The sequence below is a fragment of the Stegodyphus dumicola genome, chromosome 6, assembly GCF_044657685.1.
Source record: "Stegodyphus dumicola isolate Sdum_Otavi_A_Nest chromosome 6, ASM4465768v1".
Taxonomy (NCBI): domain Eukaryota; kingdom Metazoa; phylum Arthropoda; class Arachnida; order Araneae; family Eresidae; genus Stegodyphus; species Stegodyphus dumicola.
The window spans coordinates 112,918,221-113,062,399 of record NC_140773.1 but is presented as its reverse complement, the minus strand read 5'-3'; the positions used below and the strand labels follow the sequence as shown (position 1 = coordinate 113,062,399).

General features: G+C 32.4%; 1 protein-coding gene across 2 annotated transcripts; it reads right to left on the bottom strand.

The window, feature by feature from the left end:
• Positions 1-41,750: 41,750 nt before the first annotated feature.
• Positions 41,751-127,113, bottom strand: LOC118202257 (serine/threonine-protein kinase NIM1-like). Of its 2 annotated transcripts, none has more exons than XM_035374406.2 (5): positions 126,955-127,113; positions 65,422-65,581; positions 59,227-59,422; positions 54,838-55,106; positions 41,751-42,568 (listed from the first exon to the last, which is right to left on the bottom strand). In XM_035374406.2, exons 2-5 carry the CDS (start codon positions 65,557-65,559, stop codon positions 41,801-41,803), a joined length of 1,371 nt encoding a protein of 456 aa, XP_035230297.1. In that variant the 5' UTR covers positions 65,560-65,581; positions 126,955-127,113; the 3' UTR covers positions 41,751-41,800. The 2 variants fall into 2 exon arrangements, with proteins under 2 accessions (XP_035230297.1, XP_035230298.1); XM_035374407.2 differs by lacking the exon at positions 126,955-127,113 and adding an exon at positions 85,492-85,614.
• Between the last annotated feature and the right edge of the window lie 17,066 nt (positions 127,114-144,179).

Sequence of the window (144,179 nt, the reverse complement as noted above, 5' to 3'; positions counted from 1 at the left end):
CCAAAATTCAGGGCTTTCTCTTAGCCATAGAGGTCCATTAAACCACTCCGAGTTAATCATTTGTTTAGCAGAGCAACCTCGAGATAACACATCTGCTGGGTTCATATCACTAGGCACATGCCTCCATGATTCACGTTTTGTCAACTTAGTAATTTCTTTAACACGATTGCTTACAAAGTTTGACCAAATACCAGGATTTCTCATCCACCATAATGCGACTGTGGAATCACACCACAAAGTTACATTTATATCAAAATCATTAAGAGCTTTACAAACAATATAATAATCGGGATCCAATGCAACAGGACATTAATTCCAATCTAGGAATCGTTAAATTCTTAATAGGAGCTACTCTAGATTTTGCTCTTAAGAGAGTAATTTTTACACTGCATGAATCAACACTTCTCGCGAAAATACATCCTGCATAAGCATATTTGCAGGCATCGACAAATACATGCAATTCAACTGTTGCAAAGGTTCCAATGAATCGGGGTATTGCCACATTTTTCAACAAAAGTATATCAGATAACCACACAAAAAATTTACTTACAAAATCATGAGGCAATACCTCGTCCCAAGAAAATTTCAACTTCCATGTTTCTTGTAACAAAAGTTTTGGAAGCAAAGTTATTGGTGCAAGTATTCCAATTGGATCAAAAATTGATTGTACAATAGACAGAATCAGTCTCTTAGTTACCTTAGTATCACAAGTTATCATATTTACATTTATATTACACCTTAAAGTATCATTGTCTAAATTCCACAATATTTCTAAAAGAGGTGTGTCCCCAGAATGTTTTGTAGTATATTTGGAAGCAACATTGCTCTCCCATTCCCTTAAATTAAATCTGCCTCTCGACATAAGACTTTTGGCCTTTTGAATTAAATCCTCTTGTTCCTCAATATTGTAAACACCCGTAATACAATTATCTACATAGAACGAATTTTTTAATTTGTCAGCCACATCTAAAAAGTCAGATGGACAATTATTCAAGAGATATTTAATAGGCGCACCTAGTAGATAAGGGCTGCAGGAAACCCCAAAAACTTCTCTGCAGTGCCTATGCACTATTTCTCCCTCATCACTTGGATAGAAAAATCGCAAGTAATCTCTATCCTTCGGAGAAATTCCTAACTGCAAGAATGCTTTCTCTATGTCTGCACTCAGACCAATAGGAAAAAATCTCATTCTGTCTAAAATATCAGGGACTAATTCTATTAAATTAGGTCCTTTCAATAAACACTGATTCAAAGATAGTTTTCCCTTTTCACAAGATGAAGCATCAAAAACGGGTCTTAACTTAGTGGTTTCACTATTCATCTTAATAACCGGTCTGTGTGGTAAAAAGTGGCATTTATTGTTTAATTCCTTTTCCGGAACCTTTTCTATAATATTTAAATTTTCCCACTCTCTAAACACTTCTTGATATTCCTTCAAAGAATTATTTTCTTTTGCCCTCTTTATCATTTTTTGATGACGTGTCAAAGCAATGCTTTTATTATCTGATAAATTGGTAGATTCGCATTTCCAGGGTAATTCTAATTCATATCTACCATCGGGCCGAGTAGATAATTTATTCTGAAAATCAACCTCGTAGTCGCAATGAAGATTTTTCGTTTTACTATTTTCCGACGGGTCGGAAATACCCAAAACTTCAAGCTCCCATAAAGATTTCAAAGAAGCATTATTTACATGTAAGGAAAGACTTATTAGGGCATTATCCCTGACAGTATCATTTTCTTTACCCATAACCGTCCAACCCAGTTTTGTTTTGACTGCAGTTAAACCAGAGGGTAATTCTAGGTATTCGTCAGTTAACAGTTTACCAATGACATCTGCACCTATCAATAAATCAATTTCACTTTCCTCGCAAAATGTGTCACTGACCTCAATTTTCCTGCTTTTCAATTCCTCTATAATCTGAGCATTCTTGATTGTTGGAACAAATCCACATATCTTTTTTTCAGAAAAAGCTTCAAAACAACACCTAAAAGTGTTATCTAAACTGCTTATGTCAATAGCAAAAACAGAATGGGTTACAGGCGCAGTTTCCCTCCCCCCAAACAAACCATGAATTACTTTCTCCTGTCGAATAGGATCAGCCTTCATTCGCTTCATAATTTTCTCCCCAACGTATGATCGTTGGGATACCGAATCCAAGAGAATCCTAATTTTTCTCTCTCGATCTTTAATTAGAACACATAAAGTTTGCAAATAAACTTTCTCGCTCTTACAATTATTGGAAAGGTACACATCCAACTTAGAGTCATTTTGTTTTACAGAACTAACATTCTGAGGACACATAAATTTTATATGATCACAACTGTAAATGGGGCATTTAATATTGGCTTTACATTGGTTTTTTAAATGGCCAATTTTTAAACATGAAAAACAAACACCTTTCTTTTGTACAAGTTGCCTATTTTCTTTTAAGCTCATATTTTCAGCTTTAAAACACTTAGCACTCATATGAGGCTTACCACAAAATATACAAACATTTTGCTTACCTTTACTGGTTTCATTTGTACTTACCAGCGCGGCAGCTGTTGCTAAATCTGAATTACCTGAAATAACATTTTTATTAAGAGGCTTAACAGAATGAGTAAATCCTGATTGTGCTAAACTAATCATTTTTTCCGATTCTACTTCATGCCTTAAAAACACATTAGTTTTTCAAGCGTTCTTTCAGAACTCTTTTCCTGTCCCTGTTCAGAAGTTCGACTCCGCTCCCAGGCACGTAGAATATTCTCAGGTAGGCACGACTCCACTAAAGGTCCCAAGAAATCAGCAAACGTTTCCTTGGTGCGTCCTAAGCTTTCCAGCGCTCGTAATTTACTTTCTATACTATCATAAAGTACTCCTAAGTCCGACGCCGTTCTGCCTGTTGTAGCATTCTTTGTAACAAGCCCAAGCAAATCTCTTACATAGATCTGCACCAGAAGGTCTTCTCTACCAAATCTTTCTTTCAGCTGCTCGATAGCTTTAGGATAATTCGCGGCGGTAACAGGAAAACTGTTCAAAAGTTGAGCTGCCTTTGAGCCAGGTACTGCACTTTGCACTAAGTACAAAAATTTATCTTCCGGCACAATATCCGCATCTTCATGAATTTTGGAGAATTGGCTCCAAAAGCCTAAAAATTCTCTTGCATTTCCAGAAAATTTTTTCAGTTCAAGTTTAGGAAGTTTGAACTTCCTGTTTTTATTTTCTTTAGGATCCGAAATCGAAACTGAAGCCATATCTGTAGTAACATTCATCGAATTCAATTGTCCAATTTTATTCTGAAGTTTCACCTTTAAAGCTATAAAGGAATCTCTGTATCCTTCAGCCGTATTAAATTCATTCTCGAAATCAGCTTCCTTGGTTTGTTCTAAAACACTGCTTTGAGTACTGTCCAGGCGTTCAAATTTGTCAATTAGTTGCCCCAACAACATTTGCAATCACTCAGGATCCGTACAAGTAGGCAATTCGTCTTCCACAATCTTCGTAGTTAACGTAAACGAAGTACGTTCACTTTTACGTTTTGCTTTTAACAACTCCATTTTAACAAAACGCCTAAATCAAAACTACTCGAAATCCCACAAACGTCCTGTCGCGGACGCCAAACTTTCATGTTGAAACTAAATAACGTTTGCATAATCCGAGTTCAGAAAACAAAACATTTATTTTACATATTTTAAAGAAATAACGTTCTGAAACAACATGTTTCATCTACACAATCATTCGACGTTCTCCCCAGAGCATTACGCCATCAAACTTGGCACACATCCAAAAGTTCAAATTGAAGAATTACAGAAGCGTTGTTGCCACACAAGAAAAGACATATAGTTACAACTTCACACAATAATAAAACAAAAACACACTTTTGAAAAATAGACAATAATAATAAAATATTAATAATAAAATTCTTAACAATATTTTCTCGATTATGCAACAACCATCATTAAATCCCTATTTTATCTAATCATTTCCTGAAAATTATCACGTATATAGATTGACCTCGTCTTTGTATCTGACAATTATTACGTGCAAATTATTCTCTTGCTGGTGAACTATTAACAACTCTTTCTATTGCCGAGTTAGTGTTAGCAACCTTCGCTCTCGCTACCACCTGTCTTACGGAAATCGGCGTAAAATGCTGGTACCTGAGCTGATTGGGCGCATGCGCGAACGTAGGTGGTGTGAATAGCTTCTTAGCTATTTGCACCGTCGGTGAGATTAGCCACTGCGAAATAATACAGTTAAACGGAGAATTGATGATTGCGCGAAACATTTAGAAGAAGAACTAGTTTCTCAAGTAAAAAGAGCAATTTTTTCCCCTTGTAAATAGATGAAAGCACAGATATCGAGGATAATGCAAATCTAATGTGTTTTATCAGATATATTGACAAAGACACCATAGAAGAAAGTTTTTTGTTTTGTAAAAGGCTATCGAAAAGAACGACCTCAGATGAAATTTTTAAGGCTACCAATGATTTTGTCACTAGTCACGATATTGATTGGATGAAGTTTGTTGGGCTAAATAGCGAAGGAGCACGTGCAATGGTAGGCTGTCATAAAGGTTTGTTGAAACAAATTCAAGAATTAGCAATTCATTGTGTATGGGTGAACTGTAGCACCCATAAACAAGCGTTGGCTGTAAAACAAATGCCTTTAAATTTAAACATGACTTTGGAAGAATGTGTCAAGTTTGTAAACTACATAAAGTCTCGTCCATTAAATTGCAGACTTTTTATCGAGTTATGCAAGGAAATGGGGAGTGATCATAAACATCTCCTTTTGTATTGTAATTCAGGATGGCTGTCAAAAGCAAACATTTTAAAACGTCTGTTTTAGTTAAAATACGAAGACTTGGTATTTCTGAATGAACACCAAGCATCTAAAAAAGATGGTATTTTTCCATTTAACGATAGATTCCACGATTTCAAGTGGTCAATAAAAGTAGCTTATTTGTGCGACATATATGCTACATTCAATGAATTGAATTTAAATTTGCAAGGCTTTGGTTTAAATATTTTCAAAGTATCGGAAAAAGTCGCTGCAATAATTAAAAAAATGACTTTGTGGAAACAACGACTTTCAAAAGGAAATTTTAAATCCTTTGAAACATTACATAAATTTATTGAAACCCATTCGAACTACGATGAAGAAGATTTACATCTTGAAACACTATCAGTTTCAATTCAAGAACATCTTTCGGAGCTAATAGATAATTTTAAAGACTACTTTCCGGATATTCCCTCAAATAATATGTGGATTAAAGATCCTTTCTCTGTCGATATTGAAAAGGAAGAAATGCTTAATCTTAGTAAACAAGAAGTTGATAATTTAATTGAAATTTCATGCGACACTGATCTTAAAAAAGTGCTTGAAACTGTACCACTAATTAATTTTTGGTTGCGTTGTCAAAAGGAATATCCCAGCGTAAGCGAAAATGCGATACAATTTTTAATGTCTTTTGTCACCACTTATACGTGTGAAACTTCGTTCTCAGCCTTGGTGTACTTAAAAAATAAGTATCGAAACAGACTGGATGTCGAACCTAATTTAAGAATAAAATTAACGTCATGAAGTCCTAATTTTGAAATTACTATGTGATGAAAAACAACATCATCCATCGCACTAAGATAAAAATATGTAAAACAAAATTTACTTTATTTACTTGAAGTTTTAAAGGAAGATAATGGATTGTCTTTAATTACTTATGTTTTTGTTATATAGTTATTTTGAAATTTTTGTGTATAAAATAAGAAAACAAATAACATGAATTTTGATTTTTATTAAAAAATAAAATTTGTTTTGTAAATAAATGTTTTTTTTATAAGGTGGGTCGCGAAAAAATTTAAAATATTTTGGGAAAAAGTTTGGGAAACGCTGCTATATGGCATTAGAATTATAAGAATAATAAACGTACAGAAAGACGTTTTGGGTGGAAACTATTTAAAAAAATGTTTCCCAGTTTTCGATAAAATGTTACAATTGGGAGATATCGTGTATGGCTCGATATTGTGTATGGCTAACATGGAACACTTCTTGGAATCCCAACATAGCTATAATAATCCTAAGGTACAGAGTATGTCTAACTTGTCAAGATCATATTTTTGATGCTTCAAAAAAATAATAATGGGTCAATGACTTTGCCAGTGATGGAATAGCAACGAAGTATCTGCAGTTTCTTATATTTTATGCATATGCATATGTTTTTATATTAAATTATTCCTCTCAAAATAGAGCAGTTTCATTTTCATTATAATTTTAATAGATTTTTTTTAATATTGAATTAGGAACATTCATAAAAGTTTTGTTATGCCAGTTCCGGTAATGGTAATTTTTGATGAATTAAATACATTTATGTAATAAATCGCAGTTTATATGTGTGAGTGTGTTCAGCAAAAACGCATATTTCGTAGAACCTTCAAGACAACTATTCTCGATACGTGCAGGCGGTGATACATCGCTTCTTCCGTGCATTGGATTGGTATGTCATTGAATTACCTTATAAGTACACCTGTTATGAATCCTCAATTGATACAACGTAATAAGATGCAGACAAAATCTTACTATTCTACACACACACAGATAGTATTTTATTCTCGAGTGTCAAGATGTAGGAACGTCTTTTTACTCGACTTCTGATAAGAATCTGGAAGGAGAAGGAAGAGGAGTAGTATGAGAGGGGAGAAAAGAGAGTCAGGTTCGCGCTAGCGGCGGCAAAAGGGGGGTGAGGTCAATGTCGTTACAAGATGTAGCAGCGGGTGACAAACCGCAGAGTCAGTTAAGCGTGAATGAGTCAATTGTGGTTGTAATTCTAATGTGGCTATGATGTCACATGGGTGAGTGAGTGAGCGCCACCAAGAAAGACCACTGACCTGGCCTTAGCCTCACAGTGTGATATCTTCCTGGCAGAAACCATCTACTCTCTGCGCCACACTGCTCCGGGAACGCAGCCGAATAGGCGGCTAAGAGCCTCATAAAGTCTACATGTAAGCTTGAATATTGTTGTACGGGGAAAGAGTATCCTGTTATGGACTACTTAAAATTAAGCAGAGAAGCAATCAGACTGTTAAGAATCCCTGTTAGAATAGACAGAAACTTGTGTTAGATAAAGTAAAGATAGGAGGACTCTGCCTGAAAAATTAACTGCCGTGGATTTTCTGGACTTGCTAAATGTCTACATGCGGGTGCTAATCCTGACACAACCTGTCATATATTTATGGGGCTTTTGTAAAATCGTTGGTCCTGCATGGAGAAAAAATGTAACCTATTAAATTATTGCACATAGTAAACTTTTTTTTAAAAAAACGAGAGAGAGATTAAAAAAAATGATTTAAAAAAAATCCTAGCGCCCAAACATGATTTAACGCAGATTACTTTCCATGTGCCCGACTCTTACGTAAGAACATTTAAAAGATTGTGTGCCTGTTATCACTAAGATAACAAATTCCTGCATAATTAAAAATGCATACGTAATACATGAAAACTAAAACTAAAACTGATAAGCATAATACATAAAACCTGATCATTAAGTAATGCTAGGTAGTCTTAATCCTAGCCAAGTACGAACTGACCTTCATAGTACATGCAGAGAAATAATAAATACAGACTTGAGTACAGAAATGTACAGCACCATACTCAGTAAAACTGATATCTGATTCCAAACACTTGAATACATAATGCTGATACATAATTACAAAGAGAACCTTACCTACATTAATTCCATAGTTACTTTTATCACCTTAAAACATGCACATAATTTATAAAAAAACATAATTAAGCACGTAATGCTGATCACTAGGGAAGAGATTCAAACATGCAATTGACCACATAAATACAGATATCTCTTCACTAAAATTTACATAAAAAGTTGAATATTTATTAAAATTAAGAAGGCAAAAATGCCATACCAATAATAATATCATTCACAAACTTAAGTTGAGGTGATAACATAAGTTGACCTTGCCCTTCTTGAACCTATTTATCACAAACTTGTAATTTAAATACACGATTAGTAAGTGTAGGAAAAACTCATTGCTGTTGAAGATTTTACTGGCTCAATCTGGTCTTGCGAGTCCTAGACCTGTACATTAGTTGCACAAGTAAACATTTTAAAGAATATAGGCAGGTTGTTGCCATAGTCCTAATTATCTAAGTTAGTCTTGGGTTGAGAGGTCCGAGGTGTGTGCCCCGCATACTTATCAGATTGATTTAGTGTGATTTATACATTTTATGATTCAGAGCGCTAAGCACTTGATTATTTCTAGTTGGGGACACTTATCGTCGTATTAGAGAATACTTTCTCTGACAATGGCTGATTACCGCTTGTAGCTTTTTATTTGCTGTTTTGTTTGTTCTCATATTTGCCGCCCATTGTGGCCAATAAGCTTGACTCGGCTTTCTTATATGGTACTGTGCCGTGTTTGTACAGTGGAAGACGTAGTGGTCTGGATCTCCCACCTCTCCACATTGACATCTTTCTATGTCACTCAGGCTGAATCTATGCAGATAGGTCAGGAATGGGCCATGACCTGTATAAAACTGTGTCTGACTACCACCATTGCAATTTAACTCTAGCATTGTTTTTGGGAAGAACACATACACTGACTACCAATAAGTATTTGGACACCTATGCAAATGACGATATCTGCGGTCCTAAGGTACGTCACGGACTCCGCCGGTATATATCGTGTAAGAAACAGCATCGGCTTTAGTCGCATGCAAGATGCCTCGCAGTTCGGAGCTCTCTGATTTCGAGAAAGGTATAATTATCGGGTATCACAAATGTGGCCGATCTTTAAGGGACATATCTAGCGATCTGAAGTACCCAAAATCGACAGTGGCCTATGTGATTAAGAAGTGGAAGGTGAGCGGTGATTGTCGGAATGTGCCCCGAGTCAGCAGACCAACGAAACTGGGAGATAGAGACCGACGAGTGCTGTCCAGAGAAATTCGGAAGAACCGCCCTCATCCGCGAGGAGTTTCAACAGGCATCCGGGAGTATTGTTTCAATGAATACCATCCGTACGGAAGCACATCTGCTTGGTTTTCATAGTCGTGCTGCTGCCCATAAGCCTTTGATCACAAAATCCAACCGCGCTGCTCTGTTAATGTGGTGCAAAGCACATCGAAATTGGACAGTAAATCAGTGGAAACGGGTTCTTTGGAGTGACGAATCAAGGTTCACCCTTTACCGTTCGGATGGCAGGGTCTGGGTCTGGCGTCTACCTGGAGAACGTCTCCTGCGAGAATGCATTGTGCCAACAGTCAAGTTCGGCGGAGGTGGAATTATGGTCTGGGGGTGTTTCTCCTGGTATGGGCTGGGACCCTTAATCCCCATTCATGGTAAGCTCAACTCCGATGCCTACTGCACTATTTTGGAGGACAATGGGCTTCCTACGTTGTGGCAGTTTTACGGGTTGGACCCCTGTTACTTTCAGGACGGCAATTTCAGCTGTCATGTTTCGACGTTAACCAAGGCTTGGTATTGTGCCAATGAAGTTCATCGAATGGACTGGCCTGCCCAGAGTCCGGACCTGAACCCTATCGAGAACCTCTGGGACGAGTTGCATCGCCGAATTCAGGGGTGCACTACCCGTGCAAAATCGGTGAAGGAACTTATGTCTTCTCCAAGCCGAGTGGAAGAAAATACCACTAGCTGTCTTACAAAGACTTGTGGAAAGTATGGCCCGGAGGGTCCACGCTGTAATTACCTCTCGTGGAGGCTCTACCAACTATTGATTTTGAATAAAGTTAGTTTTTCTTTTCTATCACAGGTGTCCAAATACTTATTGGTAGTCAGTGTATGTTCTCCTTCCTGTATCTGCTGTGTCCCATCTGGCTTGCCATCTGTCTATCAGTTGTTTTAGAGTGATCTTTTTAAGATGAGACCTAGGTAATGTATCTGGCAGTTCTGTTCTTGAGACCTCCTTTGCCGCTTCTTTTACCAGGGTGTCTGCTTCCTCATTGCCTTTAATGCCCACGTGACGCATGGCCTTTCTGATGGCAGAAGACTGAGGAGGATTTTTCTAAGTTCTTGGACATACTGGCTTCTGCTTAAGTAACCTTTGATTTCATCAAGGCTAGAGGCGGAATCACTGTAAATAGTAATTTGGGTAAGCCTGTTCCTCTTCACATAGTTAATCGCTGCTTTAAGTGCTGCCAGCTCAGCTTGGAATACTGAGTTCCTATTGCCAAGTCTATTCTATTTATACACAACTGTATCACCTTTTAATACGCAGAATGCACTGCCAGTACCCGTCTCGGTTTTTGAGCCATCTGTAAATATAGCTGTGTGATTATCTTTTGGTGTCACATAGTGGCCTACAATACACTTTTTTAGATGTGTTTCAGCCGGATGTCCTTGCGTCACTGGCTTGTGTTTTTCAAAGTCTTCAGCAAAGTGGTGTTGTTCCCATAGAACTCCTTCATCACCTAGCCTTAACATGGGTACCGATGTTTTTCACCGGGATGCGGGGAGTGTCTGGGCGTGCTAATAAGGCTATTACTGTGGGTTTGTACTAAATAAAAGAAGTTGACCGCTAATCGTTTAATATACTCTTTAATAAGTTCAATTTGAAGGTCTCTGTAAATGTAGATATTTGGAATATACCAAGGAGCATTGATAATTTCTCGTAAAATTTTATTTTGCAGAATTTTTAATTGTATAATATTGCTTTAGGTGCATGTCCTCAGATCGGAGCTGCATAAAGGAGGGCTGTACGAAGAATGGAGCGATATAAAATTAATTTGTTTGTAGTAGATAAGTTGCTTCTTCTAGCAAGAAGAGGTCGCATAGTAGCTGTGGTGATTTTAAATTTTTGTACTGCGGAGCGGAAGTGGGTTCTGAAGTTTTTGATCAAGGGTGACTCCAAGGTATTTGATTTCATTAATCCAGTCTATTTCTTCGTCAAATATTTCAGGGGATGGAGGATAGTACTTTATGTTTCCCTTACGGGAAATTATTGCCTTGGTTTTATCAGTGCTAACTTTAATCCTCCAAAGGGTGTGCCATTTTTCCAGTTTTATGAGATAGTTTTAGAGTTGGTTTCTTACGGCGATTGTTGCGCAGCCTTTAGTAAGTATGGCGGTGTCATCGGCAAAAAGTGCAAGATGAAAAGAAGGGTCTTTAGGGATGTCTTGTGTATAAATATTAAAAAGGTACTGCGAAAGTGCCGACCCCTGTGGGACACCTTACTCTGGTGGTTGAATAAGCAGTACCGATTTTGATTCTGAATGTTCTGTTGCTGAGAAAAAGAGGCTATTAAGCGAATAAAATGATCTGGAAAATTGAGAGTGATTAATTTGTAAATAAGGCCGCGATGCCATACCCTGTCAAAAGCTTTCGCGATATCGAGGAATATGGCACCGGTCGGAAGCTTGCAGTTGTAGCCTTCAGTGATAATGTTGATAACTCTGAGAAGTTAGTGGCAATGGCTATGATGATTGCGAAAACCGAATTGTTCTTCTGGGAGAAAATTCATGGAAAGGATTCTTTGGATGTGGAAAAGTAGAATTTTCTCAGTAACTTTAGAAAGATGGCTTAGTAAACTGATAGGCCTATAGTTCTGTGGGAAGGTGGGATTTTGTTGCGGTTTAGCAAAAACAATTATTATAGCTTGCTTCCATGAGCGAATTTGATAATGTTGTTGATTATCTTAGTTAGGTAGGTAAGAGCGTTGATCGGAAGATGTTTCAGTGCTTTCGTCGAGATGCCATCCGGCCCTTGGGCTTTCTTCGTCTGTAAGGAGCTGAAAGTGTTGGCTACGATTGTTGGGGTAGTCAGAAAAGTGATGTTGTACGGAGCAGGGGTATTAAGGAAGTTATTTATCACCAGGCTCAACCGTTGAATATGGTTACTGTCGTACGGAGTGAGATTAAGAATGAATGTATCTTCCATATAGTCCGAAAAAGATTTAGCTTTATCTTCTTCTGTATATGAAATTCCACTAGGTCCATAGATAGGTGAGGTTTATAAGGTTTCTTGAATTTGCGGGAAATGTCAAATAGGGAAGTGTCCTCTATAGCTAGGTTATTTAGGAAATTGGTACATTTATGGTTTTCGAAGTTCTTGATTCTTCTGTTGATTTCTTTTTGCATAGAGTTTAGTTCGCATTTGTGTTGTGGATCCCTGGTGGTTTGCCATATTTTACGGATCCGGTTTTTCTCTTTAATACTATTTCTTACATCGGCAGGTAGGGGGAGGAAAGGATTGTTCACATGAAAAGTATTGGTAGCTTCCTTTAAAGCAGAATGATGCAGTTGATAAATGAAACTTCTTGGTCTAATTCTTTGTTGTTGATGCGTGGGTTTCCTTATATGGAGTTATTCAGAATTTCGAAATATTTTATAAAATTTGTAACTCCTATACTTCTGTTCAAGTGAGGGGAGGTATTTATTAATGGTGATTTCAAATACAATGGGGTTGTGGTCGGGTCGGAAGAGAGGGCTCGAATAACAAAGATATTGCATCTGTTAGTAATGTTATTTGAGATGAAGAAGTCAATTGTGGTGGCGCTATTGTACCCGTAATGGGTGGGCTCGTCTGCGGCATAAATGTTATAATTATTTGATTGAATGAGTTTAAATATTTCTTGTTTGCAGGTCCTCGGTTCCAGCAGGGGTGTTTGGCGTTAAAGTCTCCTCCGACAATGGTAGAAGTATTAGAATTAAGGAGGTGAATCAATTTTGTGCGCTGGGATTATTATTTGGTGGGATGTATATATATTAGAACTTTTGAATTTTTTGTGTTCTATTGCAATTTCTATTGTGTTACTTTCGAAAGTGGTGCTGGGATTTAGAATTTGAGAGTGTTTTATGCTCCTTTTACAAATGGGATAATGCCGCCACCTCTTCCTGTCTCCCGATCCGTACGGTAAGTGTTATAATTAGCACATAGTACTTTGAGTGCTGGTCTAAGGTGAGTCTCTTGTATGAGTATTACGTCAGGTTCAGTTTCAATAATGAGGTTCGATAATTCATCTTTTTTTTATGGTAAAGACCGTTAACGTTCCAAGAGAGGAGTTTTATGTGGCACCTGTTCTTGAATTTATTGGAATTAAAGATGATTTCCTATTTTTTCAATGATTTTGACTACTGCTATTATTTTGTCAAGAGGTGATTTCTTGGTTTTAATGTTTTTGAGTCCTTGTATCGCTATTGCCCAGATTGTCTTTAGTGAAGAGAAGTCGAAGAGGTCTGACAGGGAGGATTCTGCGGGGCTTTCTGAATACCTAAGGGCATTTTTTTCCCACTTTCCTTGATGCTTCAAGCACGTGCTTAGAGCTTATATTGTTTAATAGTTAATCCAGGCTTATTTGCGAATTTTAAAGAACACCCGCTATCAGAGGGTGTCCCACCCCTCTTTCCCTAACACCAGTCTCTTGAGAGGACTCTAGGCTCGTTGCACCTTTTAAGAGCTCATTTTTCACACGGACACTATGAGCTTACACACATACACGTCTTCTCCAGAATTCGAACCCCGACCCATCGCTATGGCAGTCATGTTACTAACTATTATATAGGATCGACAGCTTATGTATCAATATTATGTCAGCTTAGCTGATAGTTACAATCTTTAGCCATTTTTATCTCAACTTACAGCTTCCTGAAGGCGAAGAAACGATTGTTTTTCACAGTTCAGTCTTTTGAAATTTCATATTCACGTTGCCTCATATTTTATAATCATGGTCTACTTACGACCGTGTTGCTCTTCATTCGGAATTTACTTTGCAGGTGTAAAATATGTATCTGTGAAAAGTTAGGTCCATTAAAAATACTTTTCGTAAGTTTTTTTGAAGAACCGTTTTATATGTTTTTATACTACTGGCTATCAGAATAAGAATTCTGGATTCAAATGATATTGAAGACGAAATTATTCCTCTTTTTCAGTTTTTTAGCATCAGAAAAATCCCCATTCTCAAAAAGTTAGTAGTAATGCTAATTTTCACTTTTCAGATTAAAATGGTCTTAAATTAGATCAGATTACTGTGTGTTTTAAATCGAGTTTCTAATGCTACTTTTTTTGTAAAAAACATACAAAGCAAAAAAAAAAAAAAAAAAGAAACTTATATCACCACAGGCTTTTATGATGATGCATTAATGCGAAGGCGTCTGACATAGCTGGTAGATCTTTCTCCATCTGTTTTAATGTCATAACTTCAGTCTAAGTGTTTTTCAAAATTCCAAAATTCAAATATCTTGCTTTCGATTTTTACTTTTGACTTTCTTACTGCTATACATGTAATAACGTTTTTGATTAATTTTCGATTAATTTACATTTTACACTGGTGCATCTCTCTTTTACATGCATTGCTTTTCTTACAGCTCAGAAATAAAATAAATATGCATATTCTCTTAAAAAAACTTATGAATTATTTAAAATACCGATGAATGCAGGTCGTTATTAGATCTCTAACCATACCTTTAACTTCCATTCTATGAAAATTATGAAGAAACTCCTTAAATTGGTGAATGCGTTTTTTTTCAAGTCGGTAATCTTTTAGCTTTAGTTAATAACTTTAGCTTTCAGTCTTATCATTGTGAAAGGAATTAAACTCATACTTTCCTTTCTGCTTTGCTAAATACGAGTACATGGTACCACAACTATTAATTTTCATTTATCATTTATTTATTTTTATTTCATCTGTTTAAGCGATGACATTTTGGCAAAGTAGCAGACTATTAAGGAAAGAGACCTGTAATGGATTTTGTGAAACTACCTAGAACTCCGCTTTAAAAGTGATGTAAATTTTTTAAGTTTACCTTTAAAGGTCTGTAAATTTTAAAAAAAGTTTGTAAAGGATAAAGCATTATTTATTTATTTAAATTTAACAAATATTCTCTATTCGTATAAAGCTAATATCAAATAAGAAAGCTAATATTCAAATTTCATTTCTCGCAGCAATGGCGCAAAAGAATTATTTAAACTTTATTTAACTTTATTATATTCTTGTGAAACAATTTTATTTATTTACTTATATATTTTGAAATAGAAGACGATCTGCACATGAAATAAAACTTTAAAAATCCCGTTATTTTGGAAAATCCGCTTTGTATCACAGTTTTATAGAACATAAAATAGGCTGAAATCAACTTAATTCTAACTCTTTCGATCTACCTACTTAACTATTAGAATAAATCCGGAAATACGGAAGTAATGCGTTCCGTAAACTTTAAACCTGAATTTTACGTGAAGTTGAGTTTTTTAAATTGCTTAAGCGCAACTTAAGAAACTGATATATTTATTACTATAATTTATATGTGTGTGCATACACAGGATGTTCCATTAAAAACACCCAAATTTGCACACCCAGAGTCTCGCTTTAAAAACATAAAATAGGCTCTTAGACATGTACCTGTATGAGAATAGATTCAGAGATAAATGTTAAAGAAAAGTATGACGTCATATCCAGCGCAAGGTTAAAAGCAGTATTGGAAACATGACATTCGGTATCTACATACGTTTACATAGGAAGATGTTCAAAATGGCCACCGTGTATATCGAGATGTATGCGCGCGCCTTGGAATGGCTGACTGTATACGTTTCAGAGCTTGGTATCCATTAAAGTATACGCAGCATGAAAGACGATCAACTAAAGTTACTTTCTGTAGTGACTAGGTCTCGATAGACTAATTCCTTCAGATGGTTCCATAATTGAAAATCCAAAAGTGCCAGATCTAGCGATCGTCGGGGCTAGAAATCGGACTCTACGTCCAATCCAGCGGCCTGGGTATTCCATACCTAGCCAGTCACGCACAGGAGTGCTGAAATTCACCAGATCTCCATTGGGCTGGAACCATAGAATATTGCCCCTAAGGGTCTGTTAGCTAGGAAAATTATCAAACATGAATGTCTTGTTAACCATAAGGCAGCAGATGTGGTTTAATCATTCGTTGCCAAATATGGCGGCCCACACATTTGTAGGCTATGGGACCCGATGTTTTTGAGGGCGGATTGGATGAGGATTGGAATCTGACCACATATGGCTGTTGTGACTATTGAAGACGTGTCAAGCATGCTTCATCCGTCCACAAAATAACGAAAAAATTATCGGCTTCATGTTGTTTCTATAGCTATTCACAAAAGGCAATGCGATACTGAAAGTCATCTGAATGTTACTATGCATGTTTTTTTTAGCGAAATAAATATACCCCTTTGACCATAATAGTCTGTGCACAGTATTGCTACTTGCATTCAGCTTCTTGGCTAGTGCGCTTGTGCTCATTTGAAAGTATTTTACACTCGTCGAAGTATTGCATCTTCCTGTTCTGGCGTAAGCCCACCTTATGTTCTTCCAACAAATACCGGGCAGACTGTTTGTCAAACGGACACTTTCAGACTGTGTCTCAAAAGGACTATTTTTGGTTGTGAAATCCTTTTATAGAATGTTTTAAGTGACATTTTCTTAAATTGTAGATGTTCCGATGCATGTTTATCTATTTTCTGTGTTCTTATATGCATTATTTTGGATTTTATAAACAATCTTACTTTTAAGTGTAGCTGACCTTGACTTGGCGGCTACTGAGTGCTTTCGACGTTCTTTTGAATTTTGGGTACTATGAAAATAACTTTCGAAGTACTTTTATGATTCTACATGGTTTTATTTACCTACAAATTGATTTGCATGGATTTTCACACCGTTTTCAAGTTTTTATGAATATCTGAAACATCGAACTGAGATAAGTTTTGCAAGGAGACGGTTTGTTTACATTTGAAAGTTGTCTTGCAGCTATATGAAAATTTTTGCCTTTCGAATTTTATTGTGCTTTTATGTAAGTGCATACTTCTACGTATTTTCAAATTTAAATTGCTCTGTAACTATATTAGTGCATATATGCGTTTAGTTTAAGGGTTTTATTTGATTTTTACTGAATTTATAAAATTTTAAGTACTAAATTTTGGGTTGAAATTTTATCTTTATGTATTGAATTTTTGTTTCTGTTCTATTGCCGACCTGATAATATGTCTGAATCTAAGAAAACTACTACTGAATGTGAGAGAGAATTAGCACATGACTGTACCAAAGATAATATCTTTAATACGATATGCGATATTAACAAAGTAGTGGAAACTTTGAAAGAAAAACGTGTTTATAAAGGTTTAGTTAAAACTTTGAGTTCTGGTATTAGCAAGATCACAGAATGGATTACGCTAAAGAATTTAGAACATGTTGAAATGCAAAGGGATCTACGTAAGGAAGGCATACTGGATTTTATTGCCAAACAAGTTTGTGAGATTCGTGATTTATTAGACCACGAGAAACTGACAGTGTATAGAGGAAGAGGTGGAGAAAAATCAAGTGAAACATACAATTATAAGAAAAATGAAGTTACCGATTCCTGGAGAAATAAAGAAATCATAGGAAGATATCGATGTATATTATGAAATAAAAAATAATATTTATCCCAAAAAAATTGGAATCGGTGTTGTAAGTTCTTTTTGCAGGAAAAATGGGGATATGGTAGTCAGCATACCATATGATAGTATAAAAAAAATTGGAATCGGTGTAAGTTCTTTTTGCAGGAAAAATGGGGATATGGTAGTCAGCATGTAATGGAGAAAGAGCAGAGAAGAATGTAGAAAATTGGAAAAAGCGGTAATTGATAACGAAAAACTTAATCAACTTGTAACGCCAAAACGTAGAAAATTTATACGACCTAAGTTTATTATTTAACAATGTTTCTAATTTTCTTTCAGACGAAGTGCTTATAGAGGCATTAAAAATAGAATGTTCATGTGGTGCTAACTGCGTTCGCCCATTGTTTAAAATGAAAGCCTCAGAACAGGAAATATCGCCTAGTTTTTCATGTTTCCCGACAGTGTCAAAATTTCATTTTTGAGGATCAGAGAATAACAATCGGTTGGAAATCTTATTCTGTAAAATTATATATTCGTTTTAAACGATGCACGAACTGCTTGGCCTTCAGGCATACTAGAAGATTTTGTAAAAACACAACCGTTTATGGAGTGTGTGCGGAGAATCACCTGCGTTCTAAGTGGTCTGATTTCGTTCGCTGTACTAATTGCAAAGAATACAATCGATGTTTCAGTACTAAATATAATGAGGAACATGATGCTCTTTCTAAGGAATGTCTTGTATTTCGAAGAAATTAGATTTGTTAAGGATCATCTTGATATATAAAGTTTATTTTGGTCGGCTGGGACATTTTAAATCATTGTCCTTATTTGTGATTTACATTTCTGCACTGTAGTGAATTTTTGTAATGAAAAGAATTTTCCCTTGCCTTTCATTTTGATCTTTTACGCACAGCGGCTATTCTAGATTTTGTTTATAATTGATGGTGATTTTATGATTTTAATTATAAAAATTTTTTAGCTAATTATACCAATTTTAGCATAAAATATTTGCAACAAAGTAGTAAACTTATATTTTATTTTATTATACATTTATATTCTTTTTACTTCTGAAACCTTTTTATCTATGAAAATTTTAAACTATAATTTAAATCACTGTGCCGCCGCTGCTTGTAGGCTCTCTGCAATTGATACCATCATCAAAGAAACACTAGACGTTATTACTTTACAAGAGCTCTTTTATGTTCAAAATAAAATTGCGCATGCTTTGGGGACTTGGAGAGTTGTGCATGCAGAAATGGGTAGAACAGCTATCATTATTACTAAGAAGCAACTTGAACTTGTAGTGGACGTAGTACAATATTGTATTGTGGCTGTCTCTACGTCTGATGGTCAAAATAACGTTTGATGGTAAAATAACCACGTCTGATGGTATTATTTCGGTTTATTTCTCACCGGCGGAGGATTTGAATGCACATTTATATGCTTTAGAAAACGTTTTAAAATTGTACAATTTGAACTTTATAATATTAGGCGATTTTAATTCTAAAAATTTTAATTGGGGTGCTACGACACTGGACCAAAGAGGTATTTTAGTTTAAGATTTTATTATGGTTCATGATTTGAAACTTTTCAAAAAAGATGACTCACCTCCAACTTTCTCCTCCCCGCTGGGAATTGGTTGGACCGATTTGGTATTAGGGTCATCAAGTATAGATTTTAGCTCTGCGGAAATGAACATTTTAAATGTACCTACCCTGAGTGACCATAGATATATTTATGTTGATTTAAATGCTATAAAAATTAATAATTTATACAAATTCTCTTATTCTTACAATTCGTTTAGAACGAAAAAAAATTTGTCAACAAACTGAAATAAACATTATGAAACTTGAAAATGAACTCGTGACCGTTAGGGATGGAGACAGTTTGAATAATGTGGTCCTCAGGCTAGAAAAAAAAATTAAAATAAATATGGATAAATTTTTAAGACGTGAAATAAAGAATGGGTGTCAGAGGACAACCTGGTGGACCCCTGAATTAGATATTTTAAGACGTAAGACAAAAGCTGCAAGAAAAAGTTCTCAGATAAAGTGTCTGGACGTGGAGACAAGATTACAAAGGACAATTAATTACAAAAGAGTTTTAGCGGTATTTAAAAAAGCAATTAAAACGACTAAAAGAGACTTTCGAAATTATTTGTTCAATAAAAACAAGATTTATTATGACAAGTTTTATAAATATGCCACAAATAAAGGAAAGGAAAAAGTTATTTTATATAGAGATAATTGTAGTGTATCCACGTCTGCCATGGAATGTTATGATGAGTTGATTAAAGACACCCTGAGGCTGGATTATTGTTCTAATTATCCTGATTATCGAAATATTTTTATGGAAGACAACAAGGAGGTAGAGCGGGCGTTTACTTATGAAGAGATATTTGATGTTATTTCTAGCCTCAGAGATGGCACTGCCTCTGGACTCGATGGAATCGGGACTACTTTAATTAGAATTCTTTTTGGGGAATTCACCTCTTTTTATATATTACTTTACAACAAATGTATGGTTTTAACGACTTTTCCTGATATTTGGAAAATTGGAAAATTGATTCTTGTTCCTAAATCTACAGGTGGACATAGACCCATCTGCTTATTAAAGACCCATGCGAAAATCCTAGATAAACTCATCACAAAAAGATTTGAGCATTTTTTAACGAAAAAAAATATTATCAGTTCAAATCAATATGTCTTTCGAAAGAACATGTCTAATGATTTAGCATTATACAATGTGATCCAACAAGTCAGAGAAAAGCGACAAAGGAATCATGCAGTCCTGGTTTCCTTCGATGTTCGAGGGGCATTTGACTCTATTAGCTGGTTATCCCTACTGTCTGTATTAAAAGAAATTGGCATCTCAAGAGATCTATTTGATATAATTAAAAGTTATCTGGAGAATAGAGAATTAATTTTTCTGGGAAACTCTAATGCAATTAGTCTTCATTATAAAATTGAAAAAGGCTGTCCCCAGCGGTACAGGTCAGTTCGACGCCAATGTTTCGACGCCAACGGTTCGACGCGTGGTCAATTCGACACAAGGTCGTTTCGACGCGGGGTCAGTTCGACGCCATACATTTTTTCTGCTTTTGTTTGACGCCATACTTTTCGTAGATTTATTTATTTTTAGAATAAGTTTGCATCATGATTCAAATAAATGCGATATGCCTGATATAATATATATTACAATAGATTCTTTTGAGAAAGACACAGAATTCATTTTCCCTGCTAAAACATACTCCAGAATTGGAAATGTGCTTGACGATATTGCTTACCTAACTTGTAAGTAAACATTTGTCATCTTAAGTATATAATCCCTCACTCTGAGTATGAAGCTATTGTTAACTGACCCTCCTCATGGATCTACTCGTATGTGTTAGAGTACTGATACCTGTATGTGTCAGATTAGGGGGTGTGTAACGTCAGAACACCCGCGTTGTGTGCAGGAAAAGACAGGTTGTCTTTTAAAATATTTATTTTGAAAACTTAATAAGAAATTAACGACACTAAAATGCGTCGACTATCACTCGTTTACAGCATCAAAAGCTTTTTACACAAAGCTTTATCCTCCTTTTCTTAAAAACCTGGAAAGAGAATAACTAATCTTTTATGACCGGAAACCACACTAGGGGGGTTTCCGCTGCACCTTTCTTCCAAAGGTCTGCTGTCCATTCTGTCGCTGAGAAAAAAATAGTTCTCATTAAGCACCTGGAAATCCGAGGGGTGCATACGTCTGAACGTCCAGGGGCTATGAAATCGCTTCAGATTTGTTGTTATCTATTGCCGATTATCAACGCATGCACAGTTTTTATCTTCTCTAAAGAGCCCCGTCATCTATTTGGAAACTAGTCGACATTTTTTAATTCTATGTTAGCACTTGCAGCCGTAGAAATGTCTGGAAGCGGAAAATATATGACTAAGAGAAAAGTATGAGCACGATGGATATTTATACTGTTTCGATAAATGTATAGAAAATGGAGCAAAATTATAGTGGCGTTGTGAAGTTGAATTTTCCAAAAACAATAAATGTAAAGGAAGAATTTACACTGATGCAGTTACGGGTGGATTTTTAAAACTTGTTCTCAATCATGCTCATGAAGGAAATGCAGCACGCGTGGAAGTTGTCAGCACTTTAACATCAATAAAGCGAAGGGCTGTTGAAACACAAGAAACTCCCGCAGTAATTCGCATTGAAGAAACGCAAGAACTGTCTGTTGGAGCATTAGGACAGTTTCCAAGTACAGAAGCTGTCAGATTAGTTATTAAACGACGTAGAAAAGACATAAATGCAGCCCCGTCGCAACCAATTGACAGGGCTTCCATTGAACTGCCAGAAAATTATAAATATTATGGAAAAAATAACGAAAATTTTGTTATCGGCGATTCGGGATCGCGTGATCAAGACCGAATTTTAATTTTCGGAAAAGACAGTGTCAGCGATTGGATTCACCGCGTAACAAAAATTTACGTTGATGGAACTTTTAGTCTAGAACCGCATCTTTTTTCCCAAGTTTTTGTTATTATGGCCGAACGTGGAGGTTTTGTATTGCCAATCATTTATGCCTTCTTACCCGACAAGGTGGAAAAAACATATACACGCATGATTGAAATGATTCAAGACAATTGGTCACTTTTTAATCCGAAAAAAATTTCTCTAGACTTTGAAATTGCCTTAATTAACACCTTTTCAAGCAAATTTCCAAACGCAGAAATTCAAGGGTGCTTGTTCCACCTTGTGAAAAATATGAAGCGCAAATTAGCAGAATTCCATTTAATGCAACGGTATAATACCAATGCTGATTTTGCTCTCTATGCACGTATAATTCCTGCGTTAAGTTTTGTGCCTATCGAAGAACTTGAAAATGCCTTAGAGGTTTTGAGTGAGAATTTAATTAATGAGTTAACCCCAATTTTAGATTACTTTGAAGATTATTACGTTGGAAGGATTCAAAGAAATAATCGTCGCCTTCGTTCTTCTATTAAACCAGAAATGTGGTCATGTTATGCTAGAACTTTAAATAACGAAGGACGCACCAATAATTTCGCGGGAGCAGGGCACAGGCGTCTACGGTCCGAATTTGGTGTTTCACACCCCACGTTATGGAAGTTCATAGATGGTCTCAGACGTGTTCAAAAATCAATTGATCAATGTTATGAACAATTTGTACGTGGAGATGAACCGTCGCACAAGCGGAATAGGTATCTGCGAGCTGATATGAGAATTAAAGTAATAGTTGAAGGTTTTGAAAATCGAGAAATATGGAATACCTGAAAGGTGTGGCGCATAATTTTGCAATGGATTAGTATAATAACAGTTCTGTGATGTAATCTTATTTATCTCTAATCTTATTTATGTGTAATCTTAATTATCTGTAATCTTATTTATCTGTAACTATATTTGTCTGCAATATAACTTCTTTGCAACCATATGTTTATTTACCATGTCTGTATTTTGCCTTTTTGATGCTGTTTTGTGAAATAAATAAATAAATAAATAAGTAATTAAACCTCCATCATGTCCCGGGGCCTTGACGTTGGCGAGGGGGCTTCTCACTAATCTGGGACACACACACACAAAAAAAAAATCCAGAACACTTTCACATATATACACACATATAATTTATTTCAAATATGCATGCAAACAATCGCTAATTCAATAAATAAAAATCAGTCATATTACTTATTTATATTACTTCATATTTATTCTAAAAATAAATAAAAAGACGAAAAAAAATATGGGGTCGAACTGCCCCCGCGTCGAAACGTACGGCGTCGAACTGCCCCGGCGTCGAAACGTTGGCGTTGAACCGTCTGTGTCGAAACGACCTGCTTCGGTCCCCAGGGCTCATGTAGTGCTCCCCTGTTCTGGAGCCTCATAGCAAATAAATTACTGCAAGAAAATGTACCTGATACGAATATTACCTGTTATGCCGATGATATTATAATAACTATTACAGGAGACTCCCTTGTAAAATTAGAGGCTACTTTTAAACTGCTTGAAAATGTTTTTAAGAAATGGAGTACTGAGCAAAATATAGAATTTAATATTGAAAAAACAAATGGTATGTTTCTTCCCTCGGGGAGGGAGAAATGTTAGAACCCCCAGATTGAAATATGATCATAAAAGAATACATTTGTGAATACCTTTAAATACCTGGATATAGTGATCGATGATAAGTTGAATTTTATAGAGCATTTTAAGTCAATACAACGAAAGATAGAAAAAATTTTAAATTATTATAAAAATACTTTTACTCCGATCACTCTTTCTGACAGCTCTACCCAAAGGGATATTTACAAAAATGTTATTATACCGAAACTTCTTTGGTATTAGCGCATGGGGTGATCGAGAAGGGGAGCCGGTCAAGACAAGGCAGAAATTAGACTCATTGCAGAGGTCCTGGACACTTGTACTTACAAGATCGTTTAGAACTGTCCCGACAGAAGTTGCGTACTTACTGGCTGGTGTACCGCCTCTCTCACTACAATTTAAAATTACTTATGACAAATTTTGTCTGAATATAATATACAACAGAAAATAATGTATGAAGATAAAGCAATTATCAGCGAGGCTTTTTTAGAACATGATCTGAGTTCAAGCCATCCTAGCGAATATTACGGTATATCCTACGATAAAGACTGTATTTCAGCTGGAGAAATTGAAATTTATACAGGTGGATCAGGGTTTGCGGAGAGCATCGGCTGTGCCTTTGTTCTATTTTTCCACGGTATTGAAATTGACTACAAACGTTTATTTTAAAACCAAGAAATTCAGTTTATCAAGCAGAATTGTTGGCAATTATAATGGCTTTATCCTGGATCAAGAAATTATCCGTGGGTTATTACTGTTGCGTGCGTACGGGTTCGTTATGAAATAAATGCACAAGTCTGATGAAAAATGAACAAAAATTTATTATTATCACAACAAAAATGCTTAAATTTTCTCAAATTATCATGCAGTATTACAATATCTCACAGTAGTTATCTTTTAACTACTCAAATATCCAATAGAACGTAATTCAAAACAGCTAAAGAACGCTAATCCGCGAATTCGCTACAATCAAAAACAGTAGTTTTCTAAACAACAACAAACTAAGCAACTACTACAAACTGAGATGTTTTCCTCCTTTTATAAGATTTTAAAATCACGCGCTAGAATTTTCCAGTACTTTCTCGAAATCAAAAAGAGATATTTATTTATTTAACGTACGCGCTCTTGTATTTTTAATTTTTCCGGCTTAGCTTTCTTTTAATATTCGTCACGCGCTGCACTGCGCGAGAAATAAAACCATTTAATTTATAATTGAACTAACATTAGCTTTTTAAATACCAAATTCGTAACACTGCCCCCTTCCCAAGGACTGCACGTCCCGGGCAGTACAATCCCTGGACAGGAAGCTAAACTTACAACTGTGGCATAAACATTACATTACAATATGAAACAACATGAACAATAAATGCAATAACTAACTTAAACAAATCAAATGCTATCAAATACTAAATGCAAATCAAATACTAAATACAAATCAAATCAAATACACATTTAAAAACAAAAAGGACCATGGTCTGATATTATTTACAATTATTTACATTACGTACTATGGCCATAGTAGTGAGCTAACATGTCGTAATGAACGACTTTAGGTTTAGAGTTCGAACACTTACGGATCATGACGTCATTCAGTCTCATCAGGACTGTATATGGACCATCCGAAGGTGACTGTAATTTAGAACTGAGTTCTCTTCGTTGAATCGTGTTCCTCAACCACACCTTGTCTCCTTGTTTGAATTTATGTCCAGTAGCTCTCGTGTCGTATGTGGTCTTCACCTTCTCCGTCGCAAAGTTCACTCGCTTTCGTGCGGAACGGTGCATACTTCAGAACGGGCCTGGACATCTTGGATATGTTCCTCAGGCGATGAAGGAGCATCCGTGCGGCGATCAAACAGGCGGTCACAAGGCAGACGAAGATCTCGACCGAAGAGCATCTGGGATGGAGAATAGCTGGTAGTCTTGCGTTTCTTTTTGGCCCTAGCACGATTTCGGCAGCTTCCTGAGCTGGGTCTTTCGGACAAGGCGTCGGCATTTCCAGATGAGGATCCCTTTTGAGGATGGATAGTCATGCAATCAGATGCTGAAAGCAGTTTGTTGTTTTTCAAGTCTAAGGAAAAATTGTATTTCCTTAAAAAGTCCAATCCGAGTATGCATGGATCTGTGATATCCGCCACATAAGCCGTGTGATGGTAGGCGGCATTTCCAAACGTGATGCTTACGTTTAACTTCCCAATTATGTCGATCTTATTACCAGACGCAGTCTGAAGGGTAACACAGGATGGCGTCCAAATAAGTTTATCTTTAAACTGTTCAGCTAAATTATTCCTAATGATGGTAACATTAGCTCCTGTGTCAATGATCATATTGCAAGGAACTCCATCGATATTCCCATTAATGGACATTCCGTTACTGTTGCCACTCACTGTATAAATTTTAAGCGCTTTAAAACAAGGTTTTTCACTATCTGGCAACCTCCGTTCCACGATATGGTCACTAATTTGTTTACTGCGTTGTTGCTGATAAATGATCTTATTTTCCGTACCTCGGGGTGTTCTGCAGTTTCTTCGTATGTGGCCTTCAACTCCGCAGTTCCAGCACTTTAGAATTAGTTTCTTTTCACTTCTGTTCCGTCTCAAGCCACTGACTTGTCTGGTAAAATCATCTGCTTTATATTCCGTACCCTGGGGTGTTCTGCAATTCCGTCTTAAGTGACCTTCACTACCACATCTCCAACACCTTAGAGCCACTTTCTTCTCGCTCCTACTCCGTATCAAAGAGTCGACTTGTCTGGTTAAATCATCTAAACGAGCCATCAGTTGATCCACTGGCTCATGGACTCGTACAGATCTAACTGGGTAGCGATCTCTACTAGTTGCTTGCTGGGCTGCCTCGAACTTCATGGGGTACAACAGAGCGCTTTTCAGATCTTTCACATCCGCCATTCGCAGTGCTTTCTGTATTTCAGGGTTCCGGATGCCATCGATAAAATATTGCAGGGACAGTATTTCCCTTGTTTCTGTCGAGCACTCCGAAAAGGCGTGATGTGACAGCCTTTCAACATCCGTGGCGAGCTCCTGAAGCGTTTCGGTGAGCTTCTGTTGACGAGATTTTAATTGGAGCCTGCTGTAGTCTTTTAAACATTTCTCGCCGAAGCGCAGCTCCAAAGCGCCGGATAGAGCTTCGAAATCTAGCCTTTGATTTTCGGGAAGCGTCTGCAGGATATCCGCTGCGTCTGCTCTCAGAGAAGCGGCGAGATGACAGTCCTTAGCTTGGGAATCCCATCCATTCGCATCCGCAACGATAGAAAATTGTGTCCTATACACCTGCCAGCAGGTCTTCCCATCATATGTAGATAGTTTCAGAACGGAACGAGCAGGCATCGATAAAAATTTGAAACCTTCAGAATTGTTTCCTACCGTCGCTATGCACTTCTTTAGGCTGTCAACTTCTTTGGCGACGGCAGCAGAAACCCTATCATCAATTTGTTGTTCGACGGCAGAAACTCTTTCTTCAATTTGTTGTTGAAAGGCCGAAACTCTTCCTTCGACTCGTTGCTCCACAGCCGACACTCTATCTTCTATTTCATCTTTGACAGAAGAAACCTTTTCTTCAATTTGCCCGACTTTATTTTCGACAGCTCCTATTCTGTCTTCCATAGCCTCAAATTTACTTTCTATTACGCAGGTTATTTCTCTTTTCATTTCGTCTTGACCTGCTTCAATCTTTTCTTGTACAGCTTTTATGTCTTCTTTAAAAGTTACTTGACCAGCTTCCAACTTTTCGTGAACGGCTTCCATTTCCTTTTTAACGGATCTCATCTCTCCTTTAACGGAATCTTGGCCCAATTTCATTTCTTCCTTAACGGAGTTGACGGCCCCTTCCATCTTTTCTTGGAAAGCAGCAAATGCAGTCATCATTTGCCTGAATTGTTCTTCCATCGCTCTTGTTATTGACATTCAAATCCCACTTCTGACACCAAAAATTGTTGCGTGCGTACGGGTTCGTTATGAAATAAATGCACAAGTCCGATGAAAAATGAACAAAAATTTATTATTATTACAACAAAAATGCTTAAATTTTCTCAAATTATCATGCAGTATTACAATATCTCACAGTAGTTATCTTTTAACTACTCAAATGTCCAATAGAACGTAATTCAAAACAGCTAAAGAACGCTAATCCGCGAATTCGCTACAATCAACAACAGTAGTTTTCTAAACAACAACAAACTAAGCAACTACTACAAACTGAGATGTTTTCTTCCTTTGTTCTATTTTTTCACGGTATTGAAATTGACTACAAACGTTTATTTTAAAACCAAGAAATTCAGTTTATTAAGCAGAATTGTTGGCAATTATAATGGCTTTATCCTGGATCAAGAAATTATCCGTGGGTTATTACATTAATTTACACTCAGATGCTTTATCTGCTCTTATGGCGCTCTCTCGCCCCTTTCAAAACAATAATATTGTTAATGAAATTAAGCATATATATTTAGAAATACGAAAGAATCATATTTTGAATTTACATTGGATCATTGGAATCATTGGAATCATTGGAATTACATTGGATTACAGCTCACGCTGGTCATTATGGGAATGAGAGAGCGGATGCTCTAGCGAAAGAAGCCGTTCTGGGGGGTTGGGACCGAAAAGGTTTTTATTCAAGATTCGAAAAAGAAGACATGTACTATAATATATAACAAGCTTATTAGGGACTGGAAAAATTTATAGGATCTCTCTGAAAGAAACAAAAACTATCTAAAAATGTTTAAAAATTAGCAAAATGGGAATTTTAGGAGATGCAGATGTCAATCAAACTCTCACTGCACTTGGAAGGTTCCCTGCTTATTTAAAATAGTTTCACCTCCAGGAAAATGATATATGTAAAGTATGTAATATATTCGGGGATTCAAAGCATTTCGTCGACGACTGTTGCCTGACTGGAAATGTGAGAGAAAAATATAAATTTGCGAAGTTGAAGATTTATTTAGTAACTATAAATTGTTTAAAAAATTTGCAAGATATATTATGCAAACTGTGAATGAGAATAAGAAGAATATTGGTATCGAGATATAACAAAGCAGAAAATCATACTGAAAACAGAAATAATTGAGGTAACTTCTAAATTTAAAATGAATTTTGATAATATAAAGAAGATTTGAATAATAATAACTAATTGAAAGTAAAACTAATAAAGATTTTAAACTTAGGAAAAAACACAAAAATGGAAACGACACATTTATATACTATTTAAAAAAAACCGAGAGTGTTTGGAATGTATGCTTTGTGGCTTGGCCTGTCCCCTCATAGCCATATGGCAGGTTTCGCCTGCTAGGTGGGCTGGGGGCCAGTGCTTAGAACTAACTAACAGTATTTCTCAATCTGTTGTCCAAACTGCAGATGATTTGGCATCCTTGGAACGGCATGATGGATATCGACGAACATATAATGAGATAATAATAGTACTGGCAACACAATGCTATAGTGAATTGTAATAATAATTTTAAAGAGGTGGGTGTACATGGGTTATTTCAGATATAAAGGTTTATTGCAGTTTATAAAGTTCACGAGTGGAGTCCTTTTGCCCATAATCAGAGCATGTAAAATTTCACTAAATTTATGCAGTATGTGAACTTACACTTAACAGAGATCTGGGCCGTAAGAAAAGAGTCGTTGTATAATTTTTTGAAACTTTGGATACTGATGTTTATCTTTAATTAGAAACCTTTGGAATGCCAGGAGATCAGTTCATGGGGATTTTATGTGAATATCCTCAGTTAAGGAACATGAGAAAGCGTAATGATCATTAGTTCCCTCTTCCCCATATATGCAGATATCAAAGTTCGCCATATTTCTTGCGCAGAAATATGTAAGGAAGAATCCGTGTCCTGTTATAAAGTAATTTAATGAAGGATTCGAATACAAAGATGCGAACCTTGCATTGAGAATGAAGTTATATGCGCGTCTTCCCTGTGGAGCATTTTTCCACAAATCTTTTGAAGCAAGTCGTTTTAGTTGGTCTTTGAAATTTGAGCGAAGCCATGGAATCAGAGTTCGCCATAGAATTTCAGTACCATCTTGATTAATACCTGCTTCTTTGGCTAATTCATCTGCCTGATCGTTACAAAAATGGCCACTATGTCCTCTGATCCGTGAAATTTTAATTTTGTAGTTTGGAATTTTGCCAAGAAGAGAATTTATGTCGGATATTAATGCAGAGGAAGGTAAGGGATTCTTAATCGCTAGAATAGCTGCTTGAGAATCAGATTTTATGCTAAATTCGTTGGGACTTTTAAGAATGGCTATTTCAATCGCTGCTTTTATAGCTGACAATTCCGCTTGGAAAACACTATTATGGAGATGTCCTTTCCATTTGATGATATTTGAAGGGTTAATTTGAAAATAGACTGCGGAACTAACTTTTCCTTCAGTTTTTGATCCATCAGTATAAGCAATTGGAGATGAACTACTTGAACTTTCTTCGGAGATGGGGAATTTTATTTTGCTGAAGCAAAGCGCTGGATGAATAAGTTTGGGGTTAATTTTCTTTTCATAGCTGGATGGCCGAAAGGTTTGGTTGTTAAATTCTGCGGCTTGATTAAGTTGAAAGACTTTCATATAGGCGCTTTCTATTTCTGCACTGATTGATAGTGGAAGAGTACCAGCTAAAGTATCAAGTGCTATATTTAAGTTGTGAGATACGCCTGAGTAATGCAAAGAGTAAAAGGCTTTTGAACTGAATTTAAACATTTAATCTTTCTCACTGGCATTGGTTGTGCCCAAATTCTGTATCCGTAATTTACCATTTTTGATATGACTATTTTTAGAAGAATCCGTATTATATGAGGATTTAAGCCCCAGTTATATCCATGCATACGTCGTAGGCAGCTAGCTATTGATGTTATACGAAGTTTAATATTTTGTAGATATCCAGGAGAATTTCTTGTCGATTGTTAAACCAAGGTACTTGATTGTATTCACAGGTTTGATCTTTGGATTATCAATTTTCAGAGCTAAAGCTTTAGTTATATTTTGCCCTGGTTTATGAATCACTAAGACTTACTATGTGAAATTTGCAGTTTTTGAATTTTGAAAAGTTGGTTAAATATCTGAAGAGGATCGTTGCAATTATCCTGTAAAATGTCTCTGGTACGGCCACTTATAATAAAAGTTATATTGTCTGCAAAAAGCTACAATTGTTGAGTGATCTGGCTATGGATAGGCAATGATGTTGTTAAAACTGATATTCCAGAGATTTGCACTTATGCAAGACCCCTGGAGAAATCCTCTGACTTGATTACGCTCAGTTTCAGTGTTGTTGTAAAGAATCATATTTTTCCGGTTTTTGAAATAATCTTGAATAATTAGAAATAAATTTTGAGGGCACTTAAAGGAACGCAGCAATTGTAAAATTGCTGGACACCATTAAGAATCAAAAGCTAATTTTAAGTCGAGACACATTATTGCAGAATGAAGTTGGTTAATTTTATTGTTTCTGACTTGTTCAAGACCTAAATTAATTGCATGACTTGTTGAAAGTAGGCTTTGAGATCCAAACTGGTTATTGCTTATTAAGTTTTTGCTGTAAACATGAAATTTTAGGCGACCAATAAGACATCTTTCTTTTCCCAATTTAGTAAATCAAGTAAAATTTAATACTTTTTTTTTTCTGTTCATCTGGTCATATATATATATATATATATATATAAGATGAAAATACACAAATCAAAGTTATAGCTTAAATTAGCAATAGCTCCTTAATTCGTCATTTTGATTTGGGTATTTTCCCTCTCTATTCTAAAAATAGTAATAACTTTTTCTACTTTGAGTCATTTCTAGAATAATCCATATCATATGACTTTTAGCTAACGAAGATGACATAGCTAATTCGAAACTGAAATGGGAACCTTATAAAGTTCTAGTTAATTTATGTTATTTATGTACCCTATGTATATAGGTTCGGGACAAAAAAAAAATAATAAAAGTTCACATTACCTGTCGCTTCACGAGTTAATATCCGAGTTACCTGGTTCCTCTTCATCCATATCATCTAGGTTTTCAGCATGCCAAGACTTCAGCTGACTTACTGTCAGCTGTGTCAGAGTGGACTGTTGTTGTATACAGTCTACCACGATCTTTTTCCTCCAGTTGGGTCACTCTGTAAGTATCGTTGGGGTGGACTTCTGTCACAATCAAGAGTCCTCTCTATTTTGTAGGTTTCAAAATAGGCTGCTTCCTTTCGATGACACGGCGCGTTTCTTCTTGAACTTCTTTTGGATCAGTCCATATATCTGCAATATCTGCACTTTCATCAGCAACATTTTGTAGGATTCCATCGTTAAATCTTGGAGAATATCCATGCAGGGTTTCAATAAGTGTTTTATCCTTAGTTTTGTTGAGAGTATTATTTAAATTTATTTCAACTTCTTTTATTCGTGAATTCCAATATTTATGGCGGGAACCACTCATGGATGTGGGTATTTTGCATAAGATTGTTCTACTAGCCCTTTCTACCATCCCCTTAGCCATTGGATGTTGGGCAGAGTTTAAAGTGGGATTTATTCCGTTTTCATGGCAGTACTGCTCGAATTGATATGATATATAACAGCTTCCTCTATAACTGATGATTCTGTCAGGGAGTCCAAATTCATCAAAAAAATCTTTGAAAGCTTTTAAAACATGTTGGTAGGATGCATTTTTTACAGGACACAGCCTGGTAAATCTTGTGAAATTATCGATTATTATCAGTAAGTCTTGATTTTCTCTTGAACTTTTCACAAATGGGCCTAGCTGTTCCATGTGTATAGTCGAGAAAGGTCCTCTTCCTGGTCTAATTGGGTGTAGATACCCCTGCTCTTTATCTCCTGGAATTTTATTCACCAAACACTCAAAGCACATAGAGATATGCTTCCGCAAGTAATGTTTCATGTACAGAAACCAGTATAGATTTTTGATTTTATTGACTGAAAAATGTCCCATTAAATCGTCAAATTTTACTGCCATGCTCTTTCTCATACTTTTGGGAATTACGTAGAGTAATTTTTCTTTCCCTTTACTGCAGACTCTCAGGTATACTCTATTTCTTTTAAAGACATAATTTGTGATTTTCTGTTTTTCTTCTCTCGTTCTGTCGTGTTGCTTTTTCTTAAAAATATCTATCAGTTTTCTTAAATCTTTATCAGCGTGCTGGATAATCAAAGTTTGCTCTTCTTCGCTTAGAGTGAGGTATACTTTAAACTTCCACTCTATGAGACTTGTCATGGTATCTTCGGGTTCTGGAGCAGGAGCTCTACTCATTACATCGATATGCATCATTTTTATTCCCGGTCTATGGCTAACTTCAAAATTGTACTCCTGTATGAGCATGTTCCATCTAGCGATTAGGGGGTTATTAGATTTTTTTTGCATTCATATAAATGAGGGCTTGACAGTCCGTGACAATCATGAAACTTATGCCTAATAAAAACTGTCTTAGTCTCTCCAGTGACCATACGATGGCCATCAACTCCAACTTACTTGAGTGATAGTTTCTTTCGGCTTCAGTAGTTTTCTTGCACACACAATAAACGAGATGCCACTTATGATCATTCCCAGTTTGTAACAGCATTCCTGTGATACCATCAGCAATTGCATCAGTATGAATTTCAGTTGTAGCGTTTGGATTATAAAGTGTCAAAGTAGGTTCTTGTACTAATTATTTTTTCAAAATTTCGAAAGTTTTTTTGTTTTGCTTCCCTTAAGATTTTTATTCTTCTTAGTTAGCTCAGTTAACGGTTTCGCTTTTACAGAATAATTTTGAATAAAATTAGTACAACAACCTACTTTGGCACTTTATAATCCAAATGCTTGAAAAGTGTTGGCCTTAGAAATTTTCTCTTGCAAATTATTCAGATTTCCTTTCTGGTAATTTTCTTTCATTCATATAGTATAAACGTGCTTTATCAGAAGACCTTTTTTCGTATTCTCCTTTCATATCTGAATCGTTTTTGCGCATTCCCATAGAAACGGTAGCCTCTTCTTGTTATAAAATTTCCTTCAGGCACGTATGGCACATCACCTTCAACTTGATCTTATTCAACACCATAACAAGGTTCCGAACCAGACATGACTGCTAGGACATTTCGGTTTGGAAATCGCTTTCGCTTTATATTAGATATTTTTCTATGCAAAGGTTTTGGACAATCCACTTTGCTTCTAACATAAAAGAGATTATCATATTGCACATTCCAACGGTTCGTCTTACCAACATTGCAGCGGTGTAAACCTTTGTTTTTCTTACATTTGCTTCGAATATAATTTTGATTAATATAATCAGCTTCATACTTTGTCGCAGGATAAATTACTTGTTTTTCAGTTTTTACCTTTACGAAATTTGCACTGTTATTTATTATTTTCTTTGTTTCATCCGCTTGTAATTTAATACACGAATTTTCTAGTGCAATCCAACCCAGTAAATGGATTATCTTTTTCATAGCCGATATGCAAGGCATCATCGATTCTGGCATATGCAATATGTGGCAAATCTAAGAACGTTCGTCCAACCAGTAATCAACTGGCTGAGCCAAATCTGAGACAATTAATACTGGAATATCTTTTGCCACCACATCATCAGTTTTTAAAACCACAAATGCCGCACCAAGACTTTTTATCGGACAGTTTGATTTCCGAAACCAAATAGTTCCTTTCTGCAAGATGAAATATTTATTCCCAGGCCTTTCGCAGCCGATTTTTAAGCAGACATTACGAAGCTCCCGTGTCAATTATTGCAGGCGCAATACAAGATTTGTTAATTAAAGAATTCCTCAAGTACATATCAGCTGCTGCGAAAGAACTATCAAGACCGTGCACGTTTAATGTAGCTCCTTTTTACTTCCTTGTACGAAGTAAAAAGAAAGTATTGTAATCGCGAAAAGTTTCAGGCAGCATATTTCAACGAAAATATCAATTTTGACCGCTATCGAATGCAATTTAACGATGTTTTTGCGTGATATCTGTACGTAAGGACAGAATAAAAAACTCGTTTCCTCCAAAAAATTATAAAACTGCTTTAAAATTAATTCTGAAGAGATTTTTTCGTGGCGTCTGTACGAACGTATGTACGTACGTACGTATCTCGCATAACTCAAAAACGAGTAGCCTCAGAACGTTGAAATTTTGTATATAGCACTGCTATAACATGTAGATGTGCACCTCGTATTTTGGTTGCAATCGCCCGCACCAAACGTATATAAATATTATATCCCCTCTGTTACCCGGCTCAGTGATCTCAGTTTCTTTACTCTTATATGTTTGTAAATTGTACATTTTTTGCTTTAAAAATGATTGAATTATGTTGTTTTTATCTTCCGGTTAAGGTTTCTATGCCTTTAGTAAATCTGTATTCAATATTTTTAGAATTATCAACAATTTTAAAGTTGTTTAAGTGCCGCTAAGTTTTTTTTTTTTTTTTTTTTTTTTTTTTTAATGGCGGCCATTGATTGTTTACATTTGAAACAGCAGACTAGTGGATTTGTTGCCAATCTAGAGAAACTTAGCTTCGCAATAACAAAGATAACGCCTTCATTTATTATTGCCAATTAAATCATGCTTAATCATTTCTGGAATTTTTTCGATGAAATAAGTGTTTAAGATTTACTTCGTAATTTTTAATATAGATATTTTGAGTTTTATGTATTTTTGCCTTTTCGCGAATTGAGAACTGAATTAAGTGATTAAGTGAATGAGAAATACTCACTCGTCTGTGAAAAGCTGTTTCTTTTTTGTTTTATTTGCTTAATTACTTTTATACATCATTCTAGCTTTATTATTTATTATAGTATTTGAATAGAACATGTGGCAACGATTAGATAATTCTATTCTTTAAATGATATAAATTTTGTGCATTATGAGTTATAATATGAACGAAATATAATACTGTTAAGTGAATCTAGCGCCAGAGTGTCGCTATGGTAAACAAATACTAGTGTGAATTTTAAAGAATGCATTTATTCTATTGTGGTTTATGCGCTGTCGGCGAAGTAGATTTAATTCAATCCAATAAGTTTAAATGAAATGCAAGAAAAAAATGCGTATAATTTAATATTCCGTACAAGGAAGTCATGTGGTGTACACATCAGATTTTTGTATTCTTAGGGCAATACTTTTTTGAATGGCTTTTCAATCCACAAATTTTGCAGGGATAGGTACAATCTTTTGAAATATGACCAAGGAGATTACATGAGAAACATTTGGGATCACCCTGATCATTACGAGTAGAAGATTTAAATTGCCTTTGATTTTCGTTATATTTATGCTTAGATGAACTGTCTTTTTCGCAATATTTATAGCTTCTTGTCGTATCTTTGTTTTGGAATCTATCAGGGTTACTAATATTCACTACTCTCGGAGTGTTTTTAGAATCATCCTTTTATTTAAGATTTAACGAAAACTCAAAAAGCCTGTAAGCGAAAAGATGACAAACTGCAATTGAAAAAAAGGAAACATTTTATTGAAGAGGACTTCATTGAATTCATATAACGCAGCCAAAATGAAATTTGGAGTTCATTATAAACACTCACGAAGAAAAATTCTAATACAAAATTACTAAATTTAAATTGGTATTATGGTTTTCCTCTTTAAGGATTTTAAGAATTTCTAATGTTTAGCCTTGTATTTGAAATATGTCTTATGCAGATTATTACAGCATTTTTTTAAATTTCGAATTTGAAAGCAATACCAAATTTTTGTTGCCATAGACAGATTTTTGTTTCCATGAGTGATTTTAAAAACAATTGAAATTAGTATAAGATATTGATGCTGACATTTTATATCAATGAATGGAATCCAGGTTCCAAATGAGACCATGACGTAGGCTGAATCGAATTGCATGTAATAGTTTTGGTGTTAAATCGAATGTTAGAACAATTATTTATAAACAAGCCATTGTACTCTTTATTTCATATGAATGTAGAGCTTGGGGATTGTCTCTAAAAAAGAAAATTAACTCTAAACGGCTGCTTCGAGTTCAAAGATGAATTTTACTACGAGTAACTATAAGAGGTATACGAGTAACTATAAGTACTATAAGGGGTTACCAAACTATTAGTTTTACAATACTGTTCTCTCTCTTGCCGGATTTCCACCGCTGGATTTGTTTATTCTGACCTTTATAGATTACAAGCATAGTCTTGCAAACTGCTTCAGTTCTCATTTTGATCGTTTATTGCCCTTGTCTGTTCTTCCACATCCTTCTGTAAGATAACCAGTGCAGATTTCTGGATAGTATGGACATTGATGTAAATTCATTCTCACTTGTGTTGTATACGGATGGTAGTAGGACTGGTGATAAAGTTAGTTTTGCTTATGTTATTTTTAAAGATGATATTGAAATTGTCACCAATTTCGCATTAGAAATGAATGTACTTTATATATTTCCGAACTTCTGTGTATTAATTTTGCAATTAAGTGGATAATTAGCAAGGATGGACGTGGTTTCAGCTACTTAATCTGTACGGATTCACTCTCTTCCCTGGAATCTCTTAAAAATACCTCTTTATGTAATGATATTATTGTCAATATACAGCAGTCTCTCGGAGATCTGGAGAAGAGGGGTATTTCAGTGTTTTTTACATTTGTCCGTGGTCATTCGGGGTAATTATGGAAATGAGAGAGCTGACTGGCTTGCTAAGAATGCAACTAAAAATGATATTAATGTTGATGTAAATATTCCAAAATCTTATTTCAAAAACACATTCAAAGCTAAAATGATTGAGCAGTGGAACTGCGATTATATCTCTTCTGATAAAGGATTTGTTGCAGAAACATTCTTCCCAACTATTTTTGAAAGATTGAAAAATAAGGACTTGTTACTCAATTTTAAAGTTACGCAACCAATTTGTGTTATTGCAGTCTTAGAGTTCAGCAAAGTGTTTTCCACATGATTTTTGACTGCCCATTGCTTGATAAAACAAGAAATCTTTTGAAATGTAGATTAAAATTATTTGGAATTCATTGGCCGCCGAAATGCTATGATTTTGGATCTTCAGCTTCGACCTACCGAGCTTTCAACGATTTTGTTGACTTTTATTTTAAACATTGTAAATGATTTCTTTATACATTTTTATACTTTTGTATTTACTTTTTTTGTGTTTTTTTCTTTGTGTATGATTTCATTGTATTATTGAAAATTGATGTTATTACTTACAATTTTGCCTTTTTTACTTACGATTTGTAAGTCCCGTGTGATACTTTGTGGTGCACGAGGATTTCTTTTCCTTTAAATAAATAAAAAAATGAGACCATGACACACTATAAGTGTAGAAGTTACATATTGCAAAGTCTTCATTTAACTGCTTTATTAAAACTATGTATGCATAAAAAGTTTCGTATATGATTTAACGTCGTTCTTTTACAGCAATGAGGTGCCAAGTTATTAGTACTACCAGTGAAAATGTTAGCTACAGGTTAAATATTTGGCTGCAGTAGAGTAACTCTTACAGTTTTCTTTCGAAGTAGTGGAATATTATCAGTTCAAGCAGAAAAAGAATATTCGTTTATATTATCCAATTTGTAAGCATTCATTCAATATGAAGCTACATGAAGCATTTATTCAATATGTAGCTAAACAAAAAGGAAGCACTCTTTTTTTTCATTGGCCTAGAAGCGCATTCTCTGATCTCTTAGCTCAGGTGGGGTCAAAGAATCAAATGAGATCCATACTTCTTTAAATTTTAAATGCGTATTAATGAATAAAATTAATAAATATTAATGGATAAAATGACTTGTTTGCTTAAAAAGGGACAAAAAATCTTGAATAACTTTCTTAAGAACTTTTGAAACAATGAACTTTCTGCTTTGTTAAATATTTATTTAAAGGATTCAGTTAGAAAGGTTTTGAAAATTTGTTGCTTACATAAGTCTTTTTCATTTAGATAACAATAATTGCATTTACCGTCTACTGAAAGAGATCATTAATAAAAAACATTCTATGGCTCACTGAGGAAATGTATCATGAGAGCGATGACCTGTAAATATGTTTCAGCTAAAGCAACAGAAAATCTCATGGGAAATCTTGAAATGGCTGAAATCAGTAAATCTCTTACACTAATAGCTTAAGCTGTTGGCTTCGAACTGTAGGGTTTAACCTTTGAGACAAATTCGATATTATAGTTTATGGGAAAAGGAAAGCTATGAAAAAGTCTGAAAGATTAGAATATTTGCTACATGCTACATCTCCTTCCCGCCTTCTCGAAGAGTACAATTGGAATTCCCATCCCAAACTGTGTAGAGTTTAATGATTAAGGTAATGTCCAGATATCATATGTTGAAGCTTCCCTTTGAAACTTCGGAAATATTAATAATAATAATACTTCGGAATAATGATAACACACACACTGAATATACTAAACAATAAATGGGCTTAACAAAAGTGCGTTTATCTGGTGATATGTACAACATCAAATTTTGATTATATTTCTGCGAAATCTGAAACATTTTATTTTGATTTGTTAGTCAGTTACAATTTTAGTTATTCATTTCTATTATTTTATCATGTCTGATACAAGTCCACTGACTCAAGAAGATGCAAATTAATTTAATACAAAAGAAAAATAGTAGTATGTCAGATTCATATAATAAAATGCAGCGACTGAGCAATTATTAGACCAAAAGGACGTTACCCCCGAAGGGCAATTAGTCTCAAAATGGCATTCTACGTCGAATCACTATAAACGATTGTATCATTTTTAAAATTGTTGCAACCAAATATTATAGCCTGCGTCCCGGCTTAAAATAAAATTTCTTTATATTTAAAGAAATTAAATAATGAATAATCTGCATGAATGTATGTATATTTCTCGTATTGTGAAAAAGTAACTACACCTAGAGCCATCAAATTTTGAGTAACAGCTGAACATGGGCACCTGGAAGCCCAAATCTTGAAATTTCAAATTAATTTTATTATCTATTTCATATTTTTGAACTTTAAAAAAGTTTTTAGTAGAGTAATTACTATAGCAGAAGCATTTTTGGTAAATTTTTAGTAATGAAACTCAACGATTTCAAAGCGAGCAGTGACGACACACTGTGCGAAATAAAATATTTTTATCACCAGCGCGCGTGACTGTTTATTGGAAATTCTAAAGATATGCTGTTCATAAATATTTTAGCCCAAATGCTCTTGAAACGTGTACGTACGTGTAAACGCAAAAAAACGACCATTTGGGCGTAATATAAAATCGGAAAACTTTTCAGATTTGGTTCATTCTGTAAAGACATATTTTAGTTTTATGTTTTTGGGGATTACGTGACGTTTTTCTTTCTATTAATATCACCGCTTTGTTTGGAGTTTTCGGTACTTTGCAACCCACTTGTGCATTAATATTTAGAAATAAGCTAATCTGCTTTGAGAACTTTTGATTTCACTGTGAATGAGTTTTGAAATGAACTTCTAAGAGGATAATTAAAACTGAAGAGTAAAAGCGGAGAATAAATATATGTTATGTATTTCTCAGCTGAAAGCTGTATTACGTTTATCTTTTAAATGCTTTTGTTTGTGTAAGCATTGACTTCTCAGCAATAAAAGTTTTTAAAGTAATCTGCTTTCTCTCTTGCTACTGAGCAATTTAATGGAAGTTAGACCATACATATACTTACGAAATTCGGTTTAAAGCAAAAACTAAGGCAGAAAATATGAACTCAAATTATTAGCTAAGCTGTTTTTAGCAATAAAAAATTTGAGTTAGGTTAGTTCATGGAAAGTATATATATTTTCATACTCATATATATTTTCTTGAATGTACAAGAATACAAGTAAAATTCCACAAGAACATAGAGAAATGAACTTTCTAACTAACCTGACAAAAAAAGATTACTCTGTTATGAAATGTGATTTAATTTGGTCTTTTTTTTGTGTTGTAGTCTCAAGCTTCCTTGTTCATATTGTGGCATGTTTACGCGCTGATTTCTCCATGCATACTATAGAATTTAATAATTTTCATGACTTGTGCCTACCCTAAATTCGTCGTTTTGGTGAAAATTTTCGAAATGTTTTTATTTATTTTATAGGCCATACATTTAGGTTTCCAAAAATTTTGTTTTTAAGATAACTAGAAGCGAAGTTATAGTATGAATAATGAACTGGAAGTGAATTTTTGGATGCCGGAAGTTGGCATTTAAATGGTCGTAAAATTGTAAACAATAAGTTTAAACAACATTTTTTCTAATTATTAAACAATGTAAAAGCTGTAAAAGCAACATATATTTCCCTGTGTGACATTTTGCTCATAAAATGCCTACATGAGAAAACTCAAAACAATAATGTTTTAATAACCTTTTGAAGGCTATTTTATCTAAAGAAACTTTTGTCCAACTGAAAACATTGCTTTTAGATGCACATATTGCTGTATTATTATTTAATTCAAGATATTTAGGACTTTTATCTATTTTCAGGTATACAGAAATATAATTTAATCCCATTATGCTTGCTACATGGGAATAGACAAACAGCGAATTCAGAAATCTAAACGCCAATCTCTACAAACAATAAAGTTATTTAGAAAAATTATTTAAGAATGAAGCAAAAGAGGGCCTAAAACACAAATATAGCGAGTTTTAAAGGTCTAAAGTGGCTAAAAAAGTTTAAAGTTTTTGTGCTGTATTAAAATCTTTAAATGCATTTTCTGAGAAACTGTGTTTTTCGTTACTTTTGATCGCGATTACATTAATTTCTCAAAATGTATTTTATTTAGAATATTGAAATGAAATTTTGCCAAAATGTTTTATTCATTTTCAGCTGTGTTCTATAGCAAAATATGACCTCTTTGTATTTATTTATTGATTTTATTGACAGTATTTTGAAGAAAAGAGTATCTTTTTGTTTTAATTTTGACTTTTTGTGCCAAGTTTGGGATATTTCAAAAAATTTCATAAATACAGCAAATGTTTTGAAAACACAGGTAAGTATGTTATTTATATACTGTGTAAAGATTATTGAAGTATATTCATTAGAATCTATTATAGGAGATCTGGCGTAAATGAAACTTTCACTAAAATTTTACTAAATATGAACGTTCTATAAAATCCCATTTAAATTCATAGTTTTATATTCCATCTTACTCAAAAACATGTGTGTTTAATTAAAATTTTATGTATTTGAAAAACGTGCTTCATATGTAGGCACATACCTTAAACGTACTGTCGCATGCAATTCTCTTTATATTAATTAGCAATTTCTTTCATTAAACGGTAGCTACAAAAACACTTATCTTCGCATCTAATATTCATATGTTGACTACTGCTTTATATATATGAGACAGAAAAGGCATTTTTAGGTCATTAAAATAAATTAACAAACATATGATGTATATATATATATAAATACATTTTACTTCTTTTATCTATACAAATTTACAAAATAATACACATTTTTGATTTTTTATTCTTTATAACTTTTACTTTCTTTTTGTCACTTTTTAGGAACTCTGGACTACTAGGAGTTTCGGGAGTCGGAATGGTAATTTCAACCATACCTGATTCTGCCAGAACTTTGTGAAGTACGATTCGATATGTCCCCATAACACTACTCCGCGATCCTTTACTTTTAGATTCTTCAATCATTTCTTCCGTGATGCCTAGTTCTTTAAGTTTTTGCCTCGTAGTTATCTCAATAACAGAGAGTCCTACGCCATTTTCACTGCAATTTTCAGTCGGTGTTTGTAACTTATCTCTTGGGAGTGCTTCAGGAAAATTCTGGATAGATAGCCAGTTGGATCGCATGATTTGGTCTAATGTGATTCTGGATTTCGGGTCCTGTTTTAGAATACCGAGTACCAAAAAATGGCAGTCGCTGCTGAGATAATCGGGAATTGTATAGTCGCCTTCAAGAATTTGCTTTTTCAAGCCCGCAACTGTTGTCGCTTTGAAAGGCATAGATGCTGTTAACATGAAGTATAGAAGCACTCCAAGAGCCCAAACATCAACCATAGGCCCAACATAACTGTCATCACGGAAAAGCTCCGGAGCTGCATATGGTGGAGATCCGCAAAATGTTCTCAAGGGCTCTGCAACATCACGAATATGTGTGCTGAATCCAAAATCTCCAACTTTGACGATATTCGGACCAGCGAAAAAAACATTTTCGGCTTTCAGATCTCGATGAACAATGTTGTGAAAATGCTGGAGGAGAAACAAATAAAAAATTATACACCTCTGATACATCAACTGTTAAGATTTCAAGGAGAAACAATAAACATCAAAAAAATACTTAATTCATTTATTTTGTTCATTCTTAGCCTTAAAGACAACAAATGCGACCGGATGCTTGAAAGACAAGAATCTAATATCTCTTTCTTTTTTGGTTCAAAAGACAGTGATAGCAATTTCATTCACATACATGTATTTATTTACATTGTATTTATTCGCATACTTTGCAAACGTCTTTATTTTTTTCTCTACGAGAACAAGAACTGAGCTTGGTGTGTGCAATATTAATAATTGCATAGCACAGACATAATTGAATTTTAATAATGTTATTTTTTAATCCAAAGGCATGGACGTGGAATAGATATAAATCGCTTTTAGTGATGTCAATTTTCAAAATAAAATTATTAACACTAATTCGTAGTTATTCTCTCAACGAAATTCATTCCCGAGGCCTTGTGATAATTTGTATACCTAAGTCGTTTTCTAAATCAATTATCAATATTGATTATTATTTTTCATTATTATTCTTGTAACATAAATTGAAAAGTATAATTTTCATTACCGGAAACCACAGAATGAACAGCTGTTTCGTCTGAAAGATTTGAAGCTTTTTCTGCTCGTTTAGCGGTTTTTATTTTAAAAAAAAAATTCGGTATTTTTCCGTTTCGCCGGCACAAATCTCGCCAAACAGACTTTACACAGTATGCACATACACACACAGTATGTACACTGCTCAAAAAGAAAAAAAAAAAAAAAAAAAAAAAAAGGGACAGTGCTATATCTCCCGTTCTACTTGGCCGATTGACAAAATTCAAACTGCGTTCTTCATGTCTCGAAAGCGCGACTTAGGATATATATTAGATTTATATATAGTACTATTCTAACATAGGTATTTTGACACAAAATCGGACTTTTTCTGAAATAACATACCAATTTTTTTCCATATTTCGATTCTACGACTCAAATTATGCCAGAATACCAAGTTTTGTAAAACTCGTACGACTAGTTTTTAAAATATTAGCTCTCAAAATTTTAGCTTCTCAATGTTAATTGAATTTGGCAAATATTTATTAATATCTCCTTTTTTATTAATTTTTTTTTATTTTTTCTGTCACATTTCGAAATTTAGGTTCATTCCAAATAAAATATACCCATTTTTTGTGTTTTATTTTTTAAATTTCTATTTTTAAATAATTTTTATAAATTTTTCGAAAAAAATTTTGAATTATAACCTATAAAATTTTTACCATCATCATAAAGTAGGTGTATTTTTAAGCATATCTGCAAAAAATTAGACTTTTTTATTCAAAATTTTCTAAGATATACACGCATTTACATATTTTCGCTTTTTGAAATTTGGCATCTTTTTTTCGAGCGATAATAACGCCAAATGTGGTCTATGGATTTTTGTTACACTGAATTGCCACAGCTATTTTTAACCTTAAATTTCAAGTAAAATTTTACGAAGAATTAATTATATGACATTTTTTCCCTCAATAAGGGGTAATAAATATTTATTAATACTATATGAAAAGCTATTTTTTTAAATTATAGATGATATTATTCAAATTTTAACAATTTTTTTAATTTCTCTCTTTTTTCCTTTTTTAAAAAAAATTAGAGTACATTTTTCTAAGGGTAAATTTTTACCTTCGGCGTTTTATCGTCTGCTACTTTACTTCGCTTAAATCGAATTGCCTAAAATTGAGAATTTTCTTTTAATGTTTATTTGAATTTTATGAAAATATTTTATGATATTAACTGTATAATTTATTTCTAAACAAACTGTTGCTTTTGAAGTGGCTGAAAGAGCGGCAGATACTATCATCCATATTTTTAAAGCACAGTATATTTTTACAGAAACATAAGATTTAGAATAATCATTTATATAAGTCAAATTATGATATAAACATACAACGCTCTAGAGACTGAATTAGTGGAAGTTCAATGGTTATGTAGAAATGATCTGCAGCTACTTAATGGCTGGATAAGTCAGCAGCTTCTGTGGACAAGTAAGAATAATTATATGAACGATACACAACATTTTGGATTCAATTAACAACGAGGGTATGATGTTTATTAAATGAATTTAAGAAGTTTTAAAACATAAAAAAATCGACTCATTTTTTATCCTAAAATGTATTTTTGTGCGTAGCGTATTTTCATTATATCCTTAAAATTCTAATTTAGAATGTAATTGTCAAGAACTGAATCCTAATCATCAGTAATATAATAAGTAATTATTACGGTTATTAATAAATCCTTCTTATAAAGTAATTGCAAATATTTCAAAAAACTTTCTGTCTGAATGAAAATATTTTTCTGTGCAAATATTTTTAATTTTATATTAATCAAGATTGCACACGATATTATTTATTTACACTTCAATTCTTACTGTCAGGTCTAGTAGAAGTTACAAATCAATTACATTTAATTAAGGATTGGATTGGATTATTTAATTATGGCAAAGCACATGAGGGCTATCTGCCTAAAGGGAGGGATGCCTTCGTGGAGGACTTTCTAAGGGAAACTGGCTCGTATACACGTTACACATGGGGAAAACCACGAAACCGCCCATGCGGCCAGCCCGTTCGCGGGATTCGAACCTCGGACTAAACTACCAGTGTTCAGCGTCTTTACCGCTCGGCCGTTGGTGGGCTATTTAATTAAGGAATGACCATCTAAGTTAAGAAGTTAAGAAACAGCGTACCGTAACAACATTTCAATTATTGGCGCCGTATCTTTCGTGTTACTCCCGATTGGCAAGTTACATGATTTTTAATGAGTATTCGGGTTTTGCTAGTAACTTCACTTGGAAATCGCGCTTGAACTAGGTTAGTTGGTTATTTGAACATAGAAAGAACATGGGAGCTATTTGATTAAGATGCTTTCATAGAGAACCTAAAAAACTACGAAAATCAACCATGCAGCCTAGGTTAGACTTTGCAACAAACAATTAGTATTTAACAATCTTCAAATGCTAGGCAACTGGTGAGGCTCCAATTAAACCTCCAAGTTAATATTTTATTTGTAAATATTTAAAATATTGTTGTATTTTTAGACACAAAAAGCATAATTTAAGTTTTGTTAACTCGTTAGTAAACTACCAAGCCGTAGTGCAAATGAATATTCAATTTCTTTTGCAATAATTCTATTCACTTAATATTCTTGGAATATGAGCTAAAGAAGGAACGTTCTCGGAAGATTAAAGGAGTGTTTAAATTCAGTGATATTAGGTTTGTCTTACAAGCTCAGGATCAAAACGATTCTGCAATTGCCCGAGTAGTTGACTTGTAAATGGCTGTGAATTAAGCAGATGACTTTTAATCTTACGTTTTCAGTCAGACAACGTATTCCAAATGTTTTGTATTCCATGATAATGCATCTTTTCATTATTCAATAACCAGTCGGAGAACCGCTTGTGTTCCGAAAATAAGTATGTGTACTCAATCGTCCTGCATGTTTTTCAAATTTGTCTTCTTGTGGTTTTTTTTCTTTCCCAAAAACTAAAGTTGCCTCTCAAAGGAACGTTTTTTGACATTGAAGAGACAAAAGGAGTATGACATCTACTTTTAGAGGCATGTCAAAAACAGATCTCTACAAGCCTTCTCTTCATTACATGTTGTGCAGTCAGACAAAAAGTTGCATCAACGTAAATTCTATAATCTATTTTTATTACACTCTGATTACTTTATCAACATACAGTGAATATATACTAAATCTTTTACTTCAGCTTAAGTAATTCGAAATTTTTGACGGAATTGTTGTCGGAACTAGGACTTAGAAGATAAGTCAAATTAAATATATCGATAACCCAATAAATTCAAGGTCGAATTTCAATATTTTTATTTTCGAAGGGAGGTAATTTTTTTTCAGTTTTCGTCCAATATCCTAAGTATATTTGCTTCGATTCTTTATTTTTCCATAAAAGCGAAAAATTTACGTATGGTATACATATAACGCATAGCTTCAAATGAAAATTTAATAATATACGGAGTGGTTATACGTAATTAAAGTTCCACATTGAAACGGTCATAAAACGAAAACTACTGCATCAAATGTTATCAAACCTGGTAATCGTGTAAAGGAGGTCATAGGAATTTATTTTCCGCGAAAAAAAGGAAGTTCCAAACCCTCACCACCAGGGAGGAAATGGCGCTGTATGCAATACTTTTAAACGAAATATGGGTCGGAATCTAACTTAACCTTTTGTTACACGGGTTTAATATGTTGTATACCCTTAAGAAATTTTGAAGTAAGCAAATTATCATTTAAAGGCGTTAAATTCGATAAACGTTGAGTGCGCCATCCGTGTATGTGAGAAATTCGTCCGTGAAAACCACGAATTAGCGATTCGAAAATGTGAGATCGCAAATCACTCGCACAAGTGCGTACAATCTGGAAATCGTTTTCTTACAGATCGCTAATTTGTAATTTTTGAAGCCTGAATTCGGCCCTAAAACATGAAGATACTGATTCAAAACGCTTTTAATCGATTTGGGCCAAAGAAATCCCTTATGTTTTCTATCTAATTCCATTGCATTCTCCTACTGCATTCGATTGCATAGCAGTCATTCAACACCGTTTAGTGTTGAATGACAGCTAGTTTTATAACTGAACCATTTTTCTCGGAAGAGCAGTCGACAGCTGGACCACTGTTATTGCAGCTCACTTAGAGTCAATGTTAAAATGCTTCGTGATACATGAACTGCAGTAACGTGGCATTTTAGATACTACGATTTTTATGCAGGGCTGGGCCCCACCTCACGTGTGTCGCACAGTTACTTAGGCAACATTTCACGAATGAACGTCTTATAAGCCAACATTTCCCCTCTTCCCACCAGACCTCAACCTCTGTGACTTTTAGCTATGGGGTTTTCTCAAAAGCACTATTTATGGTGATAATCTAAACAATTTGGCAGAAATTAAAAATGTGATACACTGACAAGTCCGTAACATTCCTCCTGATGTTGAGAATGCAGTAGCAGGATTTAACTTGCTTTCGGAAAATGCTGGACGCTACATTGAACATGCTTTGTAACACATTTCGGAAAATATTAAACACATTTTAAACAGATGTTTTCTTGTCTTATTTCATTTAACAATCTTGTATACAGCGTCATTTTCCCCCTGGTGGTGAGTTTTTGAACTCTTTTTTTATCCGCGGAAAATAAATTCCCATAACCTCCTTTACGCGATTCCCAAGTTTGACAACATTTGGTCCGGTAGTTTTCCTTTTATGACCATTTCAAATTGGAACTTTAATTATAACCACCATGTAAATTAAACTTTAAAAGTTTGACAGTTTGGTTCAAGTCCCAGCTTTAAAAATATATATATAAATATAATCTTTTATATTAATCCTCTTAGAAAGAATGTTTTAAGAAGCTAATTTTTCTCTCGCGTTATAGATTGTATAAAAAAACATGATCTTTAATATGATTTAGATTGTTTCAGCCGATATAAGAATCGGGTCACTCGGTGGTAGAGAATAAACCTTGCTGGACTGTTTTATTTCTTTGTCATTTAGCAAAAATCTTTTAATTAAAATATTTATCCTTTGGACTTCGCTTTAAACTTTATTTATAGTTAAAATGACTAGAAAATGAAAAGCTGTCTTCAGCTGAAACGCAATTCATGTAATTGATATTTTAAAAAATTGAATACAAAATTTATGGAAGTCTAGCTATCGAAAAATCTTAATTTTCTTGTGTGTGCACTGAAAATAACTGTAGAAGGAAAGAAGAAAATTAGGGAGAAAAGTAAGCAAAAATTTGCAGGGAAATTTGGCTGTCAGACATACCAAGATGTTTCAAAAAGTTGGACGCTTTTGAATATACCTTCAGGATACTTCAAAGAATTTAGGTGTTCAAAGAAAAAACACTTGGACGTGTACACCAGCAAATACCATCAACTGAGCTTGTGGTTAACAGAAAAGACCAAAACGATATCATTGCAGATTAAAGTGAAGAGCGACTGGTTTTAGACTATATGGTTGTATAAATTTAAATTACGTTATAGAACGTCATATCGTATCATAAATGGAGAATCCCATGATTTTCTCATTCGAATTATTTGAAGATTCAGGAGTTTATCCAGTGATGTATGTGGATGTCACCTAAAGATGTTTTTTTCCTCCTGATGAAACAGCGGCCGAGCGATAAAGTCGCTGAATGCTGGTAGTTCTGTCCGAGGTCCGAATCCAGCGAACGGGCTGGCTGCATGGGCATTTTCGTGGTTTTCCCCATGTGTAACGTGTATGCGAGCCAGTTTCCCTTAGAAAGTCCTCCACGAAGGCATTCCACCCCTTAGGCAGATAGCCCTAGTGTGCTTTGTCATAATTAAATAAACCAAAACCTCTTGATGAAACCAGTCTTTCCTTTCATCTCATACCTTCAAAATGTTTAGCCTCTAATGACTGATAAAGGTTCTGACCAAATATTGACGAAATGGATTGAATTGAATTATTAAGTTACGTCAAAGCAGGGCTATCTGCTTAAAAGGAAGGATACCTTTGTGAAGAACTTTCTAAGGGAATATCAGCTGGCATACACGGTACACATGAGAAAATCCACGAAAACGCCCATGCAACCAGCCCGTTTACCGGGATTCGAACCCCGGAGTGAACTATTAGTGTTCAGCGACTTTACTGCTCGGCCGTTTGTGGGCGATAAACGGAAGGCGATAACTTTATTTAAAATGATTGTCAGAAATATCAAGATATTTCGAAAATTTGGATGCTTTTTAATATACTTGCGGACTGCCTAAAGAAAAAGAGCAAGAATAAAGTAGAATGCCTGAAGAAAAAGAGAAGAAAAAATAAATTTTACGGTAAAATTTAGTATTTGTATTTTTTTTAAATTTAAAACTTTTTAATCTTATGATATTTGATTCTTACGTTTTCAAAAATAAAATATTTCACTAAAATATGAATAACATTTAAGAAGCCAAATGTAGGATAAAATTGTGTAAAGCAATGGGCACAATGATAAAACTGTTTAAAGCAGTGTATGCAAGTCATCCTAAGTTAAAATGTCGCAATCCTAAGTTAAATGTCTCTCTTATTTATATATATCTTTTCTGAAAGGAACATTGAAAGGCGTGTTAACTGTGCTTTACTGTATTTTCTCTTTTAATATATGCAGTTTTCAAACGCATCGTAGTCTGGGTTACAAAGTATTCCTCCGAAAGAAACCCAATTCAAATAAATAAAATCAAATTCTGGAAAATTTATATTAATAAATATATTTTAAATGCTTAATTCGAAGGAATAAATAGAAAATTTTAAAACAATTATCTGAAGAAATACAACAATAATTTAAAATGCAAATTTTAAAACAATAATCTGAAATACAATACAAACAATTAAAATAAAAGTTAAAAATTTAAAAATTACCTAAAATAATAACTATAATAAAAAATATATATAATATATTTATAATAATAGAAATAATAAATAATAATAAATAGAAAATTTTAAAACAATTATCTGAAGAAATACAACAATAATTTAAAATGCAAATTTTAAAACAATAATCTGAAATACAATACAAACAATTAAAATAAAAGTTAAAAATTTAAAAATTACCTAAAATAATAACTATAATAAAATATATATATAAAGAAAACTATTTGAAAAAAAAATAAATAAAATAAATGCTGCACCTTTATTTACGCAGTTCAAATAGGTAAGTAGAAATTTTGAAAACAGTTATTCGAAAAAAACCATGCAACTTAAAACAATTAATGTGAAATTCGAAAAAGAAAACAATACTTAAAATAATAAGTTATGATTAAAAATATAATATAAAGAATATTATTTGGAAAAAAGGAACGATGGTGACTTTTTTTCCTCTCACGGGAAAGGAAACTAGGTTGCCATATATTAAGAAGTTCGCCAAGTAAACTATTCTTGGCGCAAACTGACAAAAAAGTGCCAACATAAATTTGTGAATTTCTCCGTAAATTTCGCTCCAAATTTTACAAAATTTCATATTTAGGCGTAATTTGAGTCGTAGAATCGAAATATGTAAAAAAATTGGTATGTTATTTCAGAAAAAGTCCGATTTTTTGTCAAAATACCTATGTTAGAATAGTGCTGTATATAAATCTAATATATATCCTAAGTCGCGCTTTCGAGACATGAAGAACGCAATTTGAATTTTGTCAATCGGCCCAGTAGATCGGGAGATATAGGACTGTCCCTTTTTTTTTTTTTTTTTTTTTGAGCAGTGTACATATAATGTACGACATATGTAATAATAAAATTATAAGTGTGTAATAATTCTCTTGCATCAAACTTATTTCTTTTGCAGATCATCAGAAATTTTAAAGTGGGGTATCATCATGAAGATATTGATATGTACAAAAGATTAATTAACATTCCAGACAGGCCTTTGAAATTCAGGTTCATAGAAAGATAGAAGAGAAAGTTCCTTTACACAAGAAATCATTACTTAAACTTCTTAAATTCATTTAATAAACATCATACCCTCGTTGTTAATTGAATCCAAAATGTTGTGTATCGTTCATATAATTATTCTTACTTGTCCACAGAAGCTGCTGACTTATCCAGCCATTAAGTAGCTGCAGATCATTTCTACATAACCATTGAACTTCCATTAATTCAGTCTCTAGAGGGTTGTATGTTTATATCATAATTTGACTTTTATAAAAAATGATTATTCTAAATATTATGTTTCTATAAAAATATATTGTGCTTTAAAAATATGGATGATAGTATCACTTTAAAAGCAACAGTTTGTTTAGAAATAAATTGTGCAGTTAATGTCATAAAATTCAAATAAATATCAAACGAAAATTCTCAGTTTTAGACAATTCGATTTAAACGAAGTAAAGTAGCAGACGATAAAACGCCGAAGGTAAAAATTTACTCTTACAAAAACTTACTCTTAAATTAAAAAAAAAAAAAAAAAAAAAAAAGAAAGAAAGAAAGAAAAAAAAAGAAAAGATACGAGAGAAATTAAAAAAAAAATAGTTAAAAATTTGAATAATATCATCTATAATTTAAAAAGTAGCCTTTCATATAGTATTAATAAATATTTATTACGCATCATTGAGGGTAAAAATGCCATATAATTAATTCTCCGTAAAATTTTACTTGAAGTTTGAGGTTAAAAATAGCTGTGGCAATTCAGTGTAACAAAAATCCATAGACCACATTTGGCGTTATTATCGCTCAAAAAAAAGGTGCCAAATTTCAAAACGCGAAATTATGTAAATTCGTGTGTATCTTAGAAAATTTTGAATAAAAAAGTAATTTTTTGCAGATATGCTTAAAAATACACCTACTTTAAGATGATGGTAAAAATTTTATAGGTTATAATTCAAAATTTTTTTCGAAAAATCTATAGAAATTATTTAAAAATAGAAATTTAAAAAATAAAACGCAAAAAATGAGTAAATTTTATTTGGAATGAACCAAAATTTCGAAATGTGAGAGAAAAAATAAAAAAAGTTTAATAAAAAACGAGATATTAATAAATATTTGCCAAATTCAATTAACATTGAGAAGCTAAAATTTTGAGAGCTAATATTTTAAAAACTATTCGTACGATTTTTAGAAAACTTGGTATTCTGGCATAATTTGAGTCGTAGAATCGAAATATGTAAAAAAATTGGTATGTTATTTCAGAAAAAGTCCGATTTTGTGTCAAAATACCTATGTTAGAATAGTGCTATATATAAATCTAATATATATCTTAAGTTGCGCTTTCGAGACATGAAGAACGCAATTTGAATTTTGTCAATCGGCCCAGTAGATCGGGAGATATAGGACTGTCCCATTTTTTTTTTTTTTTTTTTTTTTTTTTTTTTTTTTTTTTTTTGAGCAGTGTACATAAAAAATGTTGACACGACAACACACATTATGCACATAAAAAGAGTTGACAAATGTTAGTTCTAAAAATTTTTTGTTCTGAAGGTATACGCATTTTAATGCCATTTAAAATTTTGTAAAAAAGCCAATAAATTTGTAAAAAGACATTAATTTAAGAATTTACTATGTTTTCATGGTACAACATCCTGATTCGCCAGTTCATATCACGTGACCACAAGAGATCTAAACTACGCTACAAAAATCTAATTCTCTCAGTAATTATCTACATTAATTTCAAGTTAAATCTTAATTTGGAATATAGGTTTAAATGCAAGAATTATTTCAATTCGTACGAATAGCTTACTCAGAAATTATGTAAAACCGCTGTGCTTTACTTCGCTAGTGCATTCTCATTAGAATTGATTAATTTATTCCTTAGTTTTGCCTTTTCCATATTTTCGCCACCAGGTGAGCGGTGTCATGGCATCCTAATTGACTTAATTAAAGCCCGCGAATGGCTTTAGAGCATAAAACTGAAATATCTGCTAAAAATTCTATGTTATTGTATGCCAGTATTGAAAGAAGTAATCAATCTGAAAAGAAATGTCTGCGACTTGTTTTGAAAATAAAGGTTACCAGCGAGGATATTCCGTTTGGCATTGGTTGTACCATTATTGGCGACTTTATCGCCTGCGCCGGCAAAACGGAAAAGTACCAAAAATTCTTTGCATACAAAATTTTGATATAGTTGTGATACAAATGTTATAGAGAATTTTTTACACCTTTACAAGAGTCCCACTAGTCTCTAGATAAGGGTGGACGTGGTGCTATTACCAATTAACCATAACGGTAAAGGGATGTTGCGCACGTCCTCCGTCACTAAACTAAACTAAAACCTTTACAAAGAATGTTAGATTATTACAAAGAATGTTATATTTTACAGAGATATCTCTGTGAAGTATAATATTTTGTTACAGGTATAGCACAGATGTTATAAAGGAGTTATAACTCTCACTAACCAGAATCTTCATTATTGAATTAGGTATTTGTATCGTTATTTTACCGAACTCAACTCTTAAACATTTTTAATATATGAACGCGTCATCAATTAGAGAAAGAATTTCATAAAATATCAAATAAAAGTATTTGATTTAAAAGTTCGTTCGTTACGAATTATTTATCACTATATTTTTAGAATTACTCCACAGTATTTATTACATGACGATAAATTTACAATACATATTTTAGCAAATTTATCACATGTAGATACTAGACATATAATTAATTCGAGCAATACTTTCATGAGGATTTAATTTTAAGTTTAATAAATGAAAGGTAGATCAAGAATTTCATTAGTAAACAAACTGATATTTAATTCAGATATTCTCTGATAGTCTTATAAAGGCAAGCAGCTAAAAGAGTGCATTTCTTACCAATTAAATTTTTCGCGTTGTCTGTACTAAGAGAAGTTTATTCCAGAAGAGAACTGTTTGCTTTTTGTTCGCAAATAAAAAATAAAAAAAATTCAGTACTTTCATTTTAGTTCCTACTGCTTCAAAGGTGCATGTGTAATATGAATTACTTCAAATATATAGACATATAATTCTTTACCGACTGCTCCTGATTTTGAAACTCTTTCGAAGTCATTTATTATTTTCTATAGCAAATAAAGTGGTTGATGAGAGGATAATTTCCGCTGGTGAGCTCCAAATCTTAATGCGGATATAAAGATTCGAAAGAATAAGTTTTATACTTTTTCTTAGTAAATATTTAATTTGTTAGGCAAAACTACAGTTATCATAATGGTTTTATGGTTCTTTAAAAACAAATGAAGTAAGAGAACTTGCGATTCGTTAAATGTTTCAGTGCGGTGACCCAAATCTGATATAATTTACGTTGTGAGGTGCACATGGTTTACTTTGGCACATAACTGAACACTGAATTAAACAAAATATGCATTTTAAATAAAAATGATAATATTTTTTCTTTGTTTTAGCATGTTATACTTCATAGAAATAATTGAAATTTTATAATTTTCGCATTAGCAAAAAGCCACTTTCCCCGAAACGCTTCCTGTCACGCAACAAATAAAATGAAAACTTATTTGCATAAAAAAAAAAAACAGATTCAATCTGCTGGAAACAGCTGATGAAGAATGACTTAATATTCATGTAATAGTATACATTTGCTGGAATCTGAAATACTTATTTTACGCTTCCTTACGGAAGTAGTAAACATGGAATTAACAGCTAGGAAGAAGAGTTGTGTTTAACAGGAAAAAAATTATTTACATCTTTGAAATCACCATAAAAAGTAATTTTGGACTCAATACTAGTTATTAAAATATCCGAATGCATGCACACCAATGTTGTGATTGCTACTAATGTCTAAGTGTTATGCGTACCATATGATCCACAGCTGCAGTAATCTGTGCGAATAATGGCTTTGCAGATTTTTCACTAAAATGACCATTTTGGGAAATTCTGTGGAATAATTCCCCACCGTTAGCGTGCTCCATGACTAAGTAAATTTTGGAGAAAGTCTCAAGTACTTCATATAAACGGATAACGTGGGGATGATGTAAAGATTCCATGGAAGCGATTTCTCTTGCAAGCATCATTTGCGTTTTCTTATCGAGTTTAGCTTTATCTAAGATCTTTACAGCCACTCGCTCTGTAAGAAAAAGTAAACACATCATGCATATGAGGAAAATTGAGCAAACTTGCAGTAAAAGAATTTACTGCAAATTTTGTAACTGAAAAATACATAAGTTTATAATATTTTACATACACAAATAAGTATAATAAAATAAAATATAATAAAATTAAGTATATTTTTAAAACACATTTTATACCTACTTAGCTTTCGATTATCAGAGAAGTTTCCGCTTTTCAGATAATCCACAAGTTATAGCAGAGAAAGAATCAAAGCTTATCCTAAGACTGATCTATAAAGATGAAAAACTTCTGAGGTTTTTAGGAAGTCGTGATTTCTTATGCAAAACTCGAAACGAAATTTAAAACTTAATTCTAAATCGTGGCTGAAAAGTTTGACTCCTGATAACCGAAAGAGAGAACATTTTCCGAAGACGAGTATTTTAGAAGTTATTTAAAAAATACCAAATGCCGGAAAACGAAACGTAGGCGTACGGTTGGAGAAAGGCCTAAACTTTGAAGACTGTGAGATTTTACTAGGCAGAGACTCAGAAGAAGTCACTAAAAGAATGCGAAAAAGAAACTGATTATTAAAGTGAATTAGTAAGATAAACTATAATATGATGTAACATTGGAATACTTCCGAAGTTCCATAATTATTATTCATTATTGCGAATAGTTTGCCTAGGATGCGGTGTATTCAGCACGATGAAATGATATCATCAAGAAGAGAATCTGATTTTGAAATTCTCGCGAATAAAGCTGTAAGAGGAGACTGGAGGTAAGCAAGTAAAAAGGAGAATATCGCAAGAGAAATTCCAAGACTGCACAAAGTATTTGCTCGAAATGGTCCAAAATGTTTGATTTCGGTAAACTTAAAAGAATGTAGCAAGAGGCATAGAAAACAATTTACAAAATCCCCTGAAGACCTCCCTGGTTGAGAAGTGAATGAGAGAAGGAGAAACTTTATCTTATAATACATGATTTTCATAATTTCTTTTCCATTTAATTTCAAAGTTTTTTACTGAGGGCATTCTAACATAGAAATATTACTCGTAAATAATTTTTAATGGCTGATTGAGGACAATTTTTCCAGAAGAGGCAACTTCATCTGTCATAGAGTAAATAATTCTTAATGTTAATTCTGGAGCTTTGTTTTCATATTTCTTTTATTCATCGGAGGAGTTCGAACAGTAATTCCTTTTTCAGCTAAGTCTTCTATTTTGAAAAACTAGAGGATTCCCGATAAGTACCGAGGTTTTTCTTAACATCTCATAAGCATGCAATTTCTTCTCATTTTCTTAACCATTAAGCACATGTTAAAGTGATTCTTCACACATTTCATACATCCGGGATGTTGTAGGATCCGATACATCCTTGTTCGAACCTCTAACAGTGGGAGCATTGTCGCAGTTTAATACAATAATTTAAATACAATGAATAAAATTTCTAAAAGATCTTGATCTTGCATAAATACTGCTTTCAACGACTTTAGTTTAATTTGTGAAAGACTTCTTCTGCAGTGATTTCTGTTTTAGCTATTCATATAATATTGCTTTAATAGGTGTGTCTTTCTTAATACAGAACATGTTAAATTATATATTATCTCTTGAAAGGCATACGATTGTTTTTCTGCTGTCTTAAATCACAGTCCAATTGATTCTTCTCATAAAACCCCTTCAAATATCCTAATGAAATTTCCGCCACAAAAGTTGCATATTGACTCAAACTACCATCAGGAACTGGGCAAAAGGAAACTTTTTTTTCAAAAGCAAATGATTCAAGAATGGAGTAAAATAGTGTAAAACGCGCATATGAAATACATTGGTTTCGGTATTTACTTTAAGTACTATAGCCTTTTTTGGGAATTTTGCCGATCTTCTTATCATAAATATCTTTGAGAATTTTATTGGTCTCCTTCATGAAAGACTTACTGTTACCAGTTGTAAGATTATTCTGTCTTGTAGGTGCTATGCAGTCACAGCCACAACTTTTATGTAAGCGAGTAAGCATGAATTCTGTCATCGCTATTTATTCGTTAGCATCCGTGTTACCGCAGGTTTTGTTTTACTGAAACTCAGCAAGAGCATCGAGTACTCAACATCCACACCCAACATTTCATCATTACCTAATTTCTCAAAAGCTTTCATTTAATTTATATCAATTATTATCAGCATTTGTAGACAGGATTTTTATATCAGGATCAGTATGTATCAAAATTTTCTGAACTCCGAGGAAGCACAGCATGCATATCATCAAAGAATATAACAGTCATCCCATAACTTTGCACAGAAGAGAATACCCGTTGAGAAGCAATAGAAGGCAAAGCGATAACGGGAACTTACAAAATAGCATACAACAGACATGATTTTTTTTTCCTAGTCTTGCACTGAACTGCTTAAACAATTTGTTAGACTATATTCTATGGATAAAAACTGGATTGATCTCATAGTTTTCCATATCAAGTTGTCAGAAAGAATAGCAATATCCAAAATATTCCAGATGTAAAGTTCCCAATTTATATAGCATTTAATATCATTTTAATTAAACCTTACTTTAAACGTCGTTTCGTTTATTAAAATCTGGGAAGCATTCCATTTCTTTATTGTCCTGGATAAAGCAATTTTCCTTGCATTAGCTTTGTTTTATGCTTACCTGGCATGCATTCATTCATACGGTTAGTGTGCATACATTTATATATATGCATTTCTTATATATTTACATTTATATATATGCAAAATATATGAATGCGAAAATTTTTAAATACATTTATAGATAATTTTCTCTCAATAAAATTATAGTCTCAGAGGATATTTAATAACATTAGGAAACCAGCAGCTTAATTAAATATTATTTATTATACACATTTTGTATCAATATTTATATTATTTAAATCAATATTTACGTCAATTTAAGTTTATAAATCAATGCTTAAGTCAAATTTTTATTTTCAGTTACAAAATTTTATAAAGTAATGTTGATAATTTTATTCCATATTAAATTCGGAATAAAATTATTAAAAGCTGTGCATGTGTATGGAAAGGATTCTGTAGAAATGAAAATAAACTTTTTATATAATCCTTGCACAACAAAAGCGGCCAGCGGCTGAGCGGTAAAATCTCTGAACAGTTATAGTTCTGACTTGGATTAGATTTCAGGTGAACCCGGCTGGCCGTATAAGCGTTTTCGTGGTTTTCTCCATGTGTAACGTGAGATACGAGCCAGTTTTCCTTAGAAAATTTTCCATGAAAGCATTCGTCCATTTAAGCAGATAGCATTTGCGTGCTTTGGCGTAATCAACCAAAACTCTGTGCATTAAATATTTCATTGCATAAAATATTCATTTGCTATTATGATTTAAAAACAAAATGTTCTGTACGCTTATGTGCGATATTCTATGGCACAATGTATACTAGCAATGGGTTTTATCATAATAAACTAGTCCATTACAAACTTAAAAGCTGATAACTGCTGCGCGAGATGGAGACATTAATTCTCACCTTTTTGATTCGTAGTTTTCTCATTATAAAGCAGAAATTGGAAATTAATGATTTCATCTTCTGTAAAGTTCGTTGTTTTGAAAACCCTTAAATCAAAATTGCTATGCAAAAATGACATATGTCTTTAAATTCGTTCTCGTATAACTTTGCGAATTTTATTCAGAAAAATTATAATTCATTATTGAATACTGAATATTACAAAAATTAAGAAATTTATGACCATAAAAATGTGCACTTAGTTTTGCAGAATCTTCTTACTAAGAGTTGATAGCATTTCCAAAAAATTTCAATTTTATCTGAACAGCTTTATTAGTACATGATTTATCTTTAGTAAATATTTAAGGAAGCAAAACATTTAGCTACCTTTTCAAAATACCTTTATAACAATTCAATTACGTAGACAATGATGCTAAATATTTACACTCCAATCGGCTACTGTAAAATATGACATAAAATGTAAATGAGATAATCAATAAAACGAAACTTTCCACTCAAAAATAACGGAAAACTTATAATAAAATTAAGATTCTAAAGACTAATGACAAAAAAACTCGCGAAAATTCAAATTTTCAAATCTTAAATCTTTTTCAAGATTCAAGAAATTCGAATGACGTTTCTCAAGTTTTGCTTAATATTTACCTTTGGTAAGAGCGTGTGTGGCAGCTTTGACTTGCGAAAAGTTTCCAGTGCCTAGTTCCTCTTTCATTCGATAGAAACCGATTCGCCTTCCTAGCGTAATATCCTTCTGCCATTTTTCGTCAGTCTGCAATTTTTTTACAGCCCTTAGATAAGGAGAATTATTTTCACCTCGCCCATCTTCATCTTCTGTAGTTTCCTATTAGAAAATAAGAATATTTTCACAAAAAATATATAAGAATAGATTAAAATTCGTAGCTTTAAAAGTAAAAATGAGTTATGGAAAACACATTTGTTAAAACATCAGTGATTAATTACAATGGTTATTCAATAAAAACTAAGTAAAATTATTTATAAATATATTTTTTAGAAAGTGATAAAAAACGTGTTTTCATGTTTAGTAAAGTATGTAGAAAAACATTCTGAAATTACACAGATTTAGTTAAATGCACTAAAATGTAAAAATATATTTTTTTAGCTATCATAATATTCTTCGTCATATGTGACTAAAAATATTGTACATTAGATCAAATTTCTAAACGGAAATGAGTAAGAACTGTACTTACTCTCATAGTTTACTCCTTATCTTTTTGATGTAAGGTTCTGAATGTTTTTTTAATTATTCATATAACTTTCCCCTTCTTAAGGCATTCAGAAAGCGAGCTTTCCTAAATTTTAAAATGAGATTCGTCCAGGTAGTGATTATTTTAGTCTTACTGGGATGATCTTCTTGTGAATTTTGGTTGCGTGGGTTCTAACTTTTAAAGTAAAGTTCTTGAAGATACGTATGTACTGATTATGTATTGAGACAGATCCATTTGAATTGAAGTGAACTCAATAACTCAAAATAAAATTCTGTTTAAATACTCATTTATTTACATATTTATTTATTTTTATTTTCAGCCTTCTGCGCTTGTAAGACTGGACTGGGAAGCTGTTTTAATTCTTTTTTTATTTCTCAAATAATTAACTACATATTATTCTACAAACATCTCTATTTTACAAACATCATGTAAACTAAACAAACAATAGTTTAAAAACCTACTTTTAACAGTAATGTTCAGCAGAACATAAAAAATATAAAATAATTTTTATAAGCTTATAATAAAGATAAATAATCTGTTGTTTTAAATTTACATCACACCTGTATAATAGAAGATTACCTGCAATAATGTTCTTTTTAAGATTATAATATTCTACTTTATAATAAATAATATTCCTTTAACATTCAGATTCATTCTGTATCCGACAATCAATTTTAAAAATTATAATATTTTTTTTTAAAAGGGTGTGAATACATTTACTGTGGAACATTGTCTCCAAACGATAATATTGCAAACTTTCCAAAAAACAAACAGGTAACGAAATAAAAAAAACAGTAAAGAATTTTACAGAGTACGTAATTTTTAGATTTGATTATAAAGTATGGATATCAGTTTAAACTGCAGAAAATTAAATAAAAGGGAACTAATACGATATCACTTATAAGATACTAAGAAAATAGTAACGGTCTGAAGATTCAGAAGCTTAGAAATTGGCGGTAAGCATGTTTTTAAAATTTATACAGCCGTGTATTTTACTTGGAATCCAAACAATTCCTTTTCTTCAACAGAGATAATAATGAGCTAAAATGATTATTTAAAGCTTTATATCTGCCATTTTGAAAAACGCAAAAAACGCTGTAATAATTACCGTAACAAATTAATTTTTAGAAGTGTTTCATAGTTGAACTTGTATAAGCAAAACGTTTTACCATATTCTTTACAATGGAAGCTTTGCAATGAAAACCTCGATTCATTTCGGTTAATATTTATTCAGAAATGGATGTGCTTGGATACATGTGCTGAATAATGGGGAAAAAATCAGCAGTTTTGGGATTATGTTATCATCTTCAAAAACGGTATTGTTAATTAAAAACTTCTTATTTTAGATCCGGTTTCACACGTTCTCTTGTACTTGCTTTTCAGTATTAATCCAATAAATATCAACCTATGAAAGCGCGGCTCGAATAAATAAATATTCATAAAGATGTCGGTGAACCCATTTCAACAATTTCAAAAACCTTTTTTTATTCATTGACTATATATTGAAATAGAATAGCACTCAAAGATAAAAAAATCAATTTTTATCTTGCTGCAAAACATATGAGATCAAGAAAACTATAAAATATGAGGCAAAGAAAACTTTTCTTTCCATAATTTCATTCTTGTCACTTATATTTATGATTTATGAATGAATTCTTAATAATTTGTATCTTCAATAACATATCAGATTGATGTAATTTAAAAAACGTTTAATTTGTAATAAATATACCTATTTAATAATTTTTATGAGCATTAGCACAGTTATTGTAATTAATAAAAGATATTTCTAAAGTCATATTTATGTACACTTTGAACCAAAAAAGTTTGAGTTTTATTTAAGTGATGCCACTGAAATTAATTCGATTTTTCGAGATTTTTTCATTTGCTATTTTATTTCAAATTTCTTTGCAGTCATAACACTTATTTAATAAACTGTATAATAGTATTTAACATTGAAAGCACACAATGGTTTTGCTCCAGGTTTCGTCATAAATTGGAGAAAGGGATTTTGGGTATAGAATCCGAGTGTATTTTACACTATTGGAGAACCAGTCGTAGGTACTCATTTAAGTATCCTCTATGCCATAAAAATACTGTTATTACAACGCTTATATAACTTACCTTGGAAATTCCTTACATGTGGCTCATAAAATTAACCCGAACTCAAAGATATGCGAATGAAACGGCCTGCCATTATAGCATCCGAGGCAACCTAATTTGTCGGAATGTATGCAGGATGAAACGCATAGATTTTACTTTTTATATTATACTATTGAATTTGCAAGGTGATGTGCATGTTAGATATCTTGTTGTAACATACAATTGTTGTATTAAGGTAGATTGATCAAATTTCGAGTTTTAATTGTTATTCAACAATACTCTACAATTCTGTTTTTATACATTCTCCTTTCTACTTCCTCGCGAAGTAAAATAAATATTGCTATCGCCAAAAATTTCGGGTCTTATATTTCCCCATATATATTCATTTTGATCGTTTTTGAATTCGTTTGGACGATTTTTTTTGCGTGACATCTGTAAGTATGGAAAGAATAAAGGATTCGTTTTTTCCAAAACGAATTGTAAAATAGATTTAAAATGGATTTTTAGTGACGTCTGTACGTACATATGTAGAGAGGCTGCTCACATATTTTTAAAAGATTTTATTTACTACAGAAATATTTTACCCAAAATGTTTTGTGTTTGTGTGTAATACTCTATTTGTTAAGCCTTATTTTTTACTATTTTTTACACCGTAATTTCCAATAAAGCCTTTTATAGTATCGAGAAAGGTATTTTATTCCATTCCTATTGAACAGTTTACCTTATAAGTCCAATGAGGGTTATAAGGTAAACGTTAGGAAAATCGACTTTTTAATAGTCCAAAGGCGCAAAACTCCATGGGAGATAGATACATCAGGAAATTTAATAGGGATATGAACAAAGGATATGGTTTTGATACACATTTCTTATTCCATTTTTCCAAGAAATTAACAGTGGATTTTGAAGTATGGCTGCTTGTTTTGTCTTGATGTAGTTCTATTAACTGATGACATTTTGGGTAAAGAGAAGGCATTTCATATTTGAAAATTGGGTACAAAATATGCTCCTGATAATATGTAGAGTTAATCTTAGCATTTTTCTCCACTCTCCTTATTTAAAGTTTGCCGTTACATGAAAAATCAGCAACAAACATTAATCCCTTTCAAGAATAATCTTCAGATTCTTTGAACCATGTTTTAAGATTTTTTTTATCTTCTTTTATTATAATAAATGGACCTCTTTTTATTGCACTCATTCAAATATACCAAAGATTCATCTATCGTGACAATATTTTTTTCATTTTTGTTCCGGTAAATATTTTTCATAAAGAATAATGCAGAGCGTTCAGCGTTCGGCGATATGTCGTGGAGAAAGACTATGAACTTTATGTTTTTCTGCCCTTTTAAGACTCAAATAAGGATTAATCACTTTGTTTACATTTGACACTGAGCATTTTAATGATTCTGCAACTGTCCTAATAGTGTTCAGCAGCTTTACCCATTCGGCCCTTTGTTCTCCATATTTACGAAATGTGTGTAAATTTAAATTTCTAGCATTTTCAATAAAAGACAGCCTTACAAATTTCGATATTTTAAGCAAACAATTATTGTATTTTTTAAAATTTTTCCAAGAAATTTAAAAGCGTAACATTTCAAACAAAATTTAAAAGCATGTTTCGATTAAAATAAGATTAAATATAATAGTGCTTCAAGTCAGTTAGAAAAGCATTTTGTTAAATTAAAAGTTTCATTCTTCTTTTTTTCCAGTCAAATTATGTTTACTGTCTTTATATCTTGAAAGAATAACTTAGTTACATATCACAAGATGTATGGTATGAAACGGAGTTATTTTATTGCAACAGTTAATAATATAGTTTTCCCTTGTTAAAAGAAATTGCAATAAAATTGTATTGATTTAAATTAACTATTCAATTTCTCTTGTTTACTCTTAACTGTAAAAAACTTCATTTTTAGTAGAAGTTAGATTTTTAGAAGAATTTTCGCAAGAAAATAATTTTTTTTCTGGGAAATAAAGTAGAAATGCTTTTTTAAAAAATAGCTCACCAGGATTTTCTAAGTATTCTATTCTCCAAATGATGCAATTGTTTGCTTTACTATTTTTAGCTTTTTAGCAAATTGATACGAGAACATTTTTGTAAACTATACCTAATAAGTAATAATATTGTATTATTGATTTTCTGCCCTTTTTATACGTCATTCTACTCATTAAATATTTCTTCTGAACAGTAGTTTTATTTTAATGTACTCGTAATAATTTAAAGGTTAATTACTTTTTTCTTTTTCTTTTTTTCTTTTTTTTTTTTTTTACTCAGAAATAACCATTCTAAAACTTTTATGTTCCTTAATCGCAATATAATGTCCATTCGACACTTGTTTCTTGTTGAATATACTGCCATTTGCAACACATTTTTCTATTTAATTTATGCTATTGTCTCTCTCTTTTTTAGCTAAATTTTTCTATCCACTTTTCGAGTATTTCTGACAGAAAGTATTACTTCACAAAGCAATGATAATTCTAATAGACTATTAGACATTTAATTTAATTATACCTTTCACTTTTAGCAAAAATACTTATAAATCAGAAAGAAAAAATACTATTTCTTTACGAAAGGTGAAAATGAGTTTTCTTCGTAGTTCGTTTGAGTCATTTTAATACATACATTCGAATACATCCCATAATGAAAAAACCTAGCTGTTTGCTTCGAAAAGAGTAAGCATTATTGATCTCCATTCTGACTTCCAGATCTTTCTTTACTTACCCTTTAATGTGCTATACAGTAAACTGTGCTGATGCTCATTTAAACACAAAATGTTGCAGGTATGTTTAAATGATTTATCTTTACTAATTGCCCAGTTCCTGCAGTTTTCAAAATTTTTCTAACAGTTGAGCAAGGTTTTAGCAAAATATGACAGAATTAAAAAAGTAGACGATTAATGAAACAACGGGTTTGAAAATATCGCTATTTTGGAAAAAAAAAAAAAAAAAAAAAAAAAAAAAAAAAAAAAAAGGCACAACTCGAAAACCGAGGAAAAAATCAAAATTTAACCAAAGTGTAACTGATTATGAAGTGTGTAACTAATAAACGTTAGTGACATCTTTTACACTAGTAATTACCTTCCACATAAAAATATACCACATTTTCGTTTTAGTTATGATTTAAGTGATCAATCGCAATTATTGAGTTATGCCGATTTTCTTCCAAAGTAGCGAAATAAGAAACTAGTTAGGAAAAAATTGCAAAAAAAATATTGAGCTGTTTTGCAAAATAAATAAACGAAACGCTTAAAAAGTAAATGTAGAGTATTTTCCTGATAACTAAGTTTAGAAACATTGATAGACGGAATTTTGTTGAACTAACTAAATGAATATTTTTAAATAAAAATTTTAAAAGAAATAAAAGGATTATCATTGATACATTTTGATGCATCAATGATGATACTTTTATTCACAATTTCTTTTATCATTCTATCCATTTTTTACACTATGAATTCATAATTTTTTCAAAAAGATTGAATGAAAGTTTATTGATGACATTGTCAAATGTTATACTTACTTGTAATGAAGGGCATTCTGAGCTTGTACTCTCTCTAGAACTCTGTAATGCTTGGCAGCGACCGTTAAGGCTATTACTGGCTGGTGAAACTTTTGCAGCTGGCATGCTGAAAATGGATACAACGATGTTGATGCACATCGATGCAACCTCGATCAGCCATCTGAAACAAACACCATAATATTTTTATGTTAATACAAACTTGCAGTCTGAAATATAAAATATTTTCGCAGAAAGGAGAAAAATGTAATTATATTGCAGTATAAACTTCGCCCATTACATAAAGTTTTTTTTTTTAATATTTCGAAGATGACCTCTTCAAAGTACTTATTGTTTTCTTTCCACAAACCACATGTGCTAGTAAGGAAAAAGTATTAATACTAGAAGGAAATATTTGTTGCAAGCCTCATGTGCAAGTGATTCAATGAAAAAAATACATAGCTATGCCTTGAATTAATAAGTCTTCTTTACTAAATTAGGGCAAATTTCTTCAAGTGGTATTAAATTACTATGAAATAATAGCAGAATAAATGTTATCCTTGTTATTTTAAATATTAAGGTTTATGCTCTCTTTATCGAATGTCTGTGGGGTCTTACGCTTAAATTAGCTGTGATGTGATATTCATGCTTCAATGGTGTGGTGTTGAACTCCAATAAAAACTCTAATGTTGGAACACCGCATGAAAATTTTATTGAATGCCCAAAATAAAAGGCTACATACAATCAACATGAGAAAAAAAACCTATATCTTCCTTTTCTTTTCAAACAAATTCAAATATCTCTACATTTTACGTGCGAGAGCAATATGTGGCTCTCGAGCCTTCGTTTGAAACAATGCCAATATATTAATATTATTTTTAAAACAATTAATTCAACTTAATTATTGAAAACATATTCGGAAGTTAAATAATAATAACATTCATCTTTTGCTCTCGAGACATCCTTGTCCATATTAATCTTCAGTTTCTTCTTCCTTTATGCGACTTTATTACAACTCCTCCCCTCATTAAAGGATTTTTCTTAGACTATGGAAGGAAAAATTCTAAATACTTTTAACGATTTAAATAACCATTTAAGTGATAATAGAGAAGCCAGTTACATTATCCTTCACTTATTTCTAGATAATATAATATAAACGCAAAAATACAACGAAAAGATTTAAACTGCTCCTAATGCCTGCCTCATACAAAGTACATTGCTCAAAGTTTACAAAATGCTAACGCTTAAGATAAAAACATATAATTCTAACAATTTTTGAAAATAAAACACACAATGCAAACAATTTTGAATCTACACAATTATAATTCCAAAATGCTACAAAAATCATTTTCACTAATTTTTACCTTACATTGTATCCACTAGTGATATTCACTCACTAGTTGTAATGCTGGGGACACAATGTCCAGCGAGCCAAACGAGAATTTGATCCCATCATTTTCTTTAAAAAAAAGTCAACAGATCCGTCTGGATCTTGAATTTTTGTCCGTCTAAGTAATGATTTAGTTTCTGCAGTCCATAAATAATGGCCGCTAGTTCTCTTTCAATGATGCTATAATTTCGCTCCGCTTTAGTAAACATTTTGCTCTCGTAAATGCTTAAATTGTTTCAGGGCTTAAATTAAAATGTGCAGACTAAGACCACACTTCAAATGCTTACACCTTATGATTTTTATGTTGTTTATTTTCTAAATACTTAAAAAGTTTTTAAAGAAAGGATAAACTCTTCGAGATATCAGATAGTAAGCTGATTTTTCAGAATGCATTTTTGCGTGCGTGTTCAATTATACAAAAAGCTGCTCTTTTCTTAGCGATGCTAAGCACTTGTAGCCCACCAGTATCCAAGTAGTAAAGCAGCTGAAAACTTAGTTAGCTTCGATTCCAGGCGAACGGGCTGTTTATACGGGCGTTTTCGTGGTTTTCATCATATGTAACATGGATACGAGCCCGTTTCCCTTAGAAAGTAATCCACGAAGGATTTCTTCATTTAGGCACATAAGCTCTCGCATGCTTTGCCGTAATTAAAGAAACCAGCTCTGCTCATGTACAAATTGCAGCAGAAAATATGTAATCTCGAAGTAGTAAATGCAGAACTGTAAAATATCTATATGTGAAATATATCAGAAAGCCAGAAATTTAAAGAGAGAAGCTCATTGAATTCGATGACAAACAGAGCACATGGCTCAAAAAACGTTTAAGCGAGAATGCCTCTCTCTTTTCACCATGGCAAATATCAATCTGCAGAAATACTTCGATAAAAAGTGAAAAACTGAAGATTTTTAATTCTGCGTTTCAATTTCTTTCTATCATAACTTTTTCTGCTTGTTTATTGTTTCAGAAAGCTTACCCAATCGATAACTGATTTGAACTTTTCTAACGATTTCTCTGAAAACGTGTAATAACGGATTTCATATTTAATGTAGGATCATATGTCTTTCATGTTCTTTTATTTCAATTAAGCAATTCGCATAATTTCGCAATGACAACTGCGACGAACTTTATCATTCAAAACCATGACTGGAATTTATTTTAACTTAATTCTTTATCTGAATAAAGTGTACAAGTGATTTCCTGTTTTAATAAATAGAAAATTTCAATAAATGACCGAAAAAAAAAGCTCAAAAAGAGTTTAAATTAAAGCTTAATTCCTTTTTATCAGTTTTGCCTTCAACAGCAATTTAAAATTAGCAATTTTGAAAAGGTTCTTAAAAAGAAATGTTAAAGACATAAAATTAACAGAGTTCTATTTTCAGTACCATAATCTATATTATCCATACTCTCAAATGCAGGGAATAAAGTTACTTAAAACTGGAAGACAATAATATTAAAAAAATTTCTTGAAATTGAAAATACAAAGGCCAATTCAAAAATCTGAAGACTATTTCGGTTCACCTACCTGTACCGATATTAGACTTTAAACCCAGACTTCAAAAGCGGAACATCAAGGTGTCTGAAAAAAAGCCTTGACCTTTATTCACATTGAATGAGGACATTTATTACGTTTAATCGAGTCGGATTAGTAGCATGGAGGTAAGAATCTTATCGGTAGAGGCAGCTCAAAGAAGGTAACACGGAAATAATTTTAAAAAAATTCGTTCCGGAAATGTATTCACTACTGTTATGAATTTCGTATTTATCGATAAGTGGTTAAACCGCAACAGTAATTACAATGAAAACTCCGTTTGCTTAGAATCATAAGGAATAAAAGACCGAATTTGCGCAATAAAGTATGGTTTTTAGTTCCCTACCATACGTTTTGCTGAGACATTGACAGTGCGGTCTGAAATAATCAGACAGCATTAGAATATTCCCCGCATAGCGTGGAATTAGCGCCAGAGGATTTATGGGTCTTCTGATCTCCGAAGAGGCAACTGAGCCCAAAACAGATTTTTTTTTCCCTCACATTTTTTTTTTCTCACATTTCCCAAACCTGATGGCTCTGGATACATTATTTTTAAGTATTGAGTAAAAAGAAATGGTGTTTTTTTTTTTTTTTTTTTTTTTTTTTTTTTTTTTTTTTTTTCGTGAAATAGGAATATATTTCAAGTATCTTAACCGCAGATATTAAGAATAGTGATTATTTCATGCATGCTTATTTCATTTAATGATGTTTATTTTAGAAGTCAAGCAACAAAAATCAGCGTTATATTTGCAAATTTTCACAGGACTAGTTTCGGTGATGTTACCGAACCATCATCCTCAGCTGGCAAAGCGCAAATTCAAAGCCACAGCTAGCATTTATCGGCGTTCGGCGTGTTATTTTATCTTGACATTTATTTGCTTAGTTCGCAAATTCAAGTTTTTTTAATCAGTTAATTCCGGTATTAATTATATTTAAATGATCTGTGTAGCAGAACGAGGTTACCAGCACTGTAACGTCCTTTTGGAAAACTCCAAATTCGTTTTTGTTAAAGTATTTACTCCTTTTGAAATTCATTTTACTTATTTTTTAATTACTTTTCCCCGTCGAAATGCAATTTGTGGCCTTCTATTCAACAGGTAATGGATTTCAAATCAAATAAGATAAAACTTCTCCTCTTTTGCAAACAGTTTAAACAATAAGTTTTGGTCTAATGAATCTATGCTTTCAGAAACAGATCGTACATAGAAACCAAATAATTTGAGAATATCATTTTAATTACTGGTATTTCAAGTGTTGCTTTATTCATTTTTCTCCCAATTTTCTTTAAAACAGCTGAAATACTTTAAACTCTGGTGAATTTGAGTAACTATTTAGATCCTTTTGATTGCATTGTTGTGCTGTCGTTCGGGCGACTGTGATATTGTGTATTGTTTTATTTATTTATTAAAATTTTTATTTTAGGATAACGGTATAAGAGTTTATTTTGTGCGAAATTTATTTTGCATGAATTATAGATCTTTCATTTCTGAATGCAATAACGTTTAAAGTCTTAAAATATCTCAAATAAAATCAGTTGATATGAGAAAAAATTCTCTGACAGACTTTAAACAACTTTTGTTACTAACTTGGCGGCATTTGACGATTTATTGCTAAGTTAGCCCCTTTTTGGAGATGTGAAGAAAACGTATTTTAGCAGTTAAAAGCAACTTATCCCGAGGCCCCCCGGAAGTCTGTGCAGCAACATATAAATTAGGTTCCGATAGTCAGGACGAGTCGGTTTTTAACTAGTTCTGAGTACTTGATTGCTGTTGAAAGCGTTATTGACATGTGTTTTAGAGTTTAATATGTGAGTTAAGTCTGTAATTTACGATATTTTTCGGATACTAAGGAATCTTTGCTTAATATATGCGTTCTCTTTGAGTTATTTTAGAGCTGTTTATTTTGATGTGTGGACATTACTAATTATTATAAATTGCCCTTTCCGTCCTGTTCATCTAGATTGATTACTTAAAGAAATACCCACGAACCCGCAGCTAGCAGCGTTTTAAAAATATTTAAATAGACTTCTTGAGATTTAAAAAATACACGGTATTCATAAATCTAAACATATATTAAAAACTCGTGTAAAATCAGCAAGCTGGGGGATCAAAATTTTGTTTTCATCTAAACATTTATCATTCAGATAGACCGTTTTAGGCATAAAATACAACTTAATTCCTGTTTTTAACGACATAACGTTCCAGTACGAAAAATGTCACAAAAGAATGGCAAATTTTAATGCATTAAAACAAGCAATGTAGCTGAGAGTTCATGATCAACATTACTACTTCATGTGTAGCACTGTAATTTTCTTGAAAATACAAATGAGTAAATACCATATAAATTTGATTTTTCTCATTCCATTCTTTTACTGTTACAGTAACAGTCCTTCTACTCATGAAAATTTGAACTAAGAAGCATATTATACGCCAAACGAAATCCGTTCTCCGTGCAGTCCTTTAAATGCAAACCAAACTCTAATGCACAAGTATGTTGATTTTGTATGATATTTTTCAAATGTGTCCAGCTTTATGGAACAGCCTGTATATATCGATTAATTTTAAGAATTTCTGCCAATAGGTTTACGATATCTTGAGAATGATTTAAAGTTTGTTACAAGAGACTGTATAGTTTTTTTGACAGCGAATTTGCATGAGTTAGTACCCTGAAAGAAACAAATGATTAATGGCTTTTCACTCTGAAGAGATCTTAGTCTTCGTTTGCATTATTGAATAACTAAACCAAACGAATATCGACATAACTATTAGGAAGGAAACGTGATTACTTATTTCCGGTTGAAAGATTGAAAGGAAGTCGATTTTGTACAGATGAATTTCGGAAGCTAGTTTACTCTTTCGATACAGAGATCATACTGCAATATTTTTTGTTCTTTCTAAGAAACTCAATCCAAATTAAAGTTTGTCACGCAATGCAGAAAGTTCATTACTATCACATTAAAGATCAGATTAGTTTCATTTCGAGAAAAAAGGTAGATGGAAGTTGCAAGGTATCACGGTGATGGTTAAATACATGAGATTTGTGTTTGCCTGTTTCTCAAATCTTCAGAAACGAATTTTAAAATTGAAAATTTCTCTCATTATTATTAAAAGATGAGTGCTTCGCTTTGTGCTTTAATTAAAACTTCAAAAGGAAACAAACAAATCACTAAATAAAAGTCGAATTAGTATTTTCTTTGCTTCATTTTTTAAGAGAAAGAGAATATTGTGATTTAAACAACTGGTAACTACAAATGCTAAAAAAGTATCTTTTGTACATTCCTTTCCGCTATGCAGAATGCCAATAGTTTAGCTTATGAGCTGTTGAATTTGATGAATTATAAGAGGTAGTATCTATGATTCAGCATTATATGTAACTGTAAATGCATAACGCTTGACGTAGACTAATTTTACTTATATTTTTGGACATATGTATGCCATATTTGTTTGCTCGTTACTTTTTCCTCCAACCAATATAATTAAATTTCTTCTAGAAAAAAAAAATAAAAGCGAAAATACTAAAGATTTCACGCAAAAGTATTTAAGAATAATGCGCTTTTATCATATTATATCCTTAAGGATTTTTAACAGTAAAAAGCATCATCAGTTATCAATATTTTTGACTACGTGCATTTTTGATATGAAGAACATTTATTAGCTACTTACAGTGCCCCCACAACACGATCGCGCTATGCCGTAATGAGCCATCGCATCGATTTCTGAAATTCAAATGGTAGTACTTTCGGACCCTACTGCAGAGAGGAACGACGTTAACATGACCGCTTGAAATGATACCGCTAAATTGAAATACTACTTGAGCTTGTAAGCTTCTTAGTAATTTTGTAATATAAGAAATGAATAAAAATTATACTCATAAAACACTGCTTGATACCGCCATTTCACGCTTTTCGACACGAAACACGTCAGAACGCGTTAGCCTATTTCAACAGAATTTTTATTCAGCCTACCTCCTTATTATTAAAAATTCCTTTGAATTAATTTTATCACACAATTTAATATTTGGATGTAATTTAACGCACTGAATGAAACAGACAATCAACTGCGATTATTATATTCTAAATTTAAAAAAGATTTAAGAAAGTAAAATTGCTTGTTTTACATTTGTTATAGCTAGAGAAGCCATTTAAATTAAGGATACTTTAAAACATACAAACAAGCATTTATTATATGATAATGTTTCATCGATATGCTCCACCTTCATGTTAAAATTTGCGAATGACATTAAACACAGGCTTTTTTAAATAATATTTAAAAAAAAGCTACAGTACTTGGACATTTTTATTTCCTGCGACGAAGTAAAGAAAGTAAAAATTAACAGAGTAAAGGTGGTGTGGTGTAGTTAATTATGGCAAAGCACACGAGGGCTATCTGCCTAAAGGGACGGATGCCTTTCGTGGAGGACTTTCTAAGGGAAACTGGCTCGTATACACGTTACACATGGGGAAAACCACGAAAACGCCCATGCAGCCAGCCCGTTCGCGGGATTCGAACCTCAGACCGAACTACCAGTGTTCAGCGTCTTTACCGCTCGGCCGCTGGTGGGCCCAACAGAGTAAAGGACTCTATATTCTAAAACGGATTGCAAAATGGATTAAAAATGAATTTTTTCATGAAGTCTGTACATACGTATGTGTCTCGCATTACTAAAAAATGATTATCTGTAGAATTTTGAAATTTCGCATAAGGAATTCCTATAACATCTACTTGTGCACCTCCTTTTTTATTGCAGTCGGCAATACCAAAATTATAAATATGTATTATATATATATATATATATATATATATATATATATATATATATATTTCCACATCCCTTACTCGGCTAAAACGTCCTTACCCCGACCTTTATTTTCACAATCGTTGGTCGTAGTCATACGCTTCCAATTATAGAAGTGTTTTAAATGACGAAAATATACATGTGTCGGCAATTTCAAGTTAAAAAAATATTATGGACAAATAATGAAATCTAATTTTCGTTGCAGTCTCCTGTTTCCTATGCTTACATTTGGGAAAGTTTTAAATAAAATTATAAGAAGTTTGATTCTCGTACGATATAAATTCACCGGAATATTTAATTTCAAAAGTTACAGTTTCGGGTGTCATTTTCAACTTGCCTTGAAAGATAAGTTAATTTTAAGTTGAAAATATATTTAAGTTAAGTGCAGAAAAAATGTCTGTAATTTAACAGGCATACAAAGAAGCCATGTGGTGTCTACATCAGATTTTTTATGAATAATAAGTGTTCAGTACCTCATTTCCAGTTATAAGTCAGTATTCTGAGAAACTGTTTACGATGTCGATTTGCTGTACTAAATAAAAAATGCAAAAACATTGTTACAAATATCGCTTCTAAATACCTGTGGCAGTATGAAATGTCAGGTGATTAAAGTACTGGCATACGCGAACTAACATTATCAATATTTGCATTTTTAATCTTAATAACATGGATATAAAAACTAATGCATATATTTTAAAGTAAACTTTGTAATATACGCAAGGATTAGAACACAGTGTGAAGCGTCCACAGTACGAAGATGTACTACTTTTTCCATGTTTGGTTGCTTGATTAAAAAATAACATTAATTATCTTAAATGTGTCGAAAATCTACACGATAAATTAATTTTCCAACTAATTATACCTTTCTCATTGCATTTGCAATAAGACAAATATAATGTTACTGTACATGAGTTTAAAAGTAATTTAAATAAGCTTTTGGACATCAAGAATATATTATTTTCCTGAAAATTCGTCGAAGTTCTACAAATATGAGCTTATATAAAGTCCTAGCCATTTTTTCATTAAAGGTAAAGAATATTATATAAAGAATATTCTTCACCTTTAAAGATCTGTACAAATCTTGTAAGTTATATATGTTAAGTTAACTAGTAGAAACTGAATATTCCTGCTAAAGATGCATTGTTTTTGTAAATGCAAGTTCATTTTTTCATCACAATAATGTCAGAGAGAGTTTTTTTGTTTAGTAAATCTACATGATTAATTTCGCAATCAAAATAAAAGCAATTATATATTCAATCTGAGTTCTATTGAATTCTCTATCTCACTTACATCTATACAACGTTATTAAATTTTTTAATAGTCGGTCGAACATTTACGAAGAATAAAAAAACGCATTTTATTCTGAGTTATTAATTTTTACCTTCATTCATGATAGTAGTGAATAAATATGTCGAAAGAATTCAAACTTAGTGTTAAAACAGCACTTATTTTAATTTCATTAAAAAACAACGGCAGAAAATAATTTATTGAAACAAACAAAGCTTGTAATAAAAACGTAAGCGATTGGGCATGTCTGTACTGCTGAATCCAACCAGGTTGCTATTTCCTTAGTTTTCAAAACATTTTTGGAGGCTACATATTTAAAATATCTGATGTGTACATGATTTCCTTGTATGATCTATTAAGTTATACACATTTTTGCTGCATTTTATTTAAAATTATTTACTCGAATTTCATTAGAGATATATTTCTCATTCAATCAATTCAGTTCTCACTTCGCGGCAAGGCAAAAATACATAAAAACTCAAAGCAGCTTCATTAAATATTGTAAAATACAGAAAAACATAATACAATTAAAAACAGTTAAAAATAATTTTTACAATTTAAATTAGTTTCTACACAAAAACAAGCAATTCGACCGGCAGGCAGAAAGACAGATTTTTTTGTGCAAAAAACGAAAAGTTTACTTTTAGTCCCACTCGCCAAAAAGATACCGAAGTTGGTGCAGACTTAATTTACTATTCTACCAAGAGTTTCAAATGTAAACAAATGGCGGCTTAATTAGACTTAGTAAACAACTTTTAAATTGTTGATAATTCTCTAACTATTGGATGCAGTTTAACTAAAGACATAAAACTTTAACGGGAACATAAGAACCACATTATTCAATCACTTTTAAAGCAAAAATGCTTAATTTACCAACATATAAGAATGAAAAACAGAGCTCACTGAGCCGGGTAACAGAATGGATATATATATATATATATATAATTGAAAAAGAAAATGTAAAGCAAACAAGTAATTAGACGTAAGACCTATTTGGTCTTAAAAATTTTGCGCATAATGCTGCAAAAAGATATGAAATAATAGTAGTAGGTAGAAACATTGCAGCGATCTTGCCAAAAAGTTACCAGAAGCTGTAGCTCCACGAAATATTTTAACGCAGTATTACAACAATATAAACTAAGAAGAAATTTGTCTGTAAAAACTGGAAAAAACTGTGAACACGCGAAAAAACTGCGAAGGTTAATGCTGGAAGACTTGCTAATGCACGAAAATATTAATCTGACCGTTGTGATATGTGAAAAGTTAACTCACATGAAAAATAGATCGACGGAAAAATATACAAGGAAAGTACATAAAAAAACATAGATTGAAAAAATGCCAATACATAAAAAGTAAAAATTAAAATAAAGACACAAATTGCAACAAAACAAAATACTATAATTATATAGCGGAAAATGGTAAATTAACCCACTCGTACTCTCAATTGGCATTTTAAGGGAAAAAAACTGATTGTCGAACTAGGTTAAATACTATTACGCGTTTCGCCGAAACAGACCATTGAAGCTCTTGTTTAATGCGAAATTTTTTTTTTATAAAAGAACATTAGTATTCCCGAATATATCTTTTTTGGAATAAATCCTGTTTTGGAGCTTCACTGCTCTGTTCCTTTTTCCCGACGCGTCCGCTGAAATACACATTAGGGTGTTAAAAGCAATTGCAACTCCGAGCAATGTAAAATTAAAATCAAAATCAAAATAAAATAAAATAAATAGCGGTCTGCTATTAGTCAAAAATTACAACAACGTACGGGCTGGTCCTTTAAACCATATATATATATATGCAGCCGACTGCAACCAAACAGGGAGGTGCACAACTACATGTTATAGCAGTCCCATATACAAAATTTCAACAATCTGAGGCTACTCGTTTTTGAGTTATGCGCGATACATATATGTATACGTACGTACAGACGTCACAAAAAAAATCTGTTTTGAATTCAATTTAAACCCATTTTACAATCTGTTTTGGGAAAAAGCGTCCTTTATTCTGCACGTAAGTACAGATACCGCTCAAAAATATTGTTCAAATGGACTTGAGGTCAGTCAAAATAGATATTTTCGTTGAAACATGATACCCGAAATTTTTCGCAATTAGAGTACTTCCTTTATTTCGTACAAAGAAGTAAAAAATTATTGTAACTAAAATTAAACTTAATCTTCCTTCTTAAATACCGAACTAAAAATAAACCTTTTTCTGAGCAAGTAGAAAAAACAATCATTTGCTCTTATCAAAATTAAACGTATTTGCCCAGTCAAATTTCAGTGTACGTTTTACTTTTAAATGGTCTACGTATATACTTTGAGATGAAAATAAAATCCTTTTATTATTTATTTATTTATTTATTTTTATTATCTTTTTATTAGCTTACCCGTAGCGCGAACGAAAGTCACACACACGGACAGACTCTTCCTTTTATTATATGTAGAGATAATATAAGTATATGAATATAAGTATATAATATAAGTATACGAGTATATATTTAGTATATCTTTAGAATGGAAATATATCCTAGTGTTATGTTATATTTCATATAGGGAATACATTGATTCCTCTATAAGTTGCGTTCAGATATGTGTAATAAGTCCTGCATAAGTGTGTTCAGATATAAAATATGTGTAACAAGTCTTGCATAAATGTGTTCAGATATAAAAATATATTTATTTTTAGAATGTAAGCATATTTATTAGAATGTGTAAAGCTTTTTAATGAAGTTATATTCACTATTGTTAAATACATAATGGATCATTTAACACAAAATCAGAAAAATCAAAAGGAAATAAGTTAAATTTTGTTTTTATATTCGTATTCTGTAAAGCTAGTATTAATGTAGGTATTTTACAAAATATATAAATCATTAAAGTGAGAAGCCTGTCTGATTTTTTTTTCGAATATATTTGGATATTCAAAATGAAAACAACGCACTATATGTCATTTATCATTTCATGCAAAAATTAATAATACACTTCAAATACAAAAATAAAATTGTGCAAGAATTTTCCTTTTAAATTTAAATGAGTTTTGAGTAATTTTGTATAAGGTAGTAGTTCATTCTACCACACGTAGAAATAATTTCGTAAGCGTTTCTAAGCGTGACTAATATCCGGATTCTGATTACTTTTTCTAAAAGCTGATGAAAGGTAAGCCATCGATAATAAGCAGACATAACAAAATTTAGTAAAATATAAGATTAAAATGAAATTTTACTAATATTTTGAACACACTTCTCAAAAGCTTAGTTTTTTTTTGTGTGGCTAGTAACAGGTCGCTTGTTTTTATCTTAAATCTAAAGCTTCTTTTTACCAACGACATTAAGTACTGAAATCTATTTTTTTTTTTTTTTTTTTTTTTTTTTTTTTTTTTTTTTGGTAGAAGATTTCTCATCGTGTCGTCTGGGGAACGTCGATAAGCTATTCTTCTCTTGCGACGTTCTGAATGTCATGTAGAGCGAAAAAAACTTTATTATTCATACCTCTCTTTCAATGTCACGGTATATGTTTCATTATTGTTTTACGGTGTCTGAGATTTCATTTTCGGTCTGCTTGACACGGTGAAGGACAAGGAATTCAATTATGTTCACACAAAATGACTTTATATTTAGGAATTACTAGAGGAAAACAAATGAGAAAAAGACTCATCTTTTCCCGCAGCAAAGAGCTAGATTGTTTTCCTTTCGGATATGTATCTCGAGTTCATCGTTGCATGTAATTATATTGATTTTTTTCTGAAAAATTAGATAGGTCTTCCTAGAGCTAATATTTGCGGAAGTGTCAAAAGCGGATGCATTTAAAAAGATGCATACTCAAATAATAAAAAATATTTTTTGTACAAGCTATAAATAATACATAAGCTCAACCGAAATCGAAGATTATGGCTCCCGGCTTCGTAGGGTTAGTTATTTATATATATTACAGACAGATAAGAATTTCATACGGGGAGGGAGGAGGTTCATAAAATAACTTGACAAAATAACAGCCACGGAAAGCGAGGAATCACTGCATCTTTTGTTGAATAAATAGGGTGACATGCGTGCGTGTTACATGAAAATATAGGTAAACAAAATCTGACGTGTACACCACATGACTTCCTTGTATGGAATATTAAATTATACGCATTTTTTGCTGCATTTCATTTAAAATTATTTCCTCGAATTTCATTAGAGATATATTTCTCATTCAATTAATTCTTTTCTCACTTCGCGGCAAGGCAAAAATTTATTGAAACCTCAAAGCATTTTCATTAAATACTGTAAAATAACAGAAAAAAATAAAACACCAAGTGCAGTTAAAAACAGTTTAAAAAAGTTTTTAGAATTAAAGTTTCTGCGCAAAAACAAGCAATTAGGCCAGCAGGCAGAAAGACAGAGTTTTCGGTGCAAAAAACGGAAAGTTTACTTTTAGTCCCACATGCCAAAAAGACACCGAAGTTTTTCCTGACTTAATTCACTATCCTACCAAGAGTTTCAAATGTAAACAAAAGACGCCTTCATTAGACTTAGTAGCACTTAAACAACTTTTAAATTGTTGATAATTCTATAACTATTGCATGAAGATTAACTAAAGACATAAAACCTTAACCGGAACATTATTCAATCATTTTTAAAGCAAAAAATGCATAATTTACCAATATATAAGAATGAAAAACAGAACTCACTGAAGACCGGTAACGGAGTGGGTATATATATATATACTTTTGGTGCCGCCTTATGTACCCAAAAGGTTATAGCAGTCCTATATACACAATTTCAATGTTCTAGGGCTAATCGTTTTTGAGTTATGCGAGATACATACATACGTACGTACGTACAGACGTCACGAAAAAGTCTCTTCTGAATCCATTTTAAATCCTTTTCACAATCCGTTTTGGGAAAAAGAGTCCTTTATTCTGTCCTTACGTACGGACTTCACGCAAAAAATCGTTAAATTGCATTCAATAGCAGTCATAATGGATATTTTCTTTGAACTGAAAATTTTCGCTATTACAATTCTTCCTTTACTTCGTACAAGGAAGTAAAAAAATTACATAATTGTAGTTAACCTAATGGTATCTTGAAAATTTCAAACATGAACACTAGGATTTCACAATGGCATGAGGTTCTAAATCAAGTATAACAGAGAATAGGTATTAGAGCAACGTACGTAGAATGAAAGATAATGGAAATATAAGTTTTTGAAATGATCCGACACTACAGCAAAAAATAATAGAAGGCAATGAAGAAATAGAAACAGTTGTAAAGGGGAAAGAAAATTGTTTATTACTTGGTACTCGCTGTTATTTGGACTGAAAATACATATTTATTTTAATAGAATGGTATCAGATATTTTACTGAACGTGGTCTCTTTTGGCAGCTACAACATTTTCCAACTTTTTGGGTAACAAATAGATATTTCGATAAAAAAAAATTCAGGTTCTTTTGAAATGATTCATTTATGCAGCCAATTTTGAGATCGATAAAAGATGTGAAGAGTTGTTCCGAAAAGCCATGTTGCATGGACAGAAACAAGTGGTAATTGGAAGGAGCGATGTCTAGTGAATATGGCGGGTAGAGTAAATCCCTTCAAGATTCTCTTCACTTGGTTTGCAATATGCAGTTTGCCAGTATCATGAAGCAGAATTTTTTTATCATGTAACTGAGCAGAGTGCGAGCCACTTGTCTTTTAGTGCGCTATTCAAATTAAGTAATTGTGTGTTATTGCGTCTTAGCGTTCAGCATCCTCTGTTTGATTAGGTTGCAGCAGCTCATGGTACGCCACACCGACTTGATCCCAACAAAGGCACAGCATAATCTTCTTCCATGAATATCCGATTTTGATGTTGATATTGGTGGTTCGAAGCGACATGCCCTTGATTTCATACAAATTACTTGATTTTTTGTCTTTGAAGCAACTCTTCACAAATAGTTAGGCTTTTGGCAACGTCTTTTTCTGTCAATTCATTTGTACCCAGTTTCCCAAATTCTGAATCATCCTCATTGCTTTTAAACGCTTATTAACAATTGACGCATCTAAATTTAGTATTTCAGACAACTGTATAAGCGTCTGAGATTAATCTTTTGCCAGTAATGATTCTAACTGTCCATCGTGAAACAATTTCGACCCACCAGGACGCACATCACCAGAAAAAATGGCGGGAGGCTGATGCGATGACCAAAATTAATTTGATGATGTCGTTTCATTCCTGTAATCCAATATGATAGGGCACAGACTTGTATGCAAATGATTTTCTGTAAAGCATTATGTGCTCTTTATTCTGCGATCACATGCGTTAACAAGATTAATTCAGAACATTGACGCTGAAGGATATGTAATTTGTGAGTTAGTTCCAAAAATCTCCGGACCACAAAAGTAAACCAGCTGCATGCTTGTTTGTGTCTCGTCTTATAAGGTATTTCTCCCACCTTTTAGCGTGCATTCGTGGTGTAGTGGTTCTGCATGTTGGACCTGTATTCCAGAGGTCCGTGGTTCGATTCCCGGCGAAGACAGTTGCTAATATTTCAATCCCTCTTGTTTTCAATTAGCCTAATGACTCTACAGTCTGACCTAAGACTTTGAAGTGAGGAAACCTCCCTCTCCAAATTCCTAAAATTCTATAGCAAAGATGTGCTGCCCAGCGAAAATTTATCCTTTGAAAGCGGCACGGAAACATGCATAATGTTGATAGTAGAGCTTTAAGCACTGTTCTCTGGTACAGATTTGGATGAGAACTTATCCTGAATTCTTAGTGATGAACTTTCGCGATGACTGCAGCATGCATCGAAGAAAAGTCATATGGCCTTCTACCGTTTATGTAATCCATGCACTGGGAAGGGAGTTCGAATATACCATGGTGTATTCAAAATTATATAGCGCACAGCTTGGCTTGAATACGGAACATTGTACAAAATACATATCTTATGGAATCGCTATAGCGTTTCTGCAACATCACAGTCGTTCATGTAATACATCAGCTCATCATGTAATTTCTGCTATAGGGTTCCAACCTTGCATTTACAACTATGTGTGTGGAACTCTGAGAACTGATAAGCGAATAACCGCTTTAGCTCAGGAAACAGAAACGTAAACTCAAGAAGGGTTAATTACCCTTTATTGCTCAAAATAAGGATTAATAGATGGCCCTCTTCTCATGACGTACAGAAAAGCCTCCACTTGGGCTTGAACTCAAGAGTACTAAGAAAATCAAACTTAACTAATGCTTAGCTAAAAGGATATAACCGAAGCTATCAAAATTCTACAGGAGTTGGCCCCTAAATGCTAACTACACGGCGAAGCTATCAAGGGCCTGAAATATGGCCGAGCGTAGTAATAGCTTAGAGAGAGTGCAGCCAAAACGCACACTAGTCAGAATCTCTGGCTCTCTAATTTTGTCAGTCAGTGAAACTTTGACCTAAGTACCGCTCTTCCTTCATTTGCATTAACCGAGATTCTAAAAACACACTCTGGCAGGAAATTTGTAAGCTAAAATTAGAAGGGACTTGAAAATAGCTTTAATTAAACTGTTAAAAACTTAGGATAAACCTTACACTGCAAAAGTTTTGTTTACAGAAAAGACTTTGATATTTGGTTTATTCTGCAAATATCTTAAGCTTCAGTTGCAGTGCTACTATCTTGGGAAATTGGAAAATTTTGAGAAAAAAGTACTACGCTATACTATGCTAAGTGTAACTGTGATATAAATTCATGTCCACAATTACTTTTACATGTATAAAACCACGGATTTCTCAGAAAATGTGAGCTATAATTTTGTGAATTTGTGTGTAATAATATATAACATCATAATACATGAACACAAAGAAAAAAATTAATGGCACTGGATATGATATAAAACTGTAGCATAAAACTATAAAGATGGTAATAACATGTTGCAAGATTAGTTCATAAAAAAGAATAAAACAAACAACTCAGAAAAAATTAAGGCTTAAGACTTTAACATAGAATGTTATCTTCCCTGGTTTGTATATACATATCACGTTGTGTTTTCATGCTGGCAGTACCGTTTTTAACCTCAGGTTGAGGAATTAATATCCACTCCTCCAGCAATGCTCTCCTCAGGGCATTTACATTTTCAGAAGGAGGATGTCTCCGTGGAACTGCTTTCCCAGTACCACATAAGTAAAGGTAACACCATAAATTCTTTACCGGGATAAAATCAGGAGATTTTGCTTGACACAGCATTCGCTGAGCCTAGAGGTTTTCTCGAAGTGGATAAGCATTATTGCTCATACATACATCTAGTCAGATTGTGTCCGCCGAAAACGTCGTGATACAAAACATCGTGGGAGAAAAGAAAGCAAAGAGTAAACATCGAAGTTCTAAAACAACGTGGTACAAAATATCGTCATCGAAAATAAAGTAGTTCAAAAACTTCGCAGTTTAAAACATCGCCGTCGAAAATATCGTGGTAACAAATAAAGTACCTACAAATCATCGCATGACGATAACATCGCACACATGCGTTTTTCAGGTTAAGCTGTAAATGCATTGTCGCATAATGATTCGGAAGCGTAAGAAGGGAAGAAAGATATATTTATTTTTATATTTCATATTTTTTAATGACATAGTGAATTTTTACTGAAAAAGTAAAAAGTAAACTTAAGCATACAAAAATTGAAAATGACTAGAAAATTAATGCAACATACAGCACTTAATAGAATTTTAAATGTATATAGTTAATTTTCAAAGGTAGTTAATAACTTAATCTTTTTTTAATAAAGTTTTACTCATAAATTTTCATGAAAAATACAGCCTAAAATTGTTTAGAAAAAAGGAATATAAATAACTGCATGAGATTACTGCTATAAAAATTTCTTAGTTAATTATCAAATTACTTTCTTTCACCTTTGTTAATATGATATTGTTTTGGTGAAAATTATAGCTTGTTTTCTTTCCGTTTATTCTTAAAGCGTCATTAGCATTTGTTATGCTTCCAAATCTTTATGCGAATATGCATTTACGAATTTTAAAACCTGAAAAACGCAAGTGTGCGATGTTATCGCCATGCGATGATTTGTAGGTGCTTTATTTTTACCACGATATTTTCGATGATCATGTTTTTAAACTGTGAAGTTTTCATCTGCTTTATTTTAGACGACGATATTTTGTACCACGATGTTTTAGAACTGAGCTGTTATGTCTTAGCTTTCTTTTCTCCCGCAATGTTTTGTATTATGACATTTTCAGCTTGCGTTGCTTTCTCCGCGACGTTTTCGGCTGTAACCAATCACATCAGCTTCAGCGAAGCGGTTAGGTTTCATAACTTCACAGAAAGATTTTCCGTTCCTGACTTTCTTCAAATGTTAAATGAAACCTCAACTGATCAGTAAAGAGAACATGGGATCATTGGTGTTCAATCTAGGTCTGATGTTCTCACCAATTACATCGACCCCTTTTTTGTCATGGAAAAAATGAAACTTATACTCTTGGCTTTCTGATATAAAGGCCTTTGTCATTAAGGTAGCTGTATACACTATACCCCGATACAACAGTTTCAGTGGCGGTTGCAAGCTTTGAACTTAACTGCCAAGCAATAGACATTCTGTTACGACGGCAGTCCTTGCCAAATATCGATCTTCAGAAGCAGTCGTTATTCGTTTGCGAACTTGTTCAGATCACTTTACTATAACATCACACCAGAGTTCTTAAATTGTTTTCTTAGCGTAGAGATTTTCTGCCTTGAAACATTCACTCATCTCACTGCTTCGATGATTGTCCGCTCTGCTTATAAACGACCAATGATTTGGCACTTCATAGATTCTTTTAAATTATACTTCGGAGCCATTACAAACAGATTCCTAACACACTGAGAACAAATGCTGTATAGAAGAAATTCTCTCATATATTAACTTTACGCAAAGCGCTGGATTACCGTCAGGTGACATAATGCCTTGATTTGCATATCGGAAACTAGGTGATCACCTTTGATTGGTAGTATTAGCAAGGCTTGTCTTTCAAATACTCCCTGAAAAAACGGATTACATTGATTGGAGATTTCATGAAACACCATTATTTTTGGATATATAAACATGAAACTTTGCGAAAATTTATTTTCTATTCTTTTTTCCGAGTATTGCAAGCGCATGAGCTTTTGTACCATTGCGGAAAAGTTTCATGATTCCTGTTTCCTCGTGTTGTTGATATCACAATCCACTGGTCAAACTATTTCACACCCACCCTGTATTAGTTGATAAATAATCAGCAAAAATATCCTATTTATACATAATATGACCCATAAGTCAGCAATATTTGAATTTTTGATAAGATGCATGCGAGTTTCTTCGTATATTAAAAACAATAACATATCTTATCAACTATTTCTAGGATGCAAGTTATTAGAAGAGTTCAGAACATGATAGCATATTAAAGACCTACAATAAGCTTAAACAATAAATGTGTCATGTATTAGTTTTTAATAAAAAGATGAATTAACATATAGCATCTTAATTATCTGTATTTTGAATAATTAAAAGTAATGTAAAGTAAGTAAGCATTTAAAAAAAATCGTATATCAGTAAATCTGCCACTTCTAGTAATGCAGTCAGCACCGATATGCATAAAATTGTGGTTTTCTTAAGAAATTTTAGAATCCAAAATTTTAATTAAAAATTACACTTATCAGGCATTAATAAAAAATGAAACATGTCTCACGATGATAATTTTGCGTATCAGTCACGTTTAATATATACATACTGAAGATGAACTAACACATACGAACAGTAGAAGTTACACTTGTTTAAGGTTTTTTTTTATATACGTCGTCTTTTAAAATTACTAGTCACGTTGAGTGCTCTTATCGTGACATTTAAGCAGTCTTAGAACTAAAAATTTCTGGTTTCTGTACGATAATCAGGTATTCTCGTGACAAAAATATTACGTTCTAAGTTGTACCGATTCTTAAGAAATCAATCAATGTTTTAAGCATTAAAAGTGAAAAAATACTATTATAATTGTAGCATTATTCATCTATTTGTTAAAACTAAATGCAGTTGCATTACATTTCTAGTATAAAGAAAGAATTAGTCCTTGAGAATAATATACACGTAGGGTTCAAAGTTTTTTTGAAACCAAAATAATACTCAAATACCTGGAAACTGGACACTGGTCGTTTTCAACTAAGGTACAAAGTTTAAAGTAGAAAATTTTTGTTTCTAAGAGAACTAAAATATCCGCAAAATCAACAACTGAGATATATAAAGATTCGATACGTTGTACAAGATCAACAAGTCCTTCAAGCTCGGTATTTTATCAAAATGTACGATAAATTATCCATTTCAAAAGAGTTTTTATCATGTATACACTGATAATTTACTTGAGCTTGAACTTAAGATGGAAAAGTGAAGCACAATTCAAAACTTCAGGGCACAAAAACATACGAAGTTTTATTTTTTTTTTCAGCAAATTCAATAATTTTTTTATTTTAGTGTCAGATAAAATGAAATTTGAAGGTTATTTTTATCTAAGTGTCAACACACATATTGGTCAACGAACTTCAATGTTAAAAATTAAAGAAGATAGTTTTAAGAAAAATTCTAAATGAAATTAAGACAGAAAGAATAATTATTCACATATAAAACTTATTAAAAATTTCTGTTTTAGGAACTGATAAATGTATCATTCAGAACTTCAGTAAGTTGGTGAAGAGTAGAATTTTGGTTTCAAATGAAACTTGATAAAAGTGCTGAAGACTAGTTATTTTTATTACCACTGATTTCTAATTTATAACTAATTTATTAAACAGAATATTTACTTAAACTCGAATGAATAAAATAAGTGCGGTAATTTCGCTGAGATCTTGGATGCCATTGCGAAAAATAATTATTGTGCGTTTTCGTTCAGAAAAGCAGGAAGACAAAATTAATAAGTACGTAACAATACTAATTTCTTCTGAAATATAATAAGCAAATATTTAAATTAGATATTACTTTTGTTGTAATATAATTATCTCTAGAGATCAAAAGGAGTTTAAAAGAGCGAAATCTATACTATTAAAATCTGTGCGCGTCTGTCTGTTTGTTTGTGACATCATCTCCGGAACGGCAGGGAGTTGAGTTTCGAGAGAGGTATCCTCGGATTCCAAAATTTCGTGGGAAGCCATTTCGACCATTTTCATCTTCGTACGACTTTAATCAGCAGAGATATTAATTAAAAACTCTGAAACGCTAATTTTCGCACTCATTTTTCCGAGTGGTAACAGTTTCGTGAGCTGAAGATAAAAATACTTTTTTTCGAAAAGTGTTGCCACTCCTCGCTTTCAAATCGTAGAGTTTGTTAATAAAAAATTTGTAAGTTTAACAAAATATGAAAAAAAGTGACATTGTGAAACATTAAACATATAATTATTACAAATATAAAAGGTCATATTCTGACGTTGAAGAAAGCACGTGATTGCATGTGACGTCATTGTATGTCAAAAATGCTTCCGGTATGTGAGCATTTTAAATAAAGAGTTCTGTGCGGACCTTGTTATTTCGGGTTAGAATAATTGACAGGATATGTTATTGCCACATGAATTCGTTTACTGATATTGAGAAAAAGTTGTTATATAACGTTAAATTTAAATCATGACATCATAGATATATATGTATTAACCTGAAGTGTCAAAAGTTTTCGTTTCCTGGTTTGGCATTGTAGCTTGGAAAGAATGAACTGATTTCATTTATATTGAAATGTTTTTGTGCATTTGTTCTTCAGCTGTATACAGAATTTATAAATTTTGTTTTGGCGCAGCTAGCAACTTCGTGTACAGTACTTTAATTTTGTAGTTCATTTTATTTTCAGATTTTCAGTACACATAACTTATAAATATTGCTTTGCCTGCAACCCGCTCATCTGGCAGGCTTGCCTACTAGTTTTAAAACAGTTACTGTGCTCACGCCTGAAGTCCAAATAAACGACTTTATTAATTCAATTATTAAAACCCGAAAAATCTTAATCTTGGCATCGAAAATTTTAATCTCTGCATCCAAACTGTATGAGTCAAATAACGAAGCATAGAATTTATAGCAAACATTTTAATGGACTGCATTTTAACTCTAAAGGCGTCCAACTTCTTAAAATGACTACCTCTGATCAAGAAGTGATCAAAATTTCTGAGTATATCACTAACTAATGTCGTTAAATATCATTGATAATCTTGTTCTCTATGGTGACCACTTCCACAGCAGGTTAAAATGGGCTGGAAAGTAGATCGCCTTCTCATTCTCTACATTATTACTTTCAGAACTATCCGACTGAGAAAGTCTTTATTACATACATAATTACTTGCAATAACTTAAAATAATAATAATAAAAATTTTAAAAAGGAATAAAATCATTTTATTGATATATAATTTGGTATTCACATACGATAACTACGTAATACTTAAATAATTATTTGCAGTAAAATTACAAGAAAAATAATTAATAACAGATTCAACTTTTGGGATTTCACGTTCGAAATGTATGTTTTATTTACATAATATTTACATAATTACAACTAATATTTTAGAAATCTTCCGTAACCTTTAAGTGTGGATTGCCTGTATGTTTACTATGAACGTAGCACCTGATAATGTTACCCAAATGTTCCATGTCATTCCAGTTGTCAAGCGCTTTTTTACTATCTCACAGATTTTGAAGGGTACAATTTAATGCAATGTAAACGGTAATTAATCGGCGTTTCTATCTTAACAAATTCTTGCTGTCTGAATTACTTCAAAAATAACTTGTTGAAATCGTAGTTTATTTATGTTTATTTATTTATTTATTTATTTATTTTGAAAATTAAAATCCGGTTTGTATATTTATTGCTTTCCTATATCGCTAATAATATGTTTTGAAAAATTTTTAAATTTCTGAGCAATGGAAAAATTATTTTATTTAACACATTACCTTCCAAATTAAATATGAATTGTTTTACTATGATAAATTTTACTTACATTTTATTGCTAACAAATATCTATCTCTAAGGCTCTATATAACAACACATTTTCAGTATTGATTTAGTAATGCTTACTAAATTCCTTTGGCTAAATTTAACTTAGTACTGTGAAGGACACTTTAACAATACTGAAGTAATGAATATCGAAAAATGCTATTTTCCGCACGAAGCATTAATGCGTATTTTCTAAGTTCCCATGCTTTAAGATATGCTTTTATGCCAACAAATCACGCAATAGAATTGCTTATGCGTTTCGAAAATTCATGAAATAATCATATCCGTTTCAAGCCAGAGGAAAAGAATGATCGAAAACGTTCTTCATGAAGTTTCCTCACTACATCTTTCGGGACGACTTTTTAGAACGTGGGAAATGAATACAAAAGAAATACATAGTATTTAGTTTTCATCTTTAAAGAAAAATAAATTAATCTTTAGCTGAGCCGTTTGTAAAAAATTCTATTTTATTTTAAGTTACCTTGACTTCACTATTCAGATACTTAAGGAAATTTTACATCATCTTTAAGAGTCCTTCAGGGGCCGCATGGTTTAGGTCTCTAAATACTGATAGCTCGGCCAGCATTCCATTATCAACAAATGGGTCTGCATGGGCATTATTGCAGTTCTTTCAATGTGTAACATATATACGAGCAAGTTTTCTTTATAAAAGTATTTACGAAGGCCTCTTAGAATTTATTATTTTCTCTCTAGAATTATCTGCGTTAGAAACACAGATAATTCTAGAGAGCCTTGACAAAAAAAGAAAAAAAAACTATTTGAATTAATGAGAACAATTAAATGCATTTTTTAGAGTCATTAGGTATATCGATCGATGCAGGAACGAAAAAACTGTTCAGTGTCCTCACCGGGGTTCGAACTCCGGACCTCCTGAGTGCGCATCGAGGGTGCTTCCAGTTACATCATGAAGCCATGCGGAAAACAACCCCCTTTTAAAGGACAACTGGGGATTAGCAGATCCAATTGCCGCATCCTGATAGTGATGAATTATCGTCCACCAAAGTTTTACTTACAAGATTTATGAAATAATCATACCTGTTTCAAGTACCACTTGCCCTACTTTTGGAACATTTTTTGATGTCAAAAAACTGAAGAAATCCGCAATGCCCTAACCGAGATTCGAGCTCTGAATCTCTCGAATACCTGTCGAGCGCGCTTCTGTTTATACCACGAAGGCATACGGACACGAGGTAAAATATACCTTATTAATTGAGTAACGCGATAAAATGGTTAATTTTGTTTTGCTTAGAAAGATCCATATACCATCCTTCATACCCGCCTAGCTTTTTAGACCTAGATTCTGACAATTTTAAAAATATTCGCATAATTTCCCCCTTACTCTACGGAATATAGTTTTCCCCTCTAAGGGCTATTTTTTTGGTAAACTGCCTTCTTTATATTAGTATTTTTTATTCAGTATATTTAATTTGTATTAACATTTATCCATTTTACCCTTGGTTTTTTTTAAAGTGAAATGTATTTTGTGCAGTTTCTTTGTTAAGCTACGCGGAAGTGGCAAGTTTTCTCATACTTCAGAAACTTCCCAAACATATGATTTCACGATATTCCTGTTGATTATGTTCCAGCTCACGACAGCAGCCTTATATGCTGCTGTCGTGTTCGATCTTTCAAAATTTGGATTTTTTTTTTTTTTTAATCTCTTGCCTTCTCCTTGTTTTTCCGGTTTCCCTCTTGGAAACTGCGGTCACATTGATGATCATTCATATGAGGTGAACCTGAGGCTTTACAAGATAACAGGACACATCGCGCATAACGAATCATATCGTGGTTAGTTGCCTTCAGATATTGTGATAACATTTTTATGCATTCTTTCTTTCTTTTATTAAAAAAGAAGGAAAAAGAAATAATAAAAGAAATAAGAATGAAGAAGAAAAAGGCATGATCTAATTTTAAAATAATAACAAAAATCTTTTAAAGAAATAACAGTGTGGCTGTTACCAGTAGTTTATCCGTGACTACTTTTCATTTGTTATGTTCTTACTATAACCGCGTTCTTCCGAAATTATATTACTCGCATAATTTCCCTCTCCTCTTTCGAAAGATAAAATTAGTTAAAAAAGGGAGGGAATATGGTAATAGAATTCTGGTCCGGGACTGGTTTTCTTACTTGTACGTTTTAGCTGCTTGATAATACTTTCCTTACATCCATATTGTGCATTTAAATTTGAGCCACTTTGGGTTTTATTATTAGGAATTATTTATTATTGCGTAACTTCTAAGGCTAAAATGTTCTGTTTACTTTTGAAGTTTTACATTCTTCATTTACATTTATTTAGTATTACTCATGTCGCACTTTATATTACAAGGATTCTTTTAGTTAATATAAAATATTGAAGTCAAAATAATGATAGCTGACTTTGCCTTTTTTAAAGTCAGCCATCATTATTTTGACTTCAATATTTTATATCTCGAATACATAAGTACACTGCCCTCCCCCCCAAAAAAAACACAATGCTATATCTTTTGTTCTATTGGCCTGATTAACAAAATTCAAATTGCGTGTTTCACGTCTTGAGAGCGCGACTTAGGATATATATTAGTTTTATATATAGCATTGTTCTAATATAGGTATTTTGACACAAAATCGAGCTTTTTTTGAGTCTAGATATATTGTTATGAGTTCTCTGTCTCGACAAATTTTGGAAGTAATTGGTCTAGATATTGAGCTCTACTATAGTGGATCACCAGCTACTGAAATTTATTATACTTCAAAGTCAGCTGCTTTTCAAAACATAAATATCCGCCACAAGCTTTCTGAACACAAATATAATATTAAAATATATTTTTTTCTACGTTTCAATAATATTAATATTAAGATTTTCACATATTATAATATTTCAACTTCTGTACAAGCCAAAGGCAAAATGCTTTGCTTTAGGATAAGCACATATTTTTCTAAAACTTGTATAGTCATTAGAATTTTTGATAACAGGAGACGTGAAAAATGTGCAATGCCCTCGTCGGGACTCGAACTTGGACCTCTCGAATAAGCGCCGAGTGTGCTAACCGTTACACCACGAAAGCATGCAGAAAGGAGGGAGAAATAGCTTATAAACTATATCTTCATTTAAACATGAACGACCACGGAACTGTATGATAACATATTGGAAAACGATTTGAAATTTTTCAATTGCTATAATTTGCAGAGAAACAACTTATTCCGTCTATTTATGAACTTAAAATACGGATCAAACAAACACAGAAACGCGTGACGCTTTAAAGCATCATACTTGTTTTGCTGATAGAAAATATTACCTCTGTCAATACTGGGAGATTTAATGTATTTCCTGACATCACGAATTCTTGGAAAATTGATCGGGGATATATACGGCAGTAAACTTAATGAGAGATAAATAACCAGATCGATATATTTACAGGCTAGTCATTTTCTCATTCTTATACACCGTAGTAAAGAAGAATTTTCATCGCATATATTTATTGCAGCATAAAATTTTCTATAAAAGTAAAACTCTTTTTTTTTTCATTATTATTACCGGAAAAAACCGAAAGATTATTACCAATATGATTGACAGTTCTTTATCAGTACAGATAGAATCATAAAATTATGACGTAGTCATAATTTTAAATTAAAATATTCTGCTCGCAGATAGCAGTAGTTAAATGTAAATCTCATTAAAAGGTTGGCTGGTTGATTTTAATTAAAGCAAAGCAAGTAACAGTCATTTGCAAAAGGAGAGAAGCTTTCCTGGAAGATTTTATAAGCGAAACAGGTCGTATTTAGGAAAAACATGCGAAAGGTAATATTGCTGTTAAAACGTTTTTTTTTTTATTAAATATGGTATGCAATTATGTTCCATAAATAGATAAGGTTCTTTCTTTTCTTATCGTTCATTTGTTTGTGATTCGTTTTAAAGCTCTATATGTAGCTAAAACTGGAATTATATAAAAGTAAATTTTTAATAATTGCCATTGGGTTTAAAAATTTTCAGACATTACTATATACAAATATTATTAAAATTACTATTATGTGTTATATTACTACCACATAAAATACATAAAAATATTAAAATTAAAAAAAAGGAACACTAAGGCTTTTTTAGATATAAAACTAGGTGAAGATTTAAAAATGCCTATTTTTCATTAGAAATTTTATATTCCGATCTTGTTTCTTGAGAGATTTCATATTTTTCACTTTTTAGGTGAACAATCGTGTATATATATATAGAGAGAGATTAGCTTTCTCATTATCAACAGCGTCACCCATAGAAAGCACAAGATGTAGACTGATATTGCTCCCATGAGGCACATACATACGGCCAAACCTTACACGAGACTGAACTCAAAACCTAAATTTCGAGCTGGCGATCAGTTTTTGCTGATCACTATATCGTCCAGAGCGACGATAACCACCTTAAATAAAATCTCGTTGATAAGGAATGAGATGTATATAGAGAAAGAAGGAAAGCAAAATAAAAAACTGTTTTAAAACAGCTACACTTATGGCGAAAGCCTCCATATTGTTTAACTATATATACTATAAGGTTTATTGATATTTTTGAACTTTTTAACATATTATTGTTCTTTATGCTCCCTCTGATAAAATGCTAAAAATAAACAAATATGCATTAAAACTGCCCAAATGTCGTCTTGATTTAGCATTGGAATCATCAAGACATTCTAGCATTTCGAAAAGTCTTAAAACAAAAATATTCCGCATCGTTTTTTCGAAATGTGACGTAGACAGAATGAATAAATGGACAAATAGATGGAAAAAAAAAGAGAATAAATAAACGAAATAAAATTAATAAATAACAATAAATACAGAAATCAATAGTTCTACAGTCATCCATATTTTCTCTATTTAGAGAAAAGAAACCTTCGTAAAATTCCCTCGTATTTTAGGCAGTTTTCCAGAAACATAATCCCAAGTAATACGGTTAGGTTAGGTTATTTAATTACGACAAAATCTCGAGGGCTATCTGCCTAAGGGGAGGAATGCCTTCATGGAGTACTTTCTAAGGGTCTTAACTTCTTTTCTAACTTTTCTCGTATACACGTTACACATGGGGAAAACCACGAAAGCACCCATGCAGCCAGCCCGTTCGCGGGATTCAAACCTCGGACCGAACTGCCAGTGTTCAGCGACTTTACCGCTCGGCCGCTGGTGGGCCATCCCAAGTAATACATACCTACTCATTACCATTACCTAACCATTGGTAATGCGTACCTACACACTGCATCTACAAATTTCTTATCTCGCCTATTTTCACAACCGTTGGTCGTAGACATATACTTACAAAAATGTTTTATATGACGTAAAGATTCATGTAAGTACATTTTTAAATTTAAAGAAATTATTTATGTAAGAAATAAGAAATCTAAATTTTTACACATTCTTCCTCTCCCTATACTTATATTTAGGGAATTTTTTTATTCGCTATAGAGAATAAAAACAAAAACTTTTGGTTGCCGAGCGGTATAATTTCTGAATGTTGGTAGTTCGATTGGGTTCGAATCTCAGGGAACAAACTGGTTGTATGAGCTTTTTCGAGTTTTTTCGCATGCGCAACATGGATAAGAACCGATTTCCCATAGAAAGTCTTCCACAAAGGCATTCATTCCTTTGCATAACGTGGACACGAATCAATTTCCCTTAGAAAATCTTCCACAAAGGTATTCCTTTCCTTGCGTAACGTGGACAAGAATCAATTTACCTTAGAACTTTATACAAAAAGACAGCCCTTTTCTTACGCAGATAACAAGCATTCGTGTGCTCTGCAGTATTCAAATAAATCAAAAACCAAAATATTTGAGTCTTGTACGACAAAAATCGATTCAAATAATTGGTATTAAAGTCGGGGATCATATTTACGTGCCGTGCGAAAATTGAATAGGGAGATGTTTTCTTGCATATTTAATGTCTACATATAATAAAAGAAAGAGTATGTGTGTCTTTCGTTCGTGCTGCTCGTAAGCTAATAGAGCTAGGGCTATGAAATGTGGTATATAGGTGCATATAGACAAGAGCCAATGCACCACGAAGCGATTTTTCAAAATTCGAATCAGATTTTTTTAAATTTTATGTTTTCGATTTTATCGCATCATTATGAATAGTTTCATTCTTTTAGAAATGTGGTTTTGGCAACAGTTTTTTATTCAACTGTATACTGGACTGCTTACTGTTGAAAATAAGCAATGTTGCCACTTGGAAAAATGAGGGCGATAATTCTGTGCAGTTTTTAAATTTAATGTTTCTCTTGAATACTGGACGTTTGTTGAGAGAAGGCAACGGGAAGTTGGTTAATTTATTTATTAGGATAATTAATATTTGTATTAAGGGATACTGCTTATTTCATTGTAATTTTGTTATATGTAATACATTTTATTTAATTTTTTTTTAATTTATTTATTTATTTCCTTCAGGCATTTTCCTGGTACCTTTAAAAGCCAGACGAAGGCTGGCCGCGTAGCTGCTAGTTAAAAATAAAATGTAGAATTTGGAAAGTTATGTAAAATATCAGTTTAGGAAAAAGTATGTTAAGAGTAATTGCGTGTATTAAGTATGTAACTGAGTGTGTTAAGAGTAATGAGAATTTCTATGCATATTATTGTGAAAAATATTGATTAAAATAATTTTTTTTTTTTTCAAAATGGATATCTTATTTACAAAATCTTATATTAGGAAAGGTGTGCCGTAAACGCAATCAGCTAGTATTCTCCTTTTTCTTCCTTTCTTCCCGCAAAGTGAAAGCATGAACGAATTTTTCCCTATCTGCAGGAAAATGTATGTTCGTTGCTTAGCTCTGATTGGGTCGCAGTTTATCATTACTGATTGTGTCTCCTTTTATCATTTAGTTAAAGCAATGACGAGTTTTCTGCTTTGAAAATGTTTAACAAGCGTTTTTATTCGATAAATTGTGTACAGTGAAGTTTTTGATTAATTTCATGACTTTATTTGTTTTGTTACCTTTATTGCTGATTGCTGCGCAAAGTTTGAGTTATATTTCAATTGATCCACCTTCGCTTAATCTTTATTTAATAATATTTATTTCTTATTTAATTCCATTTAATTTTACCGCCAAGTAAAAATGTGTATGCAATTTAAAAGTTGGAATTGTTCTCTACTTTTTAATTCTTCCATTCTCATTGCGTTCGCTTATTTGATTCGTTAGAGAATTTGGGAATAGTTTTGGTTTAGTTTATATTAATACGGCAATGCCCATTACGGCTATCTACCTAACAGCAGAAATGCCTTCTTTTGAGGACATTCTAAGGGAAACTACTTCGTATCCACACTAGGCATGGGAAAGACCGAAAACGCCCATGCAGCCAGCCTGTTTGCCGGTTTTCGAATCCACATCGAACTATCAGTGTTCAGCGACTTTACTGCTCAGCGCTGGGGGCCTGCTACTCTTATAGAATTTGTGTTCTTGAAAACATTGTCAGGCTTCAGTATATGCATGCAGCAAGCTGATAATATTATTTGCATTAATTAAAAATTAAAAAAAAAATCTTTGTAGTTTAATGAATTTTTGCACTATTACCAGATTCTGATTCTGATGTAAAACAAACTTCAAGAGAACATTAAAAATGTATTTTTAGACTTAGAACACTCATAAATTACTTGTCTGAAAATTCTTTCGGTATACAAATATAACAAATTTATAAATAAAAGACAGTAGAAAATTACAAGGTAATATCGCTGAATGATATTTAAGGGAAAAAAATCAACATCGAATTATTCTATTACCGATCCCTCAATGCAAATTGTATATGACGTTGTAGAGATTATTTTAATTAAAATAATTAATTACTATTATTTTAATTAATAATATAATTAGTTATTTTAAGTTTTGAAACCCTTTCCTTTAAATTCTTTTTCCCACCTACAACTCTTTGACAGAATGAGATTTCAGTTTCGCGTTTCATGTAAATGAAGTAAAACCAGTATTTAATGGGAAGTTCAGTATCTTTCGTAGAAGAGCTCAGAAGTTCTCAGTAGAGCGTGTTCTGTCTTCGGATCATGTCCTTTAAACCTATCTTACTACGTACGACCGTAGTCTTACGTGCCTGTTAGCATTCGCCGGTGAGGTTTAATCACGGACCAACTCGGTTAATTATCATTGTACAGCTTCGGCTAAAGTTTAGCTAGTTAGAATTCGTTAAGTTTTTTATTTTCTACTTTAAGTTAAAGCCCGAGAAGAAGCCGTCTCTGAGTGTTTCTTTGAGTGAATATAAAAGAGTATTTTAACCCTTCCTTGGACTTACAGTTGTAAGAAGAGCTGTGAATAGTCGCTTGACACTTCCTTAAGGTTCTAGTAGCCAAGAACACGCAAATTAACTAGAAATTTATAACATTTAAAATCGCAAATTTTGAAATTAAATATCTCAGTCAATTTTTACCGCAAGTGAGTCAAACATTTTGTTCTTTATTTCTTTATAAGGAGCACAAAAATTTCCTAAATAAAAGTTCAGGAGCCGCAGGAACATATGAAAGGTTAGATTCCGTAAAGTTTTAAAAATAGATTTTCTTAAATTTAAAAATACTAAAGCGGAATATTTGCGTCACTTAAAACATTTTCGTAACTGGAAGTATACGTCTACGACCACTGGTTGTGAAAATAAAGTCCACGTAGGGAGTTTTGCCAACGTGGTATGAATATTCACGGTATGTATATATGTTACTGTAAAAGCCGGAAGTATACTAAATCATATGTTTTGCCGGTAAAACCTAGCTTTTACCAAAGTGGCTTGTAAAGTTCGAAAGTATGCTTTAATATGATTCCATTTTGTCCTTTTACCAGGCCTTTGCAGTAAAACCTAGGAGTTACCTACGCTTTCCTTTAAAAGTCCGAAACGAGGGATTTAAATCGACCTTGAGAAAGCCTGCGCACGCAAATTCCGTCGCGACACTTTTCTTTCCTGTCCTTATTTACGCCATTTGCAGTCTAGCTTCGAGATTATTCAAACAAGTGTAAGCGGCTACGATCTAAAATAGAAGCACTTTGTTTCCATTTTAACATATTTTGCGTTTTTTTATTTTTCTGAAGAATCTGTAAACAATAAGCACGATAACATCTTTTATATAACAAATGAGAAATACACTTTATAAATGAAGTGAAAAAAGCAAAATGATTTAGCTTACAAGATTACTTTAATAAATGAAGTGAAAAAAGCAAAATGGAACAAGGAACAACAAACAGTTCGTTACAGAAGGTTAAAATGTAATGATATTCTATATATTGAAGGAGAGGACAAACTTATAGAACCATTATCTGCAGAAAAAGCAGAACTGTTGTATTATGTTACAATTGATGAAATCTTCAGCGTCATACCGACGTTCATATCGCAGTTAGCCATGGTGGAAGAACCCGTATGATTAAAGAACTGAATCACAAATACAAGAATGTAACAGTAGAATGTATCGTCACGTATGTCTGGAAAAAAAGAACAAGAAACTGTGAAAACGGAGACTGTAATCAAATCAACTGTGCATAGCAAAATGAATTCTCGATGCCAAGTCGACCTAATAGATATGCAGTCCAATCCTGATCTTGATATGAATTTCAGTTTAGTGTATCAAGAACATCTTATAAAATTCGTCCTACTCCGAAGTTTACACAATAAAAGAGCTGACGAAGTAGCGTATCACCTTTTGGATATTTTCACAACTTTTGCAGCCCCGAGCATGCTTCATTCCGACAATGGGAGGGAATTTTGCAACAAAATTATAAACAGTTTATGTGATATGTGGAGTGATATAAAAATAGTTCATGGTAAACCGAGACACAGTCAATCGCAAGGTTCTGTCGAACGGGCGTACAAAGACGTTGAGAACATGTTGGCAATATAACAAATAAGACAAAAAATTAGTCGGAAGTATTGAAATTTGTTCAAGCAATGAAAAACAAAGCATATCATAAGGGAATCAAATGTTTACCTTACGAAGCTATGTTTGGTTGTCCTGTGAACCTGGGACTTTCTAACTCAGTTTTGCCACGTAATTTAATTACTAACATAGCCAATGAAGAGGACTTAGAAAAAATTATAAATATTAATAATGAATGCATGGTTAATGCACATGATGAAGGTCCCTAATCTTGAATCAACAGTTGATTTGAATCGCAAGATAATAAAAATGATACTTGTAAAAAAGAATCAAGTATAACGATGGAAGTAGATACTGACGTTCAGATTCAAAAAAGAGAATCAGATATATGCTCTGACATAACGAGTGGGATTATCAACGAAGTTCAAAATGTGAAAGTGTTTCGAGAAACAGCTAAGGAAGGATTTCAGAAGCAGGCGAAGATGAAGAAGATTGTGTCTACTGAAAACTTTCCGAAACCTACCCTCGGATAAAATGCTAAAACAAAAGTACCTGATATGGATAAATCGAAAATCGATCCAAAATCAGTAATAGCCGTTATTACACATATTAAAGATGACGAGTTTTATGATCTTGGTACAAAGTTTGGCAAATAAAAATCGTTGTACACAAGAAAACAGTTTACCTTTTGCAAAGAAAATTTTTTAAACACCAAAGATGTTGGGTACAGAAGAAATCAGTGTACGTGAAGTTGTAAAAAACTTTCTTTAGTTGAGGGACAAAAAGAGCTCGGAACACGTAACTGTTCAAAGAATTGTACTACAAAGATGAGTTAGTGCAAATCAGCTGATCCGCTTTGTAATTGAAAATGCCATAACAGTCAACCTTGTTGTAACAGGTAGTAAGAAGTATTAAAGTAGCAGTATTAAAGAAAAACATACTATATTTTTATTTTTTAAATTTCAAAATTTTTATTTTTATCTTTTTTTTTTCTGAGCTATCAATTTAATTTTTTTAATTATTGCCAAACTTATTTTTAAAAATAAGTGAAATCTTTTCAGTAGTTATCGAGAGAATTGTCCATGAGTTCAGCTTTTTCACATGATATCTTATTTGTGAAATACCATAAATATTGGATTTTTTTTTATTATTTTTATTTCTTGCGACTCTGAAAAGTAACTGTAAGACAGTTCCATCGACATAATCTTAAATCACACCTTATTTTGATCCCTTTTACAATTTATATCATCAATTAAAAAATCAAAGTGTGTTTTAACCTTTTTGGGACACACTATATGTAATATATCTGCGAACGGAAAATCCTGTCATAAGTAATTAAGTAATCCCTTGTTACCTAAAAGGTTTGGTAAAAGACCGAAATGGAATCATATTGAAGCATACTTCGGACTTTTACCAAGCCACTTTGGTAAAAGCTAGGTTTTACTGGCTTAGGATTTACTAGATTTCGGAATTTTAACGTAGTAACATATATACATATGTATTGACAGTGTATGCAGTTATCTTCATATAGCAAATGCAAATTTCCTATGTTTCAAACAAAATTATATTTAAGAGCTCTAGAAATTATGATATTAATTATGAGTAAGGTAATAGTAATACCGTATTCTAAACAGAAAGGCATTTATAATTGATATTCTTGTAACAAATGACAGTTACTTTCGTTTAAATATGCGTGAAACTTATTGATGAAAAAGTTTTATTCATTTATTTACTCAGTTCGTGACAGCGCGTATGTATGAATCTTCTACGTGGGTACGTGTGCAGAAAACAAACATAGCAATGATGAATAAATTCCGACTTTTTTAATATTAATATTTGCTGATATGTGCACGCTAGAACTAATGAAAAAAACATTGGTATTCTTTTAAATTTTTTTATATGATAATGCAACTGAAGATTTAAACGAACCTGCATTTTTCTCAGTTTAACCAAAATAAGTCTTTATTATTTCTTTGATACTAATTATTCTTTTACAAACGTTAAAAGAAACCTACTAAGTTAAATTTGGTTAAAATATGGCTCAAAAGGCTGAATGGAAAATGTCGTCTAAAAAGAGAGCGGTTAAATCTAAAATTCTTTTTGTATCACATAGTCTTATGCAATTTTCGAAACGGATTATCAGTATTCTTAGCTCTGCATACTTCTTGAATATAGCTTAAACTCAATGGCGTAGCTAGGGTGGGGCAAGGGGGGACATCTGTACCCAGGCGCAGCATCCGAGGGGCGTTAAATTGATGCTACGAAATTTTTTAATGAAATCTTTTCCATTCTTGGCACACAGAAAGGGGCGCAAATTCTTCAGTTGTTCCGGGCGCTGGAAACTCTAGCTACGCCCCTGCTTAAACTGTAGTCATACTGATTAACAAAAATCGAATAGCACAGGTATTGTACTTAACATTGTGGATTAAATTCTGAGAATAGCGTAAATCATATTAATTTATATAATATAATACCAATTAATATCATCAATGTTATTCTCAGAATTTAAATTATTCTTTATAATGTTATCAATGCATGGAAGACAAACTCTCTGTTTTCCCTTCTGTTAATTTCAACGGTTTTTATTGCTAGAAATATACTTGATATTTAGCTTTTATCGTTAAGTCCAAACAGTTATATTAATTTAATGCAGCTATTATCATTGCTAATTATGTTCACTTTGCATAATTTAAGCATAATATTCTTAAATAATTTACATAAACTTAGTTGAATTTATCTGTTTGGGTACAGTATTTTTAAAAATACCGTACACTTTTATTTGTCTTATTAACAAACTAACAATAAAATACTCTCCTGCGTTCACATTACATTGCGCAAGCTTGCTGGAAATAATCATATTTCCCTTTTTATTATACAAAAGAAAGCGCCAATTTACAAAACGTTTTAAAACTGCTGTAACTAAATGCATAAAATTACTGTTGAGAAATCTTCTTCATTGAAAGCATATCTGTAAGTGATAATTCTCTCACTTTTATAAAACCGCTTCACGTGATAATTTGAAAAATATTTTGTCAGGAACCTGATCTCTCAACAACCTAATCTCCGTAGTTTTCTATACATTTATATTTTATTTCTATATATTTATCTGTTAGTTTTCTGTATACTATTTATCGAACGCGGATTTCAACATTTGGTAGAGTTGCCGTATTTTTAGTGTATCTTCGAGTATATACGCGATGTCAACTCGTGGATGCGGATAGGGGGGAGGTAAGAATGAAACTACTTCTTAACTCAATGACACGTACCGAACACGTGCTTGAGTGGGCGTAAATTTATAAGCTTTACATTTAACTGTCATTTGCCTGATCTCCGACTTATCTTGCTGACTTATCTTATGAGGTGGCATACACAACAAGCAAAGAAAAAAAAAAAAAAAAAAAAAAACTTTTAAAGAAATTTTGAAGATCATACCCGAAGAGATTCCTTGCTGTAGAAATGTACATATCAGCTGTAAAGAATTTTGCCACCCCTTTATAAAATTTCTCTTTCTTATGAAATTTGCTTAGTTTTATTTTATAATAATAATGAAAGTAATTTTTAGTTTAAATCATTGTAAATCAATCAATTTTAATTTGTATATTAATTTTATCATTACTATCGCGTTTAGATTATGATTTATCACACAACACCACCTCTAGGCCGTTAAAAGCCAAATAAACGTTTTTCGTTAGTTAACAAAATCGACAATAAGTGCGAATTTTGCTCGGAATGCAGATAATCAGAAAGCGCACAAATGCTAAATCTTTCTGAGGTGTGTCATTTTAAAAATGATTCCTGTCATGTAATTCTTATATAATGCAGATGACGCACGAAATTACATAACGGAAAAGTGAAACTTATATTTTTTCCAACAGTATTTGAAAGTATTCAAACCAAAACTTTTAATTTACCATTAATAATTAAACCATATATGTTCGTCTGTTGTGAAATTAAGCCAATTAATCATTCTAATTTTAATACGTAATATTGCTCTTCAATGTCTGTCTGTATCCTGCCAACTTGTAGGTGGGTGCTTATCATTACTGCCACAATAGCAACGCTGCAGTAAGTGAAATCTCTGTGTAAAATTTTCCGACATCTTATTCACTCGACTTTGCTCTTATATTGCTTCAGTAAAGATGATTAGTATTCGCGAATCCAGGATTGTATATTCTTAAAAGGAAAAATTATTGGACATTCATTTTCTTCGTCATCTACAATGCAGATAGAATGACATCTAGCCAGTGTTAATTGTTTGTCATTTGTTTTTATAATTCGAACACTGTGCTGTTATTTCCTTTGCTAGCGAATTCGTATGATTCAAATATAATTGTTATCACCATGATAAAGTCAAACTTGAGACTACAGTTGCACAGAGTGGTCATACAAAAACTTCTCCGATATATGAACCCTAGGGCCCTATCCTCTTAACCAATCGAAATGAAATTTCACATATTGTTATCTGAAGGTATGCGCTCGAGATAGTGATGATTTAAACTACAGAACTTCCACGGTTACGGTTACAGTAAAACAATTTCGAAATTTTCGAAAAACAACGCCCACGTTTTTCCTGCGTAAATTGAGGCCCACCAGCGGCCGAGCGGTAAAGTCGCTGAACACTGGTAGTTCGGTCCGAGGTTCGAAACCCGCGAACAGGCTGGCTGCATGGGCGTTTTCGTGGTTTTCCCCATGTGTAACGTGTATACGAGCCAGTTTCCCTTAGAAAGTCCTCCACGAAGGCATCCCTCCCCTTAGGCAGATAGCCCTAGTGTGTTTTGCCATAATTAAATACACCACACCACCTGCGTAAATTGATCAGCGCATTAACAAATCATGAATGATGTTGGAAATATACACATATGACGAAAATTGCCGGCGTAAAATATTTAAAAAGAAGAGCACTGTAAATGACCCAATGACAACATAAGTGAGGAGAAAACTATTATCGGAACTGCAAGTTTTCGATGTACCCATCTGCGCTGACGATAACGCATTTATTACAGGAGATTGTTGACAACAATGACGAATGGAACATCGCAGGAGGAATCTGTTAAATTCACATATTATACCATCTATCAGTTTTGACAAATCTAGCGGATCTGATGATTATCACTTTAGATTTAGATTTCCGATAACCTCCAGAACCATAAATCTATTTTGAGTGAGGTCGGGAGAATCGCAGCGGCCACGAAAGGCTAAAGTTACGGGATATGACTTTGTCTCAATACTATTGCAGCACTTCCTGAACACCCGTGGTTACGTGTGGGCGAGCATCATCTTGCGTCCATACAATATCATTAACGACATCTCGCTGCTGCAATTCTAGAATTACGTAATTTTGCAAGATTGTTGCATACGGAGCACTTGTGATGGAGCACGTTTTCATACCTGTGGAAGTCACCTCTTCGAAGAAATACGGGCCGAGAAGGAATATGTTTGCTAATTTGCACCACAAGTCACTTTAGCGTCGTGTAAAGTCGCTGGTACTACATCATGAGGATTTTCGTCAGCCCAGTGAATGCAGTTCTTGCAGTTTACATTCCCAGTTATCCATCCATAACATCTGCAGCGACCACTTGCTGTCTTCATCATATCTGATGAGGTATACTGATGATATCGTTTTTTCGAATGTTTCACCCCGGCAATTTTCGTCATACGTATATCGTTCCAACGCCATTTATGGCATTATAATATCAATGAATATTTTCAATATCTGATCAATTTGCACCGGAAAATGTGGACGCTGCCATTGAAAAATTCCGAAATATTTTCACTTTAACCGTAACTGAGAGAGCTCTATTATTTTAAGTTATCCCAATCTCGAGCGCATACTTCAAATAACAATATCTGAAATTAATTTCGACTGGTGCTCGGATAGGCCACTATGGGTTCATACATCAGGGAAGTTTTTTATGACTATTCAGTGTATCCAAAATGTTTAAAAATATATATACTGGGCAATGGAAATCAAATTAATTATGGTATTGAGGGAGACAGATATACTTGCCTGCAGTGTTGCATAGCTAAAATATCATTTCTATGGGAAAGACTTGAAATTTAAAAAAAAAAGAACATAACATGAAATTTTATGACAAGAGGATCACAGAGAAGTAAAATGTAATGGCAGTGATCCATTCAGTTAAATTCTAAGCGATATTAAAGACAGTTTTTTTCTCAAAGTGTAAGAGTAATTTTACCTCCGGGGAAAAAAACATATTTTCAAACTCATGCAAAGGTAAAGAAAGGATAATAAGGCATTACTGTTTACACATAAATATGTACACAGAGAATTGGTATGAATAATCTAATATTTGCTTAGAATTTTATTAATATGGTAAATTGCGTAAAATAAGCAGTATTTCAATAATAACATAATTCTGTAAATCATCCAACCTTTTATTATATTTCCTTAATAAAGAGAATTTTTAATTCCATCGCGTTATTTTCTTAAGTTACACAAATTTCAGTAATAAGTGATTTACAATGCACAATAATCTGGATGTCACTAATGTGTTCTATCGTGTATATCTTTAAAAAGGTGAACTGCAAGTAGATGCGATGCGTGTTTCCGATCCTGATGAACGTTAGCGAGCAGGAAATCGTGTCTTTGGTAATTTAAAATCATTTCAGAATTTCTACCTTATGTGATGAAAATTGTACATATGTACTCAAGACTGTTTAAAGAACTTAATGAAAGGTGTAGTTTTTCAGCTTACACGAAAAGTATTACACGAATGAGCTCTGCTTTATGAAACTCATTTTCCTCGTTTTACTCATATTTTGCTATATAAAATGTATAAAAATGCTCAGGGCTTATTTCCTAACTGTTAGTCCTAAAGCCAGATTGTCACATGCGAATGCTTTCAAAATTGAGCATACTATGAAAGCATTTTCAGCATTGTGCGTAAGAGAATTCGACAGTTATAAAATCTAATATTTCACATAATCCCATAAGAATAAAATTTTTAATTAATAAAATATTCATTATGCATTTAATGCCAGATACTTTATCCAGTATAAAAGTATTAATCATCAAAACAAGTGATTTCAAGTTTTGAGTTGCTCCCTAATCTTTAAAGATATCAATTTTCACTCAGACATACGTATTAAAAACTAATCTAAATCATTAAATTCGTTCTTCAATAACCATATTACATGTAGAAGTTTGGTTTTAAATGAACAGTAGAAAGAAAAGATCGTGATAAGAGAAATATCTGGAAGCAAAATATAAGTATGAAATGCAAAATTTCTAATCGCAGAACTTGGAAATTACCAACTGCTATCATACAGTTGCAACTTTATAATGATATGGATGCCATATGCGACAAGATTAAAATGTTATTTAATACACAATTAAAAAGAAATTGAAGAGTTGTACTTCTCAAAGTTACAGTATCAGAGTTGAAAGTTATGAATAAGAACAGTCAAAAATCCCATATTATTTAAAATAATGTCCTACAGCGCAGGCCTTTTTATTCCGCTGTTCATCAATTTTTTTTTAAAGAAAACTAATAGGGTAAAACACTTTTCTTAAAGCAACAAAAGTAATTTTATAACATTCAAAACTAATTCCTGCCAATTTGTAAACTAAATTCTTATTAACAAAAATTAGTGTAAAGCATTAATAAGTATTAAAAGCATTTCTTACGGTTAATTAAAATCTAAGTCAATCGCACTTTATATGGTAAAATGTTATTGGAATTTTAAAGATTCCGCACCATTTCAAAGCAGTGTTTCTTTCCTTTACAGTTGAGGCTGTTACCTTAAGGATGTACACTTTCAATAACAATATATTCTAGCTTCCTTTAAATTTTAAGACTGTATGGAAAAAGAAGTATAGAATTGTATCAATATCCATATATCTAGAATAATTTTAATTTTTCTGTGGAAATCTGAAATGTACAGAAAATAAAAATTACAGACGGTTCACACATTTTCAAGCATTTCTAGCATTCTAATATTTCACCGGATGTTGTTTCGAAATGGTTTCCATAGCGGAATCAAACCTCATATCATCAAATAATATCCATTCAAACGAGAAAAGTATAGTAATTAAATCATTCACGTTTCAACCTCGTCGTTAAACCGTTGCTAAAAAGGTTGCATATATACACGCACTCTTTGACTTCTGAGAAGGATTAGATAACAAACCAACCGTTCCCTCAGTGCAAAACGTGTTTCTACCACTCATTCCTATTTTTGCATTTGAGTCACGTGTCTTTAATTGTTGTTCCGTGAAGGATCGATCTTGCTGCAAACTATGGAACGCCGTCCTCGTAATTTGCTCGTCCTACTTGAACGAAAGGAGGTCGATTTAGAAGTGTACTACTTTGAGGTTGTAAAATGAAAGGTTGGGGGGGGGGGGTTTCGATATGCTTCATTAGTTAAATAAGTGTGAAATTACATAGCTACAGCAAGGTTTAGAGGATAACATTTTCAAGGTTGATAGCACTCAAGGACGTGTAGGTATAATTTTGCGCTGCTTTGAGCTTTACAAATATTGTTCTACAATAAAAGGGTTGAAGATATAAGTTAGTGGTTTTCAAGCATTACCTTGTGCGCTTTTATTTTACTTCTTGCTGAACTTTGTATTACCTCCTGAAATTGTAATTCCTGTCTCTTATTTTACACTTTCTGACACATATATTGGTAGAAATTTTGTTATTATTTAAGTATATTTTTACCATAATGGTATGAAATCGATTTCATCATATGATAAAAAAAGATGACACAAAACGACATGATTGTTTATGTGTCGATTTATGAGTACGCGCAATAGAAGGGGGGTTGTAAATCTATCACCTAGCTCGACCTAGAGAGTACTAAATAGAGGTAAAATTTATATTTACGATGAATTCCAATATTTTATTGGAACCAATTTTTTTTCCAAAGCCCGAATTTTTTTAATTGTTTTGATGTTTACTGGAAATGTTTATTAGGTTTAAATTCTAATATTAATAGATGATTTTTGTAACAGAAAAAAAAAAAAAAATTTTAACTCCGAATCTACAAATTTATGACTTCTGTTAAAGAAATTAATTTAATTTTTCATTAAACGTTTTGGCAACAAAACGCAGTCCAAACGTCTTGGGAAATACAAACTTTTGAATAAGCCTTTGTCACCATGAAGCATGATTACATAATGGAATACAAAGTACGATCTCATATTAAAAATGCTTTAAGAGAGAACTTTATAAATGAGAACCGTTGTAGCAATAGAAATGGGCTCGAACCCTTTTCTGCTACTATAACGGTAAGTAATTGTACTATTGCTATAACAGTAAGTACTTCTATTACTATAAGTATTTTTAGAAACAGAATAATTTCACAACAAAGACGTTATGCAAATTTGAGTTTCTGAGTAACGGTGCCGGCTCATTTTTCAAGTAAATAGATTAGGGATCATTGTATAAATTGAGCATTTGTTATTTCATAACAGATACTGCCATCACTGTAAAAATGCAGGATCTTGCATAACGGTACCGAACGAAATACTTCCATATAAAATTACAATTATTTCATTTCATCGCTTGCATAAGAAATATATCAGAAAAGCAAATTAAAGCCCGGATTGTCAAAGTCCCGGAAACTTTATGTTTCGGAAACATGAAGGAGATATGCTGGGCAATTTTTATAAATGTGCCGGCATTGTTAAAAAAGGCGTTTTGCTCTAAAACGTTTTATTACATAACACAGTTTCGCAAAATTTGACAAATTCAAATTTCAATGTAAATCTCACAGAAAAGAACATCAGTGCAGAAAAAGTCTTTTAAAATATTTTTCAGTTTATGAATATTTTTATGGAACAGATTTTTCAAAAAAAATAATATGTATTAAATGTCTGAGAATTTGAAAATAAAATAACTTTTTAATGTGCTTAAACTTTATTGCACTTACTGTGGTTGGAGAAGGCTGAAAAACTATGCGAAATATTTTTACATTGCGGCAGAGAGAAGTAAAGGAAATTGTGTCACTTTATGTGGTTTTATATGTTAGTAAGTTCACTTTATGTGCTTTTTACTGATGTACATTAAGGACAGATCAGTAAGGATTAGATAAATTTGTAAAAGAAAATTCAGTTGTTATAAGACGCATTCGTGCAAAAATAATTTTGAAAACATTCTTAGGATAATTTCTCAAGGTACAACATTTGCTTTTAAGACGGAAATAATAAATTCAAATTACTGTATTCAATACAATGTTTTTTAATTTGTTACGACTTTTTTGTTATTTTATTTCTCTAAAATAAATAAATAAGTTGGTTATGGTGAAAACCTGCAATAATCCATGAGTAAGGCTTTAAATAGAATGAAGATGTTTAATTTCTGTTCCTTAAATGGCAAAGTTTAGTATAAATATAAACAATAACAAAAGACATTCACATGCTGCTAGTGAAAATTTTAGAAAAGCTTTAAGAAAATATCAACGCACGCAGTACAAGTTGGCATATAAAAATATATATCGCTACAAACTGCATACCTTTTTCAAAATGTTTCGATCGAAAATCCATCAAGTGCTTCCTACAATTGTTAGATTATAACAGTGAATCCAATTAGCCGAAATCTCAATAGTTGATTTTACGACTGCAAGCACTAGAACTTGTGTTTTCAAATCACAAATTCCTTGTCAAATTAGAGATATACGGAAGTTTTAGAACCTTACAAAGTACCTGCTGTGAAGACTTGAAAATAATTGTTTTTCTAAAATTAACTACAAAATTAAAAATTCAGCCACCGTTATTAAAAAAAAATGGGAACCTAACATATAAAAAAAAGGAGAAAAAAACAACTCGTGGCTTACGATTGATGCTCGTTGTTCTAAATCGCATAAAAAGCTTTCTTACTACTGTAAGAGAGAACCTTACTACCGATTCACCAACCCACGGTGGAGTAGGTGTAAGTACAGATAAGGATAAGAAAATGAAAGCGCAGCTTGATGAATTTAGGCGATAAGGAAAAATAAAAACGGAAACTTTCCGGTGACATCATTGTTTTTTCACGCCTCGTTTAAGCTACCAAGGTAATGCAAAATCATTGTATACAAACGACTATAATTTTTTATACGGTTCTCAAACCTTTTTCTCCTCGCGAAAATACATTCCATTTTCCTCTTGCTTGGAAACTAAACAGGGTACCTGTCATGAACACTTTTTAAATAAATTTGGTCTGCATTCTGCCTCTCTTGCATATGTTAAAATTTAAACGCTTATGAAAGGAAAATTATGTTTCACGAAGCTCATTTTAAAGGTATTAATTCTAACTTCATTCAGCAAATGTCCTTGAAATAGTTTTTTTTTAATGGGATTTTCTTTTCTGTTCCTCCATTACATTATTTTCTGGTGCTTAATCTAATAAATTTCTAAGAATAAATATTAAAAACTCTTAATTTAGGATACATAAGTTAAAATGAAATTGTAATTGAGTCTGTACATTAAGTTACGTCTTTGGCGCAGTAAAACTGATCAGTTATTCTATTCTGAATAAGATAAATGCTTTTACGAACTTGGATACGTAAAAGTTACGAACTTGGATACGTATACGTTCGTATATTACGAACTTGAATAATTTAGAAGCTCATTTAGAAATCATAAGCAGTATAGTATAATATACTTAAAAGGGAAAAGAATGACACACGAAGAAAAACAGTATGTAAGAGAAACAAAGTTTTGACTGACATAAATTTTATTGATGTAGATTTCATTAATGTTGATTGAGCCAGATTCGTTTTTATTGCACTCATTCTTTGAATAAATTACGTTTTAGAAAGTTTGCTTTATCTTACAACAGTGTTGATTTCTCGCATGTATAAGCATGTATGTAATAAAATCTTGAACAAATAGATTAGACAAGAGCACTTAGTCAAGTCTATATTCATTTTCTCGATCACGCAGGAAAGTTACTACTTTACTTCTTTAAACATTGATCCTAAATGCATATTTACAACTACGAGATTCTCAAAATAAGCAAGAGAATTATAAGGAAATAACTTCAGCACAGTATGAAGCTGGATTCTATACATGTAAAATACATCTCTTTATAAAATTATAGTAAAACAAAACGCTTAGTTAATATAATATTCACTGTATGTTAATACAAATGTTCTTTACATTTACGTGCAAAATGCGCTGAGACGTTAATAATTATTAACAAATTTAACACAAGTAGTTACAAACTTAATCACGAGCGTTTTTTTTCTTCAATACAAAACCGCTAACAGCCAAAACAAGAAAATGACCGTTTCTAGGCTTTCTGCATAGTCTCGAAATATGGTTGAATAATATCGAATTTCGTAAATAATAGACGCAAAAAATGATCTATGCCCGTGAGTAGGTTTTAAAATATCTCTTCAAAATTTGTGTGAAAGTGCAGAAGCGTTTGTTTTTAACTACTAAAGCTGGATATTTTGCGAATGGAGATCATACGAAGAGTTAAATTTAATATTTACAGACCCCATCTATCTCTGAATTTTGAATCCATTTTCAGAAAATTATCATCAAATATCGAAAAATTAAAAGTAAAGGAGCACGCGCATTTAATAAATAGATATCGCGTAATTGTACTCTTTTGCTTTTCACAAAACTCTATAAATTACGAGAAGCTTTTCGTGCATTTAAAAAGTTTATAAAAGCTGGAGGAAACCATCTCAATTCAGTTGTTGTTTGGATAACTGTTGTGTTTATTTATTGCTGTTAATGACTGTAGCGAATTTGCGGTGAAATCAGATTAGCTTTCTTTGTTTTGAATACAGTTTTTCAGAACCTTTTAATAGTTTAAAATATAACTACTGTGAGATATTACGATACTGTACGAATATCCCTGAGGATGTTTAAGCATTTTGGTTTTATCTGTTGTGATAAGAATAAATTTTATTCACTTTTCATTAGATTTGTGCATTCAATCTATTACGAACCCGTACACACGCAACAATATATATGTGGGATATAGTCAGCGAATAGCCAGCGAGGTCTGACGTTACCTTTAGTAGCAGCCATTCTGAAAAAAAAAAAAATATTGTAACCTCGAAATCAGTTGAGATTACAAAACATAATGCAAATATAAAAGAACAAGATTATGCGACATTTCGATTTTATACTACTACAGAAGCACGCAGCTAATCAATATTTAACGTTTACAAGTAATTCTTTCGAAAACGAGAATAATCAAAAACAATCTGAGAGGGATCATTTAAGCAGTCAAGAAACGTTTAGCGCTCGACCAGAATTATCAATATTAACACCTCAAAAAATTATTCGAGACAGATCATTGGGCATTGAAAATTAATCCGTTTAAAGCATTATTCGATTCGTTAACAAAATCCTGATTATTAGAAATTACTTGTATATAGTACATAATATGTAAAATTTACTTCAATTAAATCTTTTCCAAAAGACAGGTCTTTACATGCCTAAGAAGTCCCTTCTCAAACCAAAAGGCTTTCCCTAAGAACATACTATAGCATCTCAGAAATTGTTTTCTATTTTCTTAAAAATATAAGTTACCATTATAAAATTTGAATTTCAAAATTCTTGATATGCAGTAATTTAACTATATAATTAGGAATTAAAACTGCTATAACTTGTATAAGATTTAATGAATACTAGCTAAAAATTACTTTAATTTTTAATCTGCTTATGTATGAATTTATATATTTCAGAAACATATCAACATTAGCCCTATCACAAAAGCAAAGTAATAGATAATTTTTTAAAATTTACAAACAAGACTTATATATCTGAAACAAAGAAAAACATCAGTAAGTTATCTTTTATTTATTTTTCTCATCTTTATCGAAACAAACATCATACACCTAATATCTTATGCGTAGAGTGAAAAATGTTCAGGGTCACTAGATTTTTTTTCAACTACGACAGATACTACAAATGTAAGCCTTCAAGGCTAAGCATATTTACAGCAATGTAACAGGTTTTGGTATTAATATCATGAAAATGAGGACATGTGGCTGCCGCTAGAAAGTTAGAAAATTCTATAATGGAAATATTTCTGACTATGAAAATCATTAGAGCGAAGTTCTGTCTGGAAATGAGCAACTTAAACAGTAGAACAACAAATTTAAAGCTGAAAAATACATGATCCGGAGAGTAGTGGCAGGATAAATCGTGATGTTTCGTAATTTGACATGCGATTTAGATTTATACTAATAACTCCACAGCCGAAAAAGATTCGAATTAGCGTTTCTAGGGCAAAACTAATCTAGCTACATTGCAATAACTAGTTCATACCCTAATACATATTATGTCATAAATTTCAATGAGTGAATTCAATAATTTGTTGTTTCAGATAAAGATTTCCATTAAATAAGACGACGACTGAGTGAATATATATATATATATATATACCAACTCCTAGGTGAAGGAAATAGAGGCAAATTAAACTTTAATTTAAGGTCGTATGTAAAGGGAATCCTAATTAACATATCTAATGAAAATGTGGTGAAGTCATAGAATAAATCCTATTGTAGCGGAGAATAACGCAAAATAAAATAAAGAACACGTTTAAAATTCATCGCATATTCAATTCAGAATAAGCCTCATGCAGAAACCTAAAAAATCAGAAACACGGCGGTAAATTTCAATAAACTGGCTAGGGGGGTCAAAATGTGGGAAAAAATTAAATAAGGAATATGAAATTTACAGCTTTCATTGGATCAGCATCAGGAGTTGGTGCAACGACAGAAGAAAATAAATAAAACATCCATTTTCTGAAACGGCAAAAGACACAAATTAAAGTTTCAAACTAAAAAATAGTCTTAGGAAAACAGTAAAAGCAATCTGTGTCGTTATCTATCCAATCTCTAAAGACCGAAGTAAGCAGTATAAACAATTGCAAAATTAAAGAATCAGAAACATGGACAAATTCAAAAAGAGTTCAAAATAATAAACAAATTTAAAAAATTAGTTTAAGTAGATCGAGTCCAAAAACTAAAAATAATAATCCAATATTTGAAAACAAACCACAAGGAAATTTTTAATCCTATATTTTTTTCCAAAAAGCAGTTCTGGAAAGCAGTTATTCGGATTCAGTTTCAGAAAGCAGGATTTGAATTCAGATCTGAGAAAATTTTTAGATTCATGTCATCTTCGTATTCGAAGACAATTAATTAGAAGAAAATAAAGTGAAAATCAGTATTAGTTTCAATATAGAAAACTTAAATGAGAAAAATTAGCAAAATTTTAACATCAAATTAAGAATATTCTAACTCAAAAATGAATGATTATTAAATCGGTTCTTATAATAAAACCAATTTAAAGAATACGAGTAAAAGATTCAACGGCAGATTTGGAATAAATGATGTAAAATCAGTTTTCGTAGACGAGCATATTTTCTACTTAAAAATATATGGTTACATCCCTTTATTGACCATGATTATCACTTAACTCTTCTGATAGAGCCGTGCTTTAAATTCTCTTGAGAATAAATCTCGATATGATATACTGAAATTCAGTAAGACAGTGACAAGATAGTCAAAATAAACAAGCTTTGAGTTATCGCCGAAATACCGTAAGTGTATTGATATCACTTGAATTCCATAAAAACTATATTCGTACTGCATGTCATCTGATGTTTTTATATGCAATATATCGTTGAAATATTGTTCTTTCTCTTTTAGGGCTTTAAAAATTAATATAATAGTCTGATTTAGCTTCTCAAATTACTCAGAATTACCAAATGAACTTGCGTGTATAAGATACGATGAACATTCGGAAACTGGTACGTATTAGAAAACTAAATTATAGCATTTACAATATCTGATGATGGAAATCCAAAATTTCAAGTAAAGCATAAATGGATTCTAATAAAGAATAGCTGAAACTACTCACATTAATCTTTGTGAACTGAATAAAATCCAGTATAATATATGACTTTTTAAGTAAGCATAACTTATTGGACAAAACTGAGTATCATTTTTAAGAATTCATGAGTTAAAATTTTCTTCTCTTAATTTATGTTAGTAAACTTTTTCTCTAATAATATGTATTTTAATATGTATAATCCATACGTCATTGCAGTTGTTATTAGAAGCACGAAATACAAAGTACTTCTAGATATTTGGAATGTTTAAGCATCAAAAATAGGTAAATGAAAAATGTCAAGATTTATCAATCATCGAGATTTTGCAGTAACATATAAACTTAATGGTTTAAAATAGATAAACAAAATTAAAATGATAATCTCGTTTTTATTTTCTTGTACGAAGTAAAGAAACTATTGCAATCAGGTATCATATTTCAAAGAAAATATCCATTTTGACTGCTCTCGAATCCATTTGAGCAATGTTTTTGAGTGATATCTGCACGTACGGGCAGAATAAAGGACTCTTTTTCTCATAACGGATTTTAAAATGGATTCAGGAGAGTTTTTTTCGTGACATCTGTACATGCGTATCTATCTCGCATAACTCAAAAACGAGTAGCATCAGTGCGTTGAAATTTTGTATATGGGACTGCTATAACATGTAGTTCTGTACCTCTCTTATTTATCCGCTCTGTTACTCTGCTCGGTGAGCTCAATTTTTACTTCCTTGAAAAATGAAAGAAAGTATTGCAATCACGAAATATTTCGGATATTATATTTCAAAGAAAATACTCATTTTGATCGTTCGCGAATCTATCTGAAAGATTTTTTTTTTTTTTTTTGCGTGACATCTGTACGTACGGACAGAATAAAGTACTTTTTTCCAATATGGATTGTAAAATGGATTCATAAGGGACTTTTTCATGACGTCTGTACGTATGTATGTAAAAATTTAATGCGTAGAAGAAATCCAGTACTTTAACCTCTGGCTGTAAACATGGCTGGGAAGATGAAGGTGAAGGCTTGGTGAAGCAGATAACAAAACTGAGTTGAAGAATCACCATCTTTAATTTTACGCATCTCAAATCATCTGTATGGCAGACAAATTTACTTTTCAATCATCGTTGAATACAATAAATTTTTATATACACAGGTAAAAAGATACGATCTCATTTCAGGCAGGAAAGCATAGATGGCGCAGAGTTTTTTGCATGGCAGAAATCAGGAAAAAACGAACGTAATTCCTCGCAAAGCAGTATTTATACTACGTAGGTGATTTATGCAAAGCTAAGCCGTGATTGGTTAAGTTACCGTTTTCAGCAATGTTATGTAACTTGAAAAGATCTCGAATTTGGGAGAACGGATGAATTTAGGAGGGGGGGGGAGAATAGTTAATTTTGAGGTCGTCAATTATTTTTAAAGCAACTATCGTATTTTGTTATATCTTAGATATTCCCAGCTCAAGGAGGAAAGGCGTAGCGACAGAGAAGCCTTTTTAAAGAAAAAAACGTTAAAGCACTACCAAATGAAGAAAAACATAAATCATAAAATTTTGATAAATATAAGTAATTAAATAACTGTAAAGTATAAATTCTGAATAACAATTTTTAAAAATAAATTTAATTTTTAGCGTACTTTTAAATTTTTCAGCATTTTAGTGCAAAAGTCTTCTTGTCTGAGAGTTCATATAATCGTAATTATTCAGGTAAGGTTCTTGTTATCACAGAGTATCACAAATAAAAACTTTACGTAATCATTACTTATAATTCAATGTAACACACATAAATATTTATGATACTAATTTCCATATTGATAAGTTATATTTTAACACTATAAATATGATAGGAGTAACATTTTCAGAAATTGCGGTTTCACCGTTATTATCTTTCGTTTGCAATTCCTGAGTTTACGAAACTGGAAGACCTCGCAGTGCTTCTAAATAAACATAGCCATCATTAGGGCTATCCTCTTGAGTTAACCAGTGTATTCTTCTACACTAGTGGCTCAGGGATGCTTAGGCAGTTACTTGAAAAGGCCTTCGTTTCTTGTGCAAGGTAACTGGCCTTCGTGAACTGCTCTAATAGATTCATAATAAAAAAAAGTATAATAATAGTAATATATAAAAAAATTACATTCAGTCATAAAATGAGAGCCGCCAACATTATCTTATACGAAGAGGGTAAAAGGAAAAACTGCAGAGAGCTAATAACAGGCCTCTGCTTCGGAAAACCAATACTCCTTCAACATACTCTATTTAAATTTTAACATGCATTTCTAATAATTTCATATTACTTATCTATACTAGGTTCACTTACTTTTTGTATCCATTTCATTTTTAGGATAATTATAAAATTCTTATTCAAAATTTTCAACACAAATTAAAAAAATATAAATAATCTCAAAGGCCTTCCCTAAAAATAATTAAAAATCTAAAAATTCTTTACTTACCTTACTAAATTATTAGAATTCGAATTTCTAATACCATTTTTCATAACAAAATACTACACTTTTAATCCAATGCAAAAAGAAACAGCAGTATGTATACAGATTTTCAATATAATAATAATGATTAGCAATTTCAGTATGATGTTTTTGGTTTCATTAAAAAAAAAACCTTTTTAAAAAATAATCCATATCATAAAACGTAGAAGTCGATGAATAAATCGTACAATAAAAATCATTGCCATTTTTCAATTCAACTTGGACGAGAAAAGCAATTTTGAACTAACTTTTAATGGAGAAGATTTCTGACGCATAAATTACACGATGGAATAGCTGTAGAAAGAACGATGACCTTGATATTCACCAGATTGCGTTTTTGAAATAAACTCAGAATCTTCCTACACATTAATTCATTTTAAATATTTACACTTCAGGCACAATGACTTGCTAAATAGAAATACTTTTCGACAGCTCACTTTTTAATCACGAGAAGACCGCTACTCTTGATTCCAGAATCAATACATTTCGTTGAAGTCACTTTTTTTCTTCCAAGTACTTTATCCATTGGAGTTAGCAGCAAATATTCATCCTAGCAGACTCTTAAAATGTGATAGTTTAAGTGCGTAGTTCGTAATGACTGAATTAAAAAGGCAAAAATAAGAAGTTGACAAAACTAATTTCGACGAATCACCAGTTTATTTGTAGGTACATCAAAAATTGTTTCTTTGTAGACAATATATTCTTCGATCATCGTTGAATACAATAATTTTTATGTACACTGTTTTTAAAAGTACGACGTAAACATCTGAGACAGGAAACAATAAACGGCGCAGAGTTTTTTGCATGGGAGAAATCAGGAAAAAAAGGAACGTAGCTATGTCTTATGTCTTAACTTCGGGTAAGAGGCAATCGGCCTATTGCAGCCTTTACCAATATATTATTCTTGACTTTTTTTAATCTTGAGAATCAAGGGAGTTGAATCCATTAGAATGGAAAGTACTTGTACACATACTGTGCTAGAATTCAGAGATTTTTAATGAAGGCTCCAGTGCCGCCATCTGTTGAGATAAGTAATTTTAAAACATATGAGGGTGCTCATGTGGCTCCATCTATTTTTGGAAATGAAAAGCTTCTTAGTACTCTGGTGCTCCGGTTGAAACATGTATGTACTATGACCAATGAAAATTATTATGAACTACTATGTATGTATTATGTAGCAGGCTTAATATATTATGTACTATGTAAGCATGTATATGTATGAACTACGTATGTAAGCATGTATATGTATGAACTATGTAAGCAAGCATTATGTAAGCAAGATCTATGTATTATGAACTACTTGTATATAAGCATGTACTATGAACTATGTAACTATGTAAGCATATATTATGAACTATGTAAGCATATATTATGAACTATGTAAGCATGTATACAGGACCAACATATGCCCTTATAGTCCCCATGAGGTGTTGCCCCGGATAGTTGCGGAACCTGGACTAGACCCGAATAGTCTTAGTAAGCCGCACGGGTGTCCAGATTCTGCTCTCAACTCAACTCAACACAACTCTGGTGCTCCGGTGGCGCCATCTCTTGTAGGCATTTTTGAAAAAATTTTCATACTATTCTTTGGATAAGCAAGTATTGAAAAGTGATCATATGATGAAATAGCGTAGTTTGTCACAGTAGAAAACGGTGATGAATTTAGAAGGAAAGCAACCAAATCCAGAATAGTTAATTTTGAGGTTGTAAATTATTTTTGAAGCAACTATCGTATTTTGTTATATCTTATATATATGGATGTATCTCGCATAACTCGAGAAGAGTAGCCGTAGAATGTTGCTATAACATGTAGTTGTGCACATCCCTTTTTCGTTGTAATCGGCCACACCAAACTTGTATATATTCCTTTCCTGTTACCCGGCTCGGTGTCGTTATTTTTATTCTTACATGCTAGTAAATTCTGCATTTTTTACTTTAATGAATTATTTTGCTCTTGTTTTCCGGTTAACGTTTTTATGCCTTTAGTTAATCTGCATGTAATATTTGTAGAATTATCAAAAATTTAAAACTTTCAGTGGCGCTATGCCTAATGACGCCGCTATTTGTTTACATTCGAAACTCTTAGCAGAATAGTCAGTTTGTGCACAAACTTCAGTGACTTTTCGTCCAGTGGGAACAAATTTTAGCTCTCAGTTTTTTGCAAGGAAAATTTTTTCTTCCTGCCCACCAGCCGAATTGCTTGTTTTGGCGTAAAAAAAATAATTTAATTGTAAATTTTGTTTTTTAATTGTATTTGATGTCTTAGGTTTTTCTGCATTTTACAATTTTTAATGTAGATGTTTTAGATTTATGTACGTTGCTTTGCCGCGAAGGAGAAACAAAATTGTTTGAATGAGAAATATATGTATAATGAAATTTGAGGAAATAAGTTTTAATGAAGTTCAGGTAAAAAATGTGTACAATTTAATAAGCTGTACAAGGAAGGCATGTGGTGTCCGCCTCAGATATTTTATAGAAGCAGCTGTGAAAATAAATGCGTTTAATTGTGCATCTAAAATTACTTTCGCGTTCTTCTGTGATTGTTTTGTCTAAAATCCTTCCTTTCTCTACAGGTTGGTTGAAACGTTGTTGTGCAACATATTCTACGTAAACATGCACATTTCATATTTATGTATCGCTTCGGTGGCATGTTCTGTATGAAGTTATAGGCCTTGACACTCTTGTGAGTGCTTCCTTAACAGGATCTTTATGCTTTTCATTTACCTAGTATATTTGTGTCCATAAATGTCATTTGATAATAAAAGCCATTTCTACATTTCAGGGCTCTTGGCCGGCCACTTAATCAGTGCTGACAGATGACTTAGCCATCTATTCAGAAATATATCTTTTACGAATTCTGTGACATCGATGGCATAACATGAATTACATCCTTTGGGAACAAAGAGTCGGGCAGAAAAAATTTAGTTTTTGGAGTTTTGGGCCATACAATTCGTGCAACATAGTAAGATATTCATAGGCTACACAGTTAAAAATTAAGGATCTGTAAGACACACAAGCAAACTACCAGCTGTCTCTCATTCAAGGAGGAACACAAACAAGGAATACCTATATGTACAATGAATATGGAGTATAGATATAGATATATAAAATAGTGTAATTTATTGCGAATTTGTGTCTAAGTGTGACTATGGCATTACTTGCATATAGAAACAGTTGCAAATATTCTAAAATTTAATCTCATACCAGATAGATTACAGAGATTAAATAGTAATAATTTGAAAAGCGTTTTCATCTTTTCAGGAATTTTTAAATCAAAATGTGAGTTCTACTATGCATTTAATTATCCTTGGAAATGGAATCAGAAATAAGAATAAAAATTTTAAATTATATTACTTAAAAATAAGTAAGTAATAAATTGCAAAAGAAGTTTTTATTAAATAACGCATAATGTTATAAAATATTTCGTATCTTACTGTAAGGAATATACACAATTTTTCCATATCTTAAAAGTATTTCAAAATTTAATTCAACGAAGCTAAGTCTTCTGATTATTATGTCACAGCTAACACAATGTTACTCCTAACATGTGAGCAAAAGAAGTCTTAAATCCTATCTTAGTTATTGATTAAGTTTATATTTATGTGGATTCCAGATATGTAATAAAAATAATTTTTTTTGGATATTTATGCACAAAGCGCTTATTTGTACGCTTGTAGATTGTTTTTCCTATTTAATACATTTTGAATTCCCTTTGTGATTCGTAAATACACCAATTATCTAAATATGTTTATATTTTAGATGTAGGTTTAAATATATACTTTTCGACTTAGAAATACGATTATATTTCCGGCTTTGTTAAAAATATTAAAAATTGCTGAGTAAAATGCAGTTTAATGAAAGGAAAATTTTCAGAAATAATGAAATTAGGTGTTCCTGAGCAGAACGGATTTTAAGTGATGAAAGAAGTATGCATGTAAGTTTAATTCAACAACGTTTGTTCCCAGGAAAGATCGGAAATACATATATAACGAAACTTTTTGTCACATTATCTTTAATATGTCATTTCAAAAATAAATAGCAATGCGTTACTATCAAAATTTTTGGAAATTGGTATTTATTAACCCAAAGGCTCGTTAGCCCAGAACGGCTATATGTCTTGAAAGAGCATTTTGCGTCGAATCACATAAATGCGACTTTTTATAATATTGTCACCAAATATTATCGCCGTGTGTTATACTTCAAGAAACTAAATAATGAAGGAATCTACATGAATGTATGTATGTTTCTCGAATTGTTGAAAAACAGCGGTATCTAGAATCATCAAATTTTGAATAATCTTCCAACCAAACATGGGCACATGGAAGTGCGAATTTGGAGTTTCGAATTTTTTTCATTGTCTACTTCACATTTTCTTACACTTTAATGAATTTTTGTGCGAAAAACTCAACGATTTTAAAGCGGCAACACTTTAGGAAATACAACACATTTTTATCTCCAGCGTGCGAGACTGTCTATCGAAAATTAAAAATATATGCTGTTTTCGAATATGTTTAACCCAAAGTAGCGTTAGCCTAAATGCTCTCAAAACGTGATCGTGTCTGTAAATAAAAAAACGCCCCTTTGGGCGTAGTATAAAATCTGAAAGCTTTCAGATTTCATTTATTTATTCATTCTCCAAATACTGAAGTTAAATATGTATTTTTTTATATAAAACACTTATTTTAAAATAGCCATTTCAGACTTTCTTCTCCTTTGTGCACAATACTGGCATTTAAATCGATTAAATATTGTCAGTTAATGTTTTTAATTATCTATCAAATCGTAAATACAACACAGCAATCCAGTTTGCTTCTGTTTTATATTCTGAATACCCTGAAAGGTAATGAGATTTTAATATAATGTTTGTTATTTGGAATGTGATTTCATTGCTTTTAATAAGCATCAGTCCCTAATTATTTGTATTCCTGAAATATCTTCCCACAAGAATATAGAATATCATAAAGTTAAAACAATAATAAAAGTATCGTACGTGGCCACGAGTGCAAAGCGCATCCAGGCAAAAACAACACTGTTTTGAATCATTTTGAAGAAGTTTTTTTCCATAACTTTTTCATATTTTTCCATAATGCTTTTTAACTGTTAGTAAGCAGCATTTTGAACCCTGCAGTATCTTTGATAGTGCTTCAAGGCTTAGGAAGTGAAACAATACGTTGCAGATATTATTATTTTGGATTTTCTGTTGTGAAAAGGATAGATCGCTAATTGATCAAGAGAATGCATGTAAGAATAACCGACAGCGCAAATCTATATGAAGCAAGAAATTGTTTTAGTTTCATGTTATGCATGGAAAAAACATTAAATCCTGCTTATAGGCAGGAGAAATTCCTATGGATTTGAATCCTCTTTAAAAGCTAGTAAAAATTCCAGCAAGAATGTTTTTGTATCCACTTTTAAGTATGCAAAGAATTAAATATTTCGATATTTAATTCTATATTCGAAATACAATGAAACATCATATTCATTACATTTTCGAAGTATTTACATCATAAAACTTAATTATTCAATTTAGATTAATTTACTTTTGCAAAATTTTTATGTTTCTTAAACTCAGTATCAGGTTACTTATATTAAAATTATGTATGTTTTAATTATCTAATCACATTTTGATTTTCTATCTTTGATCGGGGTTGTAGTACGCTAGCTACATAATATACTACAAAACATCAATTTTGAATTACAATAATAATTTCTTTTACTTCTTGAACAGGGTTTTATTACATACAGTTAATTGGATATTTTTCTACTGCAGATTTGGATATAATTACTTATTACAATTTACAATTAACACAATTTAGGAAAAATAATTGTAATTACAATTAATACAACTTATTAATTAATTAACACAATAATAATTTGTTTTACTTCCTTAACAGGGTTTTATTAGATAAAGTTAATTGGATATTTTCCTACTGTAGATTTGGAAAGCGAGATTTTTACTTTCAACATCTACGAAGATCACCATTAGAAAAACAGAAGAATGAATAAAGATTAACTGGTTCCATAAAAGGATCAATACAAAACTCTATAATGTGTACGTATGTTGTTTCCTAATGTTCTATTAATCGCCTTTAATTCTTTAGCCTTTAAAGATTATTTTTTCTGTTGCCTTCATCAGCGTTCATCTATTTGCATAAACAGTTTTTCGAAATTAATCTCTCTATTACTTTTTTATTTAAATATTAAGGTTTAAATCTTTCCTTTCAAAATCTTAAATGTGAAACATATTGCACAATATTTTGAAGAAAACGTTTCTACAAATTCATCATTTAGGCGGGAACACACAGTTATAAGACGAACGTTTTTAATGTATTGTAGAGTCATTGGTTTTCTTTTAAACAGGAGACGTGAAAAATGTACATTGCCCTCGCCAGGACTCGAACCCTGGTGCTCTTGAATACGCGTCGAGTATGCTTCCAGTTACACCACCAAGACATGCGGAAAGAAGGGAGAAAATACCTTATATACTGCCCCCTTCAAAAAGGCGCTGGGGTTTAGGGGACTCATTCGCCAAATCCTGGTGGTGACGAATTATCTTCCAAAATTTTTTTTAGTTCGGGCGCAACTTTTAGAGTCATGAGTCGTTTTTTTAAGCAAGAGACGTGAAAAATGTGCATTGCCCTTCCAGGGAATCGAACGCTCCGAATATGCTTCCAATTACACCACGAAAGCTTAGAAAGAAGGGAGAAAATACATTTCAGTATTAATAACGTAACAAGATAATCTAATTGTAGCAAAAGCATTCATGGGTTTAGGTTTCTTCATGATAGCTTTCCTAAGGGAAATTCCTACATCATATCTATATATATATGGCTAAAACTATAAAATTTTGAAAAAAATAGTTTCCTTTATTCTGAGCTGAATCTTGAAAGAAACAAGTGTTTTTAACTATTAAACCACTGATACAGATATGTGACAGCACACAGAAAACTGTGGAGTGCATATATCTTCTGTAAACAAGACTTTGAAATGGAAGGGAAGAAATATTAACTATTTTAAACGCAGAGTTATGAATCAAGTAATGGTCTTCAAACTAAATTCCTTGCTGATTCTATGACTCCATGCAAATCCTCTAGGTGTTCCACAATTCCAAGTCAAAATTCGAAAAAATTTTTGAATATCACGTGGGAGCCAAATATCTAAAATTCAGATATTTTTCTAAGCAAAGGTAAACATGATTATAAGCCAGAGTGGCGTGACAGAACAAAATTGTAATTTGTAGCTGCATAGCAAACATTTTTGACATTGAAAATAAAGTTAACACCAGAATTTATTCTTTCAAGGATTTTAGGTGCACTATAAAAACTATAAAGATGCAAAACTATAAAGATCTTAAACCCTTTTTTTACAAATTTTTATGTGAGCGGAAACTTATTTTCAACTTTACGTAACAACGAAAATAAAATAAATTAAATATCGAATGTGAAATACGCTAGCAAGTAACATCAATGAGGCTAGACTTCAACACTCTGTGCAAAAAAGTGCAAGCACATACCAGCTATTAAACTTACACTATAATGTACCTGTGGTTAATAAATTCATAACTATTAACAAATTTGTGTTAAAATTGTTTAATTGTATACTGAGATAATGATTTTTTCTTCTTTTTTCCACATCAAATGTGCATAATAATGATATATTTTCAATGCTTTTTAACATTAAATTTTTGAAATAATAAAAGTTCCCCCAACCTAAAATAATGAAATGTAGTTTTAAGGATGTTTTTAAAATATTGTTTTTCACCAAATCGACGAGCACTAATAACCATTTAAATGCTAACTATAACTATATCCCGGAAAAGTGATGATTACTCATATTGTTTCTAGAAATCTAAACTCACATGTTCGGATAATTAAAAGTAATTAAAAGAGGAAATATAGTCCTTGAATCGGTTCTTTGGAAAGCTATCGGAGGGGGAGGGAACAAGAAATCAATGACTAGAATGGTTGGTGCTTTGTTAATTGAGTATGGCAAAGCCCGCCAGGGATATCTGCCTACAGAAAGGGATAACTTTGTGGAGGACTACCTGAGGGAAACTGCTGTGTATTAATGTCGTACATCCAAGTGACAAAAAAGACCTCCAAAATGCATTTACCTTGAACCCAAAAGGGCGTAGAAACACAAGCAAAGCACATACGATATTCCATTAATTTACGTATCATAAATAATAAAATCAAAATTGAAACAGTCGTGGAGAGAAATTTAGATATACGTATACGAAAAATATGTAGAACGATTTTAATTTATATATATTAATCGAATGTGAAAACTATAACAGTTCGATTTAAAAGACATTGAAAGAGATCCATGCTATTTCATCTGCGCAGGTAGTATCGGATTTATGAAGAGGACAGCCCCTCTCACCCGAATATTTTAGGGCCGTCATCTGAAGATACATAAAATATTTACCGTTTTCCAAAAACTTTTTAATGAATTGGAGTCATTTATTTTGCTGGTGTTACCCCTCCACGATTTTGGATCCAGCTCCCAACTGGACTTGGGAAACCCAAACTTCTTCCTCCGCACATATTTCAGAAAATACACTGATCTAAAGCACCGGGTCTAATTTGGTGAAGTTAAGGTTCCAAAAAAAAATTAAGTTCTCTCTGATTGCAATCATATTGAGGTCATGAAACACTCAGGACATTTTAGTACAAAATATTCTTTATGATGGAAATCAAATGAAGAAGAGTGTCGGAAACAAGTTTACCAACATGAAAAAAAAAATATGTTTAGACTGACGCTGTCAGATCAAATACTCTATAAATGAAGCATAAATAAAATTCACATCTCCTGCAATAGTACTCCTACAATAGATTTAAAATACTGAATTGTATATCACTGTATGACAATACTCTAAAAATTAAGCATAATCATATCAAATCACTGGCATTTTTTTTAAGAAAATGGATGGGAAATTAATACAGAAAACTTTATTTGCAATTTAACAAATATTTTTCGATTAAGAAATTTTCGTCCATGTGTAATATATGGTAATCGTTACGAATAAAATTTCCGGGACTTTATCATAGAAATCCAGCATGCAAGATAACACTTACATAGATAAGATACAGTATGTACTTCAGTTTGGAAACGTTTAAAACTGACGGAGGTTTAAAAGAGGAAAACCTGATAGTGTTCTCTAAAAATTATTTCTTTAAGACAGATTTTCAATTACAAAATGAGGCTTATGAAAAATATGATTGAACATGGTACATTTTATAATATCGTTCCATATAAAAAGTGTATTTTATAATTTTATAATGTTGCAAAATGGGATATGTCCTGCTTCCCTAGACAGTGATGTGGTTAATCTAATTCGACACTTCTGAACAGATGGCCAAATCTTAATCTTGTGTTCATATTTAAATCACTCATGTAGGTATTGCTTTGGTGACAAAAGTGTTCACTGCATGCGAGACGTTATCATATTTAAAAATTGTTTTTCTCCCTGTTTACTTCCTGTCTTAAACAAATTCAAAAACTAATACGAGAATGAATAAGTTTTTTAAATGTTTCGAAAGTAATAATTTCGCTTGAATATCCTGAGCATGAAGATTACAATTGAATAAAATAAAGTAATAGCATAAAAACAGCGCATAAAGGCATTGAATGTCTAATTACCTCAAGCAGCGAAACTTAATATATTTTCTAACTTTAATCTATTGAAAAACTGTTGTAATGATAAATAAAACTCAAGCATGTATCTGTCGCTGACGTACTACTAATAAAAGTTTCTGTGTAAAATAACATATTTCATAAAACACTTAAAACAAGAAAATATAAAAACTAAGAATATGCAGAATAATCGTAAATAATATTGTATAGATTACTATTTTACTATTTGTAACGCAAAAACATTCACCTAAGCTTTTGAAGTTTTAACCAAGTTATATTCTTTTACATTACAGTCGAATTAAAAACAGAAATAAACAGAATTTAAAAAAATAATAATAAATAACAAATAAATTCTGAGTAATCAAAAATTTCACTTTTGAGAAAGTTAACAATGATTACGATTTCTGCATTTCGATATTCATTTCAGCTTGTAAGAAATTTTGATTTATCGAATTTCAAATAAACGCAATTCATAACTGCCTCTTCTATATTTCAGTATTTTACATTTCTTGAAGTAAATTGTATTTTGATAGAAATTCATATTTTTACAGACTGAACTATCTTTCAATTTTGTCTAAAAAAAACTTATTTAGAACTATGAAACTAACTTCCATTACATTAAAGTTATATAAGTTATTATTATAATATAAAAAATAATAACAAATTTTATCAGTTATTCTGTGATGAAAAATATATACTGTATACAGAAAATATGTCACAAAGATATTACGATATGCTATGAACCATCTTACAGACAGTGAAATCGTTTTTCTTTTCCACTAGTTGATATTTTTTAAATTATTATTCTCCTGAAATTACTGAGAAATCAAAATTTGTACCTTCCTCTAGAAATAATTTAATCAAGTTACTTACCAGGAAAATAAAGTTTCTTTATTTCCTACAGTACCACCTTCAGTAACATGAACTTTTTCCGGCTCTCGCTGGGACGCATGTTTTCCGTGAGCTATTGTGTTGACAATCAGCTTCATCCGTGCCTAAGCGACAGGATCTCTCTCACGAGAATTTCCACCTCCAAACAAAACTATCCGCTGCGCCATCTGGCGGGTATTTTTTCCTCAACAATCGATAACATCATCGTAAAATTCTGTCAAGGAAAAGAAGAAAGGGAAAGGAAATAGAGTGCCGTATCTTCATTTCATAGTTCTCTATTCATGGGAAACACGTCGTATTAAATACATTGCTTGGATGTACATGAAGCGCCTCTGATCGTAGGGCAGATGGTTCTAATTTATGAGAAATAATAGCGTAGTGGAAAGGTTTAGTAAGAGAAAAGCAAATATTCAGTCGAAAGAAAACAGATAAATTTTGTCTTTATGTGAGCTATGAGTATAAAAATACTCAGAAAGGTAAATGCTAAATGTTAATAGAAATGTTTCAATACATTTTCGTCCTTAACATTACTGAAGAAAAAAAAAAAATAATAATGAAATACTGATAGCTGAAAGGCCTTTCCTACTTTTTGAACGCAATAATTTATCAAATTTTATAACTGCGTATGCAGTAAAATGTTATTAATAATTAAGTTTTGGATTTAGTTGCGTATACAAAAAAACTTAACAGACTGGTCTGGCACGGGAATGGTAGTCAACGTTTATGAGGATGAAAAAAAAAATGCTTTTAATTTGGCTTTCAACCAGAAATATTGAAAAACTTCTAAACTTCATATGTAAAATATAAATTCGTATGTAAAAATGTGTAAAATATTTCTCATATGCGTGCTGCATGCTTTTTAATTATAAAATTCAGAAACATGACGCGTAAAACCTTTCGTTAGCCCGCAGGACGTTAGCCCAGAAGGGCTACTATTTTCGTTTTGGCATTTTGCGTAAGTTAACTATAAATGTCAGTTCACTTTTCAAATTGTTGCCACCAAATAATAGAGCCCTGTGTTATATTTAAAGAAATTAAGTAATGAAGAATCTGCATAAATGTATGTATGTTTCTCGCGTTGTGACAAAACAATGGTACCTAGAACCATCAAATTTTGAATAACGTGCGTCTAGACCCGAATATGGGCATCTTGAAGCCCGAATTTTTTATTATCAAATTCAAATTTTATAACACTTTATCGAATTTTTGATTAACAAACTCAATGATTTTAAAGTGAGGAATGGTAACACTGTACGGAAGAAAAAAAAATAAATAATTATCTTCAGCGCGCGAGATTGTTTATTGGAAATTCTAAAGAAATGCTCATTTTAAAATTAATTTGCGATATTGCTGTTGACTTGAATTTTATGGTTTAAGTACGAAGAACATGATATTTAATAAATAAAGGTAACACACAAAACATTAAAAAAAACGCCCCTTTTGGGTGTAATGTAAAATCTGAAAGCTTTCAGATTTTATTTTATATTATATATATATATATATATATATATATATTTAAAGATTATTTTTATTTTTCTATGTAAAATTTTAATCCCATTATGTTCGTCGGAAATCGGTACACCTTGGAATCCTAGAGATGAGGCTCTGTTTTTGATCTACCACTTTTAAAAGCGAGCAGTTATTATTCTTAATCTGGCAATGGCATTTATTTTGCTTCTAATATGCAATAACATGATGGCGTCCTTTTGATTCAACTTCCTGAAAGGGAGTAGGAGCGGGTTAGATTATAAGTGTATGTTAAGGACTCACAATATGGCCCGAAGGCTTGCTGGTTTCGGACCTTTTCGTGGATGCGAGTTTACTCAGTTACTTAAGCGCAAATAGAGGAACTGTCGAATCCATTGCTCTTCCTCTGAGCCGAAAGCTGCCCTAATAGATCTTACATAGAAACCTAATAGTTCACGATAATTTCTTCTGGCACCGAAAATAATCTCAATTGTACTGAGTGCAGAACTTATTAAATACGTTAAACATCCTTTGGGACCACTGGTAGAAAAGCAAGTGATCAAGTATTGAACAGAGATCATTTAACACCATCGCAGTATACAGAGGGTATTTACACTTTTTTAGAACGATTTCGAGGCCATTTAACTAGATCTGTTAGTCTTTTTTTCTGCATTATCATATGTCTGCATCGAGATTTTCAGGACAGAAAGACTTTTCATAAAGTGTCCAGAAGTACTGATTTCCATTCCTCTTTTACTATTTTCCAGAGTCTAGCAATCGTGGTGATTTGCGCTTAGAAGATGCTCTTTTCAAGAGACCAAAGGCACTATAGACCACAGCTAAAGCCTCAGGCGACTTTGCAGGAAGACGTTGGAAAGACATCGAAAAACTGAAGTTTTTAGAAGAACGCAGTGGTGCTTTTCGAAGTATGACTTGTTGCTTTGTCTTGACGAAGTTTCACTCTTTGAGAGTCATTGGGATAAAGAAATAGAATTTCTTCTGTAAATATAGGACGTAAATTTTCTCTTGATAGTACGCTGAGTTCATTTTTTCACGGTTCTTATTTTTAAGTTCCTTGTGTAAGAGTATATTGCTACAATCATAAACCCCTTATATCCTTTTCCCATCATTTTCGATAATAAATAGACTTTTTTAATGCAGTCGTTTAGGTAAACCCATGCTTCATCAAGATTAAGATTCACAATGTACATTTGTTTCCCGCTAAATAGTTTTCATACAGGGTTCTACAAATTTTTCTGTGATGAGCCATATGTCTCGGAAAAAACTGATAAACATTATGATATTTAGCTTTTTAAATTGCAAATTTTGGTTTATTATTTTATTTTTTATCGCTACAGATGTATTTAAATACTTTGCATTTGATTTCAGTGTTGGCGGGTTTTTCTCTTGTTGCCAATGGTTTAATTTTTAAGACATTTTATGTTAAATAATAACTGACAGTTCAGTTATTACCTTACCTTTCCGATTGATAATGTTGCTTATTTCGCACTCAAAAATTCAATATCATGCATTTGACAATGTTTTTGAGTTATGGAATAGGAATATCTTCGGAAAACATAAAAACTTATCCTTCAATCCGCAGTTTGTTTACATGTGATGTTTTGAAAGAATAACAAATTTAAAAGTACTTATACTTTTAAATTTGTATATATATTTTTCATTTCAAGTAATATGTTGTCAGAAATATAGAAATATATTTACAAAACATTTGCTTTTTTTAGTTTCTTTATCAAAATGTGCGTGTTCTAAAAACGTGTAAACACCCTCTGCAATATGTTAACAATGATTGCCACAGAAATGCCTGTTATGCTAAACTATACATTTTAGCTCATTTGTGGGAGCCCTTAATATTGACAACTCTCTCGTTACGCATTTATCAGGCTTCATTGGTGACTTGGGCGAAAATACAGTGGATGGACAAAAATATGGAAACACCTTGTGAAATGCATGTTTGAAAAGAAAGATTGATTTTAATCAAATATGTAGGGGGCGCTGGCGTTTTTGACTACTGACGCCACCTATACAACTTCGTAAATGTTCTAAACAGTTCAATTGTTGTCGGAGTACTGTTATGTGAGGTTGTCATTGCATTATGTCAGAGTTAACAGACTTCGAACGTGGGCAAATTGTTCGAGCCCGTATGGTAGGTGCTTCCGTAAGCAAGGTAGCCCAGGTGTTTAGTGTTTCAAGAGGTACTGTATCGAAGATTTATTCCGCATATTTGAAAAGCGGAAAAACATCATCTGCTAAATCACAGCGCGGACGAAAGTGTGTCCTGAGTGATCGTGACAGACGATCATTAAGGGCAATTGTGACGAAAAATAAGAAGACCACAGCTGCAAAAGTTACTGCTGAAATGAATGTTGTGTTACCGAACCCTGTGAGTACCAAAACAATTAGAAGGGAGCTTCATAAACAGGGAATTGCTGGCCGTGCTGCAATTGAGAAGCCACTCATCAGTGATGCTAATGCCCGTAACAGGGAAAGGTGGTGTTTAAGTCATAAAGCCTGGACTATAGAGCAGTGGAAGTGAGTAATATGGTCTGACGAGTCTTCTTTCACATTGTTTCCCACTTCTGGCCGAGTTTACGTCTGGAGAACGCCATCTCAAGCCTATAATACAGACTACTTGTTGCCAAGAGTGAAACATGGCGGGGGTTCTGTTATAATTTGGGCAGCCATATCGTGGTTCTCTGCTAGCCCCATGATAACTGTGTCAGGGCACATGACTGCCAAGACTTATGTGAACATTTTGGCCGATCAAGTTCATCCCATGGTACAAACTTTGTTCCCCGATGGTGATGGTGTCTTCCAAGACGACAAAGCCCCTGTTCACACAGCCCACATTGTCCAGGACTGGTTTTCTGAGCACGAGGATGAGTTGTCCCATCTTCCCTGGCCACCACAGTCACCAGAGCTGAATATTATCGAACCTTTGTGGTCTACATTGGAACGGAAAGTGCGTTCTCGTTATCCACCGCCAACATCGTTATCTGAACTTGCCACCGTTTTGCAGGAAGAATGGTATAATATTCCCTTGGCAAACATACAGGAACTGTATTTATCCATTCCGAGAAGACTGCAAGCTGTTTTGGATGCCAACGGGTTTCCTACACCATATTAAGCAAAGAAACATGTTTTTTTAAAGGTGTTTCCATATTTTTGTCCAACCCCTGTATTTTAGGCACCCTTCTCTTAAAATCATAAATAGCGAATTCATGATGAAATGGTTTGCATTGGTGTTCTCATAAAAATTTCACTATTCGGGACGTTGCTCTTCTTCACCCTATTGATGAGGTCGCTCAACCTCGCAAACTAAATACTAATAGCAGCTTTATGGGATAACATAAAAGCTACTATTAGTATTTATTTTGCATTATTTTATAATCTTATAAATTAAACTCTGCTTGACTGGCATAATTTTAATTAAAAAATTTCCATGATAATTTTTTTTAAAACATGGAATTTTAAGCATTTTTTTTTCTCCCAACTGAAATATAAACTTTTATGAATTCCAGATCGCCTTGAATATTTTAACATTATTACGTATTTCCTTTTAGCAGTGTACTGTTCATATATTACAGTACATTATCGTTATCATGCTACATACTATAAGACTTAATTTGCTGAAATATATTTGTAAAGGTACATGTCAAATACAAGAAATTTAATGTTCCAAATTGTGGCAGATGAGAAATTTAAACTAAGTTCTGGTTTTGAAGTAAGAAGATGAGCATTAATATTTGAAAATACAGAATACAGAGTTTTTTAGAAATGCAAAACCAATAAATTTCCCTTGAAAGATAACTTTGTTTAAATTTGATTATGTCTAAAATATATTAGTAATTGTTAATTCAAATCTGCATTTTATTGCTTAGAATTATTTAATTTTTAAATTGATCTAGTATTTTATGATTATTTTTATTAAAGCAAAATTTAAGTAAAATATTAATTTAACCAAGATACGTTTCTTAAAATAGCAGCAACATTTGTATCGTACTAAAATGTGTAACAAAGTTCATCATCAAAATTTTTGTCTTTAACTTCGAAAAAGATTTTTGATCATTATCGTTTTTGAAGTCTCACTTCGAAAGCTGTATAAATATCAAAGTAGGTGACACATGAAAAGGAATTTGAAACTGCCATCACGGGTGAATTAAAATGCAAGCATAAGAGTGAAAAAGTGTCCTTAGGACACAATGTGACCCACATTCTGTAAGTGACTAAATTAAGAAGGAATCTCTTCTTGAAATCTTCTAGAATAATCAAGCTGATACATCTTTTCCTTCCGGCAGAATTAAATTTTAAGTAAAATAATAAGATCTTCTTTCTCTCTTTGATAATCTTTATGATTTTTATGAAAAGGAAGCTTATGTTGGCGTTAGTACAAGGAATACTAAATTAACTTTTGAGAAGTGGGAAACTAAAAGTATTTCTATAATACTGAGTCTTTAAGAGGATGAAACTGCATTACTTGAAGAGGCAACGAAAATACAAATATGATAATTTTAAGATTCAGAATATTTAGAATATGCAAAAGATCTTAATTTCACAAACACTAAAACTGTCCCTTCAGTTTTTTTTTAAATTTAAGGCCACATATTTATAGTGCACTTTCAGTTCGACAATCTGCAGTAAAATAATATTTCACACAGTTAAATAATCTCGCTCTCTCTCTCTCTCTCGCTCTGTATGTATCCGAGGCTGATACCCTCGAAATACTGCAATTTTTGATGAATGACAGGGTTTTCTAAATTTGCTTATCTCTGTGAATTTCCTTCGGGAGCTAAGCCTACGGGTTAGCTAAGTTATTATTCCTTATTTACTCAATAGCTGTCTATCATGATAATTGAAATTCATGCCAATTTTTCTGTCAAAACATAGTGTTTCATGATATCTCTCGATTTCGCCATTGACTCTCATTTATGAAAATATCGACAATTAATAGTTTGATCTAATTTATTGCAAATATAGAAAGGCGAATAATCATTTGGAATTCTAATTTTTTAATAATCACACAATCCTCGAACGAAAACACTTTTATCGAAACTTTTAGCTGCTTTTAGCGCAATTTAAATTTTGAATCCAAAACTGGCATTAAATAGCTAGTTTAATACAGTATATTTTCAGAAAATTCTTTTTTTACCATTTATTACATTTTTTTTTATTTGCTACTCTAAGTTTAATAATTTAGATCAATTTTAAACAAGGTCAAAGAGTAAAACTGAATGTATAAAAGAATGGATTAAGTATTTGTTACCAATTTTATTATAAATTATGTTTTTTAAAAAATATTTTCCACTTTTTATTGACTTCTTTCAAAGGCTTAAAGCAGCTTTTCTGCATGGTAGGGAATAGTGTTACTTTGTTCTCTATTTTTCATATTTAAATGAAAAATTGTTTGAACCATCTTTATGGAGGAGAATATTGATAAATTATTTATCTATATTTGATGTACCATATATCTGAATATTTTTTATACCAGTGGAAGTGCAGCTATGCTTCTTGCTTCTATCATCTTTGAAGCCCTTCTGTGGCGAGAGGAAACTGTAATCTGTCGAACCATATCCAAAATTTGGCCATACAGGCAAATGGCATTTATTAAAAAATACGATTATATAACTATAGGCCGAAACACACCAAAGACAACCTTTTAAATTATTTAATATGTAGTGATCACACAGCCCGAAGTAGACTTGACAATACCCTTACAGTCCCTGACCTGAACGGATCACCGTCTATGATTCTAGTCACTGTGAAGGCAGCTGATCTCCGCCATACTTTTCTCTTCCAACATATGGATGTTACGAGTTGCCATCTCAGGGGTGGGTTCTGCAAAGATTGTTCGCACCAAGGACTGTCAACACTGCCACTACTGTTGAGACTGCCCTTGACGCTGCATCAGAGACAGGTGTGCCTACAGTGGTGCGAAGAACAACAATACTAAACACAGGTGTGACATCTTACCACGTCTTATCAGGCGAATCCTGGTTCTGTTAACAGTATCATGATGGACGTATCCATGTGCGGATGCACCGAGAACTTTGCTAGTTTGCATTCATCATCGTCATACGCACATAATCTGGGATGCTAGTATGGGCAGTCAATGGGTACATATCCCGGTTACCTCTTGTTTGCATATAGGTAATGTGGACAGCAATTGTTACACTTCTCAGGTGTTAAGACCGTTGGCTAGACCATATCTTCGAAGTCTGAGTGACGCCATCCTTCAACAAGATAATGCACAACCGCATGTTGCTTGTGCTGCGATCTTCTTCGATACAGAGGGTATTCGAGTGTTGCCCTGACCAGTACGTTCTCCAGATATCTCACCCATTTAGAACATCCGATCATAGGTTGTCATTTTGTCATTGCCCGCGACTACGGTTGAATGTCATTCGAGAAACAAAAAGTTGGACATAGCGCAATCCCTCATTTAGTAAATACGTATAAAGCCGCTAAATATGTAAGCTTCTTTTTTCCGGTTATTAGGTTGTCTGAACATACTAAAATGCACAAGGGATATTTGCCTTAGAGAAAGGATGCCTTCATGGATGACTTTCTATGGCAACTGACTCGTTGAAAACGGCCATGCAGCTAGCCCATCGCCAAGAAATGAACTCAACTCAAATACAGCTCGGCAGCTTGTGGGCGAATTTCTTGGAGAAACTAGCTAGTGGTTACACATAGGGAAGACCATGAGAACCAACCAACCGCTTCGCCTGAGTTCAAACTCGTGTCAAACTACCAGTATTCAGCGCTTGTAACCTACTCGGCCATTGATGGTACGTTTCCCTTTTTAACTTGTGTGCAAAACTTTTCAAAAGTACAGTATAATCTCCCAAGTAATACCGTTTTATATTCGGTTAAACTGTTTATTTTAAAACTGAAAAGCACACGATGATTATCTACCTACTTGCAAAGGAAATCTACGAGGTAATTTTCCTTCAGCTTGAATGGATTATTTGATAGTGGCAAAGCATGCCCCAAAAACTACATCCAAAGACAGATGATGCCTTTTTTAAAGGACATATTAAGGAAATTTAAGTTACACATTCATATTCAAGTTACACACGAGGAAGACCAGAACAATGCCCATGCAAACATTTTTTTCAACCAAGTTTAATTACCAGTGTTTAGCAACTTTATCTACTTGACCACTTGCAAAAGCAACTTTGCATGTTAAATCAGCTCTTGTTTGAAGACGCATACGAAAATTATTTAAACATTTTTGTCACCAGTGAGTTCGTTAGGCCCCTGATTCGTTTAGAACTAGCAGTATATGCTTTTAACATTTTTAGACTCATTTAGAGAGGGAAAAAGTAGGTAGTGCTTAACATGACTACAGTGACAGCTCATTTTATGCTTATTTGTTTATTTTAATATGCGTGTTACGTTGCTGCTGATTGAAAATATAATTTTCCACATTGTCCTAAAACTAAAGCATTTTTACCGGTATACGCAAGTTTTAAAATAAGAGAAATAAATATTTAAGGACTCTTGAGTTATTTAAAGAAAACAACATACATTCATAATCACCATATTATGAAGTAAAAATTTCATTAAATCTATTATATATTGCATTATGAAGTTATTCGCAGAAGAATAGAATATTTTTTACTGATCGTATAGAAATTCACCTTGAAAATACATCTTTCTTTCAACAGATCCTACTTTTCTATTCCATGCAGTTTAAAAATAAATGTTTTGAAAATTTTGTTAAAAAACATGAAGTTAAATTTTGTAATAATACAATGAAACATCTGCCGGATTCAGCAAACTCCGTAATTGCCTGAAGACACTGCATGCTCTGTTTGCATTTTGAAGCAAAAATTGTTGGTAAAGTGACAGCTGGGTAATAATATCAACATCCGATACGCGTTGAAACAAGTCTTTCTCTTTTGAGTTGATGCCTCAAGTGCAATGAAAACTAAAATAAGAGAAATGTCTTTGACAGGTTAAAACTGCCTTTTTTCTTTCATGATGGGTTAAAGAAATGATTCTAGATTACTTGTGAAACATCAAGAACAGTTATTTGGCATTCAGTTTCAGCTTACAAAAAATATGATTAAATCTTTTGAAAGAGATGGATATTTGTAGAACTCTGGAGTTGCTATTTCCGTATATTAAGTTAGACTTTCAGCGCTGTTAATCACTATATTTTCTAAAATCTAAGTTTTCGTTTAAAGCGCACATACTTTTCAGAATATTACATGGCTCGAAGCTCGTAATTTTCGGTTGAGTTTCCATTTTGGTAGCTATTATGATTTAGGATTTAGCTATTAAGATAGTTTTACATAGTTTTTAAGAATACTTTTATGAGATGGGAAAATATAAACTATATAGTAGTATTAACCTGTTATAATTATTTTAAAATAAAGACTTTAGTCTTTTTGCCGTCTTAACATTTTATGATACTATTCTCTGTAAATATTCAGCTACAGAAAAAGAAATAGGTCAGATTATTTGGAATAAATTTGGAGAAGAGATATTTTCGGATGAATGCATTTCAGCATCCATTTAAGTTATTTTAACTGTAAATGTTTCCTCTTCATCTAATATGTGGTTTGAAATTCATAACTTTATATTTTGAGGATAAATTTTATAAATTTAATAATAATTTTTGGATGCTTTCCATTATAGAGGCTCACCATTGGCCTAGAGGTAAAGTCGATAAGCACTGGTAGTTTAATCAGTATTTAAATCTCAGGAAAAGGGCTGGCTGCATCAAATTTTTTGTGGTTTCTCCCGATATGTAAAGTGATTATCAGCATGTTTTCCTAGGACTGAAAACGATCAATGTATTCAAACATCGCCCTTTTATTTTCTTCTTTCATGGTGAGTTAAGTCTGTTTTCCTGCCCTCCTTTTCTTGAATCTTGCTCTTCTCCCTATTGTAATTCCATAAGCGTTTAATTTTATTACGGCCTGTTTAATTGCATTTTCTAATAGGTAACTGAGCTCCTCGTAAAGGAAAATTCTTAGTGTTGCTAACGTTGTAACCACTTTATTGATTCAAGAATTCCAAAAACTTTTACACAGCCCTTTTTTTCTGCAAACGAATGCTGACCGCACAAATTAAGCAAATGATCCAAACATCCATTAAAAACACCTTTTTTATTTTTTGTATTAAGAATAGCTTGTACATTTCCATATACTCTAACCATGGTAGCATCATTTTCATAGCCTTGAGAACGGAATATCATTATGTCCAAACCATCACTTTACAATTTCTTAAATATTTCAGAACTACGTTCAATAGCTTCTTTTCCCTTTAAATGAATAAATCCTAAAAATGCTTCTTTCACCTTCAGCTTTTCTATTGTTAATTTTTATATATATAACAATTCGGACATTTGATCAACTTGTGATATCTCTGGAGTTCTGTCAAACAGTATCCCAAAAAATCCAAATGTATCAAACTTTATCCAAAAGTATCCAAATGTATCAAACTTTATCCCAAAGTGTGTTACAGATTTTAGATTCTTGGTAAGTTTTTCCTTAACTTGAGTTGCTAGAGGTCTGATAAATTCAGTTTGACCTTTGAATGCCAGATAGAGACTGAATGTTTAAACTTACATACGCTACTTTTTAATCTCATTATGTGTTCATTTTGCACGGGATCATAATCTGATAGCATTTCTACCATTTAAAAAAATACCTTTTATTATGTTAAGACTCGTCTTCCCTATGGCCACGAAATACCAAATTCAGTAATCGATATAAGTAATCTCTATAAGATATCCCTACACTTTTTCTTCTCAGTTTCTATAATAGCAATATTTTCATCGTCAGTAATTATGTGTTGTCCCGTTTTAGTTTTCCCACTTCTCCAGAACATGCCAATTCTCCTAGGATATCCCGGATTATGTACTTTAGAACCAAATTTCCATCTCTTTTTGAATTCAGTTACAAATTTGGATACCGTACTTGCTTTAGTGATGGAAAACATAGAAACGGTACGAATTTTCCCTGACGAATGAATCCACTGACGAACCATCCATGATTGAAGACTGAATTTTCACTGATAAACGATTCATGACTGAAGAATGTTTCCTCCATTTGGCATTAAATCCGGTCTTAATGCTGATAGCTAATAATCTAATAAGTTGTCGTATCTCCTTTTGTGTTTGGATCGTTCCTTGTCGTACACTAAATGTTTCATCCTTGTTTTGACATGAAGTACTTCCTCTTTTTATTATTTCAGTTCGAAAATGATGTGGGACAAGTATCTCCCAGGAAAAAATATCGAGTAAAAAAATATCGCATTACCCTGAAGACAAAAGTAAGTGTTAAAAATATAATTTTATTTGATGAGAAGAAAGTGTATAAACCTTCGAACAAAATGAAATCACTTTTAACACATATAACATACATTACTTTTTCTGCAAACGTTATTTTGTCATTTAAATTTGTATTTAGTAATTGCTGACTTACTTCAAAAATATATATTTGTTATTCTATTCGTCATTATCAAGGTAACTAATTCGCTTTTAGTACTAGTATTAAAAGTAACAAGGTTACTTTTAAAGTTGGTGTTAAAAACATTTTTAACCTTCAAAACAATCACAATAAATGTCATTATTAAATATGTAATTTATAATAATTTAGTACCTAGCCAAACTATATGTTTGAAAAAATACAGATAACCAAATAATACTTACCTTAGATTTCTAGTTTAAGCACAAGAAATTGCGAAATATTATAATCCTCAATGTTGGTGCAGAGTGGAATTCCGCAGTCCCAAGTGACGTGGGTTCGCATTGAAAGTATCAAGTTAACGAATGCATCTTTGTAAAGAAATTTGTTAGTTGTATGTTGTCCTATAAATGAAAAACAATTCTTTTTCTCTTTTCAAACAATTCTAGATTTCTGCATTTAGAGTGACGTGCATAAATATTTCAAACTTCTGGATTCAGATGTGCTGTTTTAGTAGCCTACTTAATTCAGTAAGCTATTCAGATGTATTTATTATTTATAATAAATTTTACCTAGAAGTCATGGTAAGAATGGCTCTTTTCTTACTCTCAGGACATTACCTCGCATGCAATATGTCTTGAATGTGTAACCACGTTAGCACTTAAAAGGTAAAAAAGAAATGAACAGAAATAAGTTCCGCGTTCATTTCATTCCTAAGTTTCATTGCAAAAATGATAAAATGTACTATTGCGTGATTAACATCATCTTTGCTCCTACAGGCTCCGCCAGGAAGAGAATAACAAAGCAAAACACCTATGACCTCACCAATATGTGCACGATTTAACATTTTCTCGATATCAAAGCTGTTTCATTCATACGTTTTGGAGGTCATCAAATTCAATTTGCCATTATGTTTGCATATGTAAAATATATGGTTGATGAGAATGTAACATTAAAACTTAAATTGCTATGATTTCTCTTTAATAGTTAATGGCATAATAAAAATTAAATCAAATCATGATTTAATTTGATGTGAGAGAATCGGAACCTCTTTTCCATTCCTCCTCCAAGGTTTTTAAAATGATCTTGGACAAGTATTTCCCAGAAAAAAATATCGCGTAAAATTTGTAAATCTTTCTCTTTAATCACAATTTCTCAAGGTATCGTCATGACTTAACATTAATTTCAAGGTTCTATCTTTTTCAAATTTTATCATTTCCGTTAAAAGTTTTTTTTTTGTGACGTGCATGTTCGAAAACGAAGACTTTGTTTTGTTATTTGAAGACTGAAGAAGAGTTGTATTGTATGAACTTTGATTATCCTCCGGAGTTTTATCACAGTGAAGCATGGATCCAGCAAATGTCTTCATGGCTTCACTCTTCGCTTCTCTGGCTTTCCTTTGCTGAAATCCACTTTGCCCGTTTTATTTCTGCTGTAACGTTTATCCTAAAGCAAAAACTTATTATGAAATTAATTAATTATGATTAAAGCAAAAAATTATTATTAAATCCTATTAATTTAAAAGCAAAAAATGTTTCGCGAAAAGTCTTCGAAGAAATTGTTGCTAAAAGTAAACTTTTGAGTACATTTTTTTTTTCTGTTTGTGTTTTTAAACATCAGTGAGAAGATACATGTAAACTCTTACTGAAGCTCAATAAGATACTGCAACTGGTTTTAACAATTTTTAAGACGATCAATTGGCTTATTGAAATTTGAAAAGCATTAAAACATTTAGCACCAAAATGTAAAGAATGAATACTCTGTATTAGCTTAAATATCTAATTGCAAACAAAACAAATATCTAATTGCAAACAAAAACTATTATAATAGCTACAATGAATACTTAATACCTCCAGAGGAGGAATGCAATGGGAACTCAGTTATGTAATGCTACGCCCAACTGTTGCCATTTATGAAATAACAAATATTTAGGACTAGGCTGAAAACTTAAAAAATAGTAATGACTGCTTCAGCTTTCCGTCAATCTTTATTTAAAATTTGCAGTTTTCTTTTAATTTTATGCGGTATATTATGCTCTTTTAGCGTTTTGTGCCCAATGTGAAAAAGTATTTAAAGATTCCTAAGTTTTAAATTAAATGCCAGCTGTTTCTCTGGCACAAGAGTTCTCAACTAAGAGAATTCCTCCCCCCCTCCAGATTGTTCTTAGCCTTTTATTTAGCTGCTAATTATTTAGATTTAATTTACGAATATATATAGTTCTCTCATACAATGGACAATAATATGCATACATCCCATTTCACTCTTTCATATGAAAATAAGGCATCAATCTTATCATATCCTTTGGTAATGTAATGCTTCGGATCACGGATTCACAAGCAACGACTTAACAATCAAAATTTTCAAATGCAGCATATCTCCGGAATTCTCAATGCAACGTGTGAGAGAAGTGTTGTCAAACATTTTTTTAAGTTTTTTTCTCAGTTTATGATATCAGTGTTCAGTTACCTTAATACGGTGATCAATTATTTTATTTGTCACTTTATTTATTGAATATGAGTTTCTTTGCACTTACGTCACATAAAATTAAATGACAAAACCATAAAAATCTTTAAAATCATCGTATCTTTAGAATTCTCAATAGAGTGCTAATTCTTGGTATATATTTTTTATGTTCGCTGCATTATTTATATTTGCTATATTGTTTCTTCAGAAATAAAATTAGACTGTAACAATTGGTGGCAGCATCCTTGTATTTGAAAAGGGATTCGATGCAAAATTAAAACGAACACAAAATTCAGGACTCAGGTTACTACATTTATTTGTTTCATAATGAGTGATCGTCTTCAAAATGAGCTTATTCTCGTTGCATTTAGCATAATTTCAAAGTTGTATGTAACACTTATAAAAGTAATCTGTTCTTCTCAAACACATACTTATTTTAAATACCGAATTTGAAAAATTTTGGATATCTCATAACATATTTTTTTACAAAAGCCTATTCAAAGCTCAAGCAAAGAAATAATTTCCAGTTTATCAGGTAGAAACAAAATCTAATGCAGTCGAACTCGCTTATAACGAGCTCTAAAGAATCGCGATATTTGTTCTTAATAACCGAGTGTTCATAAAAAAAAAAAAAAAAAAAAAAAAAAAAAAAAAACCGGATTCGTGAATACAAGTAAAAAACAGGTTCGTGAATACGGATAAAAAAATGGCTCGTACCAAACGGGTTCGTGGAGAAACATAAAAATTCATACGCACGTATTATACATTATTTATACTCTTCATTTTTTTATTTCTGTACAGTAAAAAAAAAGTTAGTTAATTTGCTTTGAGCTGCTTTTTGTCTCTTTCTTGTGTTGCTGTTCATCGGAGAAGATTCATGGCCCGAAAAACATCGAAATTTGCACCCCTAGCTTCGAAACATATTTGAAGTTTGTCTGCTCAATAGCCATTGAGTACGTTGCGGGCGGTTCAGCTTGAAGTTCTTCACATGCATAGTTATCATCACTACTTTTATTACTTTTTTTCAACTGTTTTAGCTTGAATTTCAGCTACAATGTCCTCTGGAGTAGGTATCTCGAAAGTGATAATATTGGTGTCAACATGTACCTATCGTAATTTTCAAATTCTTCTCTACTAATTTCCAAGTCTCCAAGACGTCTACTTCTTCTTCTTCAGTGATTTGTCTCTCTTGAGAAACGTCCAGTCCAGCTCTATGGAAGCAACTGGTAATGCATGTTGATGTAACGTTTATATTAGCATATGAGGTTGTTCCTCTTTTTACTCTTCTATCAAGAAGCATCAAAATCAAGTGCTTACGGAAGTTTGATTTAAAACTTTTGACGATCCCATGGTCCATAGACAGGATAAGACTTGTTGAATTCCGTTGTAAAGCTTCAATCCTGATAAATCTCATCTCCAAGATAAATAAGGTCGCCGTCACGTGTTCGCAGGATTTATGACTCATCATTAACTTTCGGCTGACTTCGGAAAGAAATTTTTTCAAGAAAGAAATAGCTGAGCTGGAGAGGTGGGCTTCAAATAAAGTGCCATTTCTTATTCATTAAAGACTATTATGGGGTTCATGAAAAGTATCACTTCCAGTTATTTAATTTACTTAAAATCTGATCAGCTCTTTATATGAATGTTGAAAGCTTAAATATAGAAACAAAAATTCTCTTTAGTTTCGTTCTTGTAAACAAAAATATCGTCACACGCATGCAGACAAATATACATCATTATAGAATTAGTAAGAATAATTTTAGAAAGTTAAATATTAGCCATCTAGGATAAAGCAAACTCAAACATTTGGGAACCACAACATTTTACTCCTGCCCCAGGTTCTCATTTTGAATGCATCGCATTTTCGCTCTTACTTTAGTTCTGCCAACTTGCTAATGCTTGCTGCTTTAAACCTATTTCAAAATTTTATCAGAACTGATATAGTTTTCCCAAAAGAGGAGCTTATTGCTCCCGTTATGATGTGTAATTCCTTTTAAGATTGTGATCCTCAAGGATAAAGAAAATTATGCAATTATATGAATCTTCTCTTCTAAGTTACTGCATATACTGTATATAGTTCGAGATTCGGACACAGCGTGTGTTCGGAGTTTCCAGATTTGTAATTTTTCCGGATATTTGATGAACAGTTTAAATCTAGTAAGGTAGCGTATAGAAATTATAAAACTAAAAATGCGAAATAGTGGTATATGAAATAATGAAGCATTTCTGACTTTGAGGGAAGCAAATTTTACAAAAGAAAAGCTCAGTATTTATTTGTTTGCTTTATTAACTATTTTTTGCAGTGTGAATTGACTACGTCGTTGGTTCGTTTTTTTTTTTTTTTTTTTTTTTTTTTTTTTTTTTTGTGTGTGTGTGTGTGTGTGTGTGTGTGTGTGTTAATATACTTTCACTTTAATTCTATAGATAGACGTAATTTCTTGTTGAGTTGCAGCGTTTCGTTCTTCAAGTTCTCTCAGTAGCTTATGGACAATTCCCACTAAATTAACAATCGAACTTGTTTCGTTCTCAACAACATCTCTTTCCCTTTCTATCGATATTTTCTGGATTTTGAACCCTACTACAGATTTTGCTGTTCGTTAGTTGATTGGCGATTGGACCATGGTCATCCCAATGAAAAACTTTTGTTATATCATCTTCACTTATTATCACTTGACATTTCTTCATTAATTCCTTTAATTGTAATCTTAAATTATCGGCTTATTATCATAAAGCTTAGCTAATGTCCGTTATAGTACATTGTCGGCCAGGTATCATTGAGATTCTAAAAGACATGCTGTTCTCCTACATTTTATCTTGCTTCTGTCGCACGCTCAGCCA

Bases quoted from the DNA above. Each gene is read 5' to 3' on its own strand.
- LOC118202257 (XM_035374406.2), bottom strand. From the start codon at position 65,559: ATGTGCATCAACATCGTTGTATCCATTTTCAGCATGCCAGCTGCAAAA. The intron at 55,107-59,226 runs GTAAATATTAAG...TTTTTCTTACAG, and splicing joins CACACACGCTCTTACCAAAG to AGCGAGTGGCTGTAAAGATC. The intron at 42,569-54,837 runs GTACGCATAACA...TTTCTCCTCCAG, and splicing joins CTGCAGCTGTGGATCATATG to CATTTTCACAACATTGTTCA.